Below are 101993 nucleotides of genomic sequence, written 5' to 3' on the forward strand. Positions count from 1 at the left end.
CACACACACACACAGTGGGAATGAAGTGATCTGACACACTAATTTAAGAAAAAGTCTCTTCTGATAATAATAATAATAATAATAATAATAATAATAAATGAACATAGAAGAAATTAAGGTTATTTTATCTCTCACTATGTAAAAGAAAAAAGTCTATGTAGGTTAACACTCTAAGGAGTAACAGATTATCAACACGCCATCTCTGATTTAAATTACTAGAATGATTTCTCTCTGAAACAATTATTTTCTCAGTATAAAGATGCTGAAAATAGAAGGAAAGAACAATGGACAGTTCCTAATGGGAATTGGCCGCTGCATTGATAATCAGTGCAGCTCGGTTCAGCTGATGGTAACACGGTCCTCCTGCACAAGGTTACCCCATTAATACGTGTGTGTTAAAGCGAGCGTCCTGGGCGAGTGCAGTGACAGACAGTGTCTCTCATTCCCTGTGCGCTCAATAGCCACAGGCGCCATGCGGTGTAAAGTGACTCTCTCGCTACGAGGCCCCGTGCGTCCCATTCTGCAAGGCGATTGATTTTCCTGATGAGGATCTGCTTTGCGTTTAACCCGACCATGTCACCTTGGTTTAGAGCATGGCCCCACGCCACTCGGCCCATCGATTCCTCTTTTCTGAGAGTCTGAGACGCTACTTTCGCTAACTGGCGTTTTGTTCGCTTGGGCTGCTGACTGGAACGAGGTGTGAGCCTGGGATGTGGCTGGAATTTGATAGTTGATGCACTTGAGCGCAAAAGTTTGCACCCTCCATGGTTTCTGAGTTGACAGATTATCTAACAAAAATAATTCCAAGAATCCTGCATTTCAAACCGTCCGTAATCAACAGAAGCATATGAAAAAATATTAGTAACTGAGAACACTGATGCTGCATAGATGATGTGAAAAAACATTGGGGTTGTTTATAAAGGCAAATGGATATAAAATGTATGCAAAAATATTTATATCACATTACAGAAGGGAGATGGAAACTAGTATCATTTTGCTTGATTCATTATTAACACAGAACTGTTGAATGCTCGGTTCTGATTGGTCAGAAGGTGTCAATTCATTTTCTATAACAGTCTGGCTTGGATAATACAGAGCGTCCCAGAAATCTCCATACATTGACGCTTTTTACAAAATGTCCTCCAAAATTTTTCATACTTAGTTTATATCATATATAATTTTTCAGATAACTTTTAAGAATGCATTTGACAAAAGAAGAACGTATTGAAATTATTCCCATGGCCGGATCCGGAAGCTGTTGCAAGGTTGTGATGGACATTTATTGGAGACAATGAAGCACATCAGAAAGACAGGAAGTGTTGCAGACCAAACGAGAAGTGGACGTCCACGAACATCCACTGACGAAGGCAAAACCGACATGGTGCTTGAAAACATAGTCCCCTATGTACGGAAACTTTTGGGACACCCTGTAGCTCACACCACACTGTCCCTCATTATTTTGAGGTTTTAGTCCCTAATTAACACACTATTTTACTATTTTGTTACTTGTGATATAAAAGGAAACCTAGTTCACTACATGTCTTGTTGCTATGAATTACATTTCTTTCACATCCTAAGGGTGTGCAAACTTTTGCTGGTGTGTGAAATTTATTTCTAGTTGCAAATTTTCTTAAATTTATTCAAATATGTTTCTGCGGTCTTGACTTCAGCTGAGTGAGACACATTAACAAACCAAAATCTGATTAACCAGTTTGACATTTAACATTAAATCATCAGGCTTACAGTATTACAGTATTACAGGATCAAGAGTCAGGATTAGTAAAGGAAATTAAATATATTTCATGCACTAGAGTCGGATTTTTTTTTTTTAAATATATATTATTTATTCAGTGAGTAAACTGCAGTTCTCTATGATGAGTTGTCATCCTGACATTTCATCTTGTCCGAGTCCGAGTCAGAGATAAAGAAGTCGCCAATTTCCGAACAGTGTTTGAAAAACTGCCCCCTCTGCTGTATGCTGTATGTAAAACAGGCATTAATAAAGCATTAAAAGCACAGGTTCCTTTGAATTCACACCATAAAACATACATCTTTCAAAACCAACCATTTCGAAAACCAATACTCTAATTTGGGAGTTGGTTTATGGAGAATAATTACAGCAAGGTCAGCCATTTTACTCAAAGTCACTTTATCACTTCAAGTCAAGAGAGCGATTTATAAATTCCTTCCCTCAAATCTACCCTTCTTTTCATCTTAAGATGGACAAGAAAGGATAATTACACCTTAATTATTCGTGTTACTCCGAGGCATTTTCTAGGTCGATGTGTGAACAGACTTGGATCTACCAAGGCGTTCAGACTTAATAATTTTTTTTTTTTTACATTATGTTAGTAAATTTGAGATAAGATTGCATCAGGAAGCTGACAAATAAAAAAAAAAATGGATTGGTTAATTCCACACCATCTCTCACTCTACCACTGCCATTCTTTACAGCCACAGCCATACCACTTAAATACTACCATATGCAAATTGTGTGCATGCAATTTGCATATTTAAGTATTTAACTCTGCATATTTATTGAATCTAGAAGCCTGGCTGATCATTGATTTATCCGCCCCTGGCAATCATATTTCCATATTTGTACGGTTTTAATGATGGTGATAATTCAAGGATATGCTGCGTGTAGTTTTTGAACGATATGTTTAATTATGTCCTCAAAGCATCATGGCTGTGGATGATGGAGGAGGAAAGACATCGTCCAATTTGAGTGTGTACAGAGCAAAAAAAAAAAGTCAACAGACCACACAAAGACAAATAAAATATATAACCAAAGAGGCAAAATGATAGCACATAGAGAACTGAGCGAGAGAAAGGATGAGAGAGAGAGAAAGCTAGCAAGGCCGGTAACCTTTGCACATAAACATGTGATTAAATCTGACACTCCTTCACGACAAATTCAATCACAGTTTGAGAGGGATGCTGCTCAAGATGCAGAACCTGGCTCTCTCTGCTCTAACAGGCAAACTTTCGCTGCCACATTGCTTTATCCGGGGTGTCACTATTCATGGGTTCCCCGACGGGAGGAGAGGTTAAAACACACACACACACACACACCAACGGAGGAATCAGAATTGTGCAGGTAACAAATACAGAAATGTATGAAGCTTTAATCTTATATATGCAGTTCACTCAATCATTCACACACTCACACACATCAGCTTTATTTTTAATCATGTTTAAATAATGCTGAGAACCTTTTTACTAATAGTTAACACCTGCACACGTTTTTTTTTTTTTTTTTTTTTTACGAATTTTAAGTCGAAATAACAAACTAGACTCGATTATTAAAAATCAAAGAATATTCAGGATTTTATTTTCCACATTGATACGTACCAAATATTTGGCAGCTGACAGCCGCTGATAGACTGCGTCATAAAAATGCAATTAAATGCATGCAAATCTGTTGAAACATATGCATTATTCATAGAGTCTACACAAAATGTCATCTTATTGGCTCTCATTAGGCAGATTAATTTTAATAAACCCCTACAGTGGGTGGGACGCAATTCAGGCATCATATTGAACAGGTTGAAAAAAAGAAAAAAGGTGGACATTATTTTATTTGTTTGTCTGTTTGTTTGAAGTTATTGCATCCTGTCATGTAGTACAGATAAAAGATGGCTTGAACCGTAGTAGAACATTTATAGTAAATTACTATTAAGATACTGTGAAAATTAAAAAAAAATTAATGGAAGGTGGAAGGCATTTGATAAAATCTATCTAAGTGAGAAATCAGTTGGTATATATATATATATATATATATATGTGTGTGTATATGTAAAGTAAGAAATATCTATAGTAGTCTATAGTTATGACTTCTAGATTTATTTTATAATTATTTATGTATGTGTGTGTGTGTGTGTGTATATGTATGTGTGTGTGTGTATATATATGTATATATATATATATATATATATATATATATATATATATATATATATATATATATATATATATATATATATATATATATATATATATATATATATATATATATTCACCAGCTCTGTAGAGGAGCAGTGTTTCCATGCCTCCTGCATCAGTCAGGTTATCAGTGCTAACATTTACTTGCTCCCATTCATCCCCAATACACCCTGATTTGAATAGGCCCTTGTGTGCCTCTTATCAGATCTGGCGAGAGAGAGGGGTGTGTGTGTGTGTGTGTGTGTGTGTGTCCATGCAACTACCATTGTGCTTACTCATGCTAAAAAGTGAATTGCTCAAGAAATCTCTTTTTTTCTCTATAAAACAGTGTATTTAATATTTATTAGCATTTACCAAAAAGCATTTAATAAAAAGCTGTTGCACATTATACTAATTATTTCATTTTATAGGCAAGTATGAAAATAAAGTAAATTAATTATGGGTTAAATGGTACATATTTATAATGTTTTTTTAAAATCTATTTAATAAAGTAGACATTTAATTACAATTTTTTTTAAAAATAATAAGCCATATAATAAAACAAATAATAACCTGATAATAAAGTAAATAAGTGAAATGTTTGTACAACATATTGAAATATTGTATTAAAAAAAAAAAAAGAAAAGCTTACAAATATAAAGATAGGAATTTAATACTCACCGTTACACTTCCTTAATGGCTCGTTCGGTGTAAATAATCCAGAACACACACACTCACACGTGTGTGTGTGTGTGTGTGTGTGTGTGTGTGTGTGTGCGTGTGTGTGTGTGTGTGTGTGTGTGTGTGCGTGTGTGTGTGTGTGTCTGTGTGTGTTTTGTTTTTTGTTTTTTATTAAAACAGGAAAAGCTGTAATGTAGCACACATTATAAAAATCTGAGGCGTGTGTTGTAGGGAGAAGGTGAGGTGGGGTGCTATTAGCATGAAGCAGGAGGCTCTAACAAAGAATTACAGCTTTCTGCATGAATGTTCATTATAGTATTAGAATATTATACACTCTTCTCCACATTACTTAATGCCTGCTGTGGCGAGGTTTCTGACCAGGCTTCACACATCTATTCTCGTGTGACCTCTTTAGTTCGAATCAGCGATGCAGAATTTCAAGCACTACATCCATGGATCTAATCAAATTAATAAATGAATACAGACTCACCGTTCAGGAAAGAGAGAAACAAAGACAGAGAGAGAGAGAGAGAGAGAGAGAGAGAGAGAGAGAGAGAGACCGCACCTACTCCCTCATTATTATCAGTGCTTGTTAATTTCAGAAGTCTTGCTCTCTAAGTGCAGGTCCTCTCTTCATTAAGGAGAAGCTGTAGGATAGTTCACACCACACAGGCTTTCGTCCTTGCAGTAATTGCCCTCTCGGCACTCTCTCTCTCTCTCTCTCTCTCTCTCTCTCTCTCTCTCTCTCTCTCTCTCTCTCTCTCTCATTCTCTCTACCAAGGAAATCACTAGAGAGCTGGTCACTGGTCCACTGGGCCTTTATCACAGCCTCTCCTAACCCAGGTAGATCAACAGTGTGCAATACTTAAATACTGAATAATCACTTTTTCTCTGCAGTGACCTTTATACAATTAGAAAAACTGACTACTTGTTAGAATGGAAGTTAATTATGAGCTATTTTTTTCATCAGGTGGACTCACCTTTGGAAATCCTATATTTAAGATTCTCACTCTTACCTACACTGAAAGAAAATGTTCCACATTTCAAAACGTCTTCTGAAGCCGCAGAGATCATCAAAAAGCAAGCTGACGCCATCTACTGACCAAGAGCCACCACACACATCTTCTTCCTATTCAACTCAACCCCCCAACATCTCTAAGGGAAGGTTGCCTTAATTGGGAAATAATTGCATATTTTTTGAGGGGAAAAAAGGACATTTTCATCTCATTGCCTTATCATTTATTTCAGCTTCCCTTTCCGGCGTGACACAAAGAGAGTCGAGGGGGTGAAGGACTTCAATTAGCTGATATTCTTGAAAGATGTTCTTCGTCTTCATGGTTTGTGCAAAGAACTTAAATTCATGTAAACGAATCTCAATTAGTAAATCCCCCCCTCCACCCCCCCCACCCCCCCTCCAAAAAAAATAAATAAATAAAATTGGAGGAAAGACAGTCCATAGCCAATTATCTCAGGCTGCTGAGTCTCTTGGGTTGCTGTGGCTGTGAGCTGAAGTCTGGTTCCTCGCCTTCTGAACGCACAATAAGCTGAAAGCCCTCAAGTCATTACCAGGATGCTTTCCATTTTCCTCCCAAGCCGTCCACGCAAAACCACGCTAAATGTTCAGGCTAGCGTTAGGAAATGGCTGCACTGGGAAAGCCCCAATTAAAACTGCATGGGTTTCTCACAGCTAGCGTTTCTTAATGTTGTGGTTTTTGATCATGTAATAGGATCAGTCAAATAATTAAGCATTAAATCTATTGTAAAGAATTTTTGTACTATATGGCAAGCATCCAAATTAGGGGTGGGTGATATGACAAAAATATCATATGATATGTGAAGACATTTCTGCAATACACCATCACGATATACTACAGGTTTGCAAACAAACCGCCAGTAAAACCAATGAAGCTTTAAAAAAAACAAAATAGACACTTATTGAATGCCTACTAAAATAAAAGCAGAAAAAATAATCTTTATTTTTGTTTTAATCAATCTAAAATTCTTTTCTTTTGTTTTTCATTTTTAACATAAACAAATTACAATTTTAAATATTCAGAACAGCGGAATACTAGACTTTAATATCAAATCAGCTGCTTACAGAAATTGTAGTTGTCATTTAACAAGCAAACAAACTATAAATTCATACGTATGATGTTTCCAAAAAGTGAAATAATTTATCACAATGTGAATTTAATTTTAGCATATTGCCCAGTCCTTATCCAAGCTAGTCCTACACTCACAAAAAATTAAAGTATGGAACTGTACTGTTCCTTCTTGCTGGTTTGTGTACCTTTTCTTGAGAAAGTGCATGTGGTGTACTTTATTAGCTTTTAGAGTATTGTTTAAAGGTACATCGGTCATCCTTAGAGTCCACTTATGTACCTTAAATCATTTTTAAAGACACTATATTTATGTTTTCAGGTAATACATAAAGACAGTAAAAGTGGTCCCATGTCAGCAACAATGAAAAGTAAGAAAAGTACAGTTTGGTATCTTTTATTTCTGAGTGTGTACTTCTAACCCTGAAGATCACCACATATTTACAGAATAAATGCTTTAGATCAGTGTATGCATTAACCTTCTTCTTCTTCTTCTTCTTCTTCTTCTTCTTCACAGTGCCAGAGAATGTAGAAGTGTGGAAGGCATGTATGTGTGAGATTGCAATCCACAGACATTGTGTCTACTTGACCCAGTGGGTGTTACAGGGTAGAGGAGGACATCAATAAGCAGCTATTAGAGTGAGCACTCACACAGGATTGTGATCCTCTCCAGACTTCTCAGCCTTTGTGTGTGCATTTTCCTAGTTTCAATTATCTCCAAAAAAAAAAAAAAAAAAAAAAAGACAAAACTCTAGGAATTCAGAAAAGCAGCCTGAATCTGATCTGTATTCCTATCTATCTGTACCTTCACAGCGCACAAAGCGGAATGGCACTTTCTTTGTTACTGCCACTTTTACAGGAAAGAGTTCCAGCTGTGAGGATTCGTACCTGTAACATTTCAGCTGCTTTTCCTTCTTGAACAAGAGGTCGCACCATCAGTAGGAGAAAATTCAAGTACGAACACCTTTTTTTTATGTGTACTGACTTTATTTTATTTATTTTTTTATGTCTGGTAAGTCATCCTCTAAGAAATCCTTTACTATGACATTATATACTGTATTTCTGAAAACCTGTGTTGCATTATATCAAAAGGCAGTATATTACTATATAAGTTCAAAAATGATCGTTTGTTTCCATGATCCAAATCAGGGAGTGTAAGAAAACTTTCCCAGTGTCCCACATTACCAGAAGTCACCTTACACTTATAATAACTCAGACGTTATTGATTGCCATTAACACAGAATGTAGACCTCAGCAGTCATAGTGCACTGTGAGCCCACTCCTGTGATTCATCTCTGCGCGCCGCTCAATGAGAACATCCCGGTGTGGCCAGAGCGCTGAATGGAAATCACCGGCGCTTTGTTTCAGTGTTTATTTGCTCAGGAGGGCATCTTCAAGCCAGCGGGACTCGAGTTCATGACAGCAGGTGCGCTCCTAATTGTGGCCTTTTGTGATTCGATAACTACAGAGGCTAAAATGGTGAGAAGAATTAATAAACAGTTAGTCACACACCCCAATTGCAAGCTGATACTACTCAAAACAGAACACCTTACCCATGAAGACTGAGACCCTCTTGACGGATGTTCAGGGAGCTAGTTTACATGTACAAACCGTGAACACATTAAATAACCTACGATTGAAAAAAACTATATTAAAAAACTCTGTCAGAACCATAAAAGAAGAATTTTTAAGACGTTTGTTATGTATCCAGCATTAACAGTGTATTATAAACACAATTATAATGCATTATGTAGCATGCATAATACCTTATAATACTACCAAGGTCTGTATAAATGCGTATTACTGTGCAACACTTTATACAGCATTAGTATAGGACCATCACTTTATATTGCACTTTAGATCACACAGATTTGTCTGTAAATCTTCAGTTAGATGTGATTTTCTCACTTTATTAATCCCTTATAGAGTGCTTAAAATGCTTCATAAGGATTCATATTGTAATTACATTCACCTTTTAAAAAAAATTAACACTTGACGTAAGACTGTACTATGTAGCATAGGCGTTTTTTTTTGTTGTTGTTGTCAGTGGAATTGAGTACAAGTTGTATACTATAATGAATTATAACTTGCATTACTATGTTATACTTGTGTTATAGCACAAGTCTACCATGTTTTCATGAGCAGAGGTTATAATGCATTATATCACCTGACCTTATGAAGATGTATACACATGCTTTACATGCTTTATGGGTAACAATTGCTATGAAGGTCAATACATTCATAGCATGTTATAAAATGTTCATAATGAATTTTCCACACTGTGAAAATGCATTTCACTTTACAGTGGTTATAATGCATTATGAATTGATAACAGTGTTTGTAACACATTATAACAAAGAAACAGACCCAGCAAGACCTTCCCTGGTTTTTAACAAGTAACTGAATGTATATACTTTTCATACATGAGGGTAGATTATTGACAGACATAACATTATCATAACCTAGTTAAAATACCTTGTAAGTTGTATATGTACACAGCTCACTGTGGGTAAAGTGAGACATTTCAAACAACAACAAAAATGTTTGTGTAACATCATTTAACGTGTTACAACCACAGCTTATAACGCAATATGTTAAGCATTCATAATTTCTAATATAAAGTGTATTGTATTTTCATAAGTAATAATAACAATGTGTATAATGCATTATGGCTGTATTATAGCATGCATGAATGAATGTGTTCAGAAATCAGTATAGATACAGGCTTCACTGTGTAAAATGTGCAGCATGTAACTATTACTCTTACTAGCTATAAGTGTTTATGCAGGCTTATGTCAGGCATTATAAACGTATTATGTATGAATAAGCCAACATTGTTAGAAATGCATTTATAGTGCTGAATTTTACTGAATTATATTCTAAAATTTTACTTTTCTATAACATGACTGTGGTGTCATGTTGATATGTTAGCACGTCATGCTCAGATGTAATATATAGTGTATGGAGTACTCGAGTCACATGGGACACACTTCCTTATTTACAAAATATTTGTTCTATATGGAAATATAATTATGTGCAAAATAACGTGCAGCCACTATATAGTGATAACATAACAGCATCTGCATGCACTAAACCCACTCTGAGCCAGATATGTATATAGTAGAAAAGTGTAATAATATTAACTTTTTTTACTATAGCACTTTTCCTACACCCAAGGACACCTTGCGAAGAAAGAAAACACAGTGACATCAGCGAGTCCAACTCCAATCCAAACCGAGTGGAGTGATCATTAAAGCTGAACCTGCTTCTCAGATTAATCTTATTGCTAAATGAGGATGTATCTCCATCTCTGGCTAAGCAGGATTTTCTCGCAAGCTTTATATAGCCCTTCATCTACCTTCCCTTTGCTCTCTCTCCAACTCTCTCGTACTGTCATAAACACTCTTTCCTCTTTCACCTCGCTTAATCCCCATTTCCTGTCCATTTTTCAGTTTCTCTCTCTTCCATTTGCCATTTTTCTCCTGGTTTATCCTCTCTCTCTCTTTCTCTCCCTCGCTCGCTCTCTGTCTCTCGCTCTCTCTCTCTCTCTCTCTCTCTTTCTATCTTTCCATCTTTCTCTCACTCTCTCTCCCCTCAGAAGCCCTTGAATTGAATGCACAAATTACATCCCTCCACCTTTCACTCCCACTAAATCTTTCCTTTTTTCCACTTTGCTGAGCCTGAATATTTTATTCCTCCCATCAAATATGCATCCCATTAATTAAGTTAAATTACTCTTGACTGCCAAATATCCTCTGCCGATGACTGTCAACACAAAATGCATGGCTTTGAACTTCTAATGACATGGCCTCACTCGCAGCTGAGTTACAGCCTTCAGAAAAGCGTCCACGGGCAAACGATCAACCCCCTTACTCTCTGCCAAGCTGCAAATTAAGTGCCGGTTTCTTTTTCCTCTGGCTTTTTTAACAAGCTCACAATGGATGACATGCATGCTCTTGACAAGCAAGAACTTCCATTTTAATTATATACCTTTTCCTCATCTTTTAATTGCTGTTGTTAATCAGTCATTAACTTCTGCCGCCCCCCTCCCGAGCACGAATCCTAAATCAACCCGCAGCACATCTCAGCTCCATAAATTCCATCGCTCCACTGCTTGTGCGCGCTCTAACGTGTAATTTCATTTATTTTTAAAACTGTCATTTTTCCAAACAGAGGTATTTGTTATTTGTTCTAAGGGGGGTTGACAGTAAGGGGATTTTAATCATAACTTGCATTAAATTATCCGTCTCCGGATCTGTCAGGGGGATAAATTCAAGACGACACTAAGACGCTGCTATTGAGTAATTGTGTTCTGTGCAACACTAATATTACCGCTGACTGATTCCAAACAATGGTGATTGAGCTATAGGGCTATTTGCTTTTCACCCTCCCTGGATAATTCCAACCTGTCCTAGAAGCCAAAGGATCTCCATACAAGTACAGATACAGCACTGACAATGGGCCTATTTGTCTCTCCTCCTCCCGAAAGGAAACAGATGTTCTGGAGAAGCTGACTAGAAGCAACATGAGCCAAAGCACTGCTTTGAACAAGCCCATGGCTTAGTGGGAGGGCTGCACTGATATGATATGACAGACAGGGATGGGGCCCGTTGACAACAAAAAGAAAAGGTCTCAGCCTGCACTGTCTCCATGATGGTTCTTTTTACAGGCTCAGAATAACCTAATACTCCACCCATGCACCACAAAAAGAATGAGCCAAAAGAGAAATCTTCAATTTCGCCCACATAATGGGTTAAATCAGGATAAATCTGTACCAAAGGCCACAAATATTTATAACGGTTTCTAAATTCCAAAACAAAAGCACTACAATTGAGCATCACTAGTTAAGGAGTTGGGCAATCCCATGACTGAGGTGCAACATCCCACTGGTATTACATTCATAAATAGGTATGTAAAGTAATTGTAATAGACATTTTTAAAACAGGTAAGGTGTCCTTTACCTTTACTACCTATGTGCGTGTTTCAGAGAAATATATTTTATTAAAACATTAATAAAACCTAACTACAGCAAAGAGCAGTTTTGTACAACTACACTTTACAATACTTCAAAAATCTATTATTTTTGCATTAAAATGTGAATCCATTTAACAACTAATGTTTGAAACATGCTTTAGCATGAATCCATTATAGATTATGAAAAATGTACAAAAGTCACATATTAGTTAGGTTTCATCGTCCAGATTTCCCGAAGGTCACTGGAAGAAGAAAAGTACATAGTCTCATTCGTTTTCTTTATTTTCATTGATATTGCGATATTGACTCATAAGGTCATTTTGATAGTATAACATTCATACCCAAATGATAGACTATAGAAAGTGAAGTATTAATTCAAAAATAATAAGTATGAGATAATGACACTTGTAAGGACATAAGAAAGCCTGTAATGTCTTGGTATCATTAATATGGATTCTAGTTAAGCATATTTTGTGCATTTATGATGATAAAAATACCATCAACCCTGTTAATCATTTAAGAGAGAAGAAAAGGGGGGGGTGAAATATTCTTGAATGTATGTTCATACATAAATTCAATCTTCAAACAAATATTTTAAATGAGAAGTTACAGTCTGCAGCACTGCGGGTGTTTAAAAAGTTTTCACAGTGAAGTAATGTCATAAATATTACTGTATCAAGCAGGCACACACAGTTGCTTAGTGGTTAGCACGTTTGTGTCACACCTCCAGGGTTGCGGGTTCGATTCCGGCCGCTGCCCTGTGTGTCCGGAGTTTGCACGTTCTCCCCGTAATGCGGGGATTTCCTCTGGGTACTCCGGTTTCTTCCTCCAGTCCAAAGACATGCATGGTAGGCTGATTGGCATGTCAAAGTGTAAAATTGGGTGTGTGAATGTGTATGTGATTGTGCCCTGCGATGGATTGGCACCCTGTCCAGGGTGTATCCCACCTTGTGCCCCATGCTCCCAATCCCAAGGATAGGCTACAGGATAAGTGGTATAGAAAATGCATGCATGGATGTATCAAGCAGTTCATTGGTGTCAAATAATATCAATATCGAGCAAAAGGGTGGAAGCATTGGGTAACGTTTCATTAAACAATTTAATCAAAGCCAGTAAAATCAACGACCTTTAATTCATTTTTGATCCATCAACATCATTGCCATCTAACTGAAAAACCTGCACACACAGAGACATCCAGCTGAAAATGCAGCTGGATTCTCACACAATCACAGAGCTCCACTGTGCATATTACAATATTTATTAATCGCAGTATATTCCTTCAACACAACCTATACTCAAACGGTTACATACTGTTAATGTTTCCACCTGTTAGTACACAGAAGTGACGCAGTTGAACAGTTTTTCCAGGCAGCCTATAGCACAATATTTTTCTAACACACTTCAAACATGTAATTATAATCTGCCAGTTTGCTGACTTGCTGTGACAACAGTACTTTAGTCATGCTGATATGAAAGCGCTGTGTCGCCTAACTAAATACACACACCCAGTGACATTGTGTGTGTGTGTATGCGTTGTGTGATGTTGCACAACACGCTTCTCATATCAGAATTACATAAACACACTTGGCTCACCTGAGATAACGAGGATAATGATTTCAAAAATACTCTTTGAATAGCCATTATCAATGCATAAGTACACACTTGGCTTACTAAGATGAGTAATATGCCCCTTAAATACACAGACAGACAGATAAACAGACAGACAAATAGACAGACAGACAAATAGATAGACAGATAGATAGACATACAGACAAACAGCTAGCTAGCTAGCCAGACAGACAGACAGACAGATAGAATTGGTGCAGACACTTATAGTATAAAACACTCAGTATTACCCAAAATGCATGTATTATCCCTAATGAAAGGTTTGTCCTGCAGCTAATTTGGCATTAATAACAGTAGTGAACACTTTCCGTGTGCTGGCCTCTGAGTGTACGTGCAATTTTGCATAACATTGTTTGCTTTGCAACCACTGTTTGGTTCTATATTACTATGCTAAATACATCTGCTAGCCAACTCTTTCTCTTTCACTCCAGTCTTCTATAAATAACCTGAATTCTACCTTCCAGACCTTTTAAGTGTGTAAATCAAGGACTTGATATGACAAAATAAAATAAATAAATAAAAACAGTAATGTAATTTGAATGAGATTTGAACAGCATTTTTTAACAGATAAATGCACTGAGAAAGCAAGCGAGCATGAGTAGTGTTGTGAAACAGAAGTGTGTTGTCTAGACAAAATATAACCTCATCTATTTTGTTAAATGAATTATGCAAAGCGGGATCCCAGCTTCTGGTTGGTTAAAAGTAAATATTTAATATTCATCCTTGCACTCTGAAATTATAGAACACTTGTCTGTGAAAATTGCCCATTTTGGCCAATTTGGTTTGTGCCCCTGAAGACTTTGATTTGGATGTATTGAGCTTTTAAGTCCACGACGCTTTGTAAGACTCTACTTGTTGTACTCTAACCACAAATAAATGGCTTTCACAATTAGAAGTTTAAATAATGTAGTGGCTCATGCTCGGTCTTATGCAGGATTCGAAAGAGCTTTCTAATGCACATAATGATTAAGTGTAATTCAAATACCAACTGTGTTGTTCAAAATCTGACAGGCAATAATTTCCTCTATTATATTGTGCCATTTAATTGCCCACTACCGACATCCTTTGACATGTCATGAGGCAATGATTTACAATTACTCTAGCAGTGAAGCTCGGCAAATGACAATATAATCATCTACATATCCCCTCTCATCTGCCGCAGCTAGTAAGGCAAGTAAAAATAGTTAGCGTCGTAGTTTTAACGGGATTCTATTTGAGGATTATAAAAAATTACAGCAGAGGATGATGTTTAACAATAGAGTCGAGTTAAGAGGGCTGCTGTGGGATGAGGAGGGACTCACGATGATTTTGACTCGCTGTCAGGGAAAAAAGCCTCTCACACACACACACTAGCTGATGGTGAAGTATTACTGGTGTCAGACTTTAATCTTAATGGGGAAAAAGCAAAGTGAATAATCTAAAAACAGCCTTGAGTCATGCATCCTTGGACATTAAAAGCATGCACTTTTTCAAACTTGATCTAACTTTAACGCATCAACGAGAAACAAGCACTATAGTTGAACTCAAAACGCCCAGCAGATCCATGCAGTATTTATCGTCTGTATGCAGAAGTCAGAAAAAAATGACCGATAAAAAAGAAAGCCATCAACTACATCCAGCAGAGGCGGGGGGGGGGGGGGGGGGGGGGTATGGGGAGGGGGGAGAACACTGAATAAAGTTAAAGTATCCTGCCCTAATTTGAGCTGGGAAAGCTAGAAAACAAGTTTGTTCCATATTAAACCAATGTTTCACGGCGTTTAAGGAGCTCATGCATAATTTAGTGGGTACAAAAACGAGCACAACATGGTGGGGGGGGGAGAGGGTTGGTGGGGGTCCTTAGAGGGAAGCCAAGGCTGCTGAGTGCACTGCCTGCTTTAAAATGATGGAGGAGAAGTGGGGATTCTCATTAAGTGGCTTCACTCCACCCCGAGCAGCAGACACCAGAGAGAAAGCGCCCACAAAATCACCGCCTCATGTTTCCCCATTAAATATGAAGAATTGCGCAATATGTGCAGAGAGGCAGTTTGCCGGGGTCAGCCGTCGCACCGTTTCTGCTGTATCTGCAGGTCATGTTATGATGACCGACTTTACCCACGTTCAATCAAGGGCCCTCTGTTTTAGGAGACAGAGCAGGGAAATTATAACAACACAAGGCAGGGGGACTTTTAATGAGGAAAAATTAGGTTTAGGGAGGAAGCGTAGCGCTCAAGGAAGCCAAGTGGCTTCGTTTGTATGGTCGGTGAAGTTGTCAAATATGGCAGCAATGCAAAGTCTTGACGGCTAATTCACCTCTTGACAGTTGGGCTAGATTCACAAATAAGCACCTAGCAACAGTCAAATCAAAAACACTGCTAAGGGATAAAAAGCAACAGGGCATGCTGTTATAGGAAAATAATCAATGATTTAAAGCACCCAAACAAAAATCAGAGATAATGAAGTTGATAATTTCCCAATAACCACAGCAATTTGTAAATGATTACATTTCTCATTAATTAAAGAACACATCATACTTTTTATCCATTTATAGTTATGTTGAAGAATGACAATTCCTGTATCACTTATGTTATAGCAGCTATAAACAATCTTTCCTTCTTCTGTCTTGAAGTTAATTTTTTTTTTTTTTTTTAATGGAGCTTGTATGTTACAGAGGAAGCACAAAAAAGCGTAAAGATCTGAAGACTTTCCCAAGGTGGAAAACTAGTTACAACTTTACCTCTGACGGTTACAAATTGTTGACACTGGAGACTCTTTCCATAAATGTTAAATAAATATCTCCTCGTAGAAAACTTCACCATATTAATGCTTACATACGTGCATGTGTCTGCAAACACAAGTCCCTGTGTATTAGCTTTTACATTACTAAAGATAGCTTTAACGTATTAATATAAACCTTGCAGCCAGATCTACTGTCCGAGCTGCTGTTAGAGAAAATGAATCAACACCTTCTGACCTATCAGAATCAAGATTTCAACTTCACTGTGGTAGAAAAGCTCACAACAAGCTAACACAATACACTACACTAATGTTCAGATCCATAAACCCATCACCAGCACTTAACATGGCTTTCCTTTGATCTCGCTTGTCTCCAAATTCACTGCCTCCTGTCTGACCCCAGTAAAAATGCTGACCTTCACCCCCATCCTCCATTACATGAAGGCCTTCTGGGTGTAGGCTTTCAAACAGCAGGAGTTAGCCCGGTCATTAAGGAGATGTAGATGGGTGTCAGTGTCCGTGCAGCATTCTCTGTCTACGAGCAGTGGAGGAAATATGGTCAGACTAACTGGTTCCTGACTGTCATTTGCATTTAATAATCAAATGTCACAGAGTCAAATGGTCTCAGGAAGTGGATGTGCTACTGCGGACAAAGTTTCACTACAATTCTTCATTCATTTTGAGCTAGACCTATTCAAATGTGCACCGTCTAGAGTTTCATGAAGGTTAAGCACTTATTAATCAAGCATCTGTAAAAAAAAAAAATCCCACATGCAAATTATGTTTTTTGGGGGGGTTCTTTCAATAAATCAACCTCAATTTGCAAAAACTATTCAACCTACGGCATTAACACACTAGTAAACCCCACAAATACTGAAAAATGGTGCATCTCACACTTTAATTCAGTCATTGACTAATTGTAAGTGGACATCACAGACAGTCACCCTCACTCTCTTTCCTTCCCCAGACAGTGAAAGTAGTGCGGCTCTAAAAGGTCAAAATGGCCGACATTAATCAGATCGCCAGATCCACGGCCCTCCCCTCCATCATTAGTGCACTAATCATGGAGGGTTTGGTCGTGAAGAGGTTTATTCCTAATTATTGTCATTAATAAATCAGACGAGTCAGGCCTGTCGGGATGAAAGAGAGGGCGTCCCGGCCCGCCATCCATCAGAGTGCCCGAAAGCGGCGACTTCAGCCATTAGCAGGCCTCAGAGACACACCCAGCCAAGGCCTTGACAGCTCCCACACACATACACATACACACAAACACACCCATACACACAAGCTGTGACTTTATCAACAAGGAGAAGACATCAGTGAGAGCAGAGAAAGAATGAAAAAGAGAGGGAAGTGAAGGTAGTTGGTTGAATGGTGATTTGACATTCATACATTGTGTGTGTGTGTGTGAGAGAGAGAGAGAAAGAGAGAGAGAGAGAGAGACTCTATCCAAAACATCCCATTTTTCAATCATATACTGTATAGATCAAAGAGAAAATGTTGTTTATTTCACAGAAATTCATTAGTCTGTGCAGACATTACATTAGCTACAATTTCACATTTACTACACTTATGTTATTAAGGTGTTTACAGGATAAACATTACAGTTTAAGCTAAAAAATATATATATATAAATAAATCAAGTTTAAAAAATATTATCAACTTTATCATCTTCAGCGTCTGGCATCTGCAGTGGGTCCAGAGCCTATCCAAGTAACACTGGGCGGAAATATGGGAAACTTTGGATAAGTATGGGTTGCTAATGGATCACAGGACACCACACGCATGTTGACACACTCAAAGGGACAATTTAGAGTGGTGAATCCAACTACTACCAAGTTTTTAGGAGGGTGAGGATACCAGAGGACCCAGTTGGTTTGTACCTCTGGGGAATCCTTAAAGGCTCTATGTCGAACCCTATAACAGAGGCTTTCCCTTTTTGAAACAGAACCATAGCAACCCATTTAGAAAGCTAGAGCCACAAACTAATGATGTTTGAAGAACATCTCGTGTGTGTGTGTGTGTGTATTTATATATGAACTGTCTAAGCTGCTTGTATGTGAAGTCATGCGCTTCTGATGATGCGCCCTTGCAGAAAAAAAAATCACATACATGTGTTCGTCAACTGGAGTAACTGACATGATTGCAGTTCAGACTAGCCACAGGTACAGTGGTAGAGCAGTCACAATCTGTGAGGCACATTGGGTATTTCTGCTCAAATTGCAGAACAGGTTGCCCAGTAGAAGCAGGTTTTGCTGCTGTTCTAGTGGAACAGACCAAATTTAAAAACTGTACATTAATATATGCAAGATACTGAGCATAAATACATATCTAGAATCTAGAACCCTTAAGGTTTTTTTTGGTCTGTCCCCTTAAAACTGGCAGTGTTTAATATGTTTAGACATTCACTGACCCTTGACTACTCATGGAACCCCTTGAAAGTGTGTTAATAAGGCCATCACAAGTCTCCCGAAGTGCTTCAGTGCACCTTGCACCTATTGCACCGAAATCTCTGGAGCTGTACTGGGGTGGTGAACACCCTCCTTCCAAAAGATATTCGTATAGTTAGTGTTTTGATGGTGAAGGAGACCTTCGAAATCTCCCATTTAGGTTGAGATCTGGTGTCTCTGAAGGCCATAGCATAAGAGTTTTATCTTCATTAAAGCATTCAGTGAGCACTCATGAATGTGGGTGGAGTCATCCTGGAAGAGACCACACCCATCAGGAAAAAGTGACCGGTCAGAAGAGTGTACACTATAATGTGTTTATATTTACAGCATTTTTGAGCGAATTCAAGTGTGTGTGTGTGTGGTTCATTCACTGTCAGAAAGGAAACACATCAAATCCTAATGTGCTAATGAGTGCTGAGACGTGGAGTCAGTTCATTTAAAAGGCCAAACACACACACACACACACACACACACACACACACACACACGGCTCAGTCAGCATTCCAAATCTGAGGCCAATGAACGTCTGTGCATGTGTTTCTCTTGCCACAGGGAGTGAGAGATGGAGAGAGATGTGACATCTCACTGCTATCACATCTCATCAAATTAAAGGAGTCCATTCCACTTAAATGAGTTCTGTGAATCTGAAATTGACCATTAATGCAGTGTCATGTTAAATTAATACTGTCATCCAAATTGCTGGTATGAATCTTTCACATTTGAAACAAGAGCGAGAATGACTTATTCATTCCCTACTCTCTCCTCTGATGTCATCCCCATTAAACATAACCAAGTGAGCTGTCTCCGTCTAATTGTATTAAAGCATTAAAGAGGAACTCCACTCCAAAAAGGAAAAAAAAAAAAACCTCACCATTCAGTTTGCTGATCCATCCACCAACTCCATAGCAATGCAGATCACCCCACGTGATCATGTGAGATATGAATGGAGATCAGTGAGAAATCAAGAGGTTAATGAAAATCAGGACATCATCATTTTAGAGTATGATGTGTGAATGAGAATCACAGAAATTGCATGAAGCATGAATTATTTCGCTAATTCAAGATAATACCATATCCATCAGAATGGATCAATGTTGTTCAGGCATGTGTCCACATGTTTTCAGTTATTTGAAGTGAGGCCCATAGATTTGAATTCATTTTAAGATGTTTAAGGAGGATTCTTATTTTGATGTGCTGTCATCAGACCCAAGAAAGAAAGAAAAAAAGAAAAAAAAGAAAAGAAAAAAAAAGACAGGCATTTCAGTAACAGTATTACCTTCTTCATAGAGAATTGATACAGCAATGATAAATTTTCAGTCATTTCCACTTCTTTTTTTTTTTTTTAGAAGAAGAAGAAAAGCTGATCAATTACTCCCAGAAGCACTTTATCTTTGATTAATCTGTGAGTGTGTGCTGCTAATTAAACTCATCTGGAAGAAAGCCAATCCCAGTAAAATCCACTAGAGGTCAACTGCCTTCCTGCAGGTGAATCGTAGAGAGTTTTATCTGATGTTTTTTTTTTTTTTCTTCATCCATTGTTTTAATACGAGTATGTTATTGATAGAAAACTATCTACACCATAAAATTAGCTATGATTTAGATCCAAATAACGGCATTACTGCACAGTCTTTTAATCATATCAAGGGTTTGTTACAGCCAGGGGTGAAATGTTGATATCCTTTTTGCAAGCAGGTTAAAATATAGGAGCGTGTGTGTGTGTGTGTGTGTGTGTGTGTGTGTGTGTGTGTGTGTATGTGTGTGTGCGTCACCCCCGTACATTTCTTGAAAAAAATCTTGTTTACCTGCAATATTCTGGGCTTGTAGAGATTTGAGTGTGTGTGTGTGTGTGTGTGTGCGTGTGTCATACTATCACAGTAGAGTAATGATTCAATACAGTGCTCCTAGTGTTTATTGCATGCAGAACATGAAACATAGAAACTGACAAGAACAAGGTCACATCCCTTCAACCTCCTCTGTTCTGAGTCAAAGAAAAAAAACATGCGAAAGAAAGAAAGAAAAATAAGGCGTGAAATCCCACAAAATAAGGCAATACGTAATAGGACAATTTATTATCATTATTAGATTTATTTCCATTTTACAGCCTATATCTAATAATACTTTCATTAAATATGGGAATTTAAAAAGTCTTACAAAAGGTAACGTATATGATATGATTTTTCTGTTTTGTGTTTGTTTGTTTTTTCTTCACATGATAGGAACAAGGTTTTGAACCTAGAGAAGAATAGTCGTGCTTTGTAAGTCTGAAGATTAAACAGTAACACAAGCTTTCTTCTCTGTCTGAAGAATTCTTTACATCTCCCTCTGCAGAGCACAATAATTGAAAGAAAAGCTGTGACTACAATGAGCAAGTATTTGTCTCCATCTATTGGCTAAAGTCATAAACATCCCAAAACTTCACAATGAACCAGTTTGTGGGTTTTGGTGTACTTTCAATCATATGTGGCAATCTGTCGGTTATAAATGTGCGTTCATCTTGGGGATATGAAAAGGAATGCAAGCCTGCTAATTGAATAATAATTCAACCTCACGAAAAAAATATTATGTTTCAAATCTTGACCTACTTGGCATGTGCAATCCGGCACAAACGATCCAAAAGATCATCCACTGATGGCATCTACTGAATGGCAAAAAATGTTACAATTTAGTGATATCTTGCTTTCTAGAAGGAGTTACAATATATTAATAGCAAAAAATTAAAGAGAAAGAACATTTATCAAGGCATTTGAACGTCATATAAGGGATATTACACATATTACACAAACTTAGGGAAAATCACATACATTTCACATGTGATTATGTGAGTAATAAGGGAAGAGAACATTTCACCATCTTATGTCATAAAATTGCACATTTAACTTTAGATTTAAGTAAACGTGTTGAAAAAAGTATTATACGTGTGAAAATCACGTGAAAAAAGTGAGAAATCACATGAACATAAAATCACATTGTCTACATGTGAAAAAAGAAAGTGAGTGGTGATAATTTTGTGAGCAATCACGTGGAAAATTAACAGAAAATGATAAAGAAAAGAAAATGTAAAAAAAAAAAAAAAAAACAAGAACATATCCAAATAACACAACAAATAACACGTATTCACATGAATGAATGACTAAATAAATACATTTGGGGGGGGGGATTCCATCCATCTTCAACCACTTACTACTTTTCAGGGTCACGGGGAACCTGGAGTCTATCCCAGGGAGCATCGGGCACAAGGCGGGGTACACCCTGGACAGGGTGACAGTCCATCAAAGGGCACAATCACATACACACTCACACACCCATTCATACACTACGGACACTTTAGACACGCCAATCAGCCTACCATGCATGTGTTTGGACTGGGGGAGGAAACCGGAGTACCCGGAGGAAACCCTGCAGCACGGGGAGAACATACAAACGCCGCACACACAGGGCCACGGTGGGAATCGAGCCTTCAACCCTGGCGGTGTGAGGCGAACGTGCTAACCACTAAGCCACCGTGCGTGGTGGGAGAAATTATATTTGAAAAATGAACACAAAAAAAATAAACAAATGTTGTCAGAAATAACGTGAAAAATAAAACCACGTGCACAGCCTATGAGAAATTCAAACCTAGCACAAATGATTTGTGAGAATATCACATGAAAAGTCCACTATATGTGAAAAATATATTTTAAGCATAACATGCAAAGTGTGTAAAAAAGACAGAAAAAAAGTCCTGTGCATTCCTGTGATTTCTTTGTAAGGGCTACTTTATAAAATTCACCTCCTGTCCTGTCTTTAAACTGGAAAACAACAGAAACCCAGCAAAGGCTATAAGTTTTTCCGTCTCTTTCACTAGTCGAATCTAATCTGGTTTAAACTCAAAGCAACACGTGGTAAACACAAGCCCACTTTCAGGCCCTCCACTGCCACAGGCCATGATGTCTCACAAAACCCATGTGCACTTCATCATGCTAAATTTATGAAGAGAACGGAGGAGGAAAAAAAAACCTTTACTGTTCTAGAGAGACGTAACAAATCTTAAGGGCAGAGACAGGCTGTCTACTCTTATTTACACGGCAGCCATCATTGAAAGTTAGCGCCACCAGACAAGTTTGTCCGTTCTGATCCGTCCAGCTAGCCAGGCCACGCTCACGCTCTTCCCCAGGCTATGAGAAAGGGATTGTGGGATAGATGTGACCTCCCGCATGGAGAGGACAGACCCACCGGTGAGCTGTCAGTCCACCTGTAGGCACCATGCAGCTCACCAGCACACACTGATTTACCAAGGCAGGAAATGATTTTATTTATTTATTTATTTTTGTGTCACAGCCATTACAGAACATCACATGAACTTCACGTGGATTTTACACAAGTAGTTTTTAGACACTTCAGGTTATTTTTCCACGTACCAACTTGTCATGTGTGGTCCATGCGTTTTTATTTTTCCACGTGTGATTTTCTCACGTAATTCATTTATGCTTACGTGTTACTTTTCCACAGCCGATACATTTTATTTTTCAACTTCTGATTTTCTCACAGAATTTATTTTTTCACGATTCGTTTTCACATTACTTTTTCTAGTCCAGCCCATTTTATTTTTAAGTTACAATTCATGTCTTTTCAGATGGTAATTTAACATTTCTTGTTTTATTTTTCCACATCTGATACTCATACAGCTCATACAGTTAATGTTCGTGTAAATTTTTGGCATGCGGCGCACATATACGTATTTCCTTTCCCACATGTAATTTTCCTCTTAGAAATAATTCTTTTTGTTCATTTTTCCCCCCATGTAGTGCATGTGCTTTTATTTCTCCACATCCGATTTGAATCATTCATTCCACGTGTTCATTTTTCATACGTTTGATGTTTTATTTCCTCCAGCTGTGATTATTTGACAAATCGTTTATTTTCCTTTTTCACACGTAGCACATCACATTCATTGGTACCCTGTAATTTTCACATTCGATCATGTTATCTGTCACTCATGTTTGAATTCATCTGCAATTTCAGGCCACAACATGGTGAAATGTATTGACATCACATTTTTCACATAATTACTCACATGATCAAATTTGATTAACATGATCACAAAGAATTGAAGTGTGATTTTGCCACAAGGGAGCGTCAAAAAAAGTGCAATAAATGAAAATCTCATTTTCTTTCACTATAATAGAGTGCACATGTTAGTGGCCAGTGTGGGATAGACAATGTAAGATCATGTAGAATTGGACATCAGAGTGATTTTGAATATTGCAGTGTATCCTAATGCTAATCTCTAGATATTCCTGGCCTTCCATACTGTACTCCATTGTTTTGAAGGTCTAATCCAAGGCCATCTGTCTCAGAGTTGAAACTGAAGCAAGTTATTTTATGAGTAAAAATCCCGATCGAAGATTTTTCAACAAATGAACTATAGTAAGTGTAGAAAACAAATGATAAACTTACCAAATGTCATTGTAGATGCAATCAAACTTAATAGCACAACAACTTGAACTAGAATAAATTCAAGTTAGAAAAAAACAGGGCAGTGTAATCCCAATGCAAAGGATAATTACTGTTACAGGAGTTGCTGTGGCAATTTAAAAAAATCTCATTCAGGACATTTTTAATTCCCTTTAAAGACCCAGACAAATGTAAATGAATATTAAATCAACACAAAACCAAATACATTTAAAAGTGAGTGGTCCTGCAAACACCCCTATGTTCTACTTCATATAGCTCTGAAAACATTCTAACATTTTCAAGTTCCTCAAAAGAGAAAAAGAAAGAACATCATGAAAGGATAGATATTCAGCAGCCAGACTTGTAATACTGCCCGATTTTATTTATTTGTTTATGTATTTTAAAAATTGAAACTTTCTTTTTAAAAACATTAAAGACATTAATTTTTTTTTTTTTTTTTTTTTTAAATAAATTTAAGACGTTTTAAGACTTTAGGGAATATCCACGGCAACCATGTACTGTATTACCACCGTGAAGTTGATTATTATCAAATAACAGCATGTCCTAAGGTGTTCTATTCCTCTTCTTTATTAATTAAAGCAATTCAAACTTTTATCCATTTGTAGTTACACTTAATATTGTGGAAAGTGGGAGAAAAAAAGAAAAAAAAAAAAAAAATTCTGTAATCGCTTCCATTTTACAAGCTATAAACAGTCATTCCCTCACCAGCCTCACTTTGTTTTTCAACAAGACAATTTTTTTATTTTATTATTTTTTTTTAATCGATTGGAAAATCTTAGAATATACCCTAAATGAATAGTTGCAATCCATCTAGTCTTTTTAAACAAGTTACACTCCACCCACAAAAAAAAAAAAAAATGTAAAAAAAGAAAAAAAAAACCCAAACACATTCTACCATTAGAACAGAGAAGTAAGGTTAAAAGAAACTATAGTGTAAAGAGTGAGAGTTATTGCTCTTTGATACGGAGCATATACCTTGTTCATGATATTGAGATAAGCTCCAGAAATTACAGCCAGACTTTAAATAAGCAATGCAGACATTTATTGTTGATGAATTTATGCAAGAGACATTCTACAATCAAAGATTTAAACAAAAAATGCCTTAACAGTCATACTTCCTGTTATTGATCAAAGAGCATGGTCATAAGACTTTGCCAGAACCAACCATTTTTACAGCCCCAGGTTTAAGCCTTACTTTGAACAACAATGGATTAAACATAAGAACCATCTTTACTTGCTACATGTGAGAACATGCATCTTGTGTCAGGTGTTGTGTTACTATAGCTCTAGCTTGGTCAGTCATTAGATCACCCAGACTGCTGACTCCTCACAAATACGGAGATTTATGTATGCATTAAATACTCCAGAGCTGATGCTGTAGATGGCTGCTTGTGTTAGTCACTGAAAATAAGTGCTGGTTACAGTTACCACCATTTTTGATACACTTCCTGGGCACGATGGCGTTACAGACTACATTTAACAAAATATCGTAATTTAATAAGAAAGACCATTTTTATTCCCTTATCAAGCCAACTTGGTTATACTGATCCACATGAATCCTGTTAACTAAGCTGAGATACTTCATGGAAGTAAGCACCCAACATTTTAGTACCCTGGATGTAGTTGGTCCTGTAAAAAAAAAAAAATAAAAAAATTTTTTAAATGAATAAATAGAGATAAAAATATATATGTTTCTAGATACTGATGCTAGAAAAACATTAATGTGCAATTTTACCAGATTACAGCCCTGGTCCAGCAGGGACTGAATGAGTGTCAAAAATACCTATTGAGTTTCTCGTTTTGGGAGTGAGCGCCATCGTCCGATGAGCCAAGGGGAAGCAGCATGACGTTGCGTCCTGTAGCCTCCTGGAATGTCAGAGTCACGGGGATACTTCCTCCCTCACGGGTCAGATCAGGTTCGACGCCAAACACTACACAGAACAGAGACAGAGTGAACACCTCCTGGATGAGTCAAAAACACAGCCTTATGCGATATGACAAAAAGATCATATTGAAATTATTTTTTATTTAATTAATATCTCTCTCTCTCTCGCTCTCTCATATACATTTTTTATATATGTAAATAATACACACACACACACACACACACACACACACACACACACACACACAGATGATCTCTCTCTCAAAAAAAAAAAAAAAAAAAAAAAAAAAAAAAAAAAAAAAAAAAAAAAAAAAAAAGCGTACGCCAACAATTCGTGATCTTGATACATCATCAGATATTTTATCATATCGCACAGAATGCTTCTAGAACCTCTGCTTTCTGGTATATAAGGCACTCGATCCCTACAACTGAAGTATCTATCTATCTAATATATATATAAAAATGAAGAAAAAGAGTAGTGCTGAAACTTGTCAGTTGTCAGATAGTCTGCAGTTTTGCTTGATCTTAACTTCCATTTGACTGATGTCAAGGACACCAGTATTCAGTGTCCTATGAACTGTAGTCTGCCCACATCCTAGTGTTTTCATGGTCTTTTCTTCCACTGCCTAAAAACCTAGCTAGATAATTAGGTGCACTTAAGCATTGCATTTTCCTTCACATGGCTTCACTGAAAGGATGTTACGGTTCCTTACCAGTCTTCATGGCTTTTCTGCCAGCCATATAGTGAGGATGGTTAAAATCAGACACCCAGGCCTTGGCTCCATGGCCCAGTTGCACATTTAATTTGTTGGGGCTCTCCAGCTCGGCAAACTTCTTATTGAGGTGGGAGACGACCTAAGAATCAAGCACATCATGTCATTCCAGTAAGATCTCTTGAGAATCATCAGTGTACAAAACAGGAGTCTTTCTTGACCTCAGACTGGAAGTGGAACTTTTGGTTTTGATTGGCAAGTTTTGACTGGTTCTGAATGGCAAGACAAATAAGTAGTTGCTTTACTGCCAAATAGTAATTTGCTTTCATTTAGTCTGGGTGGCGGTGTGTGTTGGCTTGTTACTGTTACTAGTACACACGCTTGGTTAAATTAAGTTCATTTTAGTTTTAATATTTATGCTCTCCACTGTCTAGTTATTTTTGAGAGCATGTAATAACACACCGAGACGTGCTTTCACAGGAAATCAATCTACGACAAGTTGGTGTGACTACTGTTACTACCCTCCCTAAAGCGGCTTATTTTCCAATAACAATGTCCTGAAGTGTTTTATTTCTCATATAATAGCAATTTGCCAATAATTGCAATTTATTTATTTATTTATTTATGAATGACACATCATACTTTTTATACGTTTATAGTTACATGTAATATAATGTACATTTCCCTTCACCAAGGAAATAATTCTGCGATCATCCACTTCAGTTGTCTTCCAGGCCTTTTGGTGTTGCTGACCTCATCAGTACATTACTAATTTTAAAGAACGTTCCAAATTGTTGATCTGACCACTCGTAAAGTTTCTGCGATCTCTCCGATAGGACTATTTGTTTTTAGTGTAATGATGGCCTCCTTCACTTGCATCAACACCTCTTTGGACTGCATATTGAGAGTTCCCATGAACAGCTACCAAATGCAAATTCAATCACTTGGAATAAACTCCAGACCTTTTTCCTCCTTAATTTGTCATGAAGTAATGAGGAAATAGGCCACACCTGGCTATGAAACTGCTTCATTTCAAATCCATTGAGGTGGTTTACAGAGGCAAAATTATGAAAACTGTCACTGTCCAAATACTTATGGACTTGACAGTAAATTTAATAACAGCATCAAATTTAACAGGTTTAAGCACTATATACTTCCTGGCCCAATACTAATCAAACTTGTCCATGTAAATTTTAATTTTATAAATGAAAACTTCTCAAAGCTGTAAAAGTGAACCATCAGAACAAAAAGTCTCTTCACCTGTTCCTCCACCACTTTGGGGTCCATGTCAGGCACCAGGCGGATGGAGAACTTGCCAATGACTTTGCGTGGTATGACCGTTTTGGCTCCGCTGGCAGAGAACGCGCCCTCAATGCCATGCAGTGAAAGAGATGGGTATCTCCAGCGGTGCATCAACACTTGCTCCTACACAAGAAAGATAAACTGTATTATTAAACTGAAAATAAATAAAACCGCTGTACCTTGCATTTTGCAAATAAAAAATAAGCACAAAATAGTGCCACAGTCCCAGTTATAAAATGACAAAAAAATCTCATGACTCATTGCCAAATGTGTTAGAATATATATATATATATTTTTTTAAAGTAGCAGACAATACATTTTTAAAAGCTGCACAAAAATTGTATAGTCACTCGAATAGATTAATATTAAAAACTAAAGAATAGCTTAAAATACAAACAGTTCTGGCATGCATGTCAGGTTATGATTAAACTGAATAAGTATGCAAGCTTAATAAAGATATCGTAACTACTGGAAAATACATAAGAAGCACAAATAGTAGGTTACTATTAGTGTGTGAATACATGCGTTAGTGAATTGATCAAATTACTTTAAAATGCTAATACATTTGAATTTTTTCACCTTGTAGTGCTCATTGGTGAACCATCCTATCTTTAGTTTACTGATGCTTGCAATGTTTTCATTCATAGTGCCAGGCTACCTACAAAACATCTATGAAACCAACAATCTGATCACAAATTGGATGTTTTTTTCCACTAAAAAATACAATTGTGGTGGGAAGTGCTTGTGTATAGAATACAACAGTGCAGTGCATCACTATCTACTAGAGTCAGAATAATTCTAAAGAAACAATTTTTCTTTTTGCAATTTCTGCCAACAATTTTAAAAGAATGAAGTATGGAGACAAGCTCATAGCATATAGGATCAGGGTTAGTATCACGGATGGTTTCAGGAGCTGAGTAAGAATGAATATGTGGAACCAAAAACAATGGGGATGAAAAAGAAAATGAGACCACTCTCAAAATACTATACAATTCTCATTTGCATAAAGTTGAACTTGATGCAAATTTGTTGCGTTACTACATATGGATAGCTGTTTCACAATTGTGCAGGAAAACAGCAGACCTGCAAACAGTGTACAATAGTTAGTTCACAACACATACAGGACAGAGACTGAAAAGCATACCTTAGTGTTGTGCAGTAGACGTTGGGCTCCCGTGTCTTTGGTGTACTCTTCCAGGTCAAACTCGATCTTATCATAAAGCTTTGTTTCCTCGTCTGTGAGCTTAGCAACATCTTTATACATCCCTGGCACCAGGATCTTTCCCTTATGATCCACCAACGAGCCTGAAACCCAAACAAAGCCACACAAAAAACTCTTACAAACTACATACCAGTCACGAAGGCTGTGCTGAATCCAAAGACTATACTAGTGTTGCATAAAATAATGAAATTCAAAACAGTTGTGTTATAGCCTCATATTACATCTCATGGACGGGGCTTGATTTTTTTTAAATTTTTTTTGTATGTAGGATTTTCCCAGTTTAATGATACAGACTAAGCTCCCAAACTTTTTGCCAAGTGACTCCAAATGGACATTACATGGACATTATATTTTCTGTCCAGTCTACGGGAAAGTGTTGTGCTGCTATAGGAAAATATTTCTTTGAACATCATAGCTGCTCTAACTCACCCATGAGAGTGATCAGGTCCGTCATGGCTTCATGGACGGAGCCTCCGAACACTCCAGAATGCAGATCCTTATCAGAGCATTCCACCTATTGAACAAATGCACTGCAATGAGGAATAAATCCCTGAAGTAACTTCCAGACCAAAAAAAAAATTTTTTTTTTTTTTTACTCACGTGGAAATCTGAAGAAAAAAAAAAAAGTGAATTGTCAAATAAACCACAAAGTACACTGACAGAAGGAATCTCTTCCTTACCTCTAAAAAGAAGTAGCAGATTCCTCTCAGGCCATAGGTAATGCAGGGCTTGGTCTTGCCCAGCCAGTAGTTGTCCGAGATGCAAACATAGTCTACATCCTTAAAGAATGTGTCTTTGCGAGAGAACACCAAATCATCCAAACCTTCAGAGCCGGACTCTTCCATTCCCTCGAAGCAGAACTTGATGTTGATGGGCAGCTCCTACAGCACAAAAAATAAGAAATAAATAATAAAAAAAATAAAAAAATAAATAACAAACACCCCAGTAGCTAGTGTTTAATATTCATCTTATTTTTATTGTAGTACTCCGACATTACTTTTAACTTATTTTAATTATTCTAATTGGATTTTTTACGCATTGTATCATTTTAATCTTTCGGTAACCGATTTATTTCATTGTTATTAATTTTTTCCTATATTGCCATGTTGATTTTGTATTAATTTACTTTTACTTATTTTTATATTATTTTAATTCTTATAGTTTATGTTACACACTTTTATTATACTTTATTTTAGATTATTTTCTTCTTTCTGTACTTACTTGAAATAAATAAGCATATTATATTTTATTTTGACTACCATTTGTTCCTTTATTTTTCTGTTTTTATTGCATCTTAAATGAGAGATGCTACATAAATAAATATATTAGCAGTAGCAAAATTCAGGACAGCAGTTTATTATTTTTCAAAAGTTTGGTATTGCTGTTATGGATTTTTGACCACATAAGGCAGTATCGTGGAGGCGTTTTAGCACCTCACAGCCCTGTTCGTGCCTGAGCTCTGGTTATTGTCTCTGCAGCATTTCCTTCCCCTCCCAGTGGGTTTCCTCAGGGTTCTTGAGTTCCTCCCACAAAAACAAGTCAGTAGGTAAACTGGCCAAGATCAGTTACCTCTAGGTGTGAATGTGTGTGTGTGCTTGGGGCTCTACGATGGACTATCATCCCATCCATGGTGTATTCCTGACTCCTGCCTATTGTTCTCGAGATAACGTACACATCCACCATGTCCCTGACCATTATAAAGTGGTCAGTGAAGTGTGTGTGAGGTAATATAATTGGGCCCATTTCATAATTACACTGAAAGATTCATATCTGCCAATGCGTGTGCATCTTCCAATACTTGATAATGACATCCACACAGTAACCCAAAGTGTCAGGTGGTCTGGGAAAACCAATCATGTCGCTGTGGCAGAATTCTGAATTCTAGGTCAAATTTCACACAGTTACCTTACACAAAATATCAGAAGCATGATGGCGACATGTGCAATAGATATATTGTCAGTAAACATACCACACATTCACAGCATACATCACTGGATGTATAAGAATTGGAAAATATGTCAAACATTGACCCTCAGATTGAATATGATTTATGGGGGAAAAACTATCAACATGTAGATTTTATTTATCAGGTACACACATCTGACTGGCATTGAAGTTCATAAAGACTGTGTGTGAGAATGATTTGTTTCTAGTTCAGAGCTTACGGTGAGCATGCAAAGCTTGTACTTTTACTTTAACGCCAACTACTTTGAACAAAGTTCCCACTACAAACTTTGGAGTCAGTTACATTAGTGATCTTTAACATTTGAACTGAATACCCAGTGATACAGTGAACCTCAGTCAAGGGTAACAGGTTTATTACAGGTTGGATGATTTTGAAAGACTTGTTTTATGGTCTTTGGTATCTAATAAAGTGCTAAAGGCTTGCCTAGACCATCAAATAAAATGCAGTGCCAATAAGCGGCAACATAAATGAACTTGGTTTACTTTTATTAACAAGGAAAACCAGTCTGTTGATTTTTAATGCAATTATTTAATCTAGAACAAAAAGAGAGGTTTTTAATCTAGGGGAAAAAATGTCACTGTAATTTTGAGAAAGGCACAAAATTACATTTTACGCTAATGTGGTTAGAAAGCAATTCAATAAAAAGGTGATAAATGTGTGTACCTGTCCTATCTTCTGAAACGCCTCGATGACGTTAAACCAGGCGAGCACAGGGCCTTTGTCATCTGTAGATCCACGCCCATAAAGTTTTCCTGCATGGGAGGAAGTATTTAATGCCACAGCATATTTAAAGCAACAAAGAATGTAAAACCACTTAAATATTTGCAGCATGTTTTTTTAATGCCTTGCCCAATCAAAGAAATTCTCGCTTTTAAAAAATAAATAAATAAATAAATAAATAAATAAATAAATAAATAAAAACCCACCCCACGTACAAAGTTTTATTCTACAGCACTGTTAAATGCTCTATTCTGATTGGTCAGAAGGTGTTGCTTAATATTGTATAAAAAAAACTATGGCTAGTTCTGGCTGCAAAACATCACGACAGGTTTGAATAAATGAGCTCGATCTAATACATTTGTTTCTATAGTAACAATTCATTCACTAAGAATTGTATGGCAAATGCTCCACATAAACAGATTTTTTTTAAAAGGCATGTGAAATTGCTGATGTGGTGAAGTTTTCTGTGAAAAGACAGAAAAGGCTTCAGGACGTTCCACAACATTAGATGTAGCAATAAATGGATAAAGTGTACCATGTGTCCTTTACTAAATAAACAATGTAACCATTGACAAATCACTGTAGTACAAGAAGAATAAACACATTGGGCTGCACTGTTATATAAAAACATTCAACTTCAGTGTAGTAACAGTAACTGTGTAAACAAACAGCAAATCTAATAACTGAAAAAAACAATAAGCCTATTGTGCAATTTTAGAGCAGTCACGAGATACGTTTTCTCACTATAATCACAAGAGTAAAGGGGAAATGACTGCGATGGGTTTATTAGTCCGCAGTCAGCAGAAGACAGACCCGTCACAAGACAACTGACTCCCAACAGAAAGAAAAATAAAATGTCTAGTCAGGGTCACTTTTGGATTTTTGGATCATCAGCTTTACATTAGATCGTCAGCAGAAATTTCCAGCTCCACAGCCACTTATTACTGTTAATGCAAAGTCCCGACCTAACATTTTAGTGACCTTAATATGTCTCAAAAACTTACTTGGATTTTCCGTTTTTTCAAAGCTTTAAAATCCTGGATTCTTTCAAATATAAAAGTATGGCTATTGTCCACATTAAAACACACACCTAAAAGAAATTGAATATCGTGGAAAAGTTCATTTTCTTCCATAATTTAATTCAAAAAGTGGAACTTTCATATAATCTAGATTCATTACACATAAAGTGAAATACTTCAAACCTTTTTTTTTGTTTGTTTTAATTTTGGTCATTATGGCTTACAGCATGAAAGTTCCACTTTTTTTTTAATTAAATTATGGGGAAAAATTTCTACTTTTCCACGACGTTCTACTTTTTTGAGATGCACCTGTGTATGTGCTTTACATCAAGGTTCTAAAGTTATTTACTGAATTAGTTAACAGTAACAACCATAAACTTCAGCTTTGTAATGTTAACACATGTATGAATTGACAATTGTTTAAATGTTGAAGAAATGGACCTGCAATTACTAATTTATTGAATATTTGACTAAAATAAGTTTAGATAAATTAGCAATAAATAAATAAAGTCACAGCAGGTTCCTACATAACTTTCTGAACTAAATTTTAAGAGACTCACTTTTAGCCTCAGGTATGAAATATGTTCGTCAACGTAAACATTTGGGGCAGTGGTAGTGCTGTGGTTAAGCTGTTGGACTACTGATCAGAAGGCCACAAGTTCAAGTCTTGAGTGAAAATTCAGTTCTGTATACCGTCTCGCTCCACCAGAGTGAAAGGCTCAGAGTCCCAACCATCCTCAATATGCGCAGGCTGGACATCCAGGTGTCCATAGATACACACGGTCTTCTTGCCTGGGTCTGAGCCTAGACTGCCCAGGATTATAGGAGGAAGAGGAATCTCTTCACCACCTGGCAGCTAAGACAACCACAAACAGGAGGACCATGAGTGTGTCAAAACCCACCAGAAACTTAAAAGCATTTTTAGTTTCCTTTTTTAAAAAAAATAAAAATAAAAAAAATAAAATAAAAAATCTATACTGTTTTGATCACAGATAATAAAAGTAGGGAGTCATTCATCCACAGTACACCAAATCTACAGATCTCTCCAAGTTTGAACATGCACAACAAGTTCCCTCAAGCAGGAACAGAAACCCCACCTTCTGTTTTCCGAGGTCTACCAACTCTGCCGTGCCTCCCAGCCTCTCTATGTCTTTCACTGCCATCTCCATCATTTTTTTGATCTCTCCACGTTTCTCAGGCCAGGCTGAGACACTCTGCACGGCCACCCACTCAGCCAGGCGCTGCATTACACAAAACCACTTGTAGTTAAAAGAGACAGGTTCAGTAAATGGAAACAAATAATATTTGCATGAAAACTGCACTCAGCCTTCAAGGCGCCCATTTTGCCTTGGACCATTATCCATGCCCCCTGGGTATAAATACGAGTTTGCACATATGTAAAATAGTATGCAGAGATTTAACAAATATGATTAACTATTTTGGGAGTTTGCCAGTTTGTATTCAGGTCCGAATGCATAACCTGTATAACCAGTGCACTTATGAAATCTTTCTATCAGCTACAATATGTTAGCACCCCCCTACCTCAACAAACTCCTTGAGATTTGCGTTCCCTCAAACAACCTGTGATCAGAATCGGTCACTATCTTCAAAAAACGGCTAAAGACCCACCTCTTCCGTGAATACTTAACTAACACCTAATTTGCCCCTCCCCTCTTATATATTTAAACTAAATAAATAAAATTTTAAATAAAAACTTTCTGCACTTACACTGGCTTTTACACCTCTACTCTGCACACTATGCTTCTCTAGAACGCAAATAAAATCTTGTATAGTAGCACTACTTGTATTGTTCTCCGCTTTATATATAGCTTTGCTTGTATGTCCTCTAGGGATGTGGCTGTGAGGAAATTTTCCCACCGGTAAATCGAGATGCAACAACACCGGTAAGACAGGTATCAGTGGGGAGCGGGGCACGGCAGGGTGGGGCAGGCTTTTGGAACCTTGCCTTTCCACATTCACTTTCGAAATTAGTATCAATTCTGGGGCGGCAGTTGCTTGATTGGTGGAGTCATTATTATTCTTAATGAAAAACAACAACTACAGGACAGTAAAATGACAATGCTCACTTATATTAAACCTAGAACTTTTGAAACCAAATCTTCGTCTTGTCAGTCAGCTCGCCTCACTCTCACTCATGCTCAATAAAATCTGACTCCTGCTGATCTGTGCTGAGACTCAGACTCATTCGGCTCATGCCGAATCGAGCAGACGCGTTCAGTTTTTAATCGTAGCGTCCGTTCCCTAACTGCTAATGATTTTTATTACTATAAAAAGGCTAAGAGACGTTGGTGGCGGTGCTGCAGTGGGAAAGTGATGCAATCTGTGTGCGTCCAAACGCCGTGCAAAACCGGCAACACCGTCTATTGCAGCAAACCCAATTTCCTCATCTGTAAGTCACTTTGGATAGTGGAAAATGTAAACATGCAGTATATCTTATCTAAAACATTATATTGTAATGTCACTTATCCCTATAAAATGGATACAAGTACTATAAAGGGACTAAAATGAAAATTCAAATAAAAAGATACAAGAAACACAAAAAACCTGATAAAAATGGAACAATTAAACAAGTACTATTCTTCATTTTGTTTCTTTAATAAACACAAATTAAAGAAGAGCACTAGCTCAATTAAACTAGATTCAGTCCCTAAAGCAGACGGATTTGATGCACACGTTAATCTCCATGCATCACTTATATTCAGTAATCAGTAGACTTCGTGGGAACTTTTAAAGAGAGAATCGACTGTAATGTTTACCTGAACGTATTCATCCTGGTGTTCGTCCACATATTTGAAGAGGGTTGGAAGGTAAGACATTGTGCTGTAATGCAGTATTGATGCAGGAAGACTTCGTATTACAGAATCGGACTTTATAACTGCTGACAACGCCACCTCCTTATCAAAGCTGCTGGGTTAAAAGTTTGCACTATAAGTTCAAATTAGTTCACAGAAGGCTGTTAATATCTGGTTTCACTGCTGATAAAAAAAAAAAAATTAATTTAAAAAAAATTAAAAAAACCAATATTACAGAAACGGTATCAGCTTCTGGAGAAATATAGCCCATTCTTTACAAGAATTATTTTAAATTGAAGATTTATCAATCTATGTGATAATTCGCTGCCATGGTTTATTTGTCTGTTCCATTTAATTTTCCTTAAAGTATTATTTACCGTATTTAGGCATTCCCCTCCCCCCCTTTTTTGTTAGCTTTGTAGTAGATTATCTCATATAAAACTTATAAATCACAAAAAAAAAATAAATAAATAAAATAAAATAAATAGATAGATAAGTTTTGCACAAAGTCCGGGAACGACTCATTAATTATCCAAAGAGTTATCATTAACACTAGAAATACAACACAGCAATACTGGCATAAAGTTGGTTCGACGTTGGATGTTGGTAGGTCCCTTAATCTGCGATTATATCTGCGAATATCGAACGTCCAACATCAAACCAACTTTATTCCAGTCGCAGCAATCAAAACTTGACCAGAGTAACCAACAGTATATTGGTACAATGTTACAAGGAATTAATGCTACAGTAAACAACGGCACGTGCCATTTGTATCCAAATAGAAACATTACATTGAAACTATCTCAAAGAGAAATAATTATTCAATTACAATCAATTAGACTAAACTACTGCGTGTATAAACAAGCGTATTACCAGGACAAACCACTCCTTCCAGCCCTCAATCTGAAGAAATGAGTATGCTTTTCTTCCCCTCGTCTTTGCGTTTCCGCTTTATCAGCGCTCCAAAGACAGCCAATCAAATCTCGCCATCCCTGTTTAGGTTGAAATTGACACTTTCGTGGACCAATTAGATTTCGTCTGAAGACCATGGGCTATCATATCACATGATAAGCGAAACCGATAGTGTTTAAATCAGCAACAACTGCGAGAAAGTCATACGGTCGTTTTGTGAAGGATATAATCAATGATGACTTTAATTACGTTATTAATTTCATAATCAAACATTTAGTAATAAATTATAGTTTTTAAAGCTCGCAAGTTATATGCGGCTACACTTCACAAATAAAAGAGGTGTTTTTGACTTTTAATTTGTTCTCCCAGTTCTAGAAATCCATCTGTCCGTGATGAAAAGCACTAGGAGCTAAGTATGTACCGTTGCAGCCCGGAGACCTCCGAGTGGGAGGTGCTTACGCGGCAAGTGGGCGGGACTTCGCGAACATCCAGGAAGTAGCGACAACTAGTGAAAAACACCTGCTGTGTCTGAAACGGCTCACTCGTTCACTATTACCTATATAGCAAATGACATTTGAGTCCACTATATGGGGAAGAAGTGAAGCATAAGGAGTAAGAGTGGACTTTGTCGCGGATATTATTGTTATTGTATCGTAAAACAGTATAGTTCATTTTCTCACTGTTCATTTGTTACGTTTATTGTCTTAGTTTATAACGAGAACAAAAACTGCTTGCCATATAATAATTATCTAATATTAAATATTAATTTTAAAATTCAGCAATATCAAGATGGAAACAAACTTAAAACGAGATATAACTGCACTTACTGAGGTGAATGTGTAACAACATTATAACCAACAATTTCTTTATTGCTTTTAGGTGAACTATTCCTTCACAACAAAATCTACTACACAAAGACTGTAAGTGATGACCGCTTTCAAAACACAGCTTCATGAAGCATTCGAAACCTTTACGAACCTTTTGTTTCGAATCAGTGGTTCGGCTCGTGGATCAAATGTGACAAGTCACGTGATTTCAGGAAACGAACGTCATTACTGTTTTGACATTTCCATGGTTCGCCGCGAGGGGGTGTTGATCTCAAGGTGAACCAATGAACCAGTGTTTAATACATAATTTGAATTGTTCTCCGGTCAGTTTTATTATGTAGGTTTATAAAACTGAAATGATTCAATAGTGTTTGTACTGATCCATGGTCAGTGTTCGCCTGAGGATACCTTATTAATCATCTGACTGGAAATCCCACCAGATTTCCTGATAAAAATAAAAACAAAAGACATGGCCAGATGTTGAGTTATTATGTAAGTGAGAGAGAATTTTGGACAGTTTTGCATTTATTAATCTTCATTTTTCATGACCAAAATAACATATAGTTATTCACAATGAATAACTATAGTTATTTACTAAGAGCCTTAGGTTATAAAACCAAGTTCATGTAGTTGTCAGACAGATGTTAAAAAGTCAGCACTCGTAAAATAAAATAAAATAAATAAACAAATAAATAAATAAATAATGAAAACACACAATTAAAAAAACCCTCAATTTTTACTGGGTCTTACAACGATGTGGACAGGCACATTTCACCCAGCATTCGAACTCAAGACAACAAGAACTCTATCTGCTCCCCCACACACGTTCTTGGACATAAACAACATGCAGGTTATAATTCGTCAAGGCTTGTCTGAATCATTGTTTCAAGGTTGTTTCAGATCAATACCTGCAAGTGACCACTAGGTGTCACCGTGGAGACGTTGTCGGTTGTCGGATTGTTCAAAGCCTCGACACAATACAGCACATTTGCTTCAATTGCTTCAGTGTTCCACGAAGGCTCGGTCTGCCCTCGCTTTTTTTCACCTCTGGAAAAAAACCCGACAGCTTAGTTTACATGACAGACACTACAGTAACCAATCAAAGTCCTCTGGAGGTTTGTACAGCCCGCTTGGCGCTAAAGTCCCACCCATTTGGAGCTGGCTCCGCCCTCTGTTTATACCTGTCTCAGAGTACACACAGCCTGATGTCTAAAGTCACTGAAGGTGGTTCCCTTTTAAAGGATTCTTTGACTATGACTCAGAAATGTAGACCACATTCCAATAGTTTTCAAGGGTACAAATGATGTATCGTTCATGATTGAGAGTATCTCACAATTATCTGCACCGGTCTGAGAATGGGAAGAAATGGCAAATATGAAAAATGCTATACAATTTATATTAAAATGCAAGTGGCACAGCTTGAATCCTATGGACATGTTATTTCTAAAACAGGGTATATGTATAACATACAGAATTATTTCTGAAAGAATATTTGTAAACTTTGAAAAGTCCATGTAGATACAAGACAATTTAATGGTTATTAATAAGACCATTTCAAATAATAAGACTTTTATTTAGTACCAGTACCAGCATACTTGATTCCTCGCTCCTCCATCCTCCAGCCTGTGACCCGGAAATTGATCGACGTCCAGCATCTTGAAGGACATCTCTATTCTCGATTTACACCACGAGCTGGCAAGGAACAAGGAGTGGGGAAGCTTCCAGAGGAGCTAGGAGCAAGGATACATGTGTATCCTATGTGGAAGTGTTTCTTGTCAAAAAACCTTACACACGTATAAATTCCCCTCCTCCTTTACATCAACCACAATCTCAAACAAAAAGTCATTTGATGATGTGATGGAATTTTGTGTGAAATATAATTAAATAATAATACACTTACAATGAGTATAGTAATGAATTGATCCTTGCATGTTTGAATATGCAAAGCAGCACAAAAGATGCAATAATTTATGTATTGTTCATTAATTCATTGTTGAATATCGCAGACATTTCACATACTGTCAGTGCATTTTGCTTTATTAAGAATTACATTAACTAAGCTCAAACAACATAACAGCACATCAGATACAATTCCTCTCTCCTTGCATCTCATCCTTGAATCCTTCCTTAGCATCCTAAGGGGGTGGAGGTAACATGCAAGGAAAGGAAGCAAGGGAAGGAAATGAGGTGGCACAAATAAGAAATAAGAAGCACCCTTACACATTTATCTTCTGGTCCTGGTCAGGGTCGTAGTGGATACTGCTCCTGGATGAGAATTTAGAGCTTCCAATCAACATACAAGTTTGTTTTGGGAGGTGGAAGGAAACCCAATCAACCACAATGTGCCACCATGCTGCCCAGGTCCTGCATACATTCTAGTAAAATATATCATCACGGGTAAACTGCATTTAAATTAAAATCAATACATTTATAGATAATGGTTGCTAAAATGTTTGCTAATTATAATAGTGGCTTTATTAATCAATAAACACCAGGTCGATACTGACACCCAACAGTGGGAAAGAATCTTCATAGAACAGTTCTACTGAGACACAACCTGTCCAGACTGCAGCCTAGACTTTGCGGTCCTGCTACTGAAAGCTTTTGCTTGTATACTTATAATTAGTTAAATTCCATACTTTTAGTGGAATTAGAACAAGCTCAATATACATATAAATAATATTTTAAATGCATAGGTTGTAACAAAAGCTACCTAGCAGTTATAAATGGTACACAAAGCACACTACTGCCCCCTGGAGGTTTAAAAAAAAAAAAACTTGGTGAAACGCAGCTGTCTGGTTTTGTTTTCTTTACAAGGTGTCCAAAGAATTCAGATCCATTCTGAATTAATAACCCTTTTAACCTGTGGATATTAAACAATTTTTTTACCCAAGTATAATTTTATTATGATAAAGAATGAAAAAGATAAAAATGTAAGTTAATTATACAATACAGTTTACAAGACGAAACTATAGTTTACAATATGAGCAAACATATGAGTGAATACACAGCGCTTTAAAATGAAAGAAGAAAGCTATGCAAATGGTACTTTTTAAATAAAATAATACTACATCTTATGTGACCTTCATTAAAAAGATACTGATTTAAAATAAATGAAATTGCTTAAAAACAAGAGACTGTATACATGAGTCAATTACAAGTTCTATATGGCTTTGGATTAAAAGTCCATTCATGACATATAAAGCAAGAGGCACAAATAGTCCTTTAAGTACTGGATTAATCAGGAGGGGTCCAGAAAAGTGTCCAGAATCATAAGTGAATACACTTTTTGATAAATTGATCCTGGTTTTTAAACAATAATTAGCTGTAGCTCCAATTTAGCTGGAATAAAATCCTCTAGACACACCGGCCCTTTGTGGAGGAGTTTGGAGACCACTTGGATAACCAAATACTGATAACATTACTTCAGCACAGTAGGCAGTGAGAGGAGAAAAAACAAAAACTATTTATATAAACATTTTAATTGGCCATTTGTGATATCATTAGATGAATCTTCTATTATGAGAAAGATTATTTTTCAGTCATTTCTTCACTTTTTGGTTCACTATGAACCCGAGGTGTAAAATAAATAGAAAATTATAGAAAATATTCACTAATATTCAAAGTCACTTGGTATATAAAAGCACTCTGTGACCTTGTGGGGCAGCTATGGATCAGGTGGTAGAGCAGGTTGTCCACTAATCGTAGGGTTGGTGGTTCGATTCCTGGTCCACGTGACTCCACATGCTGAAGTGTCCTTGGGCAAGACACTGAACCCCAAGTTGCTCCTGAAGGCAAGTTAGCGCCTAGCATGGCAGCTCTGCTACCACTGGTGTGTGAGTGAATGGGTGAATGAGAACCAGTGTAAAGCGCTTTGGATAAAAGTGCTATAAAAGTGCGCCATTTTACCATTTACCTTGTGCCTGCTCTTGCAGTAATGTAGTCAAGCCAAAGTGCTTCTTCCAGAATCATAAAAGAATCCCATGATTCACTCTTTTATATTATTCCACTTTCCAGATAGCGATCTTTCCATCCTGGCCAGCAGCACCGCTGAGGATGTAGCGATCCTCGGCTGAACACAGAGTCTGAACAACATCCGAATGAGCCTGCAGCTCCTTCTCCACCAGGAGGCGCTCAGTGTCCACCACGTAGATCTTTCCACGAGCTTTTCCCCCACTGCTACTGTAGCCTCCTACCCAGATCTGATCGAGAGACAGGAGAGAAAAGCTTTCATATTCCATAACTTTAGTCCTTTTGCACAATGATCTAGTAATTATTAATGAAATCATTTAAAACTGTTTTATTGCTTCAGCAAGCACTTTATCCTGGTCAGGGTCATTGAGGATCCGCAACATGTGGGTATGAAGTGCAAATACACCCTGGATAGATCTCCATTACATTACATGGCACCATGCACACACATTCACACACTTATTCATACCTAGGGACAATTTAAAGTCACCACAATGGACATGTTTTTAGGAGGAGGGAGGAAACCTACACAGACAGGAAACCATGCAAAACACTGCACAGACAGTAACCAAAGCTCAGTATTGAATCATATAAATAGATATATACATTACATCAACAATCTTCCTCCCAGCACAGAGTTGATGCAAGTTACATACATGCACATACAGGTGCATATTCAAAATTCGAATACCATGGAAAAGTAAAAATTTTTCCGTAATTTAATTCAAAAAGTGTATTCATGATGTATCATATGTAAATGTATCATATATTCTAGATTCATTACACAAAGTGAAATATTTCAAGACTTTTTTTTGTTTTAATCTTAATTATGGCTTACAGCTCATGGAAATAAAAATGTATAATACAGAATACAGGTCACGAGGAGCCTGGAGCCTATCCCAGGGGACAAGACAGGGGGACAGCCTAGACGGGATGCCAACCCATTGCAGGGCATAATCACACACACCCACACACACACACAATTTATAGATGCCAATCAGCCTACAACACGTATTTTTGGACTGGGGGAGGAAACCAGAGTACCCGAAGGAAACCCCCGACGAAGCACAGGGAGAACATACAAACATGCAACCCTGACAGTGTGAGGCAAACATTCTCACTCAATTCAATCATTTTCATTGGCATTTTATCAGGACAACATAACTTATTTCTTACACTGAAATGATCAATCGACAAAGATTGCAAACCCAAACCCTTACCACCACCATACAACTGAGGTAAGAGGGGGGAAACATTTGAATAAAAAAAATAACACAGAGATGTCCAGATTATCATCTACTAAATGACATTCAGTGTTAAATATTATCAGAGTCAAGATCAGGGGAGCAGAGCAAAGCTTAAATAAAACTCATAATAATTTGCCTGACAGACAACCAAAATCATCTAAGACTTCAAGAATTAGAGGAATAAAGTAGCAAGGGTTAGAGACAAAGAGTAATAATTCATCAACATAAAGGGAGAGTTTATGCATTAATCCAAAACGAGAGATACCTTCAAAGGCCTCAAGATTGCGAAGTCAAATGGCTAGTGGTTCTATGGCTAAATTAAAGTGCAGAGGGGAAAGGGGGCAGCCTTGTGGTGGCCCTCGGTGTAGAAGAAAGGAGGAAGATTGCATACCATTTGTACACACCGCGGCAACTGGTGAGGTATAAAGAAGCCGTAACCAAGAAATAAAATTAGACCCCAGCCCAAATTTCTCTAAAACAATAAATAAGTAGTCCCAGTCAACTCGATCAGCATCTGAAGATATAAAGACTTCTGGAGATGTATACGAGGAGGAGTACAGAATATTAAGAAGCCTCCTAGTATTAAAACAGGAATGTCGTCCTGGATAGAAGCCGGTTTGGTCTTGTGAAATTAAGGGATGGTAAAACCTTCTGAAGGCAGATGCTCAGAATTTTGGATAGGATTTTAAAGTCGACCTTGAACAGGGAAATTGGTCGGTAACTTCCACATAGCCTGGGGTCTTTGTCTTTTTTTTAAGAATGAGGGAAATGGAGGCTTCAGTAAGAGTTGGAAGATTTTAAGCTTTAAAAGAATCGTTGTATACAGCTGCTAATGTAGGAGATAGGGAGGATTTAAATGCTTCTAAAAATTCTGTTGTAAAGCCATCTGGACCTGGATATTTGTTGGATTGCATGGATCTAATCGCATCCAATATTTCTAATTCAGTAATGGGGCAACCTAGATTCTCCACGAGACTTGCCTCAAGAATGGGGAAATCCAGCTTGCTGAGAAGATCAAAATTTGCATGAGTATTATTAAAAGAGTTCCCTGATGTGTAAAGGTCAGGATAATAATTTTCTCATTTGTAGGTCGCTTTGGATAAATGCGTCTGCTAAATGAATAAATATAAATAATCAGCAAAGGAAGTGTTATTATCCACTTGATCGAGCATTAGTTCCCCAGTTGGAGATCTAATGCATGGGATCCACCTGGAGGTGCTAGACGTTTCCCGACTTTATCACCGTGCTCAAAGAAATGCCGCCTACTTTGTAAAAGCTGTCTACTAATCACAGCTGTCCTTAGTAGATCATGTTCCACCTACGTCTATGTTGTTAATCTCCTGCAGTAGCAGGAAAGAGTCGTTGAGAACGGTCCAATGACACGAGGTCAAAAAATATAAAAACAATATTCATTCACTAACAACAAAAGTGAGAGTGTCTGAAGCGCAATGAGCTGCGACCCCGAGGACAACTGAAGCATGCTAATTAGAGCACAGCATCAAGTCACCTGCTTTTCAGAGGTTTAAAGACCTACACACACACACACACACACACACACACACACACACACACACACACACACACACGGCCGGTGTCCTATCATTTCATCCTACCAGTCAGATTGTCCTACCAGGGCTTACTGCACATGCGCACATCAATACTGCATCATTTTTGTCACGCTGAACAACACGCCCATAATCTTTTACTACTTGTGCGTGGACTTCATGAAACGCAAATTTTTTCCCCATTTCTGTTTATTTTTTTTAAATCCATGTTACTAATTGCACATGGATTTGCACTACCTATTTATTTTATATTGGTAGGACAATATGATAGGGTATTTTACACGGTCAAATCATCCTGCCACTGCCCAATAAGAATCTTCGGAAAAGTTACACTGAATAATTTTACGTAGTCACAGACGTGAAGCAGAATCCCGCAGTATGGTTTTTCGATGTGTTAGGATGGATCGATAGATATAGCTATAATTTTGCTCTACGGTACGAAATTCTGACAAGGTAGGAAAAATCGAGAGCACCGGCACCCTGCACACAGATGAACGAAATACAGTTTCGATTTAAAACAAACAAATCTAACATGGCTACCAGGTGAATAGTACGACTAAATTTGATTTCTTAATTATTTAGAAAAATATATTTAACTTGTGTCTAACATGTTTAAGTAGCCACCACTGTTGGGTGTTCAAAAACATTTCTGGCAGTGTGTAGACAAATGTAGAGCGCACTCAGTCTAAACTGATGATAATGATGATGATGATGGTGGTGGTGGGGGTGGTGTGTGTGAGAATATAGTATGCATTTTGCATAAGTGCTTTTTTTTCCCCACCTGGTTTTTGACTCTGATCATGCATTTGACACTGGTACAGTCAGGCAGCTGGATCCTCTGGAAGGGCTTCTCCAGGTCAGTGAGGTGCCACACACACAGCTCACCTGCGTCTATGCAGCCAGTCCACATCAGGGCCCTCTGCAAAATAAGATCAGCTTAGCACATGCCGGTATACGCATGTAATACACAAGTTCAAAATTCAGAAAATACTTTTTTTTTTTGTAGTGGTTACGTTATTTAAACAAAGACTTGTGCAATTTGGGTGGATGTTTGGTGCATATGCCCCACAGCTGGAAACAATCACCAAAGACTCAGTGATAACAGTCCATAAACAGTGAAGCATCTTCCTGACTGACTTGTTAGGGTGGAAAGGGAGATGTTGTAACGTGTGATGTGCGACTGACTAATTTCTACTCAGCATGTTGCCAAAATCCATGACTGTTGTTACTGAATATTTAGTAACCGATTTGTCCGACAGTCTTGATTAATTTTCTAACACAGCTCTGAGAGTAATGCCATCTGTAAGGCAAATCACAGGTTTATATTAATGTACTCGTTCTAATATATATATTTTTTTATAATAACTTACACAGGGTCTTATTTTGGATGCTGCACATAAGCTAAGATTTTAAAAAAAGCATTGTTTTCAGTAAAGTGAAGTTTTCAGTAAGGAGATTTATGGAAGGAGTCTCCAGTGTCAGCACTGGAGGAAAGTCTTCAGGATGGAGGACCTTGCAGTGTTTTTGTCTTAAAAATTGGTGAGGAAATTACTGTTTACAGTTGCTATAATGTAATGCAAGTAATATTAATTGTTAAAAATCTATGTCATCATCCTTTCTTTAATGATTCCTTAATTAATAATACATTTAAAAAAACACAACTGAGGAATCAATCACTTTAGGGATATGCTGTTATAGGAAAATAATCTAGTTTATCTAGGTATTCTTTAGAGTGGCATCAGTAACTCTGCGTCAAGCCAGGCCACATTACATCACAGTGTCATGAATTATAGCACATCCCCAAAAAAAAAAAAATAATAATAATAATAATAATAATAATAATACAACCAGTCCACAGCTCTGCAGAAACTGCATCACAACTCAAACGTGATATACGAAGGTAATTTCATCATCATACTAAGAATAATAATGCATTAAAATTTCATGACTGGCTGACAGTTTGCAGTATTTGTAATAGTTTCCATTAACATTTGTTAACCATTATTGCAAAAAAAGGTCCCTGTCATTATGACTCACACTGCCTTACCCAGCAGGCAGGAAGTGGTGTAAACAGTGTGTTCAGAGAGGAGCAGGTCAGCAGGGTGTAGGTTTGTAGGAAGGAGGACAAGAAAATGTCTAGTATTATTTACCTCGTTAAAGACTAAGAAGCTGCTGTAGGAACATGGTGAGCCCCTGAGGTGATCAGGAAGCGATATCCTGCGATGCACTGAGCCGGTCCGCCGCACCTCCATCACACAGTCCCGCGCACCTGAAAAAAAACCCCACCAAAAACATACACCATTGGCTATGAATTCTGGCATGGCAGAAACAGTGACATTATGTGATGATTGGCTATGTGAGCAATATCGAAAGTATACATTCAATGCCCCCTTTATGAAAATGAGCAAAATAAACATTTAAAATGAGTAACAAACGCAAATAGTGATATTTTGAAGTTAAACAAATGAGGTGCTGTACAGCTTGTAAGGGGAAAAAAAAGGACAAAGATGATTTGTTTATTTCAAAAAAGCAGTAGCTAGGCACATGTACAAAGCAGCTTGCATTTAGATTGAACCCTGAACATCTAAAATTTTTAAAATATATACATCTTAAACAGGAATGAACACCTGTGAAACATTTGCTATGCTTTTGGTGGAGACTGTCCTTTTTATCGTGCTTCAATTCCCGTACTACAGTATGTCCTTCCTGGCACAAGTGTGAATTATGCCATACATGAGAACCTCTTTTTGTTTCTATGATGATTAGGGGGTTTTTCTGTCATTTGTCAGCCTTACTGTGGAAGACTCGAGATCAAAGCTCACCCCTTGTAATTCCTTACAAGTTTTGACCATAATTTCAAAGTAATAAAAGTAATAAACCTACTTACAGCACCATAGTTTTCCACTGTGGATCTGAATGGACTGCAGTCTGTCACAGTTGAGACTGATGTCACGTTTCACCTGCAGCGTGGCCACGTCCCAAATGATCACTGTGCCCTCTGCACTGCACGAGTACGCCAGCAAGTGGCTACAACACAGACATTGTGGAATAAAATACACAGAACAACGTAATCCCATTTTGGGGATATTTATTCATTTTCCATGCTTAAGAATACTGTAAAAATGTAATATGAGAAAGCCTAAAAAGATCGAAAGTTTCATGTTAAAACTGCTTCAAGCTTTGCCAAAAGGTGTTTTTTAGAACCACATGAATCAAACTTCGAAAGGATTTAAATGTAGAACAAGGCCAAAACAATCTCAGACCACCTGAAGTTGTTTGCGCAATCAGATTTAAATCTGTGAAATTACTTTTTTTTTATTTTAAGGTGTTTGACGTGGAGATGTCTGAAATGTAAAAAGGCCTCTAAGGCTCTGAACAGAGTCCGAGTCATGTCTGAACTGAAAGTTTGTACAGGACACTGCTTTCCGAGGTGCGTTCATCTGACCAATTGTGAAGTCAGCATATATGCACTTTGCATACGTCTGTCTGACATAGCCTATAAAAATTGACATTGTATAACACAGCAGAGAAAAGGAGTTATTTGTGAACAACAGTTATTTGTAATTATTTCCAAAGATTCATTTTTATTTCTAGTGAGAACTGGCTGATGTAATCACATAATATTCTCTATATTTTCTCTAATAGTGCTTTATTCCTTCTCTTCTTTAGGATTTATGACCCTTACCATACGTCATTAACCCGACATAGTATACATGCGATGCTAAGTCATGCAAGTAAGATTCATGTTCATGTCGTTAAACCAAACAAAAATGGTGGAAATTATATCAAGGTCATGGGTCAGAGTGCAAGTTCAAGTGCCCAGCATGCAATCTGTTTTAAATTACACATAGGTACATGTCTGTATCACAGAATTCTGATACTCAAGACACATGAAAAAACAAGGTGTGAATCTGGTTTAATTCTATACACAGCCAGGGTGCATTGTGTCACATTCCAGGCCTTTTCACACTAGACCCTGCTAATTAGCATTTTGTTGGTGTGTATATAGGGCTTGGTTTTGTTTTCTGATGGAAGCTACAGTTTGAAAAATCAGGGATGTAAATCAATAACACATTACTTAATAAATAAAGTCATATTTAATAAAGACTAGTGGTTAATAAATGAGTTCCCTGATCAGATGAGTCAGGAATGATTTCTACTGACTTTTTTTGTCGTTATTGTTATAGCACAATAATATCTGCCATACGACAGTAGAACAAGATGGACTAGTCTTAGTTACGTGACTGAAAAGCATTTATGGAGACTGTGTGCGATGTGCTGTTTTGGTAAGTTACTTGTATTTGTCAGGTCTTTCTTCCAGGGTGAAACCGGTGATCTCTGCGCGGTGCTCGGTTAGCTGTTTATTGCAGGACATGCTGTTTGGGTTGATTATATAAATGATCGAGTCCTGAGATCCAATCCACAACTGCTGCTGGTCCACTGCCAGCATGCAATTCTAAACCAGCCAAAACAAGAGTGGGTTAAGAACAACAAAGTACTGAGCTGCTGAACTTGCTGGACATATGCATTTATTGCATTTCTTTAGATCTATTTTGTGGCTAACTGTTGCATTTTAAAATGGAAGCAAGACACTGAAAATATCAATAGAATTAGACCAATCTGGTCACAGGAAGCTAAACAATATTTCACTTTGCTTCAGTCTTGGAATGATGCATACATTAAAGACATACTGAGAATCAGCAGCATTGCAACATGGATATACTATTGCATCACCTTAAGTGAATACTTAGAATTTCCCCACAACATCGTCAATCCTGAGCTAAAGTTGCATGATTCATGGCCACAACTTAATTCATGGCCATAACATAATTTGTAGGCAAAAATATGTACAATGCCAAGAGAAAATCATCATAACCCATTTGAAATAGTCACTTTTTTTTGTTTTACAGCCTGAAATCAAAAAATAATTTTTTTTGTTCCAGCTTTATTTACACATTCTGCCTTTCAACATTCAAGTAATGTAAAAATACAACATTTCGGGGGGGGGGGGGGGGGGGGGGACTAGAAAGAAAGACTAATTGTGGTCTAATACAGCTGGAAGAAGTTAGATTTCATTTCCAGGGTGTAATGTGACAAAAGGTAAGGATTTTGACCGGGTACGCAGATTTTCTATAGGCACTGTAATATTAAGTTAAGTCCTCAATATAATAATTTGTAGGCATGCCTTCCTAAAAAATAACCACCAGGTCAGCTCAGAGGCTCTGCAACAAACTGAACATAGAGAGAGTTAACTGAATCCTGCAGGAGGCAGTGAAGGCTGTGAGCTACTAAGCAGATTTACAACATGCAAAATCAGGCCTATTAATCTATTCATACATTTTGTATGGATTATTTATGCTTTCGTTTTCAACCTTATTCTACATGAATGCAGTGCAGCATGTGACCGTGTATTTAATTAATTCGCAAACGCTAAGAAACGAGTGGGGAAGTCCCTTACAAGGCGGGAGGTCCCCACTTGAATGCAGTTCTGCTGCAGGGACCAGCTGGCTGCGTCAAACACCACCACCTTCCCCTCACTCAGAGCACACCAGAGTTTTGGGTAACCACCGCCATCCGAGGATGCTGCGCCCAGCTGTCCTAAAATAAAGTAGTCACAGTCAAATTGTTAAAAGTGTGGCGGGCGCTTAAAATACATGGAACATTCCCTGACTTTAATAGTGTTGTTTTCATGCGAGAGTTGAGGTGGAAACTGAAAGCACTTGCTGGATGACTGCCAAGAGAATGAATGAAAGCTTTGAGGTTGTTTTGTGTACTTGAAATACAGCCTGTATGTTGATCTAATGCAATTACAGTCAAATGAGCAAATCAGTCTGTCACAGACCAAAGGCTATATGTAATGAGAATCTTTTAAGTGAGTATCTTACTAAGTGAGTTTTAAACCTTTTCTGCTGTGTGCTTGATAAAAGGAACTCTATAGATCTTTATTTAAAGTAGATTTATCGATTTATCATTACAGCAACGTAAACAGACTTTCCACCGAACTTAGGATAAATAAAACCAGCTGCATTTACTTCCTATTTTTTTTTTCTTTGGTGTTGATATTATCTACCCAAAACATTAACATGGTCAGAATAATAATATATAAAAATAAAAGTTCCATTTAAAACTAGCAGCTTGCGAAAACTCAAGAGAGTTGTACACCAAACCATACACCAAAATGTAATTGTGAAGCTGCTTCCTTTCTAACATGCTTAAGGGGTTAGACCAAATTTAATTTTGGTAAGAACTGCAGCTGGTCACAAAAATTAGACCACATGCAGCTTGGGTTTAGTTTAAATCATTTAGATTCCAGCATATGATTCATAGATTGTGGAAAACGAAATAGAGGTTATCAAAGGAAAGTTTTATAGCTGCAGTCACTCAACTTAAAAATCATGTAGCTTTTTACTAGCAAATCCAGTTCAAGGTTTTAAATGAGAGGTTACGGTTGTAATTACAGGTTAAAATTTTTAAAAAAAAATTTTTTAAATATTCGACCAGCAAATCCAATAATTTCACCCTAGTTGGGGCAGTCCACCTCAAGCGAGAACACCCATCATAAATGTAATGTTTGCATATATACAAACTGCCCTAGTAAGATTCCTGACTGAAAACCTGCGTCACTATTTCTGGATTGTAACCAGTCTGGAAAATTTATGACACTACTATATTTTACACAGAGAGCTCTCTTGCTGCGTGTATGTATGATGAATCAGCCTGCTGCAAGACAAGTCACAGGTTTACATTCATGTGTTTGTTCTCATACATTACAGTTTCTGTAAACACTCATTCACAGGGACTTGTGTGATGGATGCTCAACATACTCGAAGCCTAATAAACAAATAAAACATTGTGCTTTATAATCATTGATCTGATTAAGCTTTCTGTAAAGAGACATTTAACATTTATGGAAGGAGTGTCCAGTGTAACGTCAGAAAGTTTTATACCATGGGAAAGTCTTCAGGAGAGTGGAGTTTACGCTTTCTGATTTCTGGGTAATGTGACAAGCTGCTATACTGTAAGCGATAACAGGAACTAGTTTCGCGGACATTCCACAACATTACTGTTAATGTCTAAAATGTGACAAAAATGTCAGATGTGTTGCCCATTAATGAATTAAAAATTTGTAATCGTCAGCAAACTGCTGTGAGACCAGAGGAATAACACACTTCAGGACATACTGTTATAGGGGAATAATCAACTTTGGGGACATAACAGTAACTGCTACAAATCAGGCCACCTCTCACCACCCAGTTGCTTATTATTTTCCTATAACAATACAGTATGCTCGGTCATGTTTTATTTCTTAATTATCAACTTTCTTTAGATCTTTAGACCTTGTCGTCATATTTCCAAAGCCTTTGTATCACACTGTGATACCATCCATGCACATATAAACACACAGAGAGGAGAAAAGGCTAAAAAAAAAAAAAAAAAAAAAATTTAATAAAGAAACACAGTAGCTCTTTGGACGAATCAGTTTCACTTTGTAGTCTGATACCTTTTGGGAGCAAAATGCCACTGGCTGTTTCACAAGAAACTATGAAGCTGGAGCATTCATACATCATAGAAGAATGCCTGGGTTACTTTAGATAGAAACTAAGAAGGTGTGTGCTCATCACGTCACTCATCACTTCACACGATCAGCACTAAAACAGGTCTTGCCTGGTCCGCATAGCTCAGGTTTCCTTCATTCGCAGTGTTGTGTTTTCAGACTAGTCTAACCTGGAGTATAGAGCAGGATGTCCACAGCCTGAGGAGACATCAAGTCCAGACAAGGGTTGATCTTATGCTTCAGGGTCTCAGATGTTGTTTTTGGCACCATCATCGGTACTAGTAAAAAAAAAAAAAAAAAAAAAAAAAAAAAAAACACCAATCGGTAAAAACTCTGTTTTGCTTAAGGTGGAATTTTAAGCCCAATACAATACTAATGATTAAGACAGTGATGTCTGGTCATGATATTAAGATGTGAGGGCTAAAATCTGATATCTATCAAAAGTTCCACAGTGAAAGTATCAGGACTGAGCAATGCATTATATCACAAGATCTCAATGGCATAATAAAAATAATCATAATAATGACAAGACAAACTATTACACACTTAAATTGAGATAGGCAGCTGCATTCCTGATTTGTATAAGGGTTTCAAGTCTGTAATGCTTACTGGTGTTATGCCACATTTTCTCCAAATACCAAGCCGGGTGTACAGAAAACCCTTTTGTTCAAATGGTCAAACCCTTTTGTTCAAATCAAAAACACTGAACTTAAGGCTTTGCTGTCGGTCCTTTTGTGTGATTTGTACTTTGAACAGTGTATGTAGTCTATTTGCTTTTAGCACTTGACAGAGTAGGATCACCAAAAATGAAAACTTATACCGGTGTCTTTTTATGTTTGTAAGACAAGTAGGGACTTAATTCTGCTAGCCTACAACAGATAAAATACTTGTACATATGAACAACAGGAAGTGATCCTGGACAAATCTAGCTCTCCAAATGGTTCACTTAACTAATCGAAGATGTTGCCTTGTGAAACATTTTCTTTAAGAGTATATGAGGTGAAATTTGAATTTGGGAGCATCTTATCGTGTCATGACTATGATTATAAATGATATCTAAATGGCTTGGAATTACAAACCTTCTCGTTTCATCGTGTCGAAGTAGGCCAATTTAGAAGCAGCATAAATAGCTTTCTGAGACTGGAGGCATCTGACCACAGCATCCATCAGCAGGGCGTTTGTCAGAGCCTGCTGTATGTACTGAGGGTCCTAGAGAGCGGGAACAGAGTCCACAAAGTCTTAACATACCATACATCAGAATTCATTACTGTCAACTAATGTCATGTAAATTCCTCTAATCGTGGCATGTTTTTATGAAAATATGATTCACCCTGTTTTGCAGTTCCTACAGTAGACAGACATGAATGAGAAGGCAAGATAAAAGTAACGGAACTATAACAATAGTACCCATTAAAACCTTTTTGTCCCCAGTGTAGGGGAATCACTGGGCTGAAAATGCATCAACTAAGGACAAGAGGTGCAAACTTCAGAGAAAGTGTTTGTGGTTACCTAAATTGGGCTTTTGTTGAAACAACAATTAGGTCCAACAAGCCCGCCACACCAAGAACCACAGAGGAAGAACAGAGCGCACAAAATGACATTATCATCATCATCCCTTATGTGGCAGAGTGTCAGAAAAGCTCAGGGGGATCTTCAGCAAACATTGTGTTCTGGTGTATTTCCAACCCAATAACACTCAGACAAAAACAAAACTTGCACATCTGAAAAGTCCAGACACCAAAACACAAACAGAGCACCATAATGAATGTAGTGTTGTAAGGAGATGTGTGCAAATGTGTACACTGGTGACACAAAACAACAAATTCAAAATCGCATGTGACAGCATAGGTCAGGACACAGCGGTCTACCTTCATCTGAACGAAAAGGGGCAATCCTTCGAGAACTACACACTTCTTCTGAAGACAGCTAGTTTAAAAAGAGAAATAAAAGCCATGTGTGTCAAACTGGAATAATTTCTAACCGGAGGGTGACATCTGAGACTCTATCAATCAATCATCTACTTACAATGCCGTCATGTCATGTTTACTCCAGCACACCATTAAAAACATCCAGGATATGATGTCGTGTTAGTCTCATGACATCACAGACATGTTTAAGTAACAGGGAGTTTTACTGAATTGTGGAAAAGTGCCCAGTCCCCAAGTCTTACTACAACACAAGTACAACACCTGAGGTGTGTTCGCATTATTAATAAGGCTGATAGATTTAGATGATGTCATAAACCATTATATTACATGTAACCTGTTGGTAATATATTTTTTATATAATATATATATATATATATATATATATATATATATATATATATATATATATATATATATATATATATATATATATATATATATATATATATATATATATATATGTGTGTATGTGTGTGTGTGTGTGTGTGTGTGTATATATTCATATATTCTCATATACCACAGCACTGTTGAATTTTTAAATGTAATTGGTCTGTGTTCAAAGCAAATCGCAGGTATATTTATGTTATTGTTTCTATGGTAACAGCTAATTCACAGGGACATGCAAGACAGACACTACACATACCATGAATGTAATAATAAACATATTCAAATGTTTGTTATGTGACAAAGAATATACATTTAATTGTTTATATGGCAAAGTTTTCTCTAAGGACAGGACATGTTTATTTAACATTATGGAAGGAGTCTCCAGTGCTAGTGCTTTGTAACAGTCAGAGGTAAGGCTAAAACTTTTAGATTTTCCACAATAGGAAAGTCTAAGGATGGAAGATGCTGAGCTTTGCAGTTTCTTGCTAACAAGCTGCATTTTGTCCTATTAAATTCAAGAGATGGCTTTTCAGTTTATCACTGCTATAACGCAAGTAAAAACACAAACTAGATTGCTTCACCGACATTACACAATATTAAATGCACCTATAAATGGTAAAATATTGTAATCAATCATTGTGAAATTGCTGTACTATAAAACGAATAAAAAACTTTGCGACATGCTGTTATAGACACGTTTACTTATTCTTTGTTTATTCCTCAAAACTCTCTGGAGCCCTGGTAGGCAGCGCTAAGACTAACAGAAATTATAAAAAGAATTCAGCAGAATCACATCATGAACCACACCTTGTGTTCATCTGCCAGTTTCCTTCCTGCCCACAACTCCTTGATCATTAAGTGCCACAGATCACACTCGGATTTCAGATTAGCCTCGAACGTCTCCCTCCGCAGACTGGTCTTGATCTTCAAAGAGGGGATCCTCAGAAGTAGTAAAGGAGCTGAGGATATCTTCACTTCCTGAATGAAAGAAATGGACAAAAGACCTTCTGAACAAAGACCGGTGAAAAGGTCTCGGGTTAAAGGCAGGATTTCAGCTCATTATCATCACGGGATGCAAGAATAGCACAAGTACATTACATAAATAAAAGCTTACAGCGCTTTATTTCCATTATATAAGGAATAGTGTGCATGTGAGAAGACAGTCTTACCTCTATGTCTCTAAACTTGGTGATCTCTACATAACCTGGGCGTCCCTCTGTGAGCAGAAATAGTCGGCGCTGAGTCATGGCGATCTTGCCCACACCATGGCTGGTCTTCACAGACGAGGAGAGCTTGTACACCTGCTCATTAGCCTCCAGGTGGTCAAGCACGGCCACGGGCAAATCCACATCCTGTGCTTCAGCCTCTGTCTCTTTCCAGATGGTGTAGAAGAAGCGGAAAACCTCTGGGTCCACTTGCTTCTGTTGACCTGTACGGGGTGGAGGGCACAGAGGCGCTGTTGAAACTGGGATGGTCTAAGATTGGGATTGTTTCTTCCATTATCATTCCAATTTTCTAGATAGACTGCATTTGTTATAATGGACCATAAAAAGAATCGAATGTAATAGATAAATAAGATGTTGTGGTAAACACTTAGGAGTCACCAGCACTGTTTATGTCACACATCTATTTGACAGGCATATAAGAACTCCTCCCGTAAACTGCTTGTTTCTGTTAATTTCCTTATTAATTCCTTATTAATTTCCTTATTGCAGGATAGGTCGCTTAGTGGTTAGCACGTTCGCCTCACATCTCCAGGGTCGGGGGTTGGATTCCCACCGTGGCCCTGTGTGTGCGGAGTTTGCATGCTCTCCCCGTGCTGCGGGAGTATCCTCCAGGTACTCTGGTTTCCTCCCCCAGTCCAAAGACATGCATGGTAGGCTGATTGGCATGTCCAAAAGTGTCCATAGTGTATGAATGGGTGTGTGAGTGTGTATGTGATTGTGCCCTGTGATGGATTGGCACCCTGTCCAGGGTGTACCCTGCCTTGTGCCTGATGCTTCCTGGGATAGACTCCAGGTTTCCCCGTGACCCTGAAGGAAGGATAAGCGGTATAGAAGATGGATGGATGGATGGATGCACAATATAAGGGTGAGCTGATAAGTGATGGTGGTATAAGTGCATATTAGATTCAGGTGTCCATAAAATGTAAAACATTTGTTTAAAGGTTCTTCAAACATATTCTATGTAACACCATCAGTGCAACGTTACATATAAAACAACAATTTCCTGGCTATCACCGAGTAACTAACTACATCTATTTCAATTTCCTCATGTGTGTATTAGCACTTTCCCTGTAATATCAGTCCAGTACACAATGTTACAATACCATACATTACATCCCACGCAGACACAATAAGAACACTGTGGAAACTGTGTAGTGAAGCTCCACAGACAATAATGGGTATATATATATATATATATATATATATATATATATATATATATATATATATATATATATATATATATATACACATATATACACACACATTATATTATATTATATTATATTAGATTAGATTAGATTAGATTAGATAGATGGATAGATATAGATGTAGTTACTTAATGATGGCCAAGAACTTTGGATATTTATTTATTTAAAACACAAAGCCATTCTTAATAACATGCAGCAATCAATAATGAGTTTGGCTTCAATCATAAAAGAAAGAATCAATACAAGACCTTATCAACACTGCCTCAAACTCATTCCACTAACTTTGCAGGCTGCATAACAAAGCTAAGGCAGATTTTTTTTCCCAGCTAAAATAAAAAAAACAATCATTAAACAGCAGCATGCCAGGATGACCTCCTAAAGAGCTGAGCAGGGAGAGTAAAAGCTTGAAGTTAAACAGCCAACAGGGTTGTAGATTAAAGCAAACAGTTAAGTTTAACGGCTTAAAGCGGATCCGGCAATAAATGAGTAATACATGACACACACTGGCAAGCGCACTTGCTCGCACACGCGCACACACACACACACAGACAGACACACACAGGACCTTTAGATGCAGTGTGTTAACGGGTGCAGCGCGAGCTAAGCTTACCATCTGGTGAGGAATCAAGATAAAAAACAGACTGGGCTGAGACCTTCGCTGTAGACTCCATACCTGGCAAACCACATCCATGCTCATTAGTCTATACCGGCACAGGGTATTCAGGGGCAGTACATACAGCCTAATACACAGCTAATTCCAACGTGATTGGCACCCCTTAAAAAAACTACAGGAGAAACTATTTACTTTTGCTCTTACAAACAAGTTTAGTGCCTGTATTATTTATTTAGAGAAAGTGAGACGGAAAATGATCATTACAACCCATTTGTTTAGTATGAAACATTATATTTTTCAATCATTCTCTGTACTCAGGAACCTTGCTGACTCTGACCAAATATTAAAATCGTCATTCCAGTAATTAACCCCTTTGTTATCCATCGCCATGGTGAAAACCAAAGCGCTATCAGATATTTTTGTCTAAAGTCTGGTAGTCTCTGCCACGATGTTGAGACTTGGCCTGAAATGAATCTTTCAAATCAGATAATGAACAACAAACATGCACCAAAAATCAATCAAAAGCCTTTGGATCTGAACCCTACTTGTACAGCGTCCACCTGCACAGCCTTACGATTATTAGGAAATTTTAAAATAAATAAATAAAATGAAAAAAATTTGTTGGGTGAAGTGGTCCAAATCCCTCTACAACAGTTTCCACACTTGCTGGACATTACAGAGCGTCTCAGGGAGAGTTTCATCCAAAAAGGTGCCAATATTTATGGAGCTGACTAAAAGCAACTCATTACTGTTAACTTAAGTTTGTAAGGATGGGGAGGTGGGCCGATCCCTGGTACAGCAATAACGATCAGATTTAAATGTACTACAAAACCGGGTTGTGTTTCCTTGTATGTCATAACCAATCATCTCAGACGAAGGAATCTCCAGGTTTACCTGAACCCGTTTCACGTTCTTAGGCTTTATTATTTCATGTAGACACCACTTTTCAAAATGACAGCTTTCTGTATTTCTCTTTAACTGAGATGAATATCAATGGTTAATCAGTGACAAATGTTGAAGGCAAAGGAGACTCTCCTTCACTCGTTTATCTGTCCATTTAAATTAGCACGTGAGGAAATGAGAAAAGTAAAAATAGTTTCCTTAATTCCCTGCTTCTGATCTTCTGTCCTACGTCTGTGCTCTCAGACCTGATCTCACTCTCTCGTGAATGTAATCAATCACTCACCTACAGTCAGAGCCTGAAACAGTCGCTGGATGGTGCCCAGGTCTTTGATGATGCCGGACTCCTGCACACGGCGCACAAAGACGTCCAAAAACATGTGTGTGCGTGGGAGCTCAAACTTCTTCACTGAGCCGCCGTCAGGGTAGTCGTCCTGGCTGCTGCTTTTCTTTACTCGGCTGATGAGGCGCTTCAGCTCCGGCCGCTCCTCAGCCACGTTGCGCTCTTCTTTCCTTAGCGAGTCTGCCAGAGTAGTCACCAGCTCCAGAGGGAAGATGTCCATATCTGTCCTGTGGAGACTCTGGAAGTCCATCAGAGCGTCCACCCGTTTTCCTGCCACAGAATTGATCAAGCCACGGAGGTAGTAGTAGCGAGCCAGCAGGGACGAGTCCTCGGGGGACGCAGAGTTAATGGCCTTGCTGAGTTGACTGATGAGTTCTGAATAATAGTTCTGAACATAGTGATAGGCGAGAGGAGGAGGGAATTCTGGGAGTTTGAATGTTTTGACTGGCTTTAGGGGAATGTTGAAAGCTGTAAGTATTGATAGAAATAAAGAGTAGAAACTATTTACACATTTCAAACAAAGTCCAGTGCAAAAGTTTGTGTATACACACACACACAACAAAATTACGACAAAGAATGTAATTTATAGAAACAAGTGTTCCTTCATTAACCATAAGTAACAAAAATGGTCATTGTATGTTAAGATATTAATGGTGAAAAAAAATAATAAAACCATGTGATATAAACACCCCTTTGAACATTAGCTTCAATATACTGTATTTGTTCTCCAGATATTTTTATGTTTACTTTTATGTTTATAAATAACTAGCACATGATAAAATTACTTATGTATTAAAAATGTCCCATTCAAAGTTACAGAACGCAGACCTGGCTTCAACAGGGATCCCTTGTCAGATTTCTGGAAGGACAGCTGACGCACAGGCACCATCAGAGATAAGTCCTCTACCAGGTTGGGCAGACTCATACCCAGCCTCTTACGCAACTGGTAATCCGGCTGTTTGCGTGTCATATTGGGCCTCCGTAGAGACTCCGGCATGGTCTTCAGCCTAAAAGGCAGAGATCTCTTACAATATATATACACACACACACACACACACAGTGCTATAGTTAAAGTGCAGCGAACTGAAACACTTCAGAACCAGCTCACTTCTTTGGGGTGTGTTGTTAAAACTGCGAGCAGGTTTAGCTGTCCAAAGTGGCTAATGTAAACACAAACTTGAGTGTGTAAATACATGCAGTGCAACTTTAAATATATAAACAGGATAGAAGTGCTACTTTATAGGCTGGCAGCCAATATGTGCGGGTGGAAGCAAAATGATGACAAATTCACAAGATAATTATCCAATTATAATGACTAGGACAATATTTATTACCATCAACCTCAATATATCCTATTAAATAATGATTTGAAGACAAATCAAAGTGAGCAACAACACTTAAGAACTATTAAGAATACTGTAATTAAGCAATTTACCTGCCAGCTTCTGACCGAGTATTTATCTTCATTTGTGCGAAAGCATCCATCTTCCTGTTTAAACAATCTTTTAATAAAGAATGGAACATGTGTGTATCTAAGACCTGCATAAATAAAAAGACAAGCATATGTTTATTCATTTTTATAGGCACAATGACACTAACAAGCATGTGAACTTGTATAGGTGTTTGTGATTATGGCAGGTGTGAATGTTTAATTGCTAAACCTTTTTGTAAAATGGCTGGTCTGCTTGTTCCTGGGCCCTGAAAAACTCCTCACTGTTGAATACTCGATGCTCGAAGTTTAGGTGGTCATGAACCTCTCTAATCAATGTGGAAGAGAGAAAAAGCACTCAGAAATCTTTATGACAACAAATCATAAAATGTCTCGCTATCAGCCGGAAACAGATGCCTGGAGGAAATCTGTCACACTGATTAAACAAATAAGCAGGGAAGTCAGGATTCTTTCGTTATTAGTCTGCACACACACACTACATGGTCTGAAGAATGCAAGAAATTATTACAGCTTTGTAAAACCTGACCTGAAGATGTTGACAATGAGCTCGAGGCTGATATTTAGGATTTCAGAGTTGAGTTTGTGCTGCCATTGGCGCCTGCGAGTCCGCATGTCAGTTACATCCATGCTGCTGCCATGACGGCACAATTCCAGGTCATAGTGAATCTGCAGCCCCTCCACACTGTACAGACACACACAACTCATTCTGTTCAGTATGATGCATGCTTATTGAATTAGTGTTTTGATGTGACTTTCTGGTTAGTCCCTTTGCAAAAAAATTACACCTTTGGTATATACTTGTGCAAAAAAATAAAAATTCAAAATGGAAATAGGATTTTTCTTTTTTTCATTAAACTATGCCACAAAGATTCAGTTGTAAGTTTGATGATGATGAATTGTAATGCAGACTGTTGTTATTAATGACAATTTTGCATAAATGTGAATGCTTTTCAAGGCTAGAAATGCAGCCTCTTTCAGTTGGTGTGTGTGTAGGTGTGTATATATTATTTGAAACAATATTAAAAACTAGTAATGAGAACAGAGGCTAGGTGCCTTACCGCCTCTTAAAACACTCTCTGGCAGCCACTGGCACATCTGGCAAGTCTGCAGCACATGATGAGGTCACTGTTCCTTCATCAATATCGATTAGGATCAGGTCATCTGTCTCCTGATGGGGAAAAACGTGCAACTTCATGCTCAAATACTCAAGTTTGTGTCATATTAATAATCCTTCCAAATCAAGGTTCATGTATATACACTATATACCATGGGAAAGACTTTATGATGGACGGTTTTGTGCTTCGCAGCTTTTTGTTAAGATGTATAGCTAATTATTAAGATGTATAACAAATACAAGCCGTGTTTGTTTTTGCCTTAATTACTTCAAGAGACAGAGGAGAAAAAAAAAAAAAGAAAGGCTGGTGCTGCCATAAGGTAATTGATAACACGAACTAATGTGCTTTGCAGATGTTCTCAAAAATTACATGTAACAACATATGGATAAAAAGTATGACGTGTTTCTTTGCTTCATGTCATGTCAGATTACACCACCATATCATGGATTATTTTCCTATAACAGCACACCCCCAAATGTTATACTCTTTATTTGTTGCATTTCAGTACCAAGGACTACCACACACACACTACAAGCAGATCCAAGCCTAATACGGCCTTCCTTACCGCAGCCACACCCTCAAGGTGCTGGACATGGCAGCCCATGAGGTAGGCAGTGGGAGCCATGAGGAAGTCCAGCATCTGGCGGGAAAGGACAGGAACATAAGGGTGTTGCCAGCGCAGGGGGTGGATGAACATAATAAAGCACTCAGCCACCAGCGTGAGCCTGGACCAGTTCGAGGAGCACAACACAACCCGCTGCTCCGTCAAGATACTGCAGATCACCTACAGACACATGCTGAGCTCTTAGTTATGGATTCCATATACAACAATTCAGCTAGTTTTCAATTTATTGGTAATTGTCACACCCATGTCATACCCATGTCATACCCATACCCATGTCACACCCCTCTTCATCTCTCTCCACTAGCTTCCTGTAGCCGCCCGCATCAAATTCAAGGCCTTGATGCTCACATACAAGACCTTGTCTGGAACAGCACCCTCCTACCTCAACTCTCTCCTGAAGGCTTATGTTCCCTCACGCAATCTGCGATCGATTAGCGACTGACGCTTAGTAGTTCCTTCAGCGTGGCTCAAGGTCCCTTTCAAGAACCTTCAAACTAACTGCTCCTCAGTGGTGGAATGAACTTCCAACCTCAATCCGGACTGCAGAATCTCTCACCGTCTTCAAAAAACAGCTAAAGACCCACCTCTTCCGTGAACACCTAACCAACTCATAAAAATAAATAAATAAATAAAAAATAAAAAAATTGCACTACACCTCTACTCTGCACACTTTGCTTCTTCTGGAACTCAATTAATTGATCTTGTATGGTAGCACTACTTGTATTGTTCTTTGCTTGATATATCGCTTTGCTGGTATTTTCTCATTTGTAAGTCGCTTTGGATAAAAGCGTCTGCTAAATGAATGAATGTAAATGTAATTGGTGATGCATCAATATCTTAGAGCTAATCAGCCAACAAGTATGCCTATAGAATTCATTACACACATTACATTTTCAGCACTTTCATTAAATAAAATTATAATGTTTTTTTTTTGTTTGTTTTTTTAAATCCCATTAACATTTTATGTTGTGACAGACCTGTAAGATCTGCTCAGGTCGAAAGCACAGAAAGGGTAGATGGAGGTCCAGGTCCACAGCAGGACGGTCCATGTCTTGTCTAGGTGGAAGAATGATCTGCAGGGGTTTTAGGTTAAATGCCTATAAAGAAAAAGAAAAAAGAGTAAGATGTGTAGGTGAGAGAGTTTTGGTCCAAATGTAACTATCAGGGTCACATGCAGTGATGTGAAAAGTATTCGCTCCCATCCTGATTTCTTCTTTTTTGTGTGTGTGTACATGTCATACTAAACTGTTTCAGAAATGAAAACTAAATCCAAGACAAAACAAAGGTAATCTGAGTAAACACAAAATATAGTTTTTAAATGATGATGTTATTTATTGAAGCAAAAAATGTTATCCAAAACCCACCGAGTTTAGTAAGTTATTAATTCCCCAAATCTATGAAACTGCATTCATAATGGGGGTCAGCTGGACTAGAGGCAACCAGGCCTGATTACTGCAGACCATGTTATATCAAATCAACACTTAAATAGAACTTTTTCAACAGCATGAAGTTGGCTAAAAGGTCTTACCCAGTAAAACATATGCCAAAGATGAAAGAAATTCCAGAAATGATGGGGAAGAATGTGATTGAGATATATCAGTCTAGAAAAGGCTACAAAGCTATTATAAAGGCTCTGGGATTCCAAAGAGTCACAATAAGAGTCATTATCTCCAAATGGAAAAAAAAAAAAATAAAAAAAAAAAATAAATTTTTTTTTAAACTCAGCACTGTAGTGAACCATCCCAGAAGTGGCTGACCTTCCAACCTTCTTCCAAGAACACAGCAATGACTCATCCAGCAAAGTCACAAAAGGACCAAGGACAACATAAAAAAACCTACAGGCCTCTCTTGCATCAATAAAAGTCACTGTTCATGACTCCACTATCAGAAAGACACTGGGCAAAAATGGAATCCATGGAATATCTGCGAGGTGAAAACCACTGCTAACCAAGAAGAACATTAAGGCTCGACTGAATTTTGCCAAAACACAGCATGATGATCCTTAAACCTTTTGGGAGAATGTTCTGTGGATTGAGAAGTCAAAAGTGGAACCATTTAGAAGACATGAGTCCTGTTACATCTAGCATAAACCAAACAGAGGAATTCCACAAAAAGAACACCATACCTACGGTCAAGCATGGTGGTGGAAGTGTAATGGTGTGGGGATGCTTTGCTGCTTCAGGGCCTGGGCAACTTGCAATAATTAAGAGGAAACATGAATTCTGCTCTCTACCAGAAAATCCTAAAGGAGAATGTCTGGTCTTCAGTCCGTAAGTTGAAACTCAAGAGCAACTGGATTTTGCAGCAAGACCTCAACTTTGTACCATCCATCAATCCATTTTCCATACCACTTATATAAAACATTTATTATTTGGTTATTATTGTCAAATAAAATGTTTTACAGTGTAATTCAAGTTTGCATAGATAACCTGTATATCTATTGTAAATGTATTGAAAGTTATAGCTACTTAAAAAAAAACAACCGAACATACAAAATTGTGATTTCTAAACACTTAAATTTTATTAAAAAAAAAGTAAAGACATCATGAAATGATGGATTGTCTGTTGTTTCGGCAAGGAAACAACATGCAGTTTTGTGATGGAACTACGGTGGATCTAGGGGACAGGGCTTTTCAAGTGGATCCGAGAAGGGGACAATAAAAAGTAAACAAACAAACAATCATTCTATTATTCTTCACTGTTATTCTGTCCAAACTGTATTATTTTGGTGTCTCTAGTCTTCCCTAGGAAATAAATATTCACATCTGACAAGAACTAAAGACCAATTTTCAAATAATTTCACTAAAATAGCTCACCACTTGGAGCTGTCCTGGTGGTGGGATAGGCACCAGTGCCAGTTTGGCTGAGAATTCCTTCACCTGTTCCTCGAACTCAGCCATCCGGCAATTCTTCAGCTGGACCAGGAACCTGAGAGTGTTTACAAAAGACACTGGATGGAAGTTCTCCAACAATAATTCTAGCAGCTTTAATGCATTATTAGTGGTGGCACAGGGACTCACGAGGACAGGCAGTCTCTGAGAGCATTGTAGTAAGGGTATTTGGAAATGAGGCAGATGGCATAGGCTGTGAACAGCTTTGGTGGTTTGGATAAATAGTGGCCATTTCTGTATGTAATAGTGTCCACCGGTACCTAAAGCATAAAAAATACTGAATTTAATGATACTAGTTTATTCTAATTAATTATTTTATATCTTTTCTTTCCACATAGTATGGCATGCTTGTATATACAGTCATGTGAAAAAAGCAGCACACCCCATGGAAATTGTTGGCTTTTATAACATATTTGGACAAGCAAGCATTTGATCCTCTTTGAAACTGTGCCTATTAAAAAAAGTTAATAGAGTGTATCAAAGGACACATAAAATTGTGGTCATTTTTTGTGGTCATTTTCACAATTTAAATATACAAAAAACAGATCAGTCACATGGAAAAAGTAAGTACATCTCAACATCTATCACACCTTAAAATCCATCACGTTAGAATCAGGTGCTCAAGATTGGGTTCCAGTAAGCAGAACCTGCTTAGGGAGTGAAGGTGGAACCTGTCTTATATATACCCCTCTCATATCTAGTGTGTGGTGTTCCCTTTGCTATTGAAGTGTGTGTTGTCATCATGTCAAGATCTAAAGAGTTCTGTAAGGCCTTGGTTGTGGATGCCTGTGAGTCTGGTAAGGGATTTAAAAAGATCTCCAGATTATTTGAAATACATTGTTCCCCTGTAAGGATAAATAATCTACAAAAGGTGCAGATTTCAAACGACTGCCAATTTGTCCAGGACTGGCTGTCCCAGCAAATTCAGGCCAAGTGCAGACCATCTGATATAAAAAGAAGTCTCCAAGAACCCCAAAATTTCATCACACACTAGTAAGTCTTGCAACTGTTGGTGTCAAAGTGCATGCTTCTACAATCAGAGATTCACAAATTAGTCACAAATTTGACCTGCATAGGAGGCGTGCCAGGAAAAAGCCTTTGCAAAACTACAGTTCACCAATGAGCATGTAAGCAACGACCAGGCCTTTTGGAATAATGTGCGCTGGTCAGACGAATCAAAGATAGAGTTGTTTTTGCACAGTAACAGCAGACATGTTTGGTGCAGGCCAAAGACAGCTTTTCAGGAGAATCACCTCATACCAACTGTGAAGCATGGTGATGGAAATGTTATGGTTTAGGGTTGCTTCGCTGCCTTAGGGACTGGACAGCTTGCATTCACTGATTAAACTATGAATTCTGTATGAGGTCAAAGAGTGCTTGAAGATTATGTCTGAAAGTTGAAGTTGAACCAAAAGTGGACCTTTCAGCTCAAAAAGAAGAAATGGAGGGTTATAGAATGGCCTAGTCAAAGAATAGTCAAAAAAATGTTAATCCCATTTAAATGTTGGGGGGGTTGAAATGGGCAGTACATGCAAGAAAACCCTCAACCATCTTGCAACTGAAAGAATATTGCATGAAAGAGTGGTCAAAAATTCCAGCAAGCCTGGTGGACAATTATGTAAAAACGCAGACAATAAGTTTTTTTTTCTGCTAAAGGGGGCAATACTAGCTTCTGAGGCCAAGGGTGTACTTACTTTTTCCACAGAAGAATACATCACATCTATTGATATTTCTGTTGAATAAACGATTGAAAAAGCTAATTTTCCTTGTGTTTTTGTTCAAGTACATCAACTTTATTGATAGGCTTTATTTCAAAGAGGATCAAATGTTTGCTTGTCCAATTATGTCAACAAAGCCAACAATTTCCATGGGGGGGAGTACTTATTTTTTCACACAACTGTAAATATGCACAAGACACATTGTGCATGTGATCTCACCTGTATTTGTTTGTAATACTGAACCACCACTCCATGTGTCTGGTTCCCAAAGACATCCGTGAAAACCAGGAAGTGATAAGAGTCCTCTTGATTCTCAGTGACGACTCTCAACCCACCTAACCAATAAGAGAGAAGCGAGATACTGTTACCACCCTTAATAGTGCTAAAATATTCTTCTGATGTATGTGAGCAGGTTCAGAGAGCTTCACCTGGGAAACAGAGCTGGGGCAGGGCAATAAGGTCGATGTCTTTAGGCACACTCTGATCTGTCGTGGTCTTGGTCCCATTGCTGGAGGACACAGAAGGGCTCTCTTTTTTCTTTTTTAAGAACGAGCGTCTTCTCTGCACCCGACTGAAGGCTGGGGCATACCCTTCACCATCGATTGTTTTCTCCTTAGTCACAAATGGTGGGGCATGGACCTGCAACACCTCAGCCTCCAACAGCAGCTCTTTCTCTTTAACATCCTGCAGCCAAGACTGAGAAAATGATCATTTGTTATTACTTGTGACCTGTAATTGTCTATCCATTTATGCCTTGGTAACAATGTAGAGTTCAGTGTGATAGTTTGCATCCCCCTTGGTTTCTGGGTGATAAAATGAAACCCATACCTTTATTTTACTATTTTCAATTATTATGTTTATTAAATAGAACATGGCCGAACATGACCTAAATATTACAGCAGTTGAGTCAAGATTGTGCCCCTGACAAGCACTAGATAATTCATGTGAATATGCTTCATTGAGGTATGCAATGACTCAAACTCTTAAGCAACAGTGGTAAAACAAATATAAAATATATTCTGATAAAGTGTTTACCAATATCATTATTTGTAATTTGTGATAATGTCGGAACATCTGTAAAACCTGGCTCACATTTAAAAGTCTTCATAGTAAGGACATGCAAACTTCTACATGCAACTGTACAGAATCGCATTACCACACATAACTCCTTCAGATGATCACTGGACGCTCCTACAACCACACAAGCTTCCAGCAGTCCCAGTGGGATGTTATTCGCCATCAGAAGGAGCAAATCCACGCCTCTTCTGATCACATGCACAGTCTATGTGATAACCCTTTCTCCACTCTCACAATAATCCCGCTTGACAATGTTCAGGCCACTTGGTGTAGCTTCACAAAGCAAAAGGGGAAAAAGGATGAATATTGATCATACTACTTGTGTCAGGAAGTAACTAGCACAGTGACATTGTGGTCAGCAGCATGCATTAGACATACATGACCGCAACACCACTAAGACAAGTAGGAGGTTCTGGTCTCATAAAAATGACAAAATATGGGGTACAATTGATGCATCTTAGTTTTTTTGTTTTTTTAAATAGCAAAAATCAACAATCAACATGATAAAAAAAAAATCTCCTGTAATAAAGTTATATTCTTCTCATTTTATACAGTGCCTCCAGAAAGTATTCACTCCATAGAAATCATTGCTCTTTTTGCTGTATTGTAATATCAAATTTAAGTACATGTAAATGAAGTAAAATGTCCTCAAAATAAAATAAATCTTAAAAAAAAAAAAAAAAAAAAATGCTTAATTGAAAAATATTGACCCTCTTTCTTTTAACAGTCCAAATAAGGACCAGTACTTCATTTTCTTGAGCACTCACAATAAATATGTTAAACAAGGTACACGTGTTAATTTCAAATCCACACAAGTACAGTTGTATATTTGATTGACTTTGGGAGGTCTCGCACCTAAAATGGCCGATCAGATCATTTCTTGCTGTCATGAGTACAGAGGAACTGCCCGTGAAGGTTCTAAAAAGATCAGCAAAGCTTTGAACCTTAATATGAGCACTGCGATATCATTTATAACAAAGCAGAAGAAATTATGGCACAACCCAGACATTATGAATACTAAGTGCTTGGGCAAGAAGGGCAAGTGTCCAAGAGGCCAGCTATGGCACTGAAAGAGTTACAGAGCTCACTGGCTGAAATAGGAGAACCTGTGCAGACCTCAACAATATCATCAGTTTTGCACAGATGTGGCCTCTATGAGAGAGTGGCCAGAAAGAAGCCACTTCTGAGAAAAGGTGTACACAAAGGCATGCCTGGAATTTGCTAGAAGGCATGTGACAAAATCGGAGAGCTTTTGGAAGAAGATTTTCAGTAATTTGATCTAAAATCAAAGCATTATGTTTAGCGCAGGAAAAATACAGCCCAACACCTAGGAAACATAATTCCTCCCACCAGCGATGGCCGATCTAGCACCATGCCCTGGGGTTATTTTCAACAGGAGGAATTGGATATCTTGGTACCATCAAGGGCAACATGGATGGAGCCAAATTAGGCAGGCCAAATGATCGAGGACAACCTGTTCTAGCCAGCCAGATATCCGTGTCTACGTTGATAATTTATGATCCAACAGGACAATGAGGGCACAGGGCAAAAACTACAACTACAAAGGGGTGGTTTGGGGGGGCGGGGTTGTGTATTGGAATGGCTGAGTCAAAGCCAAGACCTAAATCCAAGTGAAAATCCATGGCTTGATCTGATAACTGCTGTTCGTCAACATTATCCTTCGAATTTTCGATTATGGCCTCTGACGATTATGAAGACGTGTATAAGGTTTAGTCACATTGGACAGAAACTTTCTCAGCACAGATAAGCTGACTGTAATCATCTTCAAGTACGCTTTCCATTTTTGAACAGTTAAAAAATTAACCCCACATTTAAAATCCATCCCTGTACTATTCAGGGTGATAAAATGTATCATTTAGAGCAGTGTTTGTAAAAGTGTGGTCTGTGATTTATTCTTTTTACAGCGGTGGATATCACAACCCACCATTATTAAAGTGATTATATTTATTCGATAGTTTCACTGGTCATTTAGATCAAATTTCAAACATTAGTTTCAAACATTTTCTCCTGCAACTGTCGCCTCTGGCTTCCTCAGTAGGTACCTGGATTTCTGTAAAGCTGTGTTGTGACAAGGTCTATTGTTAAACACTACATAAATAAAATTTAACTGAATAACATACCTCAACGTAAACTCATTTTTGGTACTAAACTGAATCTTAAAGCTTTTCTATCTTTAAAGATTCCTTTCTCATTTCTATTCTGAATTAGGGGAAGGAAGGGATTCATATTTAAACATACACTGGTTCTGATGCCCACTGAAATAGCTTGATGGATTCATCCTTTCATACCCGGAAAACAAACACAAAAGCTAGTGGCTCTCCACCCTTCCTTACTTCTAAAGGGAAAAAACATTCTCTCACTGACTGGAAAATTAAAGTAAGGAAGCGACATGTATTCAAAGGATTCAGTGAATGAACAGAGAAACTGATGTTAAAGCAGCCTCACCTTGGACTACTAAAACTCTAGACTAGGAGTATTACAAAATTTCACAAAATGATAACCTAATCTAAACAGATCATGGTATAAACCAATCAATCAATCACCATGGATGGGGTGCCAACCCATTGCAGGGCACAACTGCACACACTACGGACAATTTATAGATGCCAATCAGCCTACATTGCATGTCTTTCAATAAAAGCACCCGGAGGAAACCCCCAAAGCACGGGGAGAACATGCAAGCTCTGTGCACATGGGGCGGATGCTGGAATCGAACCTCCAACCCTGGAGGTGCAAGGCAAACATGTTAACCACTAAGCCACCATGCCCCCTGGATCCCTTAATTGCTCTTTTTTTTTCTTAAAAATATATATATTTTTTAAAAATCTCTTACATGTGGTTAGTACGTTTGCCTCCCACCTCCAGGGTTTGGGGTGAGATTCCCGCCTCCACTGTGCGTGCCCGGAGTTTGCATGTTCTCCTCGTGCTTCGGGGGTTTCCTCCCCCAGTCCAAAAGCATGCATTGAAATCTGATTGGTGTTTCCAAATTGTCCGTAGTGTGTGAATGGGTTTGCGATTATGCCCTGCGATGGGTTGGTACCTTGTCAAGGGTGTCCCCCGCCTTGTGCCCCGAGTCCCCTAGGATAGGCTCCAGGCTCCCTGCAACCCTTTGTAGGATAAACAGTCCAGAAAATGGATGAATGGCTGTATGCAGCCAAACCTAGATAGCGGTTTTGTTTAGTTCTGGTTATTAATGTAATGTTCTTCTCTGCATTTGACAGCCGTTGCGTATGCTAAAATCACAAATATGCTGGAGGTAGGAACTTCAGAGGGAGTTCTGAGGGTGGGGCTGAGAAAGATTTGTGCAACTAGACAGATCAAATGAATCAAATCAGTGAATCATTGTATAGGGAAACTGACCCACTCTTGCAAGACAATGAGTTGGCCTTGTAAATGCATACTGTAATCCCTTTACAGACAATACTTGACCCTAAACAGGATACAGTCATGCACACATCAAATGCAACGTGCATTTCTGAAATGTTTTCTGGTCTAAAAGTTCATTGAACAACTTAAAATGGAATAAAAGTCTCAGAAGTCGACATACACATGGGAATTTAACACCATCCATCCATCCATCTTCTACCGCTTACTCCTTTTCAGGGTCACAGGGAAACCTGGAGCCTATCCCAGGATGCATCGGGCACAAGGCGGGGTACACCCTGAACAGGGTGCCAGTCCATCGCAGGGCACAATCACACACACATTCACACACCCATTCATACACTACGGACACTTTAGACATACCAATCAACCTACCATGCATGTGTTTGGACTGGGGGAGGAAACCAGAGTACCCAGAGGAAACCCCCTTTTAACACTTTTTGGAAAAATATCTTCCAAAATGAGTCATGCTTAATTTATATTTATGGTATTTGGCAGATGCCCTTATCCAGAGCGACTTACATTTCTCTCATTTTATTCACCTGAGCAGTTAAAAGGGACCAGCATTCCCTCACCATATTCTCTTTTTCTTGCTATTGAAGTTAATGAGACAAAAAAAAAACCCCGAAGCTTGTCATGTTACCGAGAAACTGCATTTATCATGTTGGAAAATGTCAACTTAATTGATTAGATTAATTAATATAAATCTTATAGTTGAACTACAGCCGGTTAAAGAAAATTAACTGACCAATTGGATTTGAGCATTTAAAGTCGCTGTGGTATAAGCTACGTCACTTCAATCTCTTAACATATAGGATATTTATTTTAATCAATCTGCTTAGGCATTCCTTTCTTATTAGTAGGTTCGAAGCACCACTGACTCATGATTATAGGCCGCTAACAAGATGAGTCGCTTTAATGGCAATTACTTATGTAGGAAATTTTTATGGTTACAAAATGCTTCTTCTACCCTTCTTCTCTGTCTGATTGTTTGTTCACACGTAAGTGTGTTGTATAGATGAGCATAAAGATATCAACCTGTCAATCAAAAAGCCATGACATGGAGTCTTAATTCCAGATTCCTGGAATTTTTTTTTTTGCATTCCCCCCCCGAACAATGATACTTAAACCTTAAATTATGTAGCAGTAATTGTCGAATAACTTACATGTACAATTATACATGCAAGATATTATGTACATATATATTAAGTATATATGTACAATAAGTGGTAGAACCTTAAAGGCAACTCTGAGCTATTTAAATATTATTTTGTCATCTTTTTAAAAGCTTCCAGGATTAACAAGCCACTGGTGACACTCAGTTTTCACCTTTTTATAGGTCACTTACTGTGTGAACCAGTTGATTTTCTGGCACATTTATGGGTAGAAACTATTTTATTACACTTGTGCATGCTTGCAAATCTGCACTTACAACCTTTCCCTCCCTCCCGCTTTTTTTTCCCCTTTCCATTATCTCCAACTCCCAAACTAACATCTGGTTTCCATTGACAAGGGGGGGAGAGAGAGAGAGAGAGAGAGAGAGAGAGAGAGAGAGAGAGAGAGAGAGAGAGAGAGAGAGAGAGAGAGAACTTAGTGAAGTATGTGGATTGGGACGCAGCCATCAGTCTTAAGGCAGGGCATGTCTGAAGTAACGCGTGCTGGGACAGAAAGTGCATTCATACCGCAAGAAGAAGACGAAGAAGAAGAAGAAGAAGAAGAAGGGCTTGTTCTGACAAGCAACAAGTCAACATGAAATCTCGGGTAGTGTCAGCGTTTGAGTTTCTCCAGCTGGCGTTGTATTTCGAATAAAAAGTATGGACAAAAAACTTCACAAACGCAAAAGAAAAATGTCAAATGTACTACTACAGCGACCTTCTCACACTAACCCTGTAATAAAGCGTTAAAGTGACAAGGACGGGGAAAAAGGCATTTTATATTGACCTTACAAATGTTTTTTTTTTTTTTTTTTAATAAATAAAAAATAAAACACACACACACGCACACAGTCCGTGTCTTGTAAAGAAACAATGAAATAAATGAAAACACGGAAACCAAAACAAACCAACAAGAAAACCCCCCGAATATAAATCAGAAACACTAGCAGAACATGTGAATGGTTACAAATGTATACATAAACAAGGGAAATTCTACAACTACAGACATTCTCATTCTCTCTCTCTCTCTCTCTCTCTCTCTCTCTCTCTCTCTTTCTTTCACAAATACCACACATAAATACCGACCACAACACTTTAATCTCCACTATAATAAAACAAGCGTCAACAAACCTGAAGGAAATTGCTGCTTTTCCATGTGCCCGTCAATCACTATTAAAAATTCCCAATTTTAAAGCTTCCCCACATCCGGAATTAGTTTCTCAGGTGACAGCCCAACCTGTTCCAGGTAAATGTGACAGCCCTACGTCATGCAACGCCAATTTCCCGTGTCACACTCGCGCGCACACACTTACACACAACCGCTTACTAAATCAAAAGACTGTCCTGAGAAACACTTCCTGTCAGAAGGCGCGCGCCTGCCTCTCTGCGCTTTATAATATCAAGGCTGCGTCCCAAACCTCACACTGACACACTACTTACTTCCAACACAGCGCACACTACTTACTAGTAAAGGCTTCCGATTTCGACATACTATGTAGTACAATAGGATGCGGAATGAGACCAAGCCTGACGATCCCGAATCAAATCGCTTGACCTTTTTTCTTCCTTAAAAATGAAACTGGAATAAAGTTGGTTGGAGGTTCGATATTCGCAGATATGAGGAAATTAAGGGACCGTCTCAAAAGTTACATACGACATTGTTAAACACGTTTCTAACTTCAATAGCATTTGAAGGAAATGACTTACAGTCATATAACCAACTGTACAGTGTTCATCTAGGTGCCAGGTATGACGCACACCTTTTATATTTTTGATATTTATTAAAATGAGCTATTAAATCACATGTAAATTCGACATGAGTGTCGAAACACTTTACAAACCAACTTTATGCCAGTAAAAATGGAACTCGTTATTAACAATGAGCGTTTGCCTACAAATTGTATAAAGAAATTCTAGTAATAATTAAGTGATGTGGGCAAAATGATATTATCTCGTGGTTGCTAGGTTACTTTTCAAAAAATGCATTAAGTTTTATAACGGTTTCGTCAAATTATATAATATTAAAACATTTGTACAAAGCGCCATCTTGTGGTTATACATGTACATTTCAGTCACCAGTTCATCAGGTACCTTATGGACGTTATTACTGACCCTGTCTGTCTAGTTCATTAAAAAGACACTTTGAACAATTTGCATATTATTATTATTATTATTGTACGTATTTTCTACTTCTTTCATTGATGTTGCTCTACTTTCACTTGTTTTCTGCATCACCCACAATGCTAATAGTAGTGGCAGTGAGGTTTAACCCCTCGCTTCAGCTCTACCGAGAGCGATGCAGCAGCACTTTATTACTTTTGTCTGTCCAGCTCTCACCTCCTCATGTATACACTCTGCCTTCATGCTAATACAACAGTCAATGACATCACACACTTATTAACCCCTTTGTTAGAGATGCACCTACCTTGGAGGTTACAGTTAGATACTGTAGCTTATTTTTCCCTTGCAGTTTGTACCTCTTCTTTCATCAGAGTCAGTTTCTGACCACGGTACTAGGTCGCTGTTGGCGACCTGCATCTTGGGATCTATTATATATTTATACAGGTTGTTATAAACAAAACTACATTTATTTTATGGAACATACAAAGTTGCCAACAGCTTTCTTAAGAAGTGTGTCTGTTTTATATCAATTGAACAAAGGATAATGATCACAATCTCTAAAAACAAAAACAAAAAACAATTTTAAAAAAAAATCACCAAGTCTGTACATGAAAAGCTATACATAAAATGCACAAAAATCCTGATCATACTTTAAATCAGCATTGTCCATGTGGTGTAGGAGCTGAGGATGTGGAAGATGAGGCAGACGATGTTGACGGTGAAGGTTCATGAAAAGAGCTCATTTCTTCCTCGTTGGCTCCACAGGTGTCTACCACACAGATGAGGCAGCTGGTAACAGGGAAGGCACGCTCTTTGCTCGACATCACCCATTTGTCTGTCTCTGTATGGTACTCCATGATATGACCCAAACGGCCCACTCCCTGGAATCCGGCCAGCACGTATATGACCGAGCCCACAGCTGCACACTTCACCGTCACGCCTCTCCACGGCATCGGTGACGCCATTTTCCACTCATTACTGCCTATTTCATAATACTCCACTGAATCCAGACCACCTGCAGTATGAAATATAGGCATAATGGTATGAACAATGCAACATAATATCATGGTTTTTATAATAATAATAATAAAACATTAATAGGATATTATAATATTGATTACACATGGAAATGGTGACCTGCTATACCATTACTGCCTGTTGCAGCTCCTCCGGTGATCATAAGAAGGATCATAAGATCCTTCAGCCTTGCCACCATGCCTAACACAACCAAAACCAAACAGACCTTCCCAGTGATTAAGGCTGTGACAACCCCCACTGGCACCGTTAATGCATGATCAGTGCCACTGGATCCATATGGCATAGGTCAGCTGCAGGGTCGTCAGCTGGGTACCACCGCTCAACAACATTTCGCTCCTTTAACTGCAGAACATCTACTGGTGGTGGAGCAGTGGCAGGGCCATCTCCCTGCCACCCCCTGCAACTACTACCCCAACACTTCTCCTTTCTCTGCATCCAGAGCCTCTTCTGCCAGGTTTTTTAGGTCCTTCCGCTGGTTTGCTCCAGTTACTCCCATATCCCTCAGGAGTCGAACAGTGGATGTTCCAACAAAGTCATGGCATCCTACTTTTACTGGGTAGATGATCGGCTCTCCAGCCAGCCGACGAGATCAAAGTACTTCAGCCTCTTCCTCTCAAAGGCATATTCTATTCTTGCCTCCCATGGGACAGTTAGCTTGATGAGGAGCATGGTCTTGGTGCCACTGGACCACATCACTGTATCAGGGCGGAGACTTGTGTTGGTGATCTCACTAAGGAACTGGAGCTTCCTGCCAAGATCAAGTCTTATTCTCCAGTTCTGGGTGAAAGGAACTATCCTTGAGGGAATTCTTGGCGTGGTGCTTGTGTTGCCCCACCTTCTCTCACAAATTGGAAGTGCTGACATACTGGTGGAGGATGACCTCTGCTTATGGCCCGTCTATGCCCCTCCAACACCTCGGCCAATCTGCTCAGGACTTGATCGTGTCACCACCTGTAGCACTCTTGGGAGAGCGCAATCTTGCAGCCTGAAGAAATGTGCTGGAGACGTGCATTTGGACTGCTACAGTGGGGGCAGCACACTTCCTGGCCAAACCACTGGTGCAAGGAAGTGTGTTGTATGTTGCCCTGAAAAGAAAACTAAGCCCTGTCTGAGGGATTTTCCACAGGTCTGCCATGCTGATGTTTTTGCCAACAGTGCCTTCCCACATTGTCCAGTCCCCTGGTTGTCTCTGTGCTACTGTCTTGATCTTATAGTGCTCATCCTCAACCAGTCACCTCAGACACTACCAGCTCCTTCCTCTCTTTCCTGTTGGCCTTGGACCAGACCTGCGGAGCTTCTCCCCACCCAAGATGAGTCCTTCCTATCTGGACTCTGCCGAGGATCTTTGTTTTGCAGCCTGCAAATTGGCAGCTCAACTTCAGCATGGGCTTTCCACTTGCGGCCCGTGTGGATCTTGACATTTGTACTCTGCCTGGTCAGTGGACTCCCTCACCCCCATACTAGCCTGGTCTTCTCCTGCTTGTAGCCCATGATGATGGACTGCAGTGGCAGCTGTAAGATGTTTTTCCAAAGAGACCTGTTTCAGATAGGCATCGTGGCAAGTCCACACACTTTTGGTTGAGAGAGTTGGCTTTCCCATCCATCTTGTTTATTGTGGATAAGGGGATTTCACACAATTTCAACGGCCATTATCGATGAAAGAGTGGCGTGATGCCCATTATCAGTTAGTTTATAATCAGTTACTGTCATTGACAAGGAACACAGTGGTAATAAATCTTTAGACTTTATATTTCATCCTCTCAGTGCGAGTGTCTTACGTTCTGTTTGTCTTTATTTTATGTTTACATGTTAAGGTGTCTGATAAAATCAAACCAAGTTTTGTAATAATGCACCACAGAGCTTTGCACCAAACCTAAGTTTCCCATAAGGTCTGGAAGTTTTGTCCAATCTTCCAGCCACTAGAGTTTGTGTCAAGGAAACATACAGTACCGAGGCCGTTCTGTCCACCCACAGCATAGATCCTCAAGTTGACCACCACCAGTCCATGGTTCTTCCTGGCCTCCCTCATGCCGCACAGCACTCTCCATCTGAGAGTACAGGACAGTTTAATCATCAAAACTTTCTTTACCAAATAGACCATCTGACTGATGATACGATGATATGTAACGGTGCATTAAAATGAGTGCAATCTAAAACCCAGTTTTAGACCAATCAGAATCAAACATTCAACAAGCGTTGTGTTTATAAACTGGTGTTGCTAATCCCTTGAGAAAGTGTTGATTCATTTTCAATAAAATTCCAGCTTCAAACCTTACATTAATGCTCTAACATATTATTGTTTATATAATAGCAACGTCTTTCTTTGTTTGTTTGTAATTTAACACCATTTTAAAATTTTCATGGTGGGAAACAGGTTAAAATGTAGCAAAATATGAAGAATCTTAAATCTAAAACTAAACCTGGCCTCACTTCATTAAAAAATCTTTTATAATAGCAACTTAAATATGTGTGCTGGATGCTCTGTTTATGGCTTCAGTAATGTAAGTGATAACAGGAAGTTCCACAATGTTAAATGCAAATATAAATGGGCAAAAAATATGACGTAGTTCTTTAATTAATAAAAAAAAAAGAAAAAGTAGCCGCCACATTACTGTGGTAGAAGAGGAACCAAATACCGTAGGTTCATGTTGTTATTGGAAAGTAATCATGGTACCTACAATTAATTAGAATAATAAAATGTTTCAACAAACAACACACAATGACTTGGAGACATTCTTAAACATTTACCCTTGTTAAAAATGCCATGAAGAATCCTTACACCTTCACAAATAGCAAGCCTGCTAATTATATGCCATAAAACCAGCATGCATTGGTCAGAATCTGAACTAACTTGACAGGTTGGCATGAGTAGGATTTCACTGGCTTTTATATTAGAAACTGAACTCATGTATGATGTTAGCCGAATCGCGTTTTTAATGGACGTAAAGAGAAAGTATTTAATGAAAAGAAAAGACAGTTTGAACCCAATCCATATAATCAGAATCGGCCATTAAAAAGGAATTAACCATTTATAAATCACACTTCTCGGTTCAGACCTTCATGTTCAGCTTTGTAAGAGGCGAATGAGTTGAAGCAGGCATGTCAAATTAAGGAAAACATACACATGTGCAGAGCATGAAGTCCTCCGTACTGAGCCTGGAACCCACTGTATATGAACTAAGAGGTCAGTGTATGAGAGAGGTGTCCTTACTCCTCTGTGTTGGGGTCGTACACTTCGCAGTTGTTGAGGACTCTGCCGGATACGTTATTCCCCAGACTGCCTCCACATACGTAGATCAGGCCGTTAGCCTCTACCGAGCCGTGGCTGCAGCGAGGCTGGAGCATGCTGGGTTTGTTCTGCCACGTCTCTGTCCGAGTGTCGTAGCACTCAAACAGGTTCAATGCAGAACTCCCTACGACATACACACACACACACACACACATACACACACACCAAAAGTTAGACGGGGTTTACACCCTTTACTAGTATTAGTGTTTAATCTAATTAAGTAATATTATATCTTTTGATATGAAAATGTGAAAATAGTGGAACAACAGAATACAGACAAGTAAAACGAATGATTTTAGAATGAAAGAACACTTTCGTGTTTATTTCGAAGTGTTTATTTCATTAAATAAGCATGACAGTGTTTTATTCAAGCTACTTGAACAGTATGTGTGATTACCATAAACAAAGATGTCCTTGTTTCCCTGTACTTTATATAAAAAAAAAAAAAAAAAAAAAAAAAAAATATATATATATATATATACTTGAAGGTAACCTATAATGGAGATCTAAGTGCAGTTGCTGAAGTCTGCCAAAAAAAATGTACAAAATATGCAACTATATAAAGCAATAACATCAGACTCTGCCTTTAGATCTGCTATTGCATTATATGTTTTACTCATTCTAGATCAGCATCAGCCATGTTTTTCACTTCCTCTACAAACTCACCCACTTCTGAGCCACCTGAAGTGTAGATCTTGCCCTTGGATGCACAGGCTGCCAGACTGTCTCTAGGGTTCGGAGGCCCCAGTTTGGAATACCAGCTGTCCTTCACCACATTGTAACAGTCCATTCGTTTAATGGGGAAAAGCTGTGATCCTCCAAGGATGTACACCACGTTGTCCCAGAAAACAGCCGCAGCATCGCGTCGTTTCTCAAAGGGGCAGCGGATATCGGTCCAGCTGTAGTCCTGAAATGGCCATGAAGAACAGATACGCGCATGAGGAAACGTTCAGAATCAGTGTACGACAAGAGAATAGTTCACTGCGTTCTAAATCTTTGTTCAATATTTAATATGACACAGTTGCAGAAGTGCCAAAATCGCATACCCCCACCCCCCACCACCAGATGTTCGCCAAACAGCAAGAAACAGCAAGTCTGTTGAAATCGGTGAAAGCAGCTCCTCAAGACTCACAAGACCGAGACTCGTGAATTCATCCGTCAAATTTCACCTAGATAAAGTTACAGTAGAGTGAATCGAAAGTAACCACTACCAGAAGCAAAGGTGTCTTTCACATCCCGTGTCCTTTCCCCTTCTGTGAATTGCCTTTTTTTTGCTGGGCGAATCCCATTTGTGTTAGTTCAGACCACTGCATTATCTGCAACACTATGGGTAGCTAAAGCAAAAAGGGTAGCTTTCTTTTGACTCTGTCTATATGTGTTGGTAACAGGTGACAGTTTGCACCTTGGGGTTGAAGTAGCGGCAGGACTGTGGCTGTGAGCCACCGAACAGTGCGATGCGGAAGTCATGTTTCTTGCGGCGCGGACGACTGCTCTCACCCAGTTCCTCTCTGTCCTCAGGAGACAGGAGATGGTAACGCATTCCGCCTGACCCACACACACACACACGTGCACACAAAACAGGAAAGACGCCTTATTAACTACCATTTCATTCAGACTGTTGGGTGCGCCGTGTCATGATGCTTTTGGAAAACTCAACCAAGAATCAGTCATTCTAATCAGTGCTTTATTTTTAATCACATGTAAAGCATTTAAAATTATATTTCTAATGTAACAGCTGCTATTACAGATTTTAAAAAAAATTCAGACTAAAAGTAATGAATCCTTAAATGTTTGTTTTTACGTTTGAATGATCAGTGCGGAATGATAAAGCGACTCACAGATAACCATTTTGAGGCACTCGGGATTGTCTTGGATGAGAGGCTCAGCCTGCACGGTCTTACTCAGGAAGTTTTTGGACACGAGTGGGAAGCGCACTTTGCTCAGTATGTCCACGATGTACTTCTGCCGATTCAACACGTCATACTTCAACCACCGCACGGCAGCGTCATAGATCTGCAGGAGTACAGACATATCATTTCTACAAGACGTCTAGGACTTTAATTATAAAGTTATTATAATTCCTTCATAATGGGTGGGCCGTATATAAATGTCACAAATTAGTCTCCGTGACATGCCCTAAGACGTAGCTAGAATCTTTCTCACCTGGTCTTCGGCTCTGACGGTCAGTGTGTCCTGGTGAAGCAGATGTGTGACCTGCTTCACGTCCAGCTGCAGGAACTCGTCCAGTTTGTACACATCTGTAAAGTGCTGATAGATAAACTCGTCTGCAGCAGTCTTCAGCTCGGGACAGTGAAGGCACTCGGCCAATGCACTGATACCTGTGGAATTAATTTGAAGGCATTTACAATGCTTCTGTGCTTTTCCTACAGACTTATAATCATACTGTATACCAAAAATGCTGCTGAATTCTTGATTCTGATTAATCAGGAAGCGTGGATTAATTTTTATTATCAGCAGCTCCGGCAGTCATTTTGGCTACAAGGCAAATCGCAGGTTTATATTAATGCACGCCTTCTAATACATTATCGTTTCTATAGTAACAGCTCATTCGCTGGGACTTGTACGGCTGATGCTCCATATGATCTAAGACTAATAATAAACAGATAAAAAGGTTAGAGATATTTGTTGATATGGTGAAGCTGCTCAGTTTTTTAAGAGCCCACAGTCCCATCCACTTGATTTCTATTGGCTCACAGGAGCAAGATAATTTATACGTCAAATTTCACCTACATAAATTTAGAGTGAAGCGAAAGTCTATATTTAAGGTTTATGGAAGGAGTTTCCAGTGTACGCACTTTGTAATAGTTTTCCTCCATGGGAGAGTCATCAGAAAAGAGTACTTTGTTCTTTCCAGTTTTTACTTTTTTTTTTGTCTTACTAATTTTAAGAAAGATAAAAATAAAGAGAAGCCTGGTAAGGAAATGTCTGTTTATAGCTGCTATAATGTAAGTGATAACATGAACTAACTTGCCTAGCAGACATTCCACAATATTTAAAGTTATAAAGTATACGTGTCATTCAGGAATAACTTCAAATTGTAATTGTTGGTAAATTACTGTGATATAATAGAAATAAAGTACTTTTGAATGTGCTGTTATCAGAATAAAGAATCGATGACAAACCCTGTGTTTTATTCCTTATATACTATTTCATAGCATTAATGTCTTTATAATATAGTAGTATACAACGTGTCCCAAAAAGTTTCCATACACAGCGGACTATGTTTGCCAGCATTACGTCGGTTGTGCCTTCGTCAGTGGATGTTCGTGGGCGTCCACTTCTCGGTTGGTCCACAACACTTCCAGTCTTTTTGAATTTGTTAATAAGTTTGGCAACAGTATCGTGTGTGTGTGTGTGTGTGTGTGTGTGTGTGTGTGTGTGTGTGTGTGTGTGATGTGCTTGCCATGTTTCCTGTTAAAGTCCATCGTAACCTTCCGACAGCGTCCAGATCCAGCCACGAGAATGATTTCAATACTTCTTTTGACAAATGCATTCTTAAAGGCTATCTGGAAATATATATACTATACACTAGGTATGAAAAATTCTGGAAGACATTTTGCTAAATAGAATTAATTCACCCTATGTATGGAGACTTTTGGGGCACCCTGTAGTAAAGTAGTCAAGAGTAAAAATGAAGGTCTTCTGTAAGCAGGGGTGTATACACTTCTGAGCTTTTAGGCTCAGAACGTACTGATAAAGGACTAATGTGTGTCCAAGAACTGCTAAAAACACTCCTCTATTTCTTTTTTTTACCTAGAGGGTTAACAAAATGACAAAGAATAACCAAATGGCTTAATTTATTCTATGCAAAAGTATTTGCTTTCTGCAGGAATCCTTACCGAGACAGTTAGTTGCGTCTACTTGATCTTTCAGAAAGTCCACACACATTTTCTTTACTGGCTCTACCTGGTACTGGTTAGCAGCATTCAGCAGAGACTGGACGTTGTTGCTGTTGACAGAGATGCTAAAAAAAAAGAGAAAGGAAAAAAAGTATATCATTATTAAATCCGCTGTGTCTCTTCCTCAATTTTTATAAAAAAAAAAAAGAGAATTTTCAGGAGAAGACAGCAAAGGTACATAATGCATTCTGGATTTGAAGGCTTTCAGCCAACTCCAATATTATTGGCACTCTCCAATAGAAGGACAAATGTGATCGTATACAACCATCATCTACTACACCATCATTTGCCGGGTGTGTGTATGTGTGTGACTTTTGACTTGGAGAAACTGGAAACATTAGTGAATATAGAAAGAGGAGAAAGTTTCCTTGTAGCAGCTCAGAGGTGATGGCATTAAAGGCTGAGTACAAACCTACAAAGACAATCCTGGAATTCTGTATGTACATGGGGTGCCAGATGCTTCTCTAGACACAAAAGCTATGTTTTTTTTTTTTTGCAATAGCTATCTCAGTCATAGGATTTTAGTCTTGTTATTGAACCGAACTGTCTGAATTGAACAGTTCGATAAACAAATGTGGTAGGAATATAAAGAAGCTTGAAACGTCCTGCATGGAGGAGTGTTCAAAAAGTCTTTCCAAGATTCTTAGACATCACAAGAAGAGACTCAGTGCCATCAATAATTTTAAACCCAGAATCATTAAATTTCTTTAAATAGTACCTAAAAATATCACTTGCAGGTGTTATTCATTTTCATGCAGCGTGCCAATACTTCTGGAGTTCACTGCAGCCACTATGTTAAAGATGCTAAACTTAGCTGTGAATATTAATAGTCAATGTAAAGACTTTAGCGGATTTCATACCGGGCCGTGTAGACGAATTCCACCAGCAGCTCGATGATCTCAGGCTCTGCACCTCCGAGCTCCACCTCATGGTTTGTGGCCTCCATCATGTTGGCTGTGGCAGAGAAGGAGAGAATACTGTTCATGATGATTTTGGCTTTTGACCCAAACCAGTTAAACTGTCCTGCTGGATTCATCTATATCAGTCTAATAGTTGGTGATAAGTTACATCACTAATAAACACTGAATTTGCATTACAACACAGAAACACAGATTCTTACTGGTAAACATGAGGTTGAAGAAGTGGCTCGCAGCAGCCAGGACCACTCTGTGTGCGAGGATGTGTTTCCCCTGTACCACCAGTATAACATCGCACAAGATCCCCTGAACAGCAAAGAAGACATCTTGCTTTTAGTCATATGTTCATGACTTTCAGTTAAATCTGTTCATCTTTAAAACTGTACAGATTTTTCTATTGCCATTATGCTGCAGTATGAATTATGCTGCAATCCATTGTGTGTGCGCACACACACACACTGCACATTGAGCTAACAGCAGACTCATTATCCCTAATCATTATCCCTTATATTTTGCTATATTCATATATTCTGTAAGATTTTTGTCTTCTATTAAACAAGATTTTCAACCTACTATCCTACTACTAGCTAATGGTGGTCTATCAATATGTCTGTCTGTCAATCTATCTGTCTGTCTTTTAGTCTGTCTGTCTGTCTGTTTGTCCAGCCATCTATTTACAGTTATTGACAATTTACACACCACTATTAAATAGATAAATAGATAGATAGATAGATAGATAGATAGATAGATAGATAGATAGATAGACAGACAGACTAAAATATATATAAATAGACAAACAGACAGATGGACAGACAGACAGATACAGAAAGACAGATGGATGGACAAAGAGACAGATGGATGGACAAAGAGACAGATGGATAGCTAGATACATACATACAGAAAGACAGATGGACAGCCAGATAGATAAGTAGACAGACAAATCAACAGATGGACTGACAGACAAACAGATAGACAGACAGATAGACTAAAAGATAAATAGACAGACAGAAAGAGATAGACAGATAGATAGACAGAAACACTGACAGACATATAGATCCCTTATTTCCCTGCTGGACAAGAAAACAATAGAAACCATCACAGAAATTCTAACGGTTTCCATTACAAATACCATTACAAACCAGCTGTTAACCATTAAAACCATTACCATTATTGGTCCTTAATGGTATCCACTAGATATAACATGCTACCAACAAAAGGCAAAAAATTACCAGTAGAGACCCACAGGGACCATTACACTTTCCATTAAAACCATTAAATCCATTACAAAGTCTATGAGGGTTTCTATTGTTTTTCAGCAGGGATTATTAGAGTGCATAGTAGGAGATTGAAGTCTTGTTTAATATCATATTTATCTATCTGCCTATCTATCTAATAGTGGTTTGTACATTCTGAATATCTCAGACAGACAGACAGACAGACAGACAGACATTTCTGATTTCAGTTCTTTATTTATTCAACTGTTTTTGCAGCTTTATTACAGTACAGCACTGAGTTATAGGATCACATCAGACTGCAATCTGAATTTCAGAATAAAAACCTAACCATGACAGACCTCTAGACATTTTATCCTACCTGCTTCCTCAAGTTATTCATCATTCCCATTATATTAGACAGTAATCTATATTCCTCCTTGGATGCAATTTTCTTCTCGCTTTTCTTTTTAGGGCCTGAAGCTTTCTCGCAGGACGAGGAGGCCATCCTGTCCATGTCCTAATAACACTACACTAAACGTGGACTAACACACAATGTTAGACTAAACACACAGAGTCCGGCGGAGGTGAAGCCGGAAACCAAAAACCACAACATCTACAATGTATTCCCAACCTGTTTGTCAAAATAAAAGTCTGAAGCCCGTTAAAGGAGGCTGTGTCGGCAAAACTGAAAGCAACTTTTAGTTTGCAAAATTATTATCAAAACAATATGGGCGTTTCCCAAACGAAACGGACAGTTTAACCGTTTAAGTCAATATTTACACGGTAGCCTGGTCCATGCAGCAACGGAGAGCAAAATATTACTGCAATACATTATAGATTCGACAGGGGGCGACATACATAGGTTTGCATTGGATTTCAGTTGAAATATGTTTCTGGACAATAGCCCAATGAATTGCTGTTAGTTCTGTAGCAAAATACAGTGTTATTTTATTTGAAATAGGTAATTAATTATTTCAATCATCCATTTTCATGAGCTGCTTTATACTTTTTAGAGTGGTGGTGAATCCATATCACATCCAGGGAACGCTAGGTGTTAGGTGGGAATACAACCTGGATGGAATGCCAGTCCAACACAGGGCACTATGCCTAGTCACGCATTCACACCTATTCAAACTAATTTAAAGTTAAACTAGCTTCTGGTATTTTTTTATTTTGGAGAAAACCAGAGAACCTGGAGGAAACCCACTGAAAACATGCTCTGCAGGAGAGTGATCCAAACGTAGGACCAAACTGTGGACCCTGTAAGGCAGCAATACTATCCACTGCATCACCATACCATCTAGTGCTATGCACTACCTATACAACATGTATCTATCTATCTATCTATCAATCTATCAATCTATCCATTCATCCATCCATTTTCTTTACCACTTATCCTACACAGGGTCGCAGGGGGCCTGGACACAAGGTTGTGGACACCCTGGGCAGGGAGCCAATTTAGAGATGCCAGTCAGCCTACAATGCATGTTTGCGGACTGGGGGAGGAAACCGGAGGACCCGGAGGAAACCCCTGAAGCCCGGGGAGAACATGCAAAGGCCACACACACAGGGCAGGGCAGAATCAAACCCCCAACCCTGGAGGTGGGAGACAAATGTGCCCCCATTCTATCTATCTATCTATCTATCTATCTATCTATCTATCTATCTACAAAAAATATTAAAAAGGTACAAGAAATGTTTTTTTTATTGAATTTAGCATTAAGACATACAGGTAATATTAATTCTTAAACTAAAATCCAAAAGAATTCAAAGTGGAAGAATTCTATATCCAAATAATTCTCTTGAGGTACTTCATTTTACAAAAGAGATCCCCAAAAGAAACAGTGTATTCGCATTACTGTGTTCACAAAGTAAATTTGAAAGTTGTATTGGTATGTGATGTACACTAGATGACAGTGTTTCCCATGATCTGTATCAGGTTGGTGAAGTGTGGGCTTTGGTGAAGTGTAGGGGATGGCCTTGAAAATAAACAGTGTCTGCACATAATACCTTTTAAATTACTAACATTTATAGATTATATTGAAAAAAAAATGTTAATATGAGAAAGTGGGAATGAGACAAATTAAAACCTGTCTAACATCCTTCTGCAATCTGGCATCTCTTGTATTGGGGTAGATCTTCTGTGTCAGGTGATGTGCACATATCAGCAATGGTGGTTGTCTAGTCAGTTTCTATTAGCACAGTAGGTTAAACATCTCCTGTAGTCAAGCAGGTGGCAGGTTGACACCTGGTCTCAACTGATTTCAGCTTAATCACTCCAACTTGAAGGTAGGCCTGTGTCCATTATAAGCAGCAGCCAGGAGATGTCCCACTGGATCTCCAGGTATCCAGGCAGAGAGAGAGAGAGAGAGAGAGAGAGAGAGAGAGAGAGAGAGAGAGAGAGAGAGAGAGGTCTAATAACGGTGTTGTCCTCACTACATTCGTTTTGATGTCTATTTGTTTTGAAACCAGTGTTAGCAGAGCACATTACAATTTCCAAAAGATTGCACATATGATCAAATTTGTGCACCTTTATTTTAAAGCAGGTCATATTAACATAAGCAACAGGACTACTTCTGGCTAAAACTCATGAAGAACACAGCAAAGAAAGCGTATGTTAATTGACCATGCTGGTGTAGAGCATGTTAGGGTGTGGTTTAGTGTGGGTCTGCATTAGGATGGTGGTGTTGGCGGATGAGATAGAGGAGTAATGTGTAACATGGCACACCTGAGCTCTTAGATATTTTCAGTGAGCTGAGCAGAAAGTGGTGAATGGTGAGAAAGTAGAGGAGCTGCAAAGCTTCAAGGTTCTTTGTTTTACAAAATCCTTTACATTATTGCGGGCTGTGGATCAGGTGGTAGAGCGGGTCGTTCACTAATCGTAGTGCTGACGGTTCGATTCCTGGCCCACGTGACTCCACATACCGAAGTGTCCTTGGGCAAGACACTGAACCACAAGTTGCTCCCGATGGCAAGTTAGCGCCTTGCATGGCAGCTCTGCTACCATTGGTCTGGGAGTATGTGTGTGTGCATGGGTGAATGAGACACAGTGTAAAGCACTTTGGACAAAAGCGTTTACCATTATTGTCTGACTCCCATGCCAAGGGCACAAGCACAGATACAAATGCTGTGTTATATGAGTTGTGTACTGACAAGAGTGTTACAACAATATTAAATAAGCCAGTCATCTTTAAAAATCCTACAGCGTTTTGGTTACATGTGCAGTTTGTAATGTTTTAAAAAATTGTTTTTAGGTCTGTCATATACAAGTTATATAAACTGTTATATAAACTTTGCAGTATAGTCATGGTATCTGTGTTTTGTGGTTTCCACCCTGAAAACAGCTCCAGCCCCAGCTGAAGCAGAGCTACACATCTTTTTTCCATAAAAGCCAACTTATGAAAAATGAATTCCTATCAGATGGAGGAAGTCTTGTGAATTGCAGTTAGCCTTGCAGGAAGCAGAGGGCTTTAAAAATGCCAAACTGTTCCTTTAACAACTGGATTCTTTAAATATGTTTATTCAGGTTATTTCTGATAACTGAAAATTAATAACAACATCTTGCTTCAGTGGATAATCTCACCTCGATACAATAGATTTCTACCTAAGAACTGCTGCTGTAATCATAATGACTGTTCTGTGCCCCTCCCAATATTCATAATCTGCACATACTGATACTTTAATACTTTACTAATTCTTTAATAATAAGAATAATTTATATAGTGCTTTTCTAGGCACATAGGAGGTCTCCTCAAATCACCTAGGGTTAGTGTGTAGCATCCACCTGGATGATGCGATGGCAGCCATAGTGCACCTGAATGCCCACCACACACCAGCTGTTGGTGGAGAGGAGAGAGTGATGTAGCCAATTAAGGGATGGGGATTATTATGGGGCCATGATAGATAAGGGCCAAGGGGGAATTTCACCACAACACCAGGGTTATACCCCTACTCCTTTAAGAGAAGTGTCTGGGGATTTCACTATAATGGGGCATTAGGACCCACACAGACCACATGGTGAGCACTCCCTGCTGGTCTCTCACTACTACCACTTCCAGCAGCACCCTTAGTGTTCCCCAGGAGGTCTCCCATTTATAATCCTACTATCCAGTGTCACAGAAGAGGATGGGTTCCAACCCTGCTTAGCTTCAGTGGGAATTCTGGCAAGAGCTCCAGGGTGATATGGTGATTTAAACACACATAGTCTTGTTTGACTTTTTACAGTTGTTGAAGAATTTATAATCCTACTATCCAGTGTCACAGAAGAGGATGGGTTCCAATTTTGCGTCTGTTGCCTCTCAGGGTTTCTTCCTCGTGTCATCACAGGGAGATTTTCTTCACCAGTGACACCTTTAGCTTGCTCATGAAGGATCTAAATATACAAATACATTTTAATCTGTAATTGGTATCTTTGTATTTTTAAACAAATATTTTTTTAGTCTGATATGCCTGACACCAAGTGGTTGCTGTGATTAAAAGTTGCTTTATGCCTCTTCTATCTTCTTTCAAGTTGAAAATAAACCCTGAAATAGGCCTTACTACATCAATTGCAACTTCAACTCTGACCTCATCTCTGAAATGTCTTTAAAACTTGTGTAATTCATGCATTTTCTTTCAAGTTTACTCAATTATATGTCGCTCATGTCACTTGAAATGATCACTGTAGTGTTCCTATGCATCCAATACAGTAACGTCATATTCTGGTTGTTCATTTTGCAGCAAGAAACAGATCAGATATATAAAATATTTGCTAGTGACACCTCTTAGTGTGCTCTTGCCTCCCATTTTCCATCCTGTCTAAAAACCTGGACATGCCAATACCTGAGTGCTTTTATAATGTAATTTACCATAATCCTACTATCCAGTGGCACCCAGAAGAGGATGGTTTACCTCATGAGTCTGTTTCCTCTCAGGGTTTCTTCTTTATGTCGTTTCATGAAGTGCTTTCTTGGCATTCTGGACTCTCTCATTAGGGGTGTAGACCCAGATTTCTGTGACAACGTCCATTGCTAAAACTGAATTAAACTGAACTGAAGTGGATTAAATGGCAAGAATCAGAGCGAGATTGTTTCCTAAACTAAGTCAGGCTGTGTCTTTCTGTTTCCTAATAAGGGGATGTAGGCTGTCAGAGGGTCCTCTAATTAATGCTTTCCAAATCTGCTTGTTATGTTTTGTAGGAACTGGAATCATTACACACACCCTTTTACCCGAATTACCAATGTTTCCTAGAGTTCTAAATTGGTTGGTGATGTACGTGTAGTCTCCTTACACACATGTACAGTAAAGTGTGCAACTTTAAAGTTCTTTCCTCTCCCTGCTTCACGCAGCTGCTATTATAATATTGTAATAGCCACTGATAAGGTAAAGTAAAGGAAATCTTTCATTTACCTTTATTTCCATGTGTAATTTGTGTGGAAAGGCTGTTGAGTTAAGCAGTTTTGAATATGATTTAATAGGGGTATGAGTGCAAAAGTGTCCCCATGGTTTTTAAACGTTAAAAAAATTTACTTTTTAATTTATCCACAGAAAAGATCCAAAGAAGTTATCGAATTAAACTTGAAGAAAGCTGTGTGATATTTATAAAGGGTAGTGGAAGTAGTGTCTTAGGTCGTAGTAAGTAGTAAGTAGTAGTGTCTTAGGTAGTGGAGGTAGTGGGTAGGTCTTCAAAAGTCATTTGAAGACGGCTAGTGACTCAGCTATTCGGATATCTAGGGGACGTTCATTCCACCACCTAGGTGCCAGAACAGAGAAGATGCAGGATGCATGATGTCTTGATGCATGCCTTCCTTGTACCCTGAGAGATAGTGGGACCAGTCTAGCAGTGCTAGAGGTTTGGAGGGAGCGTGGTGAAGTACAGGGTTATATAAGGTCAAAGACTAGCATAGAGCTATAAGTTGATAGGGCACGTAAGTGGTATAAAGCAGGAATAATGATAAGGGTGTTAATTGTTAACTGGGACAGATGTGATGCGCTCAAACATGCCACAATTGGTTTATATTCTTGACATCATTCCCAGTCTAAGAATCCCTGTGTTGAATCTTGTCCTCCTGTGGGATATCTGAAGTGGATGGTAGTAGAGCGAGACAGAAAGAGAGAGAGAGACAAAAGCACACACAGAAAGCCAAAATGCGCAGGGATGTAACGCCTTCTACTAACACTGACTAACACCTATATACGCTGTCTTACTTTATATGAATGCTTTTAAATTCAAGCTATTTTTGGGTGGATTTTCATATCTGATCAGAAACAACTGATAAAACTGAGCCCTATGAGTAAACTGTGGCTCATTTATAATTATGTTAATATCAGGACTGATTCAGACTGTTATGTTAAAAAAGACCATCTCTTCAAATACAGGATAAAAACACAGATATAGTGTACTTATGAATGTATTTGCATTTGGGTGCTGTTACAGATCTTTCCACTGCCTGAGTCAGAGCTAATGTATTCTGAAAATGTAAAAAAAAAAAGTGTGTGTGTGTGTGTGTGTGTGTGGGGAGGGGGGGGGATCACACACTCTCAGTGCCAAAATGCTTATTGGTTCACATGGTCTCTCAAAAAGGGACCATGTGTTGGCTGTTTCAGAAAACACACACACACACACATAGAGAGTACACTCTCTCTCTCTCTCTCTCTCTCTCTCTCTCTCTCTCTATATATATATATATATATATATATATATATATATATATATATATATATATATATATATATATATATATTTCACTGCAGTTTGTGTTTTCAAAAGGCTTCATTAGCTCCTGTAAATTCAAATAACACGGCAGCGCATCACATCAAAAGATGACACACAGCGCAGGATGCAATTATCCCATCATACCACAGACATCTTCATACGAATACACAAACATACACTTAGATCAAAAACAGCCACCAAACGACTGGTGCATAAAAAAGACAAAGAGTAAGAAACATGGAATGTCTAAAAATATCTAAATTTCTAAAAATCTGTGGGGTTTTTGTCCATTTGACATGTGGTCGTTTGCTTGATGTTGTTTTTGATCTGTGTACGTGTGTGTGTGTGTGTGTGTGTGTGTGTGGGTGTGTGTGTGTGTGTGAGAGAGAGAGAGGGAGACTTCATCCAAAACATCCCATTTTTCAATCATATACTGTACAGATCAAAGAGAAAATGCTGTTTATTTGAAGAAATTCATTAGTCTGTACAGACATTACATTAGATATAATTTAGTACACTTGTCTCATTGAGGTGTTTACACGATAAACTTTACAATTTAAGCAAAAAAAATCGAGTTAAAAAATATTATCAACTTTGAGCATGGTAAGGTTTATGCTATTGCAAGGCATTTATCTGTACTACACAAGAGTGGTACCTAATTACTAGTGACAGTGAATATAATCACCTGGACTGACCCCATTCTGGGAGATCTTATAATAGTTTATGTAATGATCTAGGAATAACACTGATAGTCAGCGGCTGTAATGTCTAGTTTTTTTCTCCCCTTTGTCTTCAGTAATACTATTATATACAGGTAAAGCAATGCATTATAATCATATTGTCCTTATGTGGAAGACATCATTGCTGACATTTCCATGTTACTAGTTAACTGTTGTCTGTTCAGTGTATGCGTACCAGGGTCTTTTTTTTTTTTTTTTTTTTTGCTACAGTGATCTATGAATAGCTTGACAATGAAACTTTTATATAATAATGTGCTGCTAACGAAAACACACTCAGCGAAAGCCATATAGGCAGCTGCATTGTTGATTTCTACATTTTTTTAAGGGTTTCAAGTCTGTAATGTTCTACTGGGTTCCAGATGTATTTCAGCCGAATACTAAACATGGTAAACAGAAAAGCTGTAACCCTTTAATTTAAACAACAACAACAACAACAACAAACCCCACTAAACTTATTAGTTCTGTCAACTGTCACACTTTTTGTGTAATTTGTATTTTTATTAGACAGTGTGTTCTTAGTGATCTCCTCCTAATGGACCTTTTTTTTTTTTGGGGGGGGGGGGGGGGGGGGGGGGGGATGTAAATAATCCACTCTCACATTCATTACATTCATTACACATTGATGCTGATGTGTTCTGAAACATGTCAGATCAAATGAAGATCAAATAAAAAAAAAAAATTTCACTCGGCATAATCACATGACATGACAGTAACTGATAGGCTGTATAAATCTACACTGTGGGCTAGAAAGAAATCAGCTCCAACCTCACTTCATTATCTCACTGTGTACTTTTCTTATGACCACTGGTGGTACTGATGTGCTTGGTTCAACAAAAATACAAAATAATCTCAAATACAAACATAAACTGTAAATAATCGGATGTGGATGCCAAAAATGCAAATCTTATATTGATGTCTTTTCGTCTTTGAATGATAAGGAAGCTTAGTCCTGCTAGCACAGACCAGCAATATAGAAGATCTTGTGATCTTTATACAGTGTTTGTGCACACCACTGAAATGTTTAGCACAGTGAATCTCTGAGGACTGTCCCTGACCTCCTGTGACACTGTATATTTTGAACCCATTCATACACAGCAAGCCTTTGTGCTAATATTGATTTCTCTAGGAGTTTTTGTTTTTCATCCATGGTTCGGTTTAGAGGTCTCCTATTATTTCATTGGATTCATTTCCCTTAGGTCAGGGACTCATCTCTCTGTGCAGTGTCTTTTGATTCGGCCTCAAGCAGCGTGTCTGTGAAGGCCAGGAAAATAGCAGCAAAAGCCACATTTTTTGACACACAATATCCCAGTTGGTTCTGTGGCTGTACCTTTTAAGTGACGTAATAGAGGACTCATGGAGGTCCTGCAGGAAGGGAAGCCTTTACATGCAGAGAAAGCAGGGAGCAGAGCGAAGCTTCATATTGTGACTTGCTGCTGGAGGCTTTCGTAATTATCCAGGATCCAGACACTGTAATTAAACCTCTGTGCAATGAGTTTTCTTCTGCGATTCTTTAACTGTTGGGACCATCCAAAAAACATAATTCAACAACCAGACACTAAAAAATCGAGTAATAGAACGAGTTAATGAAACTCTTAGTCTTTCCAATAGCAAGACAGGTTAATAACTTTGCTGTATGAAGAAGGAAATGGTGTAAAAAGGTCGATTTATTGAAGCCTGAGGATCCATCTAATTAACCACAATCCAATTTAAAGTATTATATCCTTTGGTGCCCATAAACTCGTCCAAAACCCTTTCTCATTTTTAAGGTCATCGCGTAATAACATCCTTTTGGACTCAGCTTGTGTTTAGAGCTCTGAAAACGAATTAGGATTCATGGTCCATGATCTTCCCTGTCATTTCTGTATCTCCTTAAAGGCAACACTTCTGGGAATTTTGGAAAATCTACAATCCACTATAAGTATTATTAGTAACAAAATTGTTATATGCATATGAAAATAAATACATCATACTGGAAGAAAGGAAGTAAGAGAAAAAATAGTATTTGATCATTTGATAACACTTATTAATACAGGTAGCCTAATTAAACATGACCCTTTCGCTCTTTCTCCATCAAATACAGGGTTCTCACTATTTTCCCAAGACCACCTTAAGGGACTGTGGAGCGAAAATAACAAAGACACTGACACCAATCTGTCTTTAATAAGGCACACTGGACTCAGTGGGAGGAAATTAATTTACGAGACATCTATGCAATAGTGGGGGCAACAAAGACATGCTTTATCCCTCACATTAAAAGATGCTGTGGGATTTTCTGCAAGCTCTGTGCTTCTACACATGGCCCAACAGACACCTCTCCTGCTTCTCGCCAGCCTGCCTGGCTTGGCTCGTTGAGTCGTGAAAAGCTCCTCGCTAACAAGCTGCCGTTTGCACATGAAAGCAAACAGAAGGATTTCTCTCTACAAACAGCTCGCCCTGATCCAAATTTGCATACTAGACTCTCAGAGGGGTCCCCAAATCTGCAGTCGAGTTAATGATCGGCAGCACTGAAATAAGCTAAAAATAGGTTTAAATGAAAGGCTTTGAAGGAAAAACAGAATAAAGATGGATTCCTCCCTGAGGAATCTCAGGAATTTGTTGAAACTGTATGTTGCTGGGTGTCAGAGTTGCTGTCATGAGGGGAAAAAAAAACCTTTACAGTAATGCTTCATCCTCATAGTTAATTTACAGAAATGGTGTAGACCTGGGGCATTCGCTGAACTGTTAATCATCTGGGGCGTTAGCTGGACTATTAATATTTTTTTCCAGCTCAATTAGTAGCCTAAGTTTTGTTTTATGGAACCTGAGGTACCTTAGCTGTTAATGTATGACATGATCAGAAAAAGTTGGATTTCTCATAAAACGGGTGTTGTTACTGTTTGTAGGACTTGTAGCCAAGGGGAGGCACAAGCAAGCGATGGGTTTAGCTACTACCGTGTCATGCAAAGTACATTATCTTTTCTTATGCACTGTTCATATCATGTTCATGTAAACTGGAACTCATGTAGACGTTTACACACCTTGTTTTCCTGCTCAGCATGAGAGGATGTTAGTGTTTCAGTTTCAACCCATTTACTGGTTAAAATATATATATATATATATATATATATATATATATATATATATATATATATATATATATATATATCCTAGTGTTGAGCTAGCATGAGCTAGCATTTGGCAGAATTGAGACTGTAAGCCAATAGGACATGAGTACATTTACATTTATTCATCTAGCAGACGCTTTTATCCAAAATGAGGAAATACAAGCAAAGCGATATATCAAGCAGAGAACAATACAAGTAGTGCTACTATACAAGATTTTTTTAATTGAGAAATTCTAGAAAAGCAGAGTGTGCAGAGGTGTAAGTGCCAAAGTTTTTATTTATTTATTTATTTATTTTTAAAGGATAATGTGGGATTGGCGTTTTAGGGGTAAGTTAAGTGTATAATGGGTTAGTTAAGTGATTTAAGTTAAGAGTATTTCCACATTTTCCTGTAAACACTGTCTGATTGGTTTCACCTCCAGTCACTGAAGATATAACATTACAACACTGATGTCTTCTTTTACTGATGTTCAGTTAAGTAGTGACAAACCACTCCAAGTGGAGAATTATTCAGAGCTTAAGAAAAAATCTTTGGGGCTACATCCCCGAATGTCCAGGCCAGGTTACACCCCTGCTGTAGACATGCTCTTTGTGGTGCATGACTTGCCCTCTTGATACAATATTTACACCGTCATTTTTAGTTTATTACTGTTATCAGTGGAACTGAATTTTAAGTGATTTAATCATATTGTTGTATTGAACCCCAGTTCCATTCAGTTACTACTACCTAAATATTACAGCAATTGAGTTAGTCAAACTGTTGCTATGCTCTAGTCAATTTATTTAAATATACCATATTACAGATTCTTATGGCTGAAAACATCCAACACATTTACTTTATGTCCTATCTAACACATGAATTCAAACTAACTAGCAGTTAGGAAACAGGAGAATAGCTATCAGGCCTAAACCAGAATACACTGACCTTTCCCAGAGCTGGAGAAGAGTATACTCAGATATAAAAAGTGTTTAAGAAGACTGTGTTTACCAACTGTAAACACCATAATTCAGATATGTTATAATGAATAAATAAATAATAAATCAATTTTATATATATATATATATATATATATATATATATATATATATATATACACACACACACACACACACACACACACACACACACACATTATATATATATATATATATATATATATATATATATATATATATATATATATCACTGTAATGAACTGGACTCAGGAGATAGATGAGAATCTATGTGTAGGCAGTATAATAAAAAATCTGATACATATTGAATAAACACAGGAATAGCAACCTGTCCAGACAAAGGGCAAATTCAAACAGTATTCAAAACACAAGGCAAAGGTCAAGAACACGGCAATAGTACTCACAGTATATAAGGCTCAGGATTTACACAAATGAAGATGTTGGCAAGACTTTGCAATGACTTAAAGTTTGAATTAGTTTTATATAGTCTGTAAACAGGAAGTTGAGGTGAAATGTGGAGGTGGCGTAGAGGTGGAAGTAAATCACTTACAGTCACTGTTAATATCTTAACATACACTTTTTGACTATTACTTATGATAATTAGGGAGCTGGTTTAATCATTGCTCATTTTTTGCACCCACTTGTTTATCTGAGACCTTTAAATCAATTTACTGGCTGAATGAAATTGTGCTCAATGAGTGGTGACAGTAATAAATTGTGTGGGTTGAACTTTTCTAGCATAAATACAACGATGCATCATAAAATCTCTAAATGCTTTCTGACTCTCATTAAGAATCTTTGTGCTAGTTTATTTTGGATTTTACCAGACAGCCCTTGTGTCACGAGCTGTGTTGGTCACGCCACCTAAAGTGCTTCACATGGATCTTTTTTTTTCTCTTCTCATCTGTATTTTATATGTCCATTAAAATTACAACACAGTATCGCTCCTCAAGCCCACCCTTCCATAAATACAGATTTTCCAAGACTAAGTAATAGCAGCTTGCCCAAAACCGATATAGATATGGACAGGAATCATCCACCTGAGGTTGGATTTTTTACATAACTGAATTACATGTATATGGAGCCCTTCTACAGTATTATTTGCTTCAGGTTCATCATACACACACTGGCCAGAAAACAGTATAAAACTATAAGAGAGTATGATAATAATATTATATAATGTTCTTCAAAATTACAGTTCATTCAAAAATTAGAAATGTATGAAATACCATAACATTCTCAATAAATATACTGCCATAAAAGACCACAAGCTTGCTGCCACTGTTGCACTATTCTAGCTAATTACTGCAGGCCTATAGTGAATATATACCTGATGGACTGCTTTCACGCACTAAACATCCTCCACTAAACAAACCTAACTGCGTCCACCTGACTAGATATATTTAATGTTTATCTTGGTTATGGGTCTTTAGACGACTTCTTGCGCCATCAACTGTAAATTTTACAAGATAGGATAAATACATTGAACTGCAATCTCTTTTGCATTATATACAGTATGCTCTTCATAACATAAAGCAATTTGCTGAGAACAATAGACGTAGGACTATTCAAGTAATGTGGGTTCACACCTCAAAACAATTTTCTCAATGCTTTTTTGTGCAGGTTGAAGTCATGGCATAGAAAGAGATTAATTGATTAATGTGGGGGAAAAAACAAAAGAGCTGTGGGAGGAAGGTGCAAGATAGAATGCTTAGGTGCCAAATTACATGTTTGTTGGCTATAAAAAGAAATAAATCAGTGCTGTTCCCAGTTATGGTAAACAGGAGAAACAGAATGAAACTACCATTAATATTTCAATCAGGATTCTTCATATCTGGCCACAGACAGTGCATCAGCGCTCGATTAAGAGAAACAATAATGCACTCACAACAATCCATAGCACTAACAGAGACCTTGTTAAGAGTATTTTCTTTCCTCAATATTAACACATTATTAGCCAGTCCTGTTGCACCTACATTACTCTGGTAATTATTCTGCTTTTCTGGAAATGGTGTTTGTTTGAGTTCTAGTGAAAGAAAGTGAATGTACTAAAGAAACCCCCATAAAAAGCTTGTTTTTAAAAAATAATAATAATAATAATAATAAAAAGCTAGAAAGCATACATTTGTGATTTATAGATGTGTTATTGATGTTTCAAATAAATGTCATGTACATTAAGTGTATGTACAGTACAGCATATACAGTCGGTTAACAAATAAAAGGAAAGCACTGTGGCTCTGTTATGCTGTGGGGTGCATTCATTTATTTTGTTGGATGGTTTGGTGTCACTTGTTCCCTAAGAGTGATGCTTCACTGCAAATTAATAAGTTCTTCTGACTGATCCCTTTTATCCAATGATGAAATTTTTTTTTCCTGATGGAAATGGTCTCTTATAGGATGACTGAGAGCTTCAGTTAATGTTCACATCAACCATTAGAATAGGGGAAAAGTGTGATCTCTGTGCCTTTAACTGTGGCAGGGTTGTTGGTACCAGATGCGGTGGTTTGTGTATTTCAGAAACTACTGATCACCTAGGATTTCTCATAAAATTTCACAGTGATGTTCTTATGAGCATTATTCACAGCAAAACTTCAGATCTTCTGTAAAATAGGATTTTTTACTTCCTTTTTTTGGAATCTAAACATAACTATCTTGTTTGCTCGGTGAAGATTAGGTTTACTCAAAGATTCATCTTCATTGGCTTAATTAAATTTTAAGATGAGAAGCACAAATGCAGCTGAGAGAGAGAGAGAGAGAGAGAGAGAGAGAGAGAGAGAGAGAGAGAGAGACTTTAGTTTTTTTTTCTCTCAGAAGGATGAGAACAGGATTCTTTCTGTAGAAGCAGATCTCCAATCTTGTTCAGGAGGAACGTGTTGCTATGGAAGGCTTGCACCACATCCTTGGTTTTTTATTTTATTTATGGTTACTCATCACTTGGAAACAACATTGGTATACTGACACATTTTCTTCACACATTATGTAACATTTTTAGTTTCTTCACTATAAACCAGTAAGCTAAGCAAACACCACATTTAGGTCGGTCCAGGCTGAATGAAATGCACTATTAATACACGTCCGTCCTTTTCACCCTTCTCTAATTTGCCTGCGCGCTAGCAAATGGGGATTAGCTCCATGAAGAATGTAATTAGGGTGAAATTAAACAGGCGCTCTAATGTTACTAGCTCGGCTTGGATGGCATTTGAGGAGGAAGTAACCCTTACCTTTGAGAATGCCCATATTTTTCAGCATGTAACCTTAGAACCGTTTCATTAAGATTAGAGATCGACTGATATTGATTTTATAACCAATGCCAATTATTTGCACATTTATGTGTGGGATAACCTATGTGCAAAACTGATATTTATTTGTTGTTTTCCTTCTGTTTTTGAAACAGTGATAACAACACCACTGAACTCAACAAACCGTTTAATTTATAACAATTTTGTCAATTTCACATCCTCTTTGCATACAAAACAAAACAACTCATTTATACACCAATAAATAGAGGGGTCTGAGAACGTACAAAAAATGAATAAATAATAAAATGCACTGTTACTAAAATGTCTTTTTTAAATATAAGGTTTGATGAGGTCAACAGATTACGTGACTCTCTGAGTTTGTCTTTATTTCTTAGTGCCAAGCTGCTTAAACTACATATCAAGCATTTATGTAACACATCTCATTTGTGCATTAATGGCTATGTTAAATACAGCTTATTAATTAAAGCAAAGCAAGTATACTTTACCTGTGCACACCATTGTTGACCTGTCTCCCCTCAGATACATTGCTGCAATGGCGGTCCTGCACGCAATTCTCAAAAATCCCACAAGATGGCACCATTTATCGGTGGATCCGACATTACAAAACCGATATCCGATTATGGAAAAATGCTTAAATATCTGGGAAAATATCGGTTAAACCGATTATCGGTAAATCTCTAATTAAGATCATCAAAATATATGCGTACAATCACAACTGCAGCTTGCTTACTCACACTAAAGGAAAGTTGAGAGGAAGGCTGCACATCTGTATGGATCGCAATGACTATACAACTCTACTGTTGTTGCTCATCTTGCCCTCAGGGTCTACGTGATTCATCCTGATGCTTGAGTTTTCTGCAACTTATGACTCACCTTCTGCTGTTATGGATGGTCCCACATGGAAACCTCAACATTTGCACTTCTCAAAAACAGTTTATGCCCAAGAATCTAATGTAGACTTGTATCTTCAGAGAATGGCTCCTTAAATCAGAAAGACTGTCTTTTTAAGTGTTTCAAGTCTGTGATTCCTTACTGGGTTCCCACTAAATACCAAACACAGTAAACATGGCTGTAACCCGGATCAAAATTTTAGTGAGGTCCACACTGCAGAAATTTGTCATAATCACAACGTGTAATACATCAATTGCTCATTCTTAATCTCCTTTATGTTGTCGTTCCAGTCTTCCATATAGTGCTCACTCTGGTCAGACTGTTTCATTTCAATGAGTTAATTGTTTACAAGGTTAAGACCTTAGTTAATAGCTGATTTCAGCCTACACAAATAGGAAATTTCACTATATCTTAGAGCTTTTTCCTGAAGTTTGCTTTATATTTCATAAAAATGACTCAGTAAATTGACTTCATTTTAAAGATCTTTTGCAAAAACTATGCCATTATTTTGTCTCCGTATTGAGTTTTACTTATTAGCCTCAAAATAGAAGATTGAGTAATATTTCTCACAGAGCATTTTTCAAACTTGAATTAATTTCATATTAAAGTTATTGTAAATGATAGAACTGAGGTAAATTATTTAATTTTTTAGCCGATTTACATAAAAAATGGGTTGTTTTCATTGTACAAACTTGTGCAAAATGGACATTCTCTTCTAGGAAAAATATGTACAGTAATCAATAAGAAAGTGCAAATGTAAATGGTTATAGTTTACCCTAAGCACCTGGTGGTTAATGTAAAGTCCTGTATGTACTGTATGTGCAAACAAAAATTATTTGGGCTTTGATGTCATCATTTCTAGTTATAACCACAAAGGTAAAAATAGTTGTAACCCTTTTATTCAAACCAAAAATATAGTGCATCAGTAAAATGTGGAGTGAAAAATATCGGGCCAAAAGGTGATCAGATCTAGAGGGTGTTTCACTCAGTGTAATCACCTCACATGACTGCTACATCACTGATAGGCTGCACGAATCTACTGTCTGGTTTAGAACAAAATCAGCCCCAGACTCGCTTTACTTCTTTATACCATTCAGAGCATTTTTCTTATTAGTGGTGCTGTTGTGCTTGGTTATAAAAAATAATCTGCTTTAAGAAATGTATTACCAGCAAACACTCTGATGTAGCTGGCAGATTGAAACCTCATTTTGATGTCTTTTCACCTTGGAAAGACAAGTGGGCTTAGTCCTGCCTTGTGGTTGACCCTGGTCTGATCAATCAAATCCTATTTGGTCACTTTAGACAATTAAGAAATAAATCAGATTTCCTTTGCAGTGTGAACAAGGCCTATAAGTGCATAACTTTAATCAATGAACAAGTACAAGTACAAGTACAACCTCTTCTCTTATCTTATGACACCATGACCATTCAGGCAGTGATAATCAATGTATCTGTCTCGCACAGCAGTAAAGCAATAAAGTTAAAGTTCACCAGGAAATCGTACGGTGGAGAATAACACTCTGAATGAAAAAAGTAGAGTGAGGGATTCTGGGAGGAAGGCCAGCAGAACAATTTAAAGTTTATCTCAGATGAAGGATCAGTGAGAATCACATTTCACTTCCTTTGTTGACATCTATCGACATCTATGAGGTTTTTATCTCATACAGGTTATTCTCAATGTCTAGAATTATAAAGCTTATGCGACTGGAGTTCAGTAGATGGCCTACTCAGTTTCCTTCATGACTCAGTTTCCCCATTTCAAAAAAGGTGTACAGGGTATAAACGTGAAGAAAAAAAAATCTGAATATAATTAGGTATGAGCCATTATTGTAAAGACTAAGAGTATCATGGATCAATGGTTTCTATGTTTCAAATGGCCTCCCAGACCAATCTACCTTTTCTCCATTAATAATGAATGATCATTACAGATAATAAGATAAAACACAGTACATTCAACATATGAAACTCTTATTGCTATTATTATTATTATTATTATTATTATTATTATTATTATTATTATTATAGGAATTTGTCACAAAATAGGTTAATGTTAACTGCAAGAGAAAACCAACATCCTCACTTCTACACATTCTCATTGTTTTGCAAGCTGTTTTGCTATAATCGGTCTCAAATCCAAATAGCCAAATCCAAAAAGCCCATGGGACAGACT

The 101993-nt window shown here is 38.0% G+C and overlaps 4 protein-coding genes and 1 long non-coding RNA gene across 9 annotated transcripts; 2 read left to right on the forward strand and 3 right to left on the reverse strand.

Annotated features, from left to right (window-relative positions):
- Nucleotides 1-24945: 24945 nt before the first annotated feature.
- Nucleotides 24946-36474, reverse strand: cndp2 (carnosine dipeptidase 2). Of its 2 annotated transcripts, none has more exons than XM_017454612.3 (12): nucleotides 36434-36474; nucleotides 35525-35672; nucleotides 33845-33988; nucleotides 33441-33603; nucleotides 31672-31760; nucleotides 29723-29923; nucleotides 29472-29556; nucleotides 28965-29125; nucleotides 27779-27943; nucleotides 26519-26660; nucleotides 25704-25851; nucleotides 24946-25549 (listed from the first exon to the last, which is right to left on the reverse strand). In XM_017454612.3, exons 2-12 carry the CDS (start codon nucleotides 35582-35584, stop codon nucleotides 25483-25485), a joined length of 1425 nt encoding a protein of 474 aa, XP_017310101.1. In that variant the 5' UTR covers nucleotides 35585-35672; nucleotides 36434-36474; the 3' UTR covers nucleotides 24946-25482. The 2 variants fall into 2 exon arrangements, with proteins under 2 accessions (XP_017310101.1, XP_017310100.1); XM_017454611.3 differs by having other exon boundaries at nucleotides 35525-35675; nucleotides 36434-36472.
- Nucleotides 36475-36696: 222 nt separating this feature from the next.
- On the forward strand, nucleotides 36697-37772 carry LOC108257137 (uncharacterized). Its single transcript, XR_001810416.3, has 2 exons — nucleotides 36697-37084; nucleotides 37352-37772. It is a non-coding gene; the product is annotated as an uncharacterized LOC108257137 (long non-coding RNA).
- A 1546-nt stretch (nucleotides 37773-39318) lies between these two features.
- Nucleotides 39319-72990, reverse strand: dennd3a (DENN/MADD domain containing 3a). 4 transcript variants are annotated; one of them, XR_008393407.1, is made up of 26 exons: nucleotides 72813-72990; nucleotides 67202-67395; nucleotides 66474-66741; nucleotides 66265-66380; nucleotides 64457-64587; nucleotides 64253-64364; nucleotides 62414-62533; nucleotides 61377-61595; nucleotides 60755-60864; nucleotides 60223-60378; nucleotides 59908-60004; nucleotides 59682-59785; nucleotides 59075-59268; nucleotides 58190-58714; nucleotides 57001-57063; nucleotides 55123-55382; nucleotides 54761-54931; nucleotides 52718-52847; nucleotides 51809-51916; nucleotides 49542-49681; nucleotides 48379-48539; nucleotides 46971-47110; nucleotides 46234-46352; nucleotides 44865-45002; nucleotides 41216-41501; nucleotides 39319-41128 (listed from the first exon to the last, which is right to left on the reverse strand). XR_008393407.1 is itself a non-coding variant. In XM_047150761.2 (25 exons), exons 2-25 carry the CDS (start codon nucleotides 67283-67285, stop codon nucleotides 41301-41303), a joined length of 3867 nt encoding a protein of 1288 aa, XP_047006717.1. In that variant the 5' UTR covers nucleotides 67286-67395; nucleotides 72813-72990; the 3' UTR covers nucleotides 39319-41300. The 4 variants fall into 4 exon arrangements, 3 of the variants coding, with proteins under 3 accessions (XP_047006717.1, XP_017310098.1, XP_047006718.1); XM_047150761.2 differs by having other exon boundaries at nucleotides 39319-41501; XM_017454609.3 differs by having other exon boundaries at nucleotides 39319-41501; nucleotides 59075-59253; nucleotides 72813-72989.
- Nucleotides 72991-74247: 1257 nt separating this feature from the next.
- On the reverse strand, nucleotides 74248-84760 carry klhl7 (kelch-like family member 7). The gene is made up of 11 exons (XM_017455323.3): nucleotides 84560-84760; nucleotides 83170-83272; nucleotides 82910-83003; nucleotides 81990-82114; nucleotides 80293-80468; nucleotides 79968-80142; nucleotides 79532-79674; nucleotides 78796-79036; nucleotides 78052-78253; nucleotides 76791-76888; nucleotides 74248-74817 (listed from the first exon to the last, which is right to left on the reverse strand). The coding sequence occupies exons 1-11, from the start codon at nucleotides 84692-84694 to the stop codon at nucleotides 74459-74461; spliced, it is 1851 nt and encodes a 616-aa protein (XP_017310812.1). The 5' UTR covers nucleotides 84695-84760; the 3' UTR covers nucleotides 74248-74458.
- LOC124626276 (uncharacterized) lies at nucleotides 74705-77204 on the forward strand. Its single transcript, XM_047150764.2, has 2 exons — nucleotides 74705-74843; nucleotides 74967-77204. The coding sequence occupies exon 2, from the start codon at nucleotides 75376-75378 to the stop codon at nucleotides 76324-76326; it is 951 nt and encodes a 316-aa protein (XP_047006720.1). The 5' UTR covers nucleotides 74705-74843; nucleotides 74967-75375; the 3' UTR covers nucleotides 76327-77204.
- Nucleotides 84761-101993: the final 17233 nt, after the last annotated feature.

The sequence above is a fragment of the Ictalurus punctatus genome, chromosome 24 (genome assembly GCF_001660625.3).
Source record: "Ictalurus punctatus breed USDA103 chromosome 24, Coco_2.0, whole genome shotgun sequence".
Taxonomy (NCBI): Eukaryota; Metazoa; Chordata; class Actinopteri; order Siluriformes; family Ictaluridae; genus Ictalurus; species Ictalurus punctatus.

Bases quoted from the DNA above. Each gene is read 5' to 3' on its own strand.
- LOC124626276 (XM_047150764.2), top strand. From the start codon at position 75,376: ATGGCATCCTACTTTTACTGGGTAGATGATCGGCTCTCCAGCCAGCCG.
- cndp2 (XM_017454612.3), bottom strand. From the start codon at position 35,584: ATGTCTTACCTTCCAACCCTCTTCAAATATGTGGACGAACACCAGGAT. The intron at 33,989-35,524 runs GTAAACATTACA...TGTGTAATGCAG, and splicing joins ACCAGGATGAATACGTTCAG to CGCCTGGCTGAGTGGGTGGC. The intron at 33,604-33,844 runs GTGGGGTTTCTG...TGGTTGTCTTAG, and splicing joins TAGACCTCGGAAAACAGAAG to CTGCCAGGTGGTGAAGAGAT.
- dennd3a (XM_047150761.2), bottom strand. From the start codon at position 67,285: ATGGCGAATAACATCCCACTGGGACTGCTGGAAGCTTGTGTGGTTGTA. The intron at 60,005-60,222 runs GTCAGGTTTTAC...CACATTGATTAG, and splicing joins CTCATTGTCAACATCTTCAG to AGAGGTTCATGACCACCTAA. The intron at 47,111-48,378 runs GTAACTTACCAA...TCTGTGTTGTAG, and splicing joins GAAAGACCTGACAAATACAA to CCACTTGCTGGCGTACTCGT.
- klhl7 (XM_017455323.3), bottom strand. From the start codon at position 84,694: ATGGACAGGATGGCCTCCTCGTCCTGCGAGAAAGCTTCAGGCCCTAAA. The intron at 80,143-80,292 runs GTGAGAAAGATT...GTACTCCTGCAG, and splicing joins CCGTCAGAGCCGAAGACCAG to ATCTATGACGCTGCCGTGCG. The intron at 78,254-78,795 runs GTGAGTTTGTAG...TGTATGTCGTAG, and splicing joins TTCAGGTGGCTCAGAAGTGG to GGAGTTCTGCATTGAACCTG.